The sequence below is a fragment of the Heterodontus francisci genome, chromosome 32 (genome assembly GCF_036365525.1).
Source record: "Heterodontus francisci isolate sHetFra1 chromosome 32, sHetFra1.hap1, whole genome shotgun sequence".
NCBI lineage: Eukaryota > Metazoa > Chordata > Chondrichthyes > Heterodontiformes > Heterodontidae > Heterodontus > Heterodontus francisci.
The window spans coordinates 32381626-32507253 of record NC_090402.1 but is presented as its reverse complement, the minus strand read 5'-3'; the positions used below and the strand labels follow the sequence as shown (position 1 = coordinate 32507253).

Sequence of the window (125628 nt, the reverse complement as noted above, 5' to 3'; positions counted from 1 at the left end):
CGGGTCACTTACCTGAATTCGGGGGCAGTCTTTCCTGTTGCCTCCAATGGCTGGGTGTAGTCCCAGCAGTGGCCACCGCTCCCGGTGGTGCTGTGGGGACTAAGCTGCCGGCCCGCTGATTGGCCGGCAGCTCCATTAGGTGGGACATCTTGCCTCAAGGAGGTGGAAGTCCCACCCAAGACCAATTAAAGGCCTGGGGAGTGAAAAATCCCAGCCGGACTCCCCAGGCCTGAGAGAGGCAAGCTTGCCACTGACTTTTCGGCCAGTGGGCAGGGCCTCCCGCCCAAAATAAAATTTCGGCCTTTGATTCTATTAATTAAGGTTTTCAATGAATTTTGATCAAAAGCATTCCATGCCGTTCTGCCCCAATCTTATTTTGGGGCTTGGCACAAGATGAAAACCCCACATGTATCACAAATTACAAGTCCACCTGATGATCTACATTAAATATTTTTCATGACAATTAAAAAGTGGTCTTAGTAATGGAAAAATTAGAGCGCAGGAGGAGTGAGCAGATATATTTAGAAATACAGGTTAGGTAAGGAGGGTAGGGATTTGGACAAAAGAGGCAAAAGCAACAAGAAGGGGGTTACAAAAGGGAAGCATGCAAGTACAACAACCTCCAAACATACATAACATACTTCTTTGGGAACAGGATCTCTCTCTCTCTCTCACCCTATGTTTTCCCTCCTCTCCCTTCTGCAGTTGTACATGTATGCCTATGAAGTTCTGCCATGATTGCACCAGAGAAACAAAGTATCTTCCAATCTGCAACCAATGATCATGCCAAGAACATTTAGTCACTCTATCGTCACAAATCAGAGAAATTTAGAGCTCTTGCTGCATTTTATTCAACACTTCCCAACTAAAGCCATGAGCAATTGCTGCCGGTTAGGTAATGCAAGTGCCTTCTGTCAGTTGGTCAAAGTCTCCACAGTCAACATGTTGTTATGAAACACCTACAGTTGATTTTTTTTCCAGTTTTCTCTCCAGGCATTGACACTTGCTGGGGGATCAGTCCAAAGGCTCAGGTATCTTGCAGCGTATCCATTGCTCAGTCTTCATGTGTGAGCCTCAACAGTTGATACCAACAGATTATTAAACTACAGGGGACATCATAGCTCATTTGTTGTCACCCAACATCTATCTAATACCTTTTTCAACAGAGGGGTCACTGGAGAGAAAGTAGAAAAACTTCTGCTGATTTTCATTCTCAATCCCAGAGGCACTACTGTGTGGCTGAAGGTTATTAACTGACGACAGACCAGGATTTGAACATGTGACCTACTGGTCAGTACAGCGGACTATAACATCATTAAGCCATAAAGTGAGTTAAGCTCAGGATAGTATTATTGTGGTGACGGTACCTTGCCGAGATGCGACCAGCTTCAAATCAAGAAATAAATTACCAGCAGCTCTATCAAGGGTGATACTATTTTTCCAGCAGTCCGTATACAAGTTCAAACACCACATTCACCCAGCATTGCTTGTATGGAATACAAAATTAATGAAAAAGACACATGTAGAGGTTTCCATGACAAATTTGTATTGGCCCTGCCAAGCTTGTACTGTACAATTACAAATAGAGTGTAGATGCATTAAATTTTTCCATCATTAGCTTAACATCTGTAAGTTCATATCTACTAATAGTTAAAGAGCACATGAGAGTTATAAAACACATTTGACTATTAAAGCATTGAGGCAGTACTGGATATTATGTGAACAATCCTGGTTGCTGCAAAAGATAAATTCAAAAACACTGGGTATTGCTCTTCATTTCTTAGCTTTTGCCTGCAGTTCAAAAGGTGCTTGGATTTTTTTGTTTACATGCAAGGCTTATTACATGGTATCCAAATTGTCCTTAATATGTAGACACTGCAAGTTGCAGAATACATCTTGGACAAGCTTCAGAAGCATTTTACTTTTGAATTATAGCCCAGGTTGGTCAATAAGCAATACTGCCTCTTCATTTTTCATCCTGCAGCTCACTTATCAATGTAGAATGTTCCAAAATGAGGTACAATTAAAGAATGCAAACTAACAATATTTCTTTATCTTGTACAATGTTGAAAACATCATTTTGGAGAGAGCAATTAAACAATTCTGTCCTGAGAAGGAGGTGGTCATATGTCAAAACTGATACAATACAACTGAAAGAAGCAAGTGCTTCTCAATAATTGGTCTGTAGTTTACATGAACACCCTAATCCTCCAATTTAAAAAAAAACTTCAATTCTACAGTGACTGGATATTTTTTTATACATTTCATACATTAAGACTATAAAAACAAAGCATTTATAAAAGTTCAACATTTGTGCACACTTTTTAATGTTAATATACCTCAAACAAAATTAAAACTACCATGAGGCACCTTAGATTAAAACATTCATAGATTCTCTGGAACATTGAAATATGATTCAACTTCCCTGAAAATGCACGTTGAAATTTAGACAGCTATATAAAAACAGACAAGTTTATTTTATACAATTCAACTAAAATTACACTAATTGCAGTAGTAAATAACTAACTTAGGTATAACACTAAGTTTAGCAGTTCCATCCACTAACAATTCGATCTTACACTGAGTTCCCATTAAGGTTTTGAAGTTAATGTCTGTACTGAGATTATTTCTTAGTTTTTAGCTGTTAGACTGCAATTAATTTATTGTGCCAAATTTTACTTTTTTTGAAGCCATTAAAATATTGATCAGTTTTTTTTATATAAAGTTGTTTGTGCCTATTTTTGTATTTGTATATTTTCTATGTAAAGGCAAAACAATTAACCCAGTTTTGTTGATTTCAAAAAGACATGTAGAAATAGTCATTAAAAAAGCATACTATATTTTAACAAAACTTGAAAACAGCACATTGACTTTTGATGCATTGCAGAGTATTATGTCCTCAATTCTCAGGCACAATGGGAGATTGAGAAACACTCAGGAAGAAAAATATGGGGCAGGAAAGTAAATTAACAGGAGATGGAAAGGTAACAAAAACAAGAAATGCTGGAACCACTCAGCAGGTCTGGCAGCATCTGTGAAAAGAGAAGCAGAGTTAACGTTTCGGGTCAGTGACCCTTCTTCGGAACTGACAAATATTAGAAAAGTCACAGGTTATAAGCAAGTGAGGTGGGGGTGGGGCAAGAGATAACAAAGGAGGTCTAGATTGGACCAGGCCACATAGCTGACCAAAAGGTCACGGAGCAAAGGCAAACAATATGTTAATGGTGTGTTGAAAGACAAAGCATTAGTACAGATTAGGTGTTAATACACTGAATATTGAACAGCAGCAAGTGCAAACCTGAAAAAAAAACAGTGGGTAAGCTAACTGAACAAACTAAGATGAAATGAAATAAATGCAAAAAAAAGATTGTAAAAAATGTAAAAAAGAATGTAAAAAAAAAACTAAAAATGAAAGTAAAATGGGGGGCTGTCATGCTCTGAAATTATTGAACTCAATGTTCAGTCCGGCAGGCTGTAGTGTGCCTAATCGGTAGATGGGATGCTGTTCCTCGCGCTTGCGTTGATGTTCAATGGAACACTGCAGCAATCCCAGGACAGAGATGTGAGTATGAGAGCACCCCACCCCCACCTCACTTGCTTATAACCTGTGACTTTTCTAATATTTGTCAGTTCCGAAGAAGGGTCACTGACCTGAAACGTTAACTCTGCTTCTCTTTTCACAGATGCTGCCAGACCTGCTGAGTGGTTCCAGCATTTCTTGTTTTTATGTCAGATTTCCAGCATCCACAGTATTTTGCTTTTATTTTAGTGATGGAAAGGTAATAAACTTATTTAAATGCTCATTAAGCTATGCTAGACATATTGGATTTAGAGCCAAATGAATGTGGTTATGCACAAAAAAGGTAGAATATTAAAGCTATGGCAAAACATTTCACAAATGGTAAGTTAAACTAAAATAGTTCAATCGTAACCAACGAGAAGGTGCTGAATTATTCACCAACATGAAACGGTTAAAAACCACTGGGTAATACATGCCTTTCCCTGGATACATGTTAAGTTGTGGTCTTCAAGCTTTCAGCAAGACAAAACAATTTCTATTATGCATTTTCCACTCATGTTTCTGAAACATGCAAAGGGTGGCATTCCTTTAATTTATGCTTGAAATAGCACTTGTGTTTCAAGCTCAAAAATAAAATATGTCATCTACTTAGTTGTTTTTAACAATATGATGGTTTTGGAACACTATAAAGTATTTGCCATTTCAACTTTACAGTTTCTCCTCTTATCTAACAAGGCACTCAACATCCCTTCCACATTCCCCAGTATTCATAACTTCTCTTACCTAATGGAAAAAGTTATGAAAGATGTACTTAGTGTTAGATAAGCTGTCAAATAGCTCAACTGCAGCACCACAAATACATTGGAATTATAGTTACAACACAAAGGAAAAAAATATTTAATATTTAAATCTCAATACAATAAATCCTGTTAATGCCAAATGTGAGTTCTAGTCAATTACAAAAAGTCAAGACATAACTTATTTATCTTTGAAATTACATTAGTAAATGTGCAACAATGCTCCCGAGTCTCAGATTTACAAGAACCATGTCCCACTGAGGGCAAGGGCTTCCTACTTCCATAAAAAGCAACTGATCTCCAAACATTCACAAAGCAGCTCCATTCACTCTACAGAAATACTCAACTTTACATTTTTAACAAAAATGTACAATCAGGGCAACATAAATTTAGTTTTTCAGTCAGTACATTTAGACTGAGCACCTACTTTATCTCCTACTCATCTACAAATTTGTTTTTGCCTAAACTGGCTAAGGTATCAAACTAATTACAAGATTTAGATGTTGGTCTTAGCTCAGTGGTAGCACTCTCACCTCAGTGATAGAAGGTTGTGAGTTCAAGTACCACCTTTAGAGATTTGAGCACATACCCTAGGCAGTTTGGAGGTACACAGTCTTTCAGATGAGACGTGAAAGAGAGGTCCAGGCTACCTTCTCAGGTGGACATAAACTATGGCACTATTTGAACAGCAGGGGAGTTCTTCAACCAACACTAATAAAATTCTGATTGTTTATTTCACTTGGTCAAAATCCTGAAACTCTCTACCCAACAAATAGAATGCATCCTTCAAGGAGGTGGCTCAGCTCCTCTTTCTCGGGATAACTAGGGATGAGCAATAAATGCTGGCCTTGCCAGTAATATCCACCTCCTGCGAATGAATGAAAAACACCACCACAATCCTGTTTATGGGATCTTGCTGTGCACAAATTAGCTATTGCGTTTCCTACATTGCAACAGTGACGATATTTCAAAAGGTACTTAATTGGCTGTAGAGAGCTTTGGGACATCCTGAGGTCATAAAAAAAATCTATGAATACAAGTTAGTTCTTCTCTTTATGAGTAAATATACTTAATCTATTAACTTTGGCCTGAAGTTATTCTAAACTAAGTCTAAAATACCATTTTCATAAGTCAATTAATTTTGGCACTACTTACTGCTCTTAACTGTATTACATAGACTGTAAAATAAGCCATACCTTTAGAAATAATTATTTCAATGTGTTTTCTGTCCACTTTATTTAAAAAGAGTGACCTGTTTAGTTTAGTTTAGAGATACAGCACTGAAACAGGCCCTTCGGCCCACCGAGTCTGTGCCGACCATCAACCACCCATTTATACTAATCCTACACTAATTCCATATTCCTACCACATCCCCACCCTGTCCCTATAATTCCCTACCACCTACCTATACTAGGGGCAATTTATAATGGCCAATTTACCTATCAACCTGCAAGTCTTTGGCTTGTGGGAGGAAACCGGAGCACCCGGAGGAAACCCACGCAGACACAGGGAGAACTTGCAAACTCCACACAGGCAGTACCCAGAATTGAACCCGGGTCTCTGGAGCTGTGAGGCTGCGGTGCTAACCACTGCGCCACTGTGACCTGAAGCCTATCAAAAACACAATCTCAATTATTAACCTAAAAGCACTTTAATGCAGAAATAATATTGCCAATAATATTCTTGTCAAAAATTTTAAAACACTAAATATGCATAGTCCATTCTTTCCACTTAATTTGCTTGTGCACAGCTGAATTAGGTAACTAGATAAACTTTTAATCTGCAGTGTTTAATTTATATGCAACACATATACTCAAGCCCAAAACGCACATTGGTTTGTTACCTCCAATACTGGTCCTGGTCTAGAATTGAATATAGTTTCATACATACTTTTTAAATTCATATAATGAACATGATAAACCTAATTCAAGTACTATATAGTGTTAGGCTATTAATTGTGTGTGACTGGCCTGCAGTAGGTATCAACTTCACTCTCAATATATTTGAAGAATTAAATTGCATCATGAAAAATCTTACTTTACTCTTGATTGATTAGAATAGTCCACTTGTTACTCCTGGGGAATATGCCGTGCATCTTAGAAACAAATTTAGTTGAATGCCATTTATACAATGCTCATTTTAAGCTAATGTAAAAAAAGTGTCAGCAGCAAAGCCATCAAAATACTATACCTGACTAAAATAAACTCAAAATACTAAAATTGAAAATTATAGTTACAACTGCATTGGAACATCTAGCTGGATTTACAAGTAGTAAAACAATTGATAGCATAGTCATGACCATCATTTAAAAAAAAAGCAAATAAGCAATGTGATTACTAAAATAAAAATGCATTGCACAAGAAGCAGAATACATATTAATCAAGATTACCCAATCACACCCTAGCACTTCCGTCCTTCTCCCCCATCTCCCCCTCTACTGGACAAGCAGGGATTACAGGAAAAAATGTGGCTGGTTGCAAGAAATAATACAAATATGATGAAAGCAGGCACAGTGTTAATTCTCCTCCCTGAAATTGTAAGTATAGTTCTCAAGTTCTAAGCAAATAATTAACATTACACTTAGAAATTGGATTATTTAGAGATCTGGGTTTTGAGAGTGAAAGATATATTGCATAGGAAAATTTAAAAAAAAATTGTATTATAATATGCCATATACAGCATGCATAGAAGGAAATCACAATGTTTAATTAACACAAATACTCAAATAGTAAGTTTAAATTAAAAACCACTGAAGATTATATAGCTGGCAAACATTACAATTGAATACTTAAAACTTATCCTGCCTGAGGAGTTGTTACTGTTTAAGAATATCGAAGAAAAATATATTTTATGAAGGGCCAAAGCTTCAATTGCTATTTCAATCTAAAAAAAACTAACATTTACTCCTGTCTTTTTTGAAAAAAAAAGAGCAAATGACAATTGGATTTCATTGTTTTACTAGATGTCTCGAGGTCCAGGCTCGATTTAGGATTGAGATTTCTGCATTTGAGTACAAAAAATATGCAGAGAAATAAGCAGTATTTAAACTGAAGCTACTAATTGGAGGCAGGTAACTGCCAGATGGTTATGTTGTGGACTTCTCGCAGTCTGACTAACAATGGACCCCTGCATGTGTGCTTTGACATTTGTGCAAAAATCTGCTCTTTCCTCCACTAATTTTTATTCTTGGAACACAAATGACAGTTTTGCTTTGTCCTAACTAAGACTTGATGCAATTTTTTTTTTTAAAGGCAGTTACAATGGTCTTTTAAAATGCTCCTTTATACTGGCCTAGAGTTAAAAGGTAGTCAAAGCAAACTCATACTGGTGTGATGCTCCTATGGTTTCATATCTCATGCACTAGGAATCGGTTCAGGATCCAACATTCAAATTATAAATACTTCTCATGTTACCACACACATGAAACTGCTTTGCATCAAGTTAGCCTGGCAATAGATCTGTATTGATACATTTGCCAATCACTTCATTTTATAAAACTAAGTGTTTTAACATGCAAAACTCACTCACAACATCTGGTTAAATTTGCCAATGTTTAAGTTCCTGATACAAGAAGGTCCAATAAACAACATATACTCAATAGTATAATTTAATGCCTCCTCCACCTCCCCTGAACTCACACATGTAAGTATTTAAAAATCAATTTGTTTCTTTAAAGCTGCTCCTAATTTTTTTCTTCAAAAGCATGTATGTAATTGATGAACACCTCTTAAGATTTGGCATTATACAAGCTGTTTGGAGGTAGGTTATTCCTTGGCTAATGCAGATTTGATCTGTTTTTCATGTACCAGATTCTTTCCCAGCATGTGTACTTTTGTCCTTTCTTTGCTGAATTCTAACTATGTAACAACCAACATTTAGAATTGCACTGATTCTGACTTGGGCTGCTCGCAGAGTTTGGTTGGTCAGATGATTTACAAAAAAAAACTCCCCTTCACCCCACCAACCAAAAAAAAAAGGGTTTAGGTATTCAGAATCAAATCATCAGAAATTGCCAACAGATTTCTTAGACAGTATCAAACATTCAATTGAAATAAGCTTCAGTATTGGAGCAGCAAGGTACTGTACTTACTCTCATGTATTAAAAAAAATCATTCATGTCCGTTGGGGGAAAAAAAAAAGTTGAAGGCTCATAACCAATCTACTTCAAAGTCCCTGATGGATGAATCACCACCTGCATACAGTTTAACCCTGCAGATATTGGATGAACATTTTAGTATAAAAGGACTCGCAATCAGTTCATGAGCATTTTTGTACACAAACTACTTGGTCACCAGTTCCAATATTTGTGCATTCTACGATTATAAATGATTGAGTAAATATTTATTGCAAGTTTGAAAATGCAGTTCAGTTTTAAGCCATGTTAGTGTTACAGAACTTGTAGGTAGATTGAAAGGTTTTCATCGATGCAACTGCCAGTATTGGGAAATGATTGTTTGCTGAAATAGGTCAATTTTGGTGGGTGCATCTCAAACCTGAATTGAAAATCACTTTGAAAAATGTGGTCCACTCCCCATTTTTGATATGCATGCTTAGTACCAGTTTGCATAAAATGGATAGCAGCAGTACCAGGAAGTTACTTTAAATAGCTGATTCCTATTGCATCATGAACAGCAATTCTTTAGGCCAAAATGCTCACTTCAGTGAGCACCATCTGTGAAATGATGGTATTCTGTACACTATAGTTCCTAATAATTGTAGCCCGACAGGCATAATTCCAAATTCCTAAATTATTCCATTCAGCTCTGCCTATGAATTTAGAAACCTTCCTGAAAAGATGATTTATCACCATCAAAATAAATTAAAAGCATATGTACATCAATTAAGGCAATGCAATTTCGCTTCCAAAATCATAGCTCACTTCCTTAGTCCTGAAGGACTTGTCCAGAAAACTGGTAATAAATGGCAGAATTCTAGATTTAATATAAGCAGCAAGGTTTTGAAAAATCTAGGATTGCACAATCCCTCCGAATTTAACTTTGTTTTGAAAGAACCAGTATTTATAGTTCATCCTGGTCAGTTTCTTCAAAAGCATCCATTTCTTCCTTCCAGTCCAATGGCACAGATGTGCGATCTTCAATCTCTTCACATTTTGCATCAGATGGAAGTTCAACAACTTCCTGACTGTGGGCTTCCTGAAGTCTGGCTGCATTCGTATCTGAATGCTCTGCCGACTCCGGTCCTGGACAGCTCTGAGAGTTAATGCCAAGTTCTAGTTGAGAAACCTGAGCATCCACAGAGTCAACTTGGATATGGATCGTTATTTCTCCAGTAGTTTTTTCCTCATCTCTGTTGTCTGGAATAAATTCCAATTTAACAATGGAATTACTACCCTAACTAGCAAGAATTAAATAATTATTTCTATTAGGGAATAAACTAGCAAAAAACAACTGTTGAAGCACAGTGAAAACTCAACATAAAAATGTTAGGAAATATGTCAATGGTCAGACCTGGCTTGACTATTTCACGTTGTGCCAAGTCTACCTCTCTCTGACCAAACCCTTCCCATTATTCCAGGTTAACTTGCAAAATAAGACAAAATAAAACTCCACTTTTCCACCACAAACCATCTCCTCTAATTTCCCTCCCCCATGCTCTCAATTCACTCTTCAACTATTATTGGGTTTTTCAATTACTTTGTTTCCAAAATAGAAACCAACTGCTCAGCTGCCTCTGCATCCTCCATCGTCCCCACTTCCCTGTTCCTTATATTCTATCACATTGAAAAGTGCTCTCAAAGTACCCTTCTGACACAGTTCATGATTAGCCAACATCCCCATCTCAGCCCTGTGCTTGCCTACTCTAGTAACTGCCCTTTGTCCTCTGGCATCAGTCCCAGGCCTTTAAAAACTATCAACCCCCTTCTTAAAGCAGCTCCTGCAGGACTCCTCTGTTTTCTCATACTATCACTAATTTCTAGTCTGCCCCTTCTCTACATTACATCTTATTCATCCTTCCAATTCACCTAAAGCAGGAGTGTAACCAAAGGCACCCTGTATGTCCGACTATGGCTCTTTATTCCTCCTTGACCTTATGGCTGCCTTTGATATGTTAAACAGATTAACAACTACACAGAAAGAAACTGAAAAAGATTGGAGTACAAAACAAATTCTCATCCTGGTAAGGATTAACTAGGCAAAAAAAATAACAGACCTTTTCCTATCTGCTTGGATTTATCTATAAACAGCACATCCACATTCTGGTTTTCATTCAATGCATCCAGTAGGATTGTGCCTTCCTTGTGGAAGAGGAACAGGAGAGGTATGGTGATATCACTGGTGTTCTCTCCATCACCAGCCATCTGGAATACAGGGGAGGCATCACTGCTACTGCCTTCCACGTTATCTGAAGAATGGAAAGCAAAAGAATCAAATAACAGAGCTACTGACAAAATTAACTTCTCTGGCAAATAAAATATAATTCACCACCATTTAACTTTTGGAAACATACAAATGCCCTTTCTACAAAATATGGTGATGAGATGTGTAAGTGCCACAATCAAAGCCATTTCCATTTACCTGAAACACTGACCAGTGTGTTACATTATGGTACAAATGCATGGAAGAGACCAGGTGTTTTTTCTCTCAGAGGGTCATGAGTCTTTGGAATTCTCTTCCTCAAAAGGCAGTGGAAGCAGAGTCTTTGAATATTTTTAAGGTAGAGGTAGATAGATTCTTGATAAGCAAGGGGATGACAGGTTATCGGAGGTAGGTTGAAATGTGGATTAACCAGTTCAGCCATGAACTTATTGAATGGCGGAGCAGGCTCGAAGGGCCAAATGGCCTACTCCTGCTCCTAATTTGTATGTTCATATGTATGTATAGCTACTATATCCCTCCCAAGTCATCAAAAAGTCAATCTAGCACAATGTGATTCATTCTGAAAAAAGGTACTCAAATCTGCTGGGTTCGGTGAGGCTCTATTCCAGATAACACACATGGTTACTGTGAAGTCAAGCCTTTTTTTAATGAAATAGAACCTATAGCACTTCTTCCACTTTAAAATAAAAAAATAAATTATACTAACATATTGAAAATAAATAATACCCACCAATAATGACAGCACCAGTGGCTCCAACCTTTTGTAAATTCCTTGCCTTATTTGCAAACATACAGTCACCACGTTGTACTAGGACAATTTTACCATGGACCTCATCTGAATTGGTTACATCCGAGCAGGCGGTGTATGGGAAGGCTTTCGTCAGGGTACCTTTAACCTACAAAGGACAAGAAGCTCATGAAGCAACAACTGAATGTTTATGGACGCAGTGCAGCAGAGGGAAATAAAGTAATTGGAGGGAGCAATGCAACAGGAGATTGTGGCCCCGATCAGCAGATGATCAGTTTCTAAAATTGGCTATCCTCTATACAGAGGCAATAATGGAGGCCAGGCATTTTGTCCAAGCAGGAAAGAATAAAAAATAAATCGGAGCAAGAAATACCATGGGGATTCGTTCCAGCTCCAACTTTTGGAGGTGCGTCATTAGATTTCTAGGAGCAAGTAGTACCTGCCTGAGGATGTGTCCCACTCTTCGCAAAACACAAAATGTAGTTAAGGGTCATACAGTAGTTACAAAATGGATGGCTGAAGGAAGTCAGCTCGCAAATCTAATGAAGATATGATTAAAGGTTTAAGTTATAAAACTTACTTTATGCAAAAATAAGTGAGTTACAGACCACTGAGTGATTCAGCACATCAATATTGGAACCCAATGGTCAATAAAAGAAATATCACTTAATTAGGTTAAGAACAACCCAGTTAAGTGCTAAGAATAAGACTGCCTGACTAATAGTGCGGCTTTATGCTCTGCACAAATTGCACTACAACCTTTTTCTCTCCTTTCTAAAAAAAAACTCCACTAGCTGTGCTTCCAAACACTCAACATAACATTTCAATAGCAAGGACATGTGACTCACCCCGTGTTCCTGTTTACTGAGATCCATTCCAAAATGAGCCGGACCTGCAGCTAAAATCACTTGTCCCAAAAACGGGGGAGATATGATCTGTACAGCAAATGATGTCATCTCTGCTTTCGTCTGAGCTTGAACCAGTTCAATGATTTCTGCAATAAATTTTAGGCCCTGCTGGCCATTTTGTGAACTTGCAGCCTGAGAAAGACATTCCATATGTCAATAAACCAAATACAAACCAGACAGTTATTATGCATTTTTACTATATACACTTTGTGCTTAAGTTTCAGCATCGCCCAACTCACTCTCGAACTGATCTATTATAAATTCAGCTTAAGGCCTATTTCAGAATGCAAAGGAGGTTGTGTCAATTTCTCCAGGTTGTATTTCTTTAATATCTGCTGTTGAAGCAAGTTATTTTGTCTAATTAGGATGTGGCCCAGCGTCCCGCAGACCGTTGAAGGGGGCTTGACCACCCAGCTTTCAGGCCCATCCGCAGAACCCCCTACAGTTCAAATGTTCCTGCATAATCTAGGATCAGATCAAAATCTAACAGAAACCTACAACAGGAAGGCACATTTGAACTCTGATTTACTCAAATTTGGAATATTCATAATTGTACTAACCTCACTAACTGAAGTAGGCACGACAGCCATCCAAAGCTTAATAATGCCTGCTTGCCCAAAGGTTACACTAAAAATATGTAACTGTGCGCTCCAAGTTACTGATGATCTGTATCTTAAAATGGTAGAATGTGGGTTCTCATGCACAGTTATCTCCCTGAAAATTCAAGATCTCAAACATGTTTTGAGTAAAGTACCGGGATACTTGCACACAGGGAAGAACTGAAAAAGTGTGTTTGGAGAGAGAGGAAGGAAATGTGGCTTAAGGCGAACATTTCCAGCCACTTAAAACAAAAATCTACATGTAAGCCCAACTCTTTTTAATCAAACAGCTATTCAAGTGAAGGAAAAGACTGGTGTGCCCTCCCTATTAAACCAAAATAGTGCTGTTTATCCAGGTTGTGACATTTACATTTAAAAATAATGTGCATTCTTGCTCATGGATTAGCATGGCCAGATTGCAGAGCGAAAATGTATTATAAATGAATATACAAGTACAAATGAATGTAAAACAGATACTGCACTAACACTATTTTCTTTGCTTTTACAAGGTTGAACCCAGTTAATATTTCTCTCCTTCTCTGTCCAGCTGCGTCCCAGCTACTGACCTGATCAGGTGTATGTGTCAGCTGGATACGCCCATCGTGTGTTGACACTACAGTGAACCCCATTTGTTTCAGGATCTCCACATGATCCATGCCACTAGCAACAAAATGTTTTGTCTGAAGTGAAGGTTCCATACACTTTTCCCTGTAACAGAGTAAAATCATATGCAAAGAAAAGAAATTGTCCATTAATTCCAAGCATATATTCAGGTGATTTACTTTTCCAGGACTTATAATCACTGAATATAAATCTAAATGAGGCACCTTGTGATATAAAATACTTTGTTGAATATTCAGGAAATACATTCAAATGTGCTCATACAGCTTTGTGATTCATGCAAGAAGCCAAAAATAAGCATTTCGCAGGGACAAAAAGAGAAACTTAGAATGTTGTTCAGGTGCATAGTTTTAGCTCATTAAATTCAACAGCATCCCTGCATATATGTGTTCCTGAAACAGTGAATCTGGTCAATCTGTGCTTAAGCTTGTTGTACTTGGGTGGGTGGGTTGTATTCATTCAGGGACAGTGTGTGCATTCCATATTTGACAAACAGAAAGCCTACTAATACTAGTATTTTCGATTAGAAATTGTTAAACAAACCTATAAGTTTCCACATGCCAGACACCAACTGATCCAAACAAAAAAGAGCAAATGCACTGAATGTTCATGAAGCAACTATTAGGAATAGCAAGAAGCCAGAGGCCATGAATAGTAGGGCTGCAAGAATAGATTTCAAACAAGGGAAATAATGCAGTCAGTTTTGAAATGGATAGTCCAGAATGCATAAGTGAAAACTGGACAATAAAAACTGGTTCTTCAACTCCAGTTCTTGTTGTTTAACCAAATGAGCATTCTGGGCAAGCTCCAGAGCTTCCTCAGTTACAATGGGACAGGTGTCTCAGTGCATGTAATCTCACACATTTTGGATCTATCAATATGGCATTTTTTTAAAAATGAGATGTACGTATGTATAACAGTACTAAAAGTGCAATAACGTCTGTTCACATTTATGTTCCATCCTTTTAAGAATTGCTGGGTTGAAAGATCAGGCAGACAACAACTTCCCAAATCTCCACCCACGCTACCGTGCAATTGGATGCTGGAAACTTTGGAACAGCAGCCCCAATTCAAGATTTTTTTTAAATGGAGGAAACATCAGAACACTTCCCTGGATAATGCATTTGAAACTGGGAACATTATAATCATCAACACACTGTGCTTGTAAATCTTGTTGAGCCAGCAAGCTGTCTTTACTCAGTGGCACTTGCAATTTTCTTGATAGGAGCAAATGTAAAAGGCCAAAATCCTTATTTCTAAAAAAGCAGAAGGTAATTTGGGCAGCTTTAAGTACAACTCATGCAGACTGATAAAATTTACTTTAATCTATTCTTCAAGGCAGTGACCAGCTATTACAATGTCATGTGCTAAAAGGTCAGAATACTCTTTCCGCATGCAAGTTTCACAATAATCTCAAACCCAATGAGGCAGATTGTTAGGATATGGTTCTCAAAAGCATTATCAGATTGCTTTAACCTATACCATCTCGTCTTTGTTGATACATTTATTCTCCCAATTCCAAGCACATACTGGGCTGGATTTTAAGGAGCCCTCAACATCGGGATCCGTGGCTGGGGGGGTGCGCCTGAAGATGACCCCGAATGAGACCCGCCATAGACCTCGCGCAGGCAGGGCCCGGCCCAATAATACTGGTGGCGGTGAGGCCTCGTGGCAGCCCCCCCGCCGCTTGGCGACGGGACCGCAATTTAAATATTTTAATAAGTTAAAATAAGTGAATTAATTAATCTCACGTCGCCTGGAGGCTGGGGGCAGGGGAGGGGTGGGGGGGCAGGGTAAAGGTAAGTTTATTAGTGCGGTGGGTGGGGAAATGGGGTCAAATTAGGGGCATAGGTGTAGGGGATGGTGGTAAGGGTTGTAGTTGGAAGTTTGTGTAGTTATGTTGGGGGTGGGGTGGGGAGGAAGGTCAGATAGTAAAGGCAAGTGTTTTAGTGGGGGGGGGGGGAAAGAAGGGCAAATAATTAATTTATTTGGTATTGGGGTGTGTGGGAGGAGGGAAATAAGTATTTATTTATTTAATTAATTCCGTTTCCCTTTAAATATTTAAAGTTTCTGATAGGGTTGACAGTCCTTTAAAAATGGCGTCAGCACCTGGGCACAGACAGCTAATGACTTTGCCGGGGACGGGCAGCCTGCCCCCTCCACATCATCAGTGGGGGGGGGGGGGGGGCAGCTTGCCCCAGCTATTTAAATGAGCCACCTTGCTTGGAATTGCGACGACTCTTTGGCATGCAGTCAGCGTGGGTGGACCACCATTTATTTCGCCCGTCAACTTATAAACTTCAGCCCACTGGCTCAGAGGGTAGGGAGTCATTCTTCTGAAAGTGCTGCACTGTACTGTTGATAGTGAGCAAGGAAAAGACTGTTTCCAATTCCCCCCTCCACTGTGGGAGGCACCTGTTCTCAACATAGTGGTTTAATTATCAATCTGAATTTTGTACAAAGACAAGTGAAACAACTCTTCCCCAAGCCCAGCAAATTTAGATGTGTAAATGCCAAATATATAGAAAACAGCAGGCTGAATTTTATGGGCCACCTGAGGCAGGTTCGGGCTGGGTGGGGTGGGGGGGGGTGTTGGTGGGGAGTGCCATAGAATTGCGATGGGAAGTGGGGGTGGAGGGCCCATCGCAGTGCAATTTTGTCGGGGGTGGGGGGAGGTTAGGTCAACAATGGCTTTCCCTCCCAGAAGCTGATTGAGGACTATTAACAGCCACTTAAAAGGCTTCTTCCCCCTAACTGCTGGCATTAAGTCAGAAGCAGTGGGAGGGGGAGCTGCTGCCATGCGGGGAGGTCGTCGGGTTAAATGAGGCAACTTCTCTGCAGGCTTGTTGGGGGTCCTGGTCACAGATTGCCCACTTAGAAGGGCCCCCGCCACCAAACCAAATGCCTCCCTGTAACCTCCACCCCCCCCCCCACCACAAACTCAATGCCACCCTCCCCCCACCCCATCACTGGGGCCTTCCAGACTGGCCCCAATGACTCCACCTCACCTGAGGTCCCGGTCTCCAGTGCTGGGCCTGGGTCCAAGGCCTCTTGTGGTATCGGCAGTGGCCACCGCTCCTGGCGGTGTTGAGCTGCCGGCCGTCTGATTAGGATGGGTATCCCTGTGCCGGCTGTTAATTGGCCCAGCGCCAAGGGTGGTGGAGGGGGGCGGGGGTGAAGGTTGCTCCAGCTGGCCGGCAGGATTCCCCCTGCCTTTTCAGCCCAGAACCAGGAGCTCCACCGTGGGCAGAAAATATCACCCAGCATATCCATCTTCTACACAGGGGTGGGCAAAACTATAGCCCACTTCCTTTATACAGAGTTAAACATATTTTTTTTAAATTCCATGAGGATATCATATTAAAAACAACACAGCTTCTTCAATGCTAATTGCTTAAAAGGAGACTCTATGAATATTACTGCACAAATGCTTTTACCACGTGGATACAATTCTTTTCTACGCTATTTTAATAAAAATTAATGCATTTAAAAAAAAATTATTTTACTTATCAATAACACAAGCCATGTGATTTCATATGATTAAATTGCAAAACCTGTGGAAAGAACATACCTTTCTATGGAGGTCCGTGAGCTTTCAACTGGAACTAAATCTCTGTAGGTCTCTCTTATTTTCTGAGCATAGGATGGGTTATTAGGAAACAAAGTTTGAGCACTGGGGCATGTATGGGTAAGGACGCTGCCGTCTTTGTTTTCCAATTCCATACTCTGGGCAAAAAGCAAAAATAGGACAAATTGATCAAAGTAATTTATATAGAACACTTTAAATTGCAAGTTATTTCTGTTCTTAAAATTGATGCAATTGGAAATCAAACACAATAAAGCAACTATGGCCATAATGTGAACAATAAAATTACATTTGTGCTGAATGGCTCAAAAGTACACATTTTGAAATAGTCACACCATTTGGCCAAATCTATTTCTTGAGACTAAATGGACTGAAAATAACTTGTAAAAAGTATCGTTATTCATATATAGAAGCCTCACGTATGCTGTTGATTCCAATCTATTATTGGAAACTTTTGTAGGCTCATACATATTTCGGTGTCTCACCAAGCTGGCTAAATGCAAGTGACTGATTTACCAGACTGACTTTTCCCCCACCCTTTGGTGAACCTGATGTTCCCCAAATCCATTTCTCAAGGTTTCTCCAGTTAGATACTCCAAGCTCCACCTCACAACACTCATGTTCCTGAAGTCTTTAAATGTTTGTTTTATAAAAACATCGTACTTCAACCAACTGGTTTCTGATTCTTTGGGTTGGTTTCACCCTTCGTAATTCTATGCCTCGTACATATTGATGCAATTTAATTTGATTCATTTTCCCCATGATTATCACCTCAAGTTAAACACTTCTTCACTCTCAATTCCCCTGCCCCACTATATTTTTTTGTGAGGTAAAGAAATAGACACTCTCTGCTGCTGTTTTGCCAAACAATTTGAGGGGTGAATGAGCCAAAACAACTACCCTTCCAACCACAAGCCACTAATTGTTCTCAGACCTTAAAAGGAACCGCTAGAGGCTTCCATTAAAAAGTTAAGTTTAAAAACAATACTTAGGTGAATATAGAGCTGGGACAAGGAGGAATATTCCTTCCAGCTCCGCATTAAAGTGCAGGTTGGTACTAGCTACTGCTTGCAACATCTACCCATCCCGATCTCCTAATTGTCTCACCCCCACCCCCCAGACTCACCTCAGGTCCTCAGAGGGCACCGCAGCAGCCAATCTAGTTGCCTCTTGGGCAGCAACTGGCACCTGCAGTTTGTTGGTACTAAACTATGAGGCCGTTGGGCAATCTGCTGCGGTCCTGCCGCTGGTCTCATTAGGTTTGCATAGTGTGTAGTGATCTAATTCGTAGGCCAAAGTCTTAACAATTTTATTAAGTGCTGAGATACCAAAAAAGGAAATGACACCATAGTGACCTACCGTAATATTCTTACTACAGGTTTCGCAGACTGTGGCTAGTACAAGAGGCAGTAAATGAGCCTCAGTGGTAAAAACATAGTCATCAATGTTAAAGGGCAGCTCACTCTTGCTAGCAAACAGCAAATAGAGGTACTTGAACATCTCAGCCAGAAAGAACGAATCCATCCTGAGAAAATAAAAAAAATTTAATATACAGAACAATAATTCACACATTCCCTTAGCGTTAACACCAGCTATTCAAGATTTCCATTAAAAAAAATACAATACTAGATTTCAAATTGAAGATGGCAAACTTATTAACTGCTTCAAAGTACACTGACATTCCAGGCTGAATTTTATAAGCTTGCGTGCGAAAAAAATGGCACCCACCCGTGTGGGCCACACACCGAAGAGCTGCCACGATTCCAAGCGCAGCGTCTCATTTAAATAGCCGGGGCGGGCTGCTCCCCACCCCCACAATCACATGGAGGGGGCAGGCTGTCCATCCCCGGCAATGGCGTCAGCTGCCTGTGCACAGGCATGACGTCATTTTTAAAGGGCTGTCAGCCCTACCAGGAAATTTAAATATTTAAAGGGAAATGGAATTGAAATAAATAAACACATCTCTTTTGCCCCTCTCCCACCACCCCACATAACAATTAAATTATTTGCCCTTCCCCCTGCAGAACACTTACCTTTACCATCTGACCTTCCCCCCCCAACCACCCTCCAAACTGCACAAACGGTCAACTTCAGCCCTTCCCACCATCCCCTACACCCATGACGCTATTCTGACCCCGTTCCCCACCCGCACTGAGAAACTGACCACCCCCCCCCCACACTGAGAAACGTACCACCCACGGCCCCCCCACCTCCACCACCACCGCCGGTAGGTGTTGTGCCCCGTTTCCCTAGATCTGAAGGCGTAGGAGTGCCAGCTGCCAGGCTGAAGATCGCAGTTGGACATCAGGAGGTGACATGAGATTAATTAATTCACTTATTTTAATTTATTTAAATATTTAAATTGCGGTCCCGTCACTGGCAGCAGGGGAACCGTCACGAGGGCTCGCCGTTGCCGATAATATTGGGCCGGGCCCTGCCTCCATCGGGGTGCGTGGCGGGTCTCATCCGGGGCCATCCTCAGACCCTCCCCCACCCCACCAAGGATCCTGATGTCGAGGGTTCCTTAAAATCCAGCCCTCCATTTGTGTAGCTGAGGTTATGATCTCATTCAGTCTGGAACAAGCACGGCCAGATTTGAATACAATCAATCAATCACTCACAGTTTATTACTTTACCTTAACAGATGCATTTAGTTTGCCAAGAATTACATCCAGTTAGTTAGAGATTTGCATCACCTGTTCATACCAGTCAAATGCCAATGTCAAGCTTTACCATGTGCATCCGCACTGAGAGTAAGATATGGAAGTTTTGATCAGAAGGAAATAACTATTTCTATTTGAAGAATCATGTTTAAACAATGGAAATGAAGAAAAGCTGTGAAGCTTGTGAAAGATCATCTGTATGCACGTTGTTAAAATTGTTATATTCTATTTGTTCTACTGAGATATTGAGAACCAGTTTCTAGAAAACAGCAAAAAACAAAGTATTTACTGTTGATTGTTGAGATTTGATGGCAGTGTTTTTAAAAACAACTAATATAGACAATTTAATAGGCCAAAAATGTAATTGAAATGTGTAACTGAAACACACATCTTTTTAGCACATACTTTCAATACCAAGATATAGAAGAAAGCTGATGTTTACCCATTTTCATTAGAAGAGAATTTCACCTTTGGATTTGTGCTATACAATTTATATTTTTTCCCCAAATACCCTGTATAAATTAAGTCAAAGGATAAGCTATCTCTACCTTCAAAAGGTATCTCTATCTTCTATTTAAGATTAATTTTTTATACTTCATTTGTTTTAAGAGTACATGATGGTATTTTTCTACGAGCTACTTTAATTTAAAGTGAACTAAAAACAAATCAATCTCATCCTTTGAACTGCCACGCACTGCAACAGGATCATTTAGTCAGATTGTTCTGACCCAAAAAAGCTAATAACTCAGTGAATTTTTGGACAGAATGTGGCAAGTTATACTGCACTCCTGGCGCCAATGTACCTGTCCTCATGATTGCCAGTTCGGACATCTTGCACAGCAGCAAATCCACAAGGCACTCGTGCATGCTGGTTTAAACTGTCCACAACAGATTTACCAACGTGTAGATAATAAGGGTCTTTGGTGGCCTGATTACAGAAAAAAAATACAAAGCAGATTAGATGCAGTGATAGGAAGAGTAAATGGGAAACTGCATTTTCTACTTTAAAGACTGGAGGAAAACAATTCTCCTTAAACAACTTCTAATAATACCACTGAAAGAAATAAATGGTAATTATTGATTCGGAAAAAATGTGCAGTGAACACAATATTAAATAAAATGAGAAATGTTAGTGAGAAGTCACATTGCCAATGGCCACATCATCAGATTTTTTGATTAATTAGTTGGTAAACCTTACACCTAGTATGGAAAGACTTGAGGTGTACAAGATGGTCCTGTTGGTATTCTGGTATTCTTTGCTCTACAGGCTTTCTGCAGATAGGAATGAAAATAGTAATAATTTAAGAATAGTATGGGAGAAAGGAAGAGCACACTGCTATCAGAGATTTTAGGCAAAAGAACTGATAGTACCAGAGAATAGATCTGACAGGATGCAGAATTTCTACTTTCTTTGCCGCAGAATGCTTTGGCTACTCATAAATTCTATACAAAGAATTTGGTGGCAAATGGAGCTTACTAACCTTATAAAGGAAATAAGTACTTTCAATGAATTCTGGTCTTAAAGGATGTTGAGCCCAATGGACTGCAAAGTCAATGGTAAAAGCCTTTGAAAACACAAGTTAAACAGGTTTAAATCATAAGCTACACCATTGGGAAGCAAAATAAAATCTTGTACATATGTGAGCTCTATCTCTCCACCAATTCTCTTACCTGCTTTGATATGCTACCAGATTGGTTGCTTAATATTAAGTCATGGATGAGCCAGAATTTGTTGCGATTTACCAGGAAGATTAAAGTCACAATTTTCAGGCCCTGCTAAAAACTACACATCCTTGATGCCAATTCTACTTCCTGGATGCATCCTCAGACTGTATATAACCTTGGTTGTCACCCAACCCACCAATTTCCAGGTTTTATCGAGGCAGGACATGAGGCGGCTGGCCAACCTGCTCCCAGGAGGCTAGTTGGCATTTAAATATGTTAATGAGGCTGGCAGCCTCTGATTTAACCTGTTTTGCAGGTTTTACAGTGGGTGGCTGGATTTTGTAGGAAACCTGGGAGCTGAAGCAAAGTGAGGACGGCTTCAGGAAGAAGGCAAGTGTCGTCACAGTGTCTGCTCTGGACCAGGAGGAGCAGGAGAGCTTCACCTGGCCCCTACAAGCTCCCCCATCCCTACAAAGACCCTCGGAGTCAGGAGTTAGACCCCCGGGTTTTGGGATTGGAGCCCCTCATCTACCCTACTGGGGTCTGCAATCGGACCTACAACCTGCTCAAGTACTTTCCGCCCGACTAGCAGAAAAGCCTGTCAATCAGGCTGACTTCTGGGCAAGGACTCGGTCAGGGACAAAAGACGCACGCAGTATGTGGAGGAAAGTCAGACTTCTTCTATCCTCACTGCATATACAGTTCCAACCAATATGAATTTGAAATGTTGACTTACTATTTATTATATATTGGGATTTCTTTAAAACTCTTCAAAAATAGTTGACTAGCTTATCAAAATATGAAAATGAGCACCAAGTTCAATTCTCATCTTCCAAAGAAAAGGCTGATCTTAACAGCTTTTGAAAAACTGCAAGAATAATTAATTGAAGGAAATGGCAATCCAGAACCTATTCTTGGATGTTTCCGCTTTACATTGTCATTAAAGTTTTGTGTGCTAAAGACTCATGGCGGCCAATAAAAAGGACACTGCGTAACATTTTAAAAACTCACTATCAAGAAAACCTTTTCCACACTGTGATTTAACAAAACATTTTAGTGCAGGAAGAAAGGCAAGGGAATAAGTTATAAACAAGGGAAAAATGTCTGAAAATTCAAACATTACAGGAGAGTTGATCCAGTTTGCAGCTATCTAAAAAGGGTCAGAATGTGGGTAAGGGAGAATGGAAGCAATTTTAAAGGTTAGCAGGATTTTAACTCACTCGAGTAAGTGTTATGCATTAATACTAAAGTCTATTTATGCTGTGCACTTCAGGAATCTCCTTACCTCTGGTAGAAATTTGTGTCGCTGTGTAACCTGGTATAACATTTCATGAGTTTCTATTGCAGGTTGCAAGTCCCCTTTTAGTACCTAAAGATAAAAATATACTGGAAATTTGTGTTCATAATGTAGTTTAGATGAATATACCTAAATGCAAAAGCAGGAGGAATGGAAATGTTTTCCTCAAATTGTTTTTTCACTTATTCAGTTTCACGATTTTCAAAAAGTAGGAAAAGAATTTCTGAGACATAAAATAATAACCAATGTCACAATTTCAAGTTTGTTATAATTTGGTTGAATAATGTCACAGTAGAAGTCTGAAACAGGAATTGGATGTAAAACATGACGTTCCAGTCAGATATTTTGGTTTATTTTTTATAAGCATCGGAAATGTTTTATAAATTGGATGTGATTTCCGCTCAAGGAATTTTAAGTTTCTCCAACACTGAATATTTCAACTTGCCTTCATGCTCAGTTTCATGAGATCCTAGCATATTCAGAAATGGCAAAACATAATGCAAAGTGATCTAAAATTTTTGAAAACAAGTGGACGTGTGTGAATTAGCGACTGATTATAATTGTACAAAAGTGAATGTGTGTAATTCAAAACTATAACATAGTAACAATGCACTTTAAGAAAAAGGCCAAATAAGACAATCATTTGTGTGATAAAAATACATATAAACATGTACCTGACTGTAATTGATCTTTACCCCAATCATTTACTGCAGTGAATAATTCCATGTTCTATAAAATTGCTGCTGAACGAATTTAGGTAAATGTTTGAATCAGAAAATGCTGCAGGACTATGAGAGTGTGGGGGAAGTGGGATTAGTTTTGGATTGCTCTAGCAAAGAACAGAGATATGGGACAGGATTTTCACTGCGGGTTTCAGGACACCACCGTCAGGCTCAAATGGGAGTCAGAAGCCCAAACTATGGGCTGAATTATACCGGCCCCATGATGCTGCAGGTCACGGTGCGGGGGCTGGTAAGATACTGCAGGCAGAGGCACACCTCGACCCGTGATGTCGAGAAGGGCCCGCCACTTATTACCGGCAGCTGCCTGGCAGCGGGCCCTTTATCAGCATATGTAAATGAACATGTAAAATATTTAAATAAACTTATCTGCAGGCGGCAGCCGTCCCACTCCAATATTATAGCCGCCATTCGTGCTCTGCGCGCCTTCGGAACTCTGTACGGAGTTCCGGGCGAGAACCTGGTGGGGGGGGACTAATAAAATTTTCAGAGCAGGAGGGGTGGAGGAGCGGGGAAATCGATCTCTATTGTATGTGGGGATGGTGGGAAGAGGTTGAAGGGCAAAATAATGAAGGTTGGGGGGAAAGTTTGGGTATGTGAACAATCAACTGATGGTCATTCCAGTGCCTGGATTGACCATGGGGGGGGGGGGGGGGGAGATTGGGGAAGGGCCTCCTTCACTTATCTTTCAATGTATTAAAAACATTTTATTTTATATTTGCGTGGGCTCAAAGCCCTTTAAAAATGGCGCCGGCGTGGTAGCGGCCGAACACAGTTGCCGGGGACGTGGAGGCCGCCCCCTCTAAATCATTGAGGCGGCTGCTCCGCCCCCTCTACTTAAATGAGCCCCCACACGTATTATCACAGGGGCTCATGGACGTAGCATCCGCACAGTGTTTGACTCTTACATGCCCTCTGAAATGGCCTAGCAAGCCACTCAGTTGTATCTAACTGCTACGAAGTCAATAAAAAGAGAATGAAACTGGACTGACCACCCGGCGTCGAACTAGGCACTGGAAACGACAACGGCAAACCCAGCCCTGACGACCCTGCAAAGTCCTCCTTACTAACATCTGGGAGTTTGTGCCAAAGTTGGGAAAGCTGTCCCACAGACTAGTCAAGCAACAGCCGAACACAGTCATACTCACGGAATCATACCTGACCGACAATGTCCCAGACACTGCCATCATCATCCCCGGATATGTCCTGTCCCACCGGCAGGACAGACCCACCAGCAGTGGCAGCACAGTGGTATACAATCGAGAGGGAGTTGCCCTGAGAGTCCTCAACATTAATTCTAGACCGCATGAAGTCACATGGCATCAGGTCAAACATGGACAAGGAAACCTCCTACTGATTACCACCTACTGCCCTCCCTCAGCTGATGAGTCAGTACTCCATGTTGAACAACACTTGGAGGAAGCACTGAGGATGGCAAGGACACAGAATGTACTCTGGGTGGGGGACTTCAATGTCCATCGCCAAGAGTGGCTCGGTAGCACCACTACTGACCGAGCCCTAAAGGACATGGCTGCTAGACTGGGTATGCGGGCAGGTGGTGAGGGAACCAACAAGAGGGAAAAACAGGTGGAGGGGGAACCAACAAGAGGGAAAAACATACTTGACCTCATCCTCACCAATCTGCCTGCCGCAGATCCTTCTGTCCATGACAGTATTAGTAGGAGTGACCACCGCACAGTCCTTGTGGAGATGAAGTCCCGCCTTCACATTGAGGATACTGTCCATCGTGTTGTGTGGCACTATCACCGTGCTAAATGGGATAGATTTCGAACAGATCTAGCAATGCAAAACTGGGCATCCATGAAGCGCTGTGGGCCATCAGCAGCAGCAGAATTGTACTCAACCACAATCTGTAACCTCATGGCCCGGCATATCCCCCATTCTACCATTACCATCAAGCCAGGAGACCAACTCTGGTTCAATGAAGAATGCAGGAAGGCATGCCAGGAGCAGCATCAAGCATACCTCAAAATGAGGTGTCAACCTGGTGAAGCTACAACACAGGACTATCTGCGTGCCAAACTGTGTAAGCAGCATGCGATAGACAGAGCGAAGCGCTCCCATAACCAACAGATCAGATCTAAGCTCTGCAGTCCTGCCACATCCAGCCGTGAATGGTGGCGGACAATTAAAAAATAACTGGAGGAGGTGGCTCCACAAATATCCCCATCCTCAATGATGGGGGAGCCCAGCACATCAGCATTTGCAACAATCTTCAGCCAGAAGTGCCGGGTTGATGATCCATCTCAGCCTCCTCCTGAAGTCCCCAGCATCGCAGATGCCAGACTTCAGCTAATTCGATTCACTCCACGTGATATCAAGAAACGGCTGAAGGCACTGGATACTGCAAAGGCTATGGGCCCTGACAATATTCCAGCAATTGTACTGAAGACCTGTGCTCCAAAACTTGCCGCGCCCCTAGCCAAGTTGTTCCAGTACAGCTACAACACTGGCATCTGCCCTGCAATGTGGAAAATTTCCCAGGTATGTCCTGTACACAAAGAGCAGGACAGGTCCAACACAGCCAATTACCACCCCATCAGCCTACTCTCAATCATCCGCAAAGTGATGGAAGGTATCATCAACAGTGCCATCAAGTGGCACTTGCTGAGCAATAACCTGCTCAGTGATGCTCAGTTTGGGTTCCACCAGGGCCACTCAGCTCATTACAGCCTTGGTTCAAACATGGACAAAAGAGCTGAATTCAAGAGATGAGGTGAGAGCGACTGCCCTTGACATCAAGGCAGCATTTGACCGAGCATGGCATCAAGGAGCCCTAGCAAAATTGAAGTCAATGGGAATCAGGGGGAAAACCCTTCGCTGGTTGGAGTCATACCTCGCGCAAAAGATGATGGTTGTGGTTGTTGGAGGTCAATCATCTGAGCTCCAGGACATCACTGCAGGATTTTCTCAGGGTAGTGTCCTGGGTCCAACCATCTTCAGCTGCTTCATCAATGACCTTTCTTCAATCATAAGGTCAGAAGTGGGGATGTTCGCTGATGATTGCACAATGTTCAGCACCATTTACAACTCCTCAGATACTGAAGCAGCCCATGTAGAAATGCAGCAAAACCTGGACAATATCCAGGCTTGGGCTGATAAGTAGCAAGTAACATTCACGCCACACAAGTGCCGGGCAAAGACTATCGCCAACAAGAGAGAATCTAACCATCTCCCCTTGACATTCAATGACATTACCATCGCTGAATCTCCCACTATCAACATCCTAGGGGCTACCATTGACCAGAAACTGAACTGGAGTAGCCGTATAAATATCTTGGCTACAAGAGCAGGTCAGAGGCTAGGAATCCTGCGGCGAGTAATTCACCTCCTGACTCCCCAAATCCTGTCCACCATCCACAAGGCACAAGTCAGGAGTGTGATGGAATACTCTCCACTTGTCTGGATGGGTGCAGCTCCAACAACACGCAAGAATCTCGACACCATCCAGGACAAAGCAGCCCGGCTTGACTGGCATCCCATTCACAAACATTCACTCCCTCCACGATCAACATACAGTGGCAGCAGTGTGTACCATCTACAAGATGCACTGCAGCAACGCACCAAGGCTTCATAGACAGCACCTTCCAAACCCGTGACCTCTAACAACTAGAAAGACAAGGGCAGCAAATGCATGGGAACACCACCACCTGCAAGTTCTCCTCCACGTCACACACCATCCTGACTTGAAACTATATCACCATTCCTTCATTATCGCTGGGTCAAAATCCTGGAACTCCCTTCCTAACAGCACGGTGGGTGTACCTACCTCCCATGAACTGCAGCGCTTCAAGAAGGCAGCTCACCACCACCTTCTCAAGGGCAATTAGTGATGGACAATAAATGCTGGCCAGGCCAGTGATGCCCACATCCCATGAATGAAAAAAAAAAGGATGCACGCCGTTCTTAGGGTGCGCTGCCATGAACTGCGGCGCACTCATAAAATTCAGCCCTATGTGGGGAACAGTCACTCAGCTGTGATTTTCCCCAAATTGGCCAATTAGCAGCCAGAGGGTGGGCTCGCTGTCCAATTCAAGTCCAATAGGAGGCCCTCCAACACTGAAAAAGCAGCAGGCTACTTTCCAGGTAAGTGAGACGGAGGGCAGCCAAGATGGAGGCAACCTCTCTCCAACTTTTTTAAACTTGAAATTAAAAGATGGCCTCGGCAACCAGGCCACCATTATTGCGGGGGAGGAATCCCTTTAAAATGGCGGCGTGCAGCTGCAGCCAGGCAGGGAGGGCCTCTAAGCCTGCCTGGAGTGGCTGGTGCCCTGGTCTACCACTGGCAGGCCGCCTCCAGGCAGCTACATGGTTCCCAGACATCTCCAGGGACGTGGAAGCTGACTGGAAAATTTCAATCGGCCTCCGATATTGGCATCAGTAGGTCTTTAAGTGGCTCAATTGGCTACCCGCCGCTTGCGGGTGGGTAGCCCTGCTGCCCCACCCCCCATCCTGCCTCCAGGAAAATGGCCTGGGAATGGGATGGAGCCTGTGAACCACACAGCCAGCGGCACAAAAATCCGCACCTGACTGTCACCGTGCCCGCCCCCATCAGGGCCTAAAATTCAGCCCATGATAATCTGAATTACTTTCTGCACTATAAACCTCTGGATACTATCATCTACTCAACTTCAGGATCAACTTCCAGGCCAGTCTGAGGTGCCAGACATGACTGAACAAAATGAATGGAGCTGTTGCAGAGTGGCGCAGTGGTTAGCACCGCAGCCTCACAGCTCCAGCGACCCGGGTTCAATTCTGGGTACTGCCTGTGTGGAGTTTGCAAGTTCTCCCTGTGTCTGCGTGGGTTTTCTCCGGGTGCTCCGGTTTCCTCCCACATGCCAAAGACTTGCAGGTTGATAGGTAAATTGGCTATTATAAATTGCCCCTAGTATAGGTAGGTGGTAGGGAAATATAGGGACAGGTGGGGATGTGGTAGGAATATGGGATTAGTGTAGGATTAGTATAAATGAGTGGTTGATGGTCGGCACAGACTCGGTGGGCTGAAGGGCCTGTTTCAGTGCTGTATCTCTAAACTAAAATAAGAGAGCTGCTCCATTTTGTATATGGGAATGAGTATGGGTGCAAATGGATGGAAGGTCTTCATGTAACTGACTTAAGAAAATCTAAGACATGTTCAATTTTTGTCATACCCGTACTTTTCCTTGAAGGCTAGCCTAAGAATATTTAAGTACACAAAATCAACAAAGTGAGAGTTTTTTAAAAAAAGAAAATGTACAATCCGAGATTAACTGACATTCATCAAACTGGAATGAATTTTTGGCATTAATTGCATACATGGTAATGACCTCAAGAGAAGAAAATGCATCCCCTACCTGTAAACCCGGAAAAAAGGCAAGAAGTGAGTCCATCCATTTTCGAGCATTAATTGTAGGGTTATGCATATGAACATCGAGGAGGAGGGGAGGCTGACTAATGTACTTCATAATGGCTGCATAGTGCTAGATGAAACAGAATAGAAGATGACATGTTCACTTTACAAAGTCTTAACATTTATATGTTGCACTCACAAAATCAAAGATTGGTTTAAAGCAATGTACTCACAATATCGTCTAATATTAGCAGAGTCTTCTGTCTAGCTCATATTCCAGTTTGTCAAAATTTGGTGATGCTCAGGTGTCACAGGTCTTTGTAACATTCTTTTTTCAGAATATTCCCCATTCCCCAAAACACAGCAGGGTTTAGTGAGAGGAAGGAACTAAAGGAAATCAGTATGCGGAGAAATGGTGTTCGGGAAATTGATGGGATTGAAGGCCGATAAATCCCCAGGGCCTGATAATTTACATCCCAGAGTACGTAAGGAAGTTGCCCTAGAAATAGTGCATGCATTGGTGGTCATCTTCCAAGATTCTATAAACTCTGGAACAGTTCCCACAGATTGGAGGGTAGCTAACGTAAGCCCACTATTTAAAAAGGGAGGTAGAGAGAAAACAGGGAATTGTAGACCAGTCAGCCTGACGCCGGTAGTGGGGAAAATTCTAGAGTCCATTATCAAAGATTTTACAGCAGAGCACTTGGCGAACAGCGGTAGAATCAGACAGAGTCAGCATGGATTTACAAAAGGGAAATCATTCTTGACAAATCTACTAGAATTCTTCGAGGATGTAGCTAGTAGAGTTGATGAGGGACAGCCAGTGGATGTGGTTTATTTGGACTTTCAGAAGGCTTTCGACAAAGTCCCAAGTAAGAGAATAGTGTGTAAAATTAAAGGGCATGGGATTGGGGGTAGTGTATTGCGATGGATAGAAAATTGGTTGGCGGACATGAAATAAAGAGTAGGGATAAACGGGTCTTTTTCCAAATGGCAGGCAGTGACTAGGGGGGTACCGGAGGGATCGGTGCTCGGACCCCAGCTATTCACAATATATATTAATGATTTAGATGAGGGAACTAAATGTAATATCTCCAAATTTGCAGATGACACAAAACTGGGTGGGAGGGTGAGTTGTGAGGAGGATGCAGAGAGGCTTCGGGGTGATTTGGACAAGTTGAGCGAGTGGGCAAATGCATGGCAGATGCAGTATAATGTGGATAAATGTGAGGTTATCCACTTTGGTAGCAAAACCAGGAAGGCAGATCTGAACGGCTATAAACTGAGAAAGGGGAATGTGCAACAAGACTTGGATGTTCTCATACACAAGTTGCTGAAAGTAAGCATGCAGGTGCAACAGGCGGTAAAAAAGGCAAATGGTACGTTGGCCTTAATAGCGAGAGGATTGGAGTACAGGAGCAGGGATGTCTTGCTCACCTGGAATATTGTGTGCAGTTTTGGTCTCCTTTTCTGAGGAAGGATGTTCTTGCTATAGAGGGAGTGCAGTAAAGGTTTACCAGACTGATTCCTAGGATGGCGGGACTGACGTACGAGGAGAGATTGAGTCGGTTAGAATTATATTCGCTGGAGTACATAAGAGTGAGGGTGGATCTCATAGAAACCTATAAAGTTCTAACAGGACTTGACAGGGTAGATGCAGGAAGGATGTTCCCGATAGTGTTGGAGTCCAGAACCAGGGTTCATAGTCTAAGGATACCGGGTAAACCTTTCAGGACTGAGATAAGGAGAAATTTCTTCACCCAGAGAGTGGTGAGCCTGTGGAATTCCCTACCACAGAAAGCAGTTGAGGCCAAAACATTGTATGTTTTCAAGAAGGAGTCAGATATAGCTCTTGGGGTGAAAGGGATGAAAGGATATGGGGGGGAAAGCAGGAACAGGTTACTGAGTTGGGTGAGCAGCCATGATCATAATGAATGGCAGAGCAGGCTTGAAGGGCCGAATAGGCTACTCCTGCTCCTATTTTCTATGTTTCCATTGGCCTATTCTGCTCATGGGACTACATACTTTCTTGTATATAGCAGACATCCTTTCACCAAACTCAAGCACTCAAAATAATAACATTGGAACTCTATTGAACAAAGATAACTTCTGGGTTAAACAGTTTTTGTTTTGAATTTCTTAAAATTCTAGGAGCCTAATTAATCCAACTGTTCTCTGGAAATTCAAAACAACTTTTCCCTCTTTCACGATTTTCAAACTGAATCTGCCCCTTCTCTCAATGAAGTTCTAAGTTCCCTCCTTAATATAAGCAGAACCACATCTTTTAAATATACTAGAAAGGAGTTAAAAGGGAGTTCCTGAATGTTGAATATCCATCTTTTCAAATTTTAAAACAAGAACAAGCAAATAAACAGCATTGTTTCAGTTTGAATAATTTCTCTGTTTAGCAAACAAATTAGTCAGTTGAACATACTAAAGCTAAGCCTATTGCAAATATATTGAATGAGTAATGTGCAATGCAAAATTTTAGGGATAAAAGTAGTCATTAAAAAAATGCACAGAATCTGAATGGAAACAATACATTTCATGTTTTTTCAATGTTACTTTACAAGCTATTATAGTGCTGATTGCACCACTGAAAAGAATATTCATAAGAGAATCATTTTTAAAAGGACTATATTTTTTGAGATGCAAGATATTTCAGCTGAAAAAAAACCCCTTTGGTCTACACATTACCATATGCAGTGACCTGGTCCAATATTGTCAGATCAATGAATGTAGCAAAAAATTTAAGATCAAACAGATCAGTTTCCTTCAATAACAGATTTGAATTTTTCTGGTCATAAGATCAGGCAAGATATCGGGAAAATATCTGGAACAGCAATTGTTCCATTTCTAACTTTTGTTACGACCAGGTGAGAAAGGTGTCTAGGGGTCTTTTACTGTCTTCATCGTCTTCACCTGGTCTTATTGTAACAGAGTTCAATTTTAAGCACACTGTTTTGAGCGCCCCCTTTGTGAATCCTTGTTCACAGCTTTCCAATTATGAGGCAAAGAAATGAGCACACCAGGTTTTCTTTAGGTTTAAAGAAGAAAAGTGAAATATATTAAACCTTAAACTTAGACTCTAATACAGTTAATGCCTACGGATATACGACGCACCCACACGTGATGGACACGTGCAAATTGGGACAGAAAAGAGAAGAAAAATAAAATGGAGAGGTTTGAGGCAGTCTCTAAAAGGGGGTTTCTTGTTACTGTTGCTGTGTTTCCAGCTCGCCGTAGAATCCTTGATTGTAGACAGCTCTTAACTTTTCATTGGGGCCCAATATTCTTCTTAAACCTTGTTCACTGTAGGAGACTTTTCTCTCTTGGGCTTCATATGTCTTCAATGGTTTCCAAAGCTGGTGAGTGAGATGACAGCAGACAGGAGAGAGATGTTCTCAGTCCAGGAGAAAACAGCCATCTGATTTCAAACTCCTTGTTGGAAGTTCAAATTCAAAAAACTCCAACAGTCAGCCAGCCATGTGACCAAACTGGTCCGACCACATCTGTTCGTGTATTTGGCGATCGTAGCAGTTAACCTGGAATGCTAGCCTTTTCACCTTCAATGGCTGGCAATCAAAATTCCATTGTGGATTAAATTGGAACAGGGAATAGCTCCTTTGTCCTTTGAAGTACTTGTCTGTTGGTATGTTAACGTCTCTCTCCAGTCAGGGGCTTGCAATTTTAACTTTTAATGTTCAGGTGGTGAAATTAATTTTCCTCATTCTTGGCAGGTGGGGGGCTTGACTGACACTTTGAATATTTATTTGTACTTTATAAACTGTTCTTTGTTGCATTGGGAATGCAATTTAAGATGAGGCTAGATATGTGCATGACAGAGAAAAGGATATGTTGATTCATGGGATGAAGTAAGGTGGCAGAAAGCTCACGTTGAGCATCAAGACCAGCACAGACCTGAAAGTACTATATAACCACTGAAATTTGCAACACTTTATTGAGATTAGCTGGCAGAGTTCTGAATTTCAATTGGTTTCTAAATTGCTCATGTACTGTGACTAAACTTTAAAGATCAGCCATACATCAAAAAAAAATCCCTCATGTTTTCTGCCTTTCTCCTACATGCTTCTCCCAACTTTGTTTAAACCTAGCTTTCATCATCGAACAACAACAGTATTGGTAGTTATATTGCAAGCTATATTAAAGCTTTTCTCTGGATGACTTTTAACTCCAATTGATTCAATATAAATTACCTCTACATTTTTCCACACTTCAACATTGGTTTGCCCACTCCTGCTCTGCTTTCATTTAGCTCATGCCATTTTTTTCAATCTATTAAATTTTGTAAGTATCTTTGTAGCTCAGTGATGCATACACTGGCTTGAACTTCCTGACCTCATTGATTTTGGCACAGTATTGGTTATGCAACCAATAATTTTTATTGAATCATATTGGTTGTAACTTTTATTTAGTCTACATGCTGACACTTACTGTAATTCACAGTAGTTTAAAACTTCCCCAACTGCTCTGCTAAAACCAGAGAATTGTTTGTAAGATGCCTGGAGGCAATCTGTGTCTGTTTAAAAAAAATTATATTAATTCTTGCGAAATGGATGTCGGCAATGTTAGCAAGGCTGAATGTATTGCACTTTCCTGGTTGGCCTGAGAAGGTGGTGGTGGGCCACCTTCTTAGAACACTGCAGTCCATGTGGTTAAGGTACTTTCACAAAGGAATTCCAAGATTTTGACCTAGCAACAATGAAGGGATAGTGATACACCTCAAATAACAAGTGAGGAGATCATGGACATTTTTGCCACTAAGATTAAGACCATCTATTTCGCTGCCTCTGCCACATCCCTCCCTTTCCCAGCAAGCCAAGATACCCCACTGCCCTAACTCAAAGCCAGATCTTTAGTTTCATTCCTATTTCCTATAAGGTCAACTTGTCCATAATCCCCACCTCTTGCTTGCTTGATCCTATTCCTACAAAATTGCTGACCACCCAATTTCTGTTCCTGACTCCATGTTAGCTGAGATTATAAATGGTTTCCGTTTCTCAGGAACTGTCCTTTTCCCTCAAATCTGTCATTGCCCCTCCTCAAAAACCTACCCTTGACCCAATTGCCCTTGTAAACTACTATCCAAACTTCAACCTCCCTTTCCTCTGTACGATCCTTAAATCTGTTGCCCTTTCCCATATCTGTGTCCATTATTCCCGCAACTCCATGCTTGAACGTCTCAAACCAGCGTTCCTCCCGCCACAGCACCAAAATGGCTCTAATCAAAGTCACAGATGACATCCAATGTGACTGTGGCCAAGGTTCACTATCCCTCTTCATTCTTCACAATCTGTCTGCAACCTTTGACATGTTTCATTACACCATCATCCTCCACACTCTATCCTCCACTCTCCAGCTGAGCAGGTCAGGTTCTGTTCTGACCTATTCAGTCATGGCTAGAGAATCTCCTGAAATGGCATTCCCTCCCAGCCCCGCACTGTTGCCTCTGGAGTCACCCAAGTGTCATGCACGGAAGGAGCCATGATGAAATAAACAATGAAATGGAAGAATAATGAATTTAAAAAGTCAACTATTAAAAAAAAACACAAGAACATGGACACTTGTACCACAGCGAAAAATAGAGTAGCGGTCACATGACCCCTCCTGTACTGAAAATCAACAAACCTGTCTGAAAAGATGGAACTCATTAACCTCCTCTGAAACAGCTCTGGGGAGAAGCCCTTTGAAATTGAAAACAGCATTACTGCATTTTAATGACTCTTATCAACATGAATGAACACCACAAAGGACTCTGGAAACAGACTGACTCACAGGCCAAAACAAAGTGTGAAGTAGCACCACGTTACCAGAATGGTTTCCATTCAGATATCAACTGATAGCCATGGTCATCATATCCTGGCCCATTAATGTGGTCACACCACGGGAGAGGGCCCAGTGTCTCCTAACAGAAACTCTAATGTGATGGATTTTTACCTTTAAAAAGGTAACCCTCTGGAGAGAGAGGGGAGATCAAGCCAACTCCTTCAGAAAGCAGTCCAGCCAGAGGCTGTACAAGAGATCCAGCCAAGCAAGAATTCTGCTGAACAATAACTGAACAAACACTACAGCAGAGATATCACAAAGTGATTCCATCTATGAAGGTAACAACATCCACACCACCAGCTTTGTGCTGAGTTGTAACCACTAGAACTCCACAAAACCTCAATAAGTTCAAGACTATAAACACCCAGGCCTATACCTTTAAAAAGCCTTTCCACCCAAGATGATTCAACTGGTTTACTATAAACCACAAACACTTAGCTCACTTTGGACTTTAAACTACCTACCCCTGTCTCTCTATCTATTCTTGCATGCGTGTGTGTGGGTGAGGTTGCGACCATTTTGGGAATTGTGTAAAAATAATAATAATTTTTTTAAAACCTACAAGAAACCCGATCATTTGTCTGTGTATTTGACCTAAAAGAAAACACTCAGGGACTAACTCATCATTTTTTACGAAACATAATTACGGTTGTTGGGAGGTGAACACTTGGAACCACCTACACCTGCTTCCACCTGTCCATTAACAAGGATCAATTCTTATTCCCTCCTATGTCTCGTCTACATGCTGCTCCTCAGCAGCATTATCTGAAGATGAGACATTAGGTTCCACATGTACACTACCGATACCCAGCTCTACCTCACCACTGTCTCTCTTGACCCTTCCACTGCCCCTGCGCTGTCACTGTCTCAGGCTGAACCAGACTACTGACAAACTTTGAACCTATTGTCAACTGTGGCTCAATTGGCAGCACTCTCATCTGTGTCAGAAGGTTGTGGGTTCAAGTCCCAATTCAGGACTTGGGCACAAAAATCAAATCTGCAGTACTGAGGGAGCACTGCACTGTCAGAGATGCCGTCTTTTGAAAGAGATGTTAAACCGAGGCCCCATCTGTCCACTTACATGGATGTAAAAAATCCCATAGCACTAGTTTGAAGAACAGCAAGGGAGTAAACTCCTGTGTCCTGTACAACATTTACCCCTCAAACATCACAAAAATAGATTACCTGGTCATCATCACATGGCTATTTGTGGAACCTTGCAGTGCGCAAATTAGTTGCCACATTTCCTATATTACAGCGGTGGACTATGCTTCAAAAGTACTTAATTGATTATGAAGCACTTTGGGACATCCTGTAGTCGTGAAAGGCAATATATAAAGTCTTTCATTTTTGTGATTCAAATTAATTGACATTTTTGTTGCCAATTTGCAACAGCATTTTATTATTCCAGCCATTTTCTTTGACTGTGGGAGTAAACGTTGCTTTGATTTTATTAACTCATTTAAAAAGTTTGCTTTTATTTAGATTAATTTACTCATCTCTGGAGGAATAACCAGGGCTCATGCTTTTTCTGTATGAAGGAGTGTACCTTGTTTTAATTTTATTTGTGTTTTTGTAAAGAAGGTCATTGCGGTAAATGACTGTAATTTATAATTTTTGGCAAATTTATGGAAGCCCATTGCCAAATGGCAGACCTGATTACTTTTCTTTCATTAGTATATTTTAGGGGTAGCCCATAGTATCAAATCACTTCTGCTGTTATTTAATTAATACATTTAGGGAACCTAGTGCCCTCTGCTTTTATATAATTAATACATTTGGCAAAACCCCATTGGATTACATGCCAACCTGATGGCCAAGTCTTCAACTTTGTTAAAACTTCATGGGGAATTCCAATTGCATTTAATAGTGGCTACTTTTACTTATTTAGACTTTCAGAGAAGCCCTCTGGATCAATTGCCATTGTTTTTATTTGAACAACAACTTTTATCAGAAGTCCAACCTTTCTTGCATTAATAAATTTGGAATAAGCCTGTTCTATTAAATAGGCAATCCAAATTTGCAACTCGTTAAAAGGTTTCTGGGGTATGTTGCAACTATTCAATGCAATAACGTTTTGTTCCAGTCTTTTCCATTATTGCCACTATTGTTTGAAGGATGGATATTCACCAGCCCGCCTGGGAAACTCTATGCTTTTCTACATATAGTACAATATTATGTTTCAGATGTAATGTTAACCAGTGAAAATACAATTGATGAGTTTTGTTAGTAGGTCACCTTCCTATTTGCTGTGTGTCTTCCATATAGTATGTACTTTGTGCAAGTGTCATACTTACATCCCGCAACACTTACCGTGACATACTTTCAACTCATCAAACATGCCACGGGAGCTCTGCTAGTTTGTAAAATTTTCCAATCCCTTTTAGGTCCCCGTGTTAACGCATATTATTCCTTAGCCAGAGGAGAGACAAATGACCTCCTTGAAGGCCTTTAGTCAATGCCTTACAGTTACCAGTATTCCAATTATCTTTGCAGCGTAAAGTGTCTGGCCTCTGCTCAGAGTCAGCAATAATCCAGCTGATTTGGGGTCAATACAGGAGCTGAAGTCTCATCTCTGAAGTGATACCTCCCACACTAACTCTCCATGTATCTTGGCCACACAGTAACAGATTTTTCCTTTAGTATCTCAAGATCATAGGACCAAATACCTTGAAAAGAAAAAAAAAATACACAAAACTTACTGTATTAAATCTCTCCAAATACACATCGTCACCCAGCAGGATATAGGCCTTCAACAAATATTCATAGTACGAGTCTATTCCAGCACCCACTCCACTGTCTTAGAATACAATGGAATCTGTTAGTAACACCTCAAAAATGGTTGGAAAAACATAATGTATTGGTATTATTGAGTGTTAACAAGAGCACATCAGTAATACGGAAGAACTGATTACAACAGTGACAAAGAAGCTGTGTGCACCCATACTTCAACATGTGCTAATTTACAATCTTGGGAGAGCATATGTGGTTTCTCCCAACATGAAAATACTGAAAAACAAGATTATAAAGTGACCAATAATAACAGAACATCTTGAGCATTATAATGCTTCTGTAGAACAATTAAATTTCACCTGATTTGAGGCAGCCTCCCAGAGGATGGACCTCACAATACTTGGTGCTGGTTCATTTGGGAGTCAGGCTGTAAAGTTATAGAGTATTTCTACCATTTTCTGTTTTTATTTCAGATGTCCAGAATCTGCAGTATTTTCCTTTTGCTAAAGTTGTACCAGTATTTTACCATCAAAATGCAAGTGGTAGTATAACTGCAGGTTGTCTATTGCCAGGTTAAACTAACACAGGGTATATCCACATGAATTCCTGCTAGCCAGTCTATTGGGAGACAAACAATTGGTATTCCAATTGGCAATATAATAACTTTTGGCAAACTGTTGTTGACATATTAAGCAAATGTCATGTTGACACTCTTAATTGATCTGGGGACCAACACAAAGATCATTTTTGGTTGAGTAACTAAATGATGCAGTTGACTAGAGTACTGATTTTATTTTGTATTGTAAGTGTTTTAAAGCAGAGATGGGAGATTAGTGAATATTACAGAAGGACCATATATTTTCCTTTGATGCCTTAAGCGTTCTACTGACATTTAGGTGAAAGTTGCAAAGGAAGGTGATAGGCTGAAGAACAGGTTAAAGAAACAGAATGTTTTTCATGTACAATTGGGCTGTAAAAGATGTGTGGGTTTATGTACGTATGTGCTACAAGGGTGTATTCTGCATTTCCTCAGTAATTCTAATAATTTATATGAGATTTACAGGGTGCAAAAAATTGTTTTGTACAATTTGCATCTCTAGCCTGGAGATAACTTAGATAATGCACTATGCTCACCCCGCCTGATCCAGTCACCATTGTGAATGTTGATCACTGTGCCCACAAGATCACTGTCTCTCTGTCTTTTCTCCCAAAGAAAATCCATTGCTCTCCGTGCATATTCCTATAAAGGGAAAACATTTTACTAGTTACTGTGAAATGGACAACAAACAAAAAAAAATCTAAGTAGCACTTATAAGAATCCAAATATTTTCAAAGCACAAAAGAATGCCAGTGTTCAAGACAATAGCCTTCATATTAGTTAGCTTGTTATTTCAATGCGGAAATGGCAAAATATTGACATAACATGGGATACTAATGAATTCATATAAAATTTCCTACCACACCCTATTTGAGCATATAGCTGGAAACACTGAACAGATTCAGGGGGGTGTTGTGAAAAGGCATCACCAAAAATAGACCAAATATTCCACTGGGATCAAATCATAATCTTATGTCTAGGCAACAAGTTCCACATTAACATGCAATATGACATTCAAAATACTCCTCACTCCCAGTTATACTTGCTAATTTATAGTGCAAACTGGCCCCCTTAGATCTGTGTTTCCATAACCTGTTCTTCACATACCCCAGTGTCAAAGAGCCACCTGAACATCACTACAAAACACAGAAAAAAAAAAACTGGAGACCCAAACAAATGAGAATAGTGAGAAATATGGAAGCTGAATATGAGGGGCAACTGAAATTCACATAATGAAAGATCACAAAATTAATAAGAGCTGATTTGAAAGAGCAGTGCATTTAAGATTACATACATTTTGGTCATTTCAATCCTTTGAAGCATGAAGACTGCTTCTCCTCACCTCACTCACAGACACAACACCATACCTGGTTATGCACTAGCTGGAGGACAGGAGATGCAAAACAGCATAAGGCAAATACAGTACTTATAAAGGGATGAGAAAATATGTTGTGACGCAACTGGTTCCTCAGAAAATATGGATCTCTTAAATGCTTCAGCTACAATAATTTAAACAACCAATACATAGGCTCTACTTAAGGGCAACACTTAGTCTGGATTCCCTTCTTGTGAGCACGTCACCCCCCAGTCAGCAACCAGAATAAGTGAACCCAAAAATCAAAATCTTGCATCATTCCTCAATCTACCCTAAATCTCACTAAACACACATTTTTGCCAGTCAATAAAACATAAGTCAATATCCAGTTTCTCACATACCCTTCCTCATGATCATGATCTTTGCCAGGACTATAGTGTATCAACAGCTTTGGTACCAAATTTTGGTTCCAAAGCGTTTTCAAATGTTTCAATATGTGCCTTGCAAGTACCACAACATCACCAAATAATCTGGGCAGGTAAAACAGGAATAAAAGCAATTTATGGTCAGTTTATACTGTCAGTCTGAATGATTATTTTCTATTCTGGTTTGGATAAAGTGAATATAATTCACAAGTTTACAATGAAGGCAACCTTGCAGGTCATTCCTGCGGAGGGAGGTACCAAATTATATGCCAGGGGATTGCGTTACAGGAGTTCAAATTTCATCATGGCAAGAAAAAGCTGGTACCTGTAATGGTGATCATGTAACTACCGGATTGGCATAAAAACCCATCTGGTTTACTAATATCCTTTAGGGAAGGAAATCTGCTGTCCTTTTCAGGTCTGGCCTATATGCGACTCCAGATTCACAGCAGTACAGTTGACTCTTAACTACCCTCTGAAAAGGCCTTGTTCCAGATCTTACAGCATTGGTTCAAATAAGGAAAAAAAAGAGCTGAATTCAAGAAATGAGGGGACAGTGACAGCCGTTGACATTAAGGCAGCATTTGACTGCGTGTGGCATCAAGGAGGCCTTGTAAAATTGAAGTCAATGGAAATCTGCGGAAAAACCCGCCACTGGCGAGAGTCACAGCTAGCACAAAAGAAGCTGTTTGTGGTTCTTGGAGGTCAATCCTGTCAACCCCAGGGCATCACTGCACGAGTTCCTCAGGGTGGTATCCTAGGCCCAAGCATCTTCAGCTGCTTCATCAATAACCTTCCTTTCATCACAAGATTAAAAGTGGGGATGTTCACTAAGATTGTATAGTGTTCAGTTCCATTCACAACTCTCAGATAATGAAGTAGTCCAGGTCCGTATGCAAAAAGACCTGGACAACATCAAGGCTTGGGCTGATAAATGGCAAGCGGCATTCATGTCACACAAATGCCAGGCAATGACCATCCCCAACAAGAGAGTCTAACTACCTCCCCTTGACATTCAACAAAATTACCATTGCCAAATCAACATCTTGGGGCTCATCATTAACAAGAAACTTAATTTGACCAGTCACAATAATACTGTGGCCATAAGAGATCAGAAGCTGGGTAGTCTGTGGCAAATGACTCACCAATGTAACTCCTCAAAGCCTTTCCACCATCTATAAAGATACAAGTCAAGAGTGATGAAATATTCTCCACTTGCCTGGATGAATGCAGCTCCAACAACAAAGAAGCTTGATAGCATCCAGGACAAAGCAGCCTGTTTAACAAATTTGCACTGCAACAACCCATCAAGACTTGTTTGACACTGCCTCCCAAACCTACTACCTCTACCACCTAGAAGAACAAGGGCAGCAGGCACCTGCAAGTTCCTCTCCTAGTCACACACCATCCTGACTTGGAAATATATCGCTGTTCTTTCATCATCACTCGGTCAAACCCCTGGAACTCCCTCTCTAACAGCACTGTGGGTGTACCTATACCACATGGACTGCAGCAGTTCAAGAAGGTGGCTCACCACCACCTTCTCAAAAACAATTAGGGGTGTGAAATAAATGCTGGCCTTGCCAGCAAAGCCCATATCCTGAGAATGAATGAAATGTCTAATATGTGTTCCATTATTTACCTCAACAAAAACTGAAAGAACATCTGCAAATGTAGAGTCTAACTGAACTGCAGAAAAAATACTTTATTTCCCCATGAAGGTGAAATGTTATTCTGATCTGCAATTAGAATAGATCCATGTCATTTATAGCAAGCTATTTACGGTTGATTTATAGCTTTAAATTAATCATTCTGCATTGTTATTTGGAAAAAGTGGAATTTTGCTGAAAATCCTCAAGGCCATCCTCAATCCAGACTACTGTCAATGCAACACTGTTTCAAAAAGTAAAAGAAAGGTAAAGCCAACAAGAGAATGGTATTTCTGCAAAGCACTAAAAGAGACCTACAAAATTTTAAACAAGCCATGAAGTTTGATTTGGAAGAAAAAGTGAGAGAGAATTATTGGAGGCAGTTCAGATTCAAAGTGTCAAAGGTTCAAAGGAACAATGAAAATACTTGTGTCATCAAACATTGAGGATAACATGAAGTATACTTTCGTGCACTCAAATTGAATGATTGAATTTATAAAGGTGAAGATGTGCTGGGGATTATTTTGGAGAGCGGAAGAGAAAATTGAAGATATCAACTTAAAAATCCATTGAAAGTGAATTCACGTCATTAAATCAAAATAGATTAGAACTAGTTAATGACCCATGGGCAGTCATAATGAGAGCAGATTCCAGGTGAAGCAAAGTTAAAGGATGGGAGAATAATTGATCACAGCACGTATGCACATGATTTGCAATAAAATACAGATTGTACAAATCCTGAATCATCAAAACTTGCATTACCTCAAAAATAGATTCACCCGTCAGGCGGCTAAGAGCTGCAAATTCCAGAATCATGGTTCCAGCACAAGCTGTACAAGTGTCTGACTCTGTGCCGGTTCGGGACAGAGGGCTCAAGATTCCATACTTCAGATTTACCTGCAATAAAAATAATTTTCAACACTTTTTACTAACCTTTATGACTATAGCATCACAAATAGTTTAAAAGTGTCACAATCAGTGGTATACAAAGATTTTCAGCCTGTCAGAAAATATAGACAATTAAAAGCAAGACAAGTGTAAGGTAGATGCTCGCTTTGTCTTGCTAATCTTACTACCTGCAATGTGAAACATAACAAAGCTCACAATATTGGGAGTTTAAAAAAAAAAAAATCTATTCAGATTGAAACTGTCTCCAAGATCATAAGTTGACTTTCCTTTGTACTTACTCTGGGGTACGGTAGACCACTTGTGGTGTTAAAAGCTGGCAGAAGTCGATATCCTACATCTCTAGCCATGTATAAGAGTTCATCTTTGTACCAATGCATCATCTTCCCATGGTTTTTCAACATGGTTGCCATCACATGACCTCCCAATAACCCACTGCAGCAGATAGAAATACTCTTAATAACAAGTTTTCAAAGAAATGGAGTTGCAGTTTTGAAACAAATGAGTGATTGTACAATAATATTTCCATCCATACTGGGCAAAGTTCAAGTTTCCTTTAAAAACCCCATTTAACTTACCTCTAATTTTTTTTGAAGTAGTTGGGAGTTCTTCACCTTATTGCTGGTACATGTGCTATTTAATTAAATTAGAATTCTATAGCCAGGATTTTCCATGTCTACATTCACCAGCCTGCGATTTTTCTACCCGTTAAAGTAAACAATTGTTGGTTGAAAAACAAGTGCAAAACACCAACTTACACGTACAAGGGAAATGCAGACTTAAAATAAAGATGTGAGTCATAGAATTAATGTATATATAAGCATTGAACGAAGCAGACCAGAACACAGGCAGTAGTGTGTGCCTGAATTACAGAAGACAGTTTGTGGGTTGGATAATTTCCATATTTAATGTTTGCTCAAGGGAATTGTATTAGAACCATACATCATGCAGCTAAATTGCTTCCATCCAATTTACTACTCATCTTGTTTTGATACTTCTTTATGAAGGGGCCAATCATTGAGGACTGAGATGAGGAGAAATTACTTCACTCAAAGGGTTGTGATTCTTTGGAATTCTCTACCCCAGAGGGCTGTGGATGCTCCATCATTGAATACATTTAAGGCTGGGATAGATAGATATTTGGTCTCGCAGGGAATCAAGGGATATGGGGAATGGACAGGAAAGTGGAATTGAAGCCCAAGATCAGCCATGATCGTATTGAATGGTGCAGCAGGCTCGATGGGCACATGGTCTACTTCTGCTCCTATTTCTCGAGTTCTTAATTTGTTTTTTGTGTCACATGTTATGACAGAACAAAAAGGGCTCTTCCTGCCAATATCAGTTATAGCTAAGCACTATGCGTGTAATGCAGTGGTTTTAGCTGATTTCAGGAAATGTATCAAGCTTTTGCTTTATGCCTTGCCAATGATCTGTTTGACATCATGAGCACATTGTGCAGAAATTGTGAAGCCACATCGTAACACTTTTTGTGGTGTAGAAAGTGATGGCATCAATGTGCTTTGCCATTGAATCTGCCATTTGTTTCCAGTTTAAAAAATATACATTGGCACTTAGTCAACTGTGTCATGCAGGTCCCCACCTGCCAAGAATAAGGCACATTAATTTTGCCATATGGACTTTAAATTTCAAATTGAAGATGAGAAGACCTGTGACAAGGGGCTGCCAGGCCCCTGGCTGGAAAGACATTTTTGCATATTAACAGACAGTGCTTGGAAAAAAGGAGCTATCCCCTGCTCCAATACAATCCACAAACAGACGTGGTCAAACCAGTTAGTCACATGACTAACCTGCTTGGCAGTCTGGGTTTTTTTCTGAATTGTACATTTTGAACTTGGAGTCTGCAGAAAGCTGTTTGCTCCTGGATTGAAAAGACCTCTCCTGGCTGGCTCGCCACAGCCTCTCCTGTCTGCTCCCATCTCTTTCTCACAAGCCTGTGAATCCACTGAAGACACATGAACCCCAAGAGAGAAAAGTCTCCTACAGCGAACAAAGTTTAAGAAGAATATTGGGCCCCAACGAAAAGCAAGATCTACCTACAATCAAGGACTCTACAGTGAGCTCGAAGAACCGTAACAACAACTCTTCAGATATTGCCTCAAACCTTTCCACTTTATTTTTCTTCTCTTTTCTGTCTCCATCTGCATATATGTATCGCGTATGCATGCTAGCGTGGGCGCGTTGTGTATCCGTAGGCGCCAACCGAATTAGAGTTGAAGTTTAATAAATTTCAATCTTTCTTCTTTAAACCGAAGACCACCTATTTGTGCTGGTTTCTTTGTCTTATAATTGGAAAGCGGTGAACAAGGATTCACCAAGGGGGAGCTAAAAACATGGTGTGTTTAAAATTTAAACACTGTTACAGTAAGACCAGGTGAAGGCTGAAAAGGAACCCTATTCACAGCCCTCAGAGAATACCCGACTTGATCTGGCTAAAAGATGGATCAACAATAGTCTAAGTTGACTTGTTCAAGAATTTTGCCTCCCATACATAGCTAAGGTTTGGGAACTTAGGAAATGCAAGTGCCAATCCTCTTAGCACTCTGTGGCAATAGGTGTTCAGTTGTCACACTGCCTTACGAAGGGAAACTGAAAAATGCACTGTATGAAAGATGGCACCAAAGTAAGAAGTCAATTACAGTGAAGTTTTGTTATCCAGCACTTTACCAACCAGCAAGCTCCATTATCCGGAATTTCCACGGGAATTCAGGTTGCCATTGCGGTTAGAAATGCTACCTTTCCTTAGTAACTGGTTCACCATAATGGGATTCTTGGTCCTTGCAGTCAGACATGTTTTGCTCTGGAGTTCTGCCTCCGATCTCCACTCAGGATGACTCGTTGGAAAGGGTGGACTCTCCTGCACACTATATTGGTGCACTGACTCCAAAGGATTATGGGAAAATTATGAAATAGCTTTCCCAAGGCTCACCCTGGGGTATCCTTTGCTCTCACGGCAATAACTTTGAGGCAGAAGGTCAGACCTCCACCTGCCTTATTAAGTACAACTCTTGACTAACCAGAATTTGCGCTTATCTGGCACCTCTCAGGTTCAGCACGAACCGCAGAACAAATCTTTTACTGTACTTCACTGCTATAACTGGTCAGTTCTGCAAATTCAGAGAAATGGTCATCCATGCAGAGTTTTACTCACCCCAATACACGGATGTTTGTTTCAAACACTGAGACCACAACGTCATTATCGAATTGCACAGTCTGTATCACTTTTTGTACTGCATCTTCAAATTCATCCAGTTTGTTTAGTACCTTTGAAACAAATGGAATAAAATACTACTGCATCTAATTTTCAGAAGTGGCATCGTGAAAGAAGCAATGTATATGGCAAATGAGACTCAAAATCAAAACTAGTCGAAAAGAAATACAAAAGAAAAATTAGATGGGTGGTCATCTCCAGCTCACTATTGCTGCCCAATTGGGAGACAACTCATAATAGTGGAGACTTAGGAGTTGGTCACCTGCTTTTCCGACCCCAGTAGAGCCTGGGCAGGAAACAAGAGATTTTATAATCTCAAGTTAAAAATCATTCTCAACCAGACTACTGCTCCTTCCCCCTTATAGTAACAGCATATTGAGCTTGTATTCATAAAATGACGTGAGGTACAGCATGAACAGAACCACTGAACTTCAAGTAAGGATTTTGCCCAAAACCACAATAAATGCATAATCTGTTTATTAATTGGAATTTTTTTGCACAACTACATTATTCCTGAGTTTAACATTTCTCATTGTTAGTATTCAAAATTAGGAAATATTTATTGCAATGCATCACGTAGTTTTCCCCCACCAACTTTAAAAGGCAAAACTAAAGGAAAAATAACTGCGAACATCTTCCAATGAACCCAGATTTAAATTAATTACTTATCATCTATTGGTATGAATTTGGTCAATCACCACAAAAAGAACTAAGGTGAGAGAAATCTCACTGCAAAAATCTTTTACATGTCCAACATGTGTGGGTTCAGTACTGACAATAATTTATAGCATTTGACTATTAGTTTGCACTGAACTCAAAGGGGTCCAATAATTTCATGTATTGCTTTCAATTGAAAAAAAAATCAATAAATCTATATCTAAATTGGTCAAAGACAACAAGAATGGAAGAAACAACTTCCCTTTTCCCTCCCCCTGAAATCAGAACAAGTTACGATACTTACAACAAGTGTATCTAATGTATCAATAAGCGTAAGTGAAAATCTGGAAATGAAAACATAATTAAAATGATAAAGGTGAAAAAATAGGTAAGCATGGATAAAAAAATTCAACTGCACTTTATTTTAAACTTTCAGTTTATGCCCTCTCTTGTCAGTGAACCTTCATTTTCTTAAATTATGATATAAATCAAAATTAAAACTTTAGCTAGGCTGCTGTAAAGCATGTTATCCTGTATGATGCAAATAGATTCTGCACCAGCCCAAGGTCCTGTTTTAATCAACGTTCAACTATTTAAAGGCAGCATATCTCACTTGGTCTTTGCAAACTTACAACTGAGCATTAACTGGAACATGACCGAAGATGTTAAATCTTTCAGTGCAGCCGATAAATAAGTACACAGTAATGTTCAACAAATGTTCAAGCAAAAGGTGATTCAAGAAGCATTTAAAACATAAAATAAACAGCATTAAATAAGGGAAAGCCTTGTCAAGTGATTTTAAATATCAGCAGTAAGTTTGGATGCAGACTTTGTATTTCTGAATACATACTTCAGATTCCTTGAGTGTTTAAAAACAGTTAGCTTTGGGAATTTTACAGCTACAACATCAGTGTTCAAAAGGATGAAGTTGTACATTTCTGACCTAGTCAGTGAGAGTCATACCAATTCAGAATAGTTTCATTTTAGATCTGAAGCATTAAAATTCCTACAATCATTCAAAAAAAAATTGATTTACTAACATCTTGATCTGCAATCCAAATGCAGACTTTGAAAGGTTGGTTTTAGGAATTAAAAGAAAGTGTTTTTAGGTCATGCCATCACTAAGACCGCCTATTTTCACCTCTGTAACATCACTTGACTTTACCCCTGCGTCAGCTCATCTATTGTTAAAACCCTCATGCATGCCTTCATTACCACCAGACTTGACTATTCCAACACACTCCTGGCTGGTCTCTATTATTCTATTAGCCATAAACTTGAGGTTGTTCAAAGATCTGCTGCCCGTGTCTTAACTCGCACCATGTCCTGTTCCCCTATCATCCCTGTGCTTGTTACACTGGCTCCCGGTCAAGCAATGTCTTGATTTTAAAATTCTCATCCTGGTTTTCAAACCTCTTCTTCATGGTCTCGCCCCTCTCTATCTGTAATGCTCTCTCTCAGCTGATGAGTCAGTACTCCCAAGTTGAACAGCACTTGGAGGAAGCACTGAGGGTGGCAAGGGCACAGAATGTACTCTGGGTGTGGGACTTCAAGGTCTATCACCAAGAGTGGCTCGGTAGCACCACTACTGACTGAGCTGGCCGAGCCCGAAGGGACATATCTGCTAGACTGGGTATGCAGCAGGTGGTGAGGGAACCAACATGAGGGGAAAACATACTTGACCTCGTCCTCACCAATCTGCCTGCCGTAGATGCATCTGTCCATGACAGTGTTGGTAGGAGTGACCACCGCACAGTCGTTGTGGAGACGAAATCCCGCCTTCATATTGAGGATACCCTTGTTCGTGTTGTGTGGCACTACCACCGTGCTAAATGGAACAGATTTCGAACACATCTATCTAGCAATGCAAAACTGGGCATCCATGAGGCGCTGTGGGCCATCAGCAGCAGCAGAATTGTACTCAACCACAATCTGTAACCTCATGGCCCAGCACATCCCCCACTCTACCATTACCATCAAGCCAGGAGACCAACCCTGGTTCAAGGAGTGCAGGAGGGCATGCCAGGAGCAGCACCATGCATACCTCAAAATGAGGTGTCAACCTGGTGAAGCTACAACAGAGGACTATCTGTGTGCCAAACTGCGTAAGCAGCATGCGATAGATAGAGCTATGCGATCCCATATCCAACAGATCAGATCTAAGCTCTGCTGTCCTGCCACATCCAGCCGTGAATGGTGGACAATTAAACAACTAACTGGAAGAGGTGGCTCCACAAATATCCCCATCCTCAATGATGGGGGAGCCCAGCACATCAGTGCAAAAGATAAGGCTGAAGCATTTGCAACAATCTTTAGCCAGAAGTGCCAAGTTGATGATCCATCTCGGCCCCCTCCTGGTCCCCAGCATCACAGATGCCAGACTTCAGCTAATTCGATTCACTCCGCAGGATAATCAAGAAACGGCGGAAGGCACTGGATACTGCAAAAGCTATGGGCCCTGACAATATTCCGGCAATTGTACTGAAGACCTGTGCTTCAGAACTTGCCGCGCCCCTAGCCAAGCTGTTCCAGTACAGCTACAACACTGGCATCTATCCTGCAATGTGGAAAATTGCCCAGGTATGTCCTGTACATAAAAAGCAGGACAAGTCCAACCCGGCCAATTACCGCCCCATCAGCCTACTCTCAATCATCAGTAAAGTGAAGTGATGGAAGGAGTCATCAACAGTGCCATCAAGCAGCACTTGCTGAGCAATAACCTGCTCAGTGACTCTCAGTTTGGGTTCCGCCAGAGCAACTCAGCTCCTGACCTCATTACAGCCTTGGTTCAAACATGGACAAAAGAGCTGAACTTAAGAGGTGAGGTGAGAGTGACTGCCCTTGACATCAGGGCAGCATTTGACCGAGCATGGCATCAAGGAGCCCTAGCAAAACTAAGGTCAATGGGAATCAGGGGGAAAACCCTTCACTGGCTGGAGTCATACCAAGCACAAAGGAAGATGGTTGTGGTTGTTGGAGGTCAATCATCTGAGCTCCGGGACATCACTGCAGGAGTTCCTCAGGGTAGTGTCCTGGCCCAACCATCTTCAGCTCCTTGATCAATGACCTTCCTTCAATCATAAGGCCAGAAGTGAGGATGTTCGTTGATGATTGCACAATGTTCAGCACCATTCGTGACTCCTCAGATACTGAAGCAGTTCGTGTAGAAATGCAGCAAGACTTGGACAATATCCAGGCTTGGGTTGATAAGTGGCAAGTAACATTCGCGCCACACAAGTGGCGGGCAATGACCATCTCCAACAAGAGAGAATCTAACCATCTCCCCTTGACATTCAATGGCATTACCATTGCTGAATCCTCCACTATCAACACCTTAGATGCTACCATTGACCAGAAACTGAACTGGAGTAGCCATATAAATACCATGGCTACAAGAGCAGGTCAGAGGCTAGGAATCCTGCGGCAAGTAACGCACCTCCTGACTCCCCAAAGCCTGTCCACCATTTACAAGGCACAAGTCAGGAGTGTGATGGAATACCCTCCACTTGCCTGGATGGGTGCAGCTCCAACAACACTCAAGAAGCTCGACACCATCCGCTTGATTGGCACCCCATCTACAAACATTCACTCCCTCCACCACCGATGCACAGTGGCAGCAGTGCGTACCATCTACAAGATGCACTGCAGCAACGCACCAAGGCTGCTTAGACAGCACCTTCCAAACCCACGACCTCTACCAACTAGAAGGACAAGGGCAGCAAATGCATGGGAACACAACCACCTGCAAATTCCCCTCCAAGTCACACACCATTGCGTGACACATCACACACTGACTTGGAACTATATCGCCGTTCCTTCACTGTCGCTGGGTCAAAATCCTGGAACTCCCTTCCTAACAGCACTGTGGGTGTACCTCCCCCACATGGACTGCAGCAATTTAAGAAAGCAGCTCACCACCACCTTCTCAAGGGCAATTAGGGATGGGCAATAAATGCTGGCCTGGCCAACAATGCCCACATCCCATGAATGAATTAAAAAAAATCTCCTTGAGCCCCACAACCCTCCGAGATATCAGCACTCCTCTAATTCTAGTCTTTTGTGCATCCCTGATTTTATTCACTACACCATTGATGGCCACACCTTCAGTTGCCTAGGCCCCAAGCCCTGGATAGCCTCCCTAACCTCGCTGCCTTGCTTTCCTCCTTTAAGACACTCCTTAAAACGTACCTCTTTGACCCAGATTTTAGTCATTGGACCCAATATCTCTTTTTGTAGCTCGGTGTCATACTTGGTTTTATAATGCTCCTGTAAAGTGCATTGGGACATTTTATTACATTAAAGACACTATATAAATATATGTTGTCATCATCATCGTAGTAATTCATGAGTAGAACTCAAGGAAAACTGGGTATTTGTATGTGTAGAACATGGCTATTATATACCTCTCATCAAAGCAATCATGTAAGTATTTAAAGTCACTACCTTCGTGCAACACATTGCTGTAAATCAGTGTTGTCCAACATATAGTCCATGGGCCAAGATCCGGCCCACCAAAGGTTTCCATCCAGTTCGCAGATATATTTCAGAGATGAGTAATTTTCCACTAGCTCGATTTTTAAAAAAGCCGACATCAGTTTCACAGCTGACAGATGCTGACACTGGGAATCGTGGTTTCCCAACTTTGGACAGATTCAGGTTTTCCAGTGGGTTCCAACTTTTTAAAAGGCTGCCAAAAACCCCCGAATCTGTCCTAAGTTCAGAAACGGAGCAGTCATCAGTGAAGCTGACAGCGCAATTTATTTATTTATTTTTTTTAAACTGACCATAGGTTCCGTAGTATTTCTGGGAGATTTTCTAAAAACAGACATGAAGTAATTTAGTTTCTCTGCCATTTCCCTATACCCCTTTATATATTCTCCTGTCTGCTTGTAATGGACCCACATTTGTCCTTGCTGATCTTTTCCTTTTCACATACCTAAAGAAGCTTTTACAGACCGCCCTTATGTTTCTCGCTAGCTTGCATTCATATTCTCTTTTCCCTTTCTTTTTCAGTTTCTTGTTCATCCTTTAGGTAGCCACTATATTGTTGATATTTGTTTGCAAGGAACAAAGCTTTGAGGTTAATTACTGAAAAGTTAATTATTAAGGAACAAGGTTTGAAAGCCATGGATGATTAATTGCCATTATTACTTAAAAAACAATTTATGTTGCTTCATCAATGCAAATAGTCAGACTACTCTTTCATTATTGTCCCAGAGTTTGTGGTGTTAATGACAATAATACTATCTGCGTTCATTGTCATTACACCAGTGAAACTGTCAGCAACTTCTGAGTCCACACATGCGCAGAAATCTAGAAGTTGCGGTCAGCGATTCTACTCTTCTCCAGTGGGCTCGTTCTTGAGGCACCCCCATGTTATTGCATATTAATTGTGTTTAATTGTATGCAGGTGTATAGAGACACTTATTGAAATATACTGTTTAACTATGTAAATAAATGTAAGACTGAGTAAAGATTCGCACCAGTACTATCCTTCACCAACTGGCTTTTTGGATTAAAACAAGGTAGCAGACGATGATTGTCTAAAGGTTGGAAGCTACAGGAAAAAAATTAAGAAAGACTGCAATCCTAGTAGCCATTGTGAGAAATGGTAGAAAACAAGGGTGAACTGTTGAGGTATGATTACTCTCTGATGTTCTTGGAGTCTGAATCAAAATGATCAATGGAAGAATGAAGTGGATATTTGGACACGGGTTACGCCCCTACTAAAAAGGAAACAAGGTATGGCCGTGGCACTGTCACTTCCTACCAGGATGAAAATCAGAAATAAAGGCCGGAATTTTTACCGCCCCAGCGGGTCAGATGGTGGCATGGGGGCGGTGTAAAATTGAACAGCAGGCTCCGGGAGGCATGCCCACCCCGCTTCCGCCTCCAGACAAGTTTACAGCAGTCAGGCAATGGTGGGGTGGGTGGGAAACAGCCCACCTGCCCGAGGCCAATCAAGACCCTTAAGTGGCCACTTAACGGCCACTTAAGGGCCCTTGCTCACCTCCACAGGTATTTTACCCATGGCAAGTAGGTGTGCTGGGAACGTGAAAGGCCACCCAGAGATAGCTGCCGGCCTTTCCATGCCACGGGGGGGCATGGCAGTTGGGCACAGGGTGCCCTATTGAGGGCCACCCCCACCTCCACCCCCGGGACCCAAGACCCCCCCTAACGACCACTCCAGCCTCACCAGGGAAGGACCGATCCCCCTGGTGAGGCATGCCCCTACTTACCTTCCCTCCTTGATCCATGGCGTCGGCTGGGCTGCAGACTAAGAGCTGCCAGCCTGCTGATTGGCCGGCAGCTCACTGAGGCAGGACCTCCTCCCTCAAGTGAGTGGAAGTCCCACCTCGGAACAATTAAAGCCTGGAGACCCGTAAAATACAGGACAGATCCCGGGGCTCGGCAGATGCAGGTTCACCACCGACTTTCATGTCGGAGTCCGGCTCCCACCCATCCATCCACTGTAAAATTCCGATCGAAGTGTTTTGTGAGCTGGATGCCCATCAGTTGGATACTGATGAAGATTTGAATCTGTTACTGGAGATCTTGGATGAAATTTACAAGAAAGATGATCCATTAAAATGTCTATGAGGCATGGCCAGACTTTGAAAAACATATGGTTCTTCAATGGTGGAATATATCACTGCCTACTCCACATGGACTGCAGCGGTTCAAGAAGGTATCTCACCACCACCTTCTCATGGAGAATTAGGGATGGGCAATAAATGCTGGCTCTGGCCAGCAATGCCCACATCCCCATAAACAAATTTAAAAAAAAAATTGTATGAGAAGTTGACAAAATTTAATTGAGAGATCTCTGGTTCAGTGCTGGTATTTAAATTGCTAGATTGTGCCAAGGTGTTGTAGATGAACAGGCTCCTGGTTCTAACTCGTGTTCGATTCTTGGAGAGAGACTCCCTGTTGGATCAGATGTCTGCTGCCTTAAAAAAAAATTCCTGGGGAAGGAGTCTTCCTGCAGCCCTTGGAGTGGGGGGGGGGGGGGGGGAAGGGGGTGGTGGTGGAGAAGAAATGGGACATTCCACAGTGACAGAAAGAATAGAGGATTCAATGATTGCCAGATTTTGAAATGATATAGTTACTAGATACAGGTGTTAGTATGATGAAAGGGTTACAGCCAGGAGGAATAAGGATAAAAGCTATTAAAGCAGATCTGGCTATTATAGTAGAAGACAAAATTGGGACAGCAATAATAGGTGAATAATTACCAGAAATGCCCAAGGAAGAGTTAATATGGTGTGACTCAAAGTATCATTATGAGGTGAATTGCCCAAAGCAGAGGCAGGGCCCTCAAAATGACACATGACACTGAGAATTCTGAGGCAGATGATGAAGAATCCAAATGAATTGCACTGGTCACAAGGAGTTTTAGGCCTGTGATGAATGCATTAGTTGTAGACTCATTTAGATAGTGCTTTCACTTCAACGGTATTAGTTAAAATGTAATCTAGATTCCCAAAGTATTGAGCATTGACAAGGTTCAGAGGATAAAAGTAATACTTGCTTTAGGCTTGGTGATGACAACATATTGAGGTCACTAAACAGAGTTGTAATTCCATGTAAAATAGCTGGAGTAAGCCATTTTATCAGTACTGGTGTAGTCTCTAGAGAGATAACTATGCCGTTGAGTAAACATGGACATGGAGCATGATAAGGCAATTATTTTGGTAAATTCAGTGGATCTGCAATTTATCCAGTCAGGGCATTATTGTATACCTTTAACAAAACCTAATGTTTCTCATTAGAGTGTTAGACTGCTCACCCAACTTGTCAGAGGTTTAAATTCCTGCTAAAAGGTGCAGGTGTGGTTCATGAAGAGCATACAAGGCTAATAGAAGAGATTAATGAGAAGTGTGAAACCTGTAAAAAGTATCAAGAGGGCGCTACCACATCCTATTGTAATCCTATGATTGACATGAAACTTTAATGAGATAGTTGCCGTGGATTAAAAGGTGTGGGGCAAATATTTTCATTCTACATTTTATAGACCTGGCAACCAGATTTAGTCTTTCTACAATAATACTTGGAACAAAAAATTATTATAGACAAAATCACGGAGAAACGCATAGGGAGTGAACTTGGGGCACCAGAGAAGTTTCTGACTGATAATGGAGGGGAATTTGCCAATGGCGAATTCAGAGATATGTGTGAAAACAAACATCATGATCATGAATACCACAGCTAAATGTCCTTTGTGAAAGGAATCATGCAGTGATCGATGAAATACTGCTTGAAATTTTAGCTGATCAACCAGACTACAAGCTGATAATCACACTGGAATGGGCAGTTCATACAAAGAATATATTGTATAAAAGGGTAAAGTCCCTATCAATTGGTCTCCAGACAAATCCCACATTGCCTTCTGGGCTGTGACAGTCCTCCTGCTCGAGAAAGTACTCCAATTAGTTCAATTCTTTATTCACATTTAAATGCTTTACTTGCAGGGAGATGGGCTTTCATTAAGTCTGAGGTCTGTGAGGAAATTCAGAGAGCTTTGAGGTATAAGACCATCCGAGACAGAATTCAATTCAGGAGACTTGATGAATTATAAAAGAGGGTCAAAGGGAATAGAAAGGCCCGGATAAGGTAATAGGTTGTGATGGTACGACAGTCCTGATCAAAGATGGCAATCTATTGTTCAATTCATTCCCCGTGAGTAATAGCGTTCAATTACAAATTCTCAGACGCTGAGCAGCTATAGAAGTAAATAATGCACCTTGTACCTCAAATGCTCAGATGCTTTGTGATGAAGGCCCTGAGGAACAGAATATGAAGTTTCAAGGGCTGGATAGTGGTAAATGTGAGTGATCATGACACATAGGACAGAGCTATCGCATTCAAAGGCCAATTGCCTAGAGTGGGTACTTCGAGGTCATATATTCCAGAGGGATCTTATAAATGGAGGGTGATGACCATTGTGTGATGTGCTGGAATAGCAACTGGCAAATTTAAATATTGGTTGAATGTTCAGGATGATGGCCAAGAAGCTAGATCCATGGCCTGGCAGAATGGAGTGAAAGAGTGGAGAGTATGATAGCACAGTGCAAGTTCTGATAGCCAATCTGGAGGTGACTCTTGCATCAGAAAACGATCACATACTGGAGAAAGACCCTCCAATGGTCAAAGAGGGAGATCTCACAGTAGTAGTCCCAACAGACGTAAAAGTGCAAGTACAGGCCATAGCTAGAGTACATTACAAAATGACATGAGGGATACAGAACAGTCTCGGAACTGAACTAGAGGCAGAAGTCCTCATTATCATGAAGTTTTGGTAGCTGCCAATAAACTGGAGGATAAACAAATGAGAGGGGAAAAACAACAGGAATTAATTAGATAGTTGGAGAGAGTTTGAAGTCTATTTTGAGGTATCAGATATGGGGCAAGCAGCCTTGCCACATAGATGAACTTGTACTGAGGAAGTGCTTGCAGATGGGAATTATAAGGTGAAAGGGAGGCTAGTTGCTAGGGGTTTAGAAGAGCAACCAGGTGATACAAGTGTTAGAGTGGACTTTCCCCAAAGACAGAAAGGTAAGTTTAACTATTTTTAGCTCTTTTGGACACATTCATGGGAGAGAAGATCAATTGATATAAAAGCTGCATTTCTGCAGGGTGATACTTTTCAGAGAGAAGTGTTTCTGAAACCAACCAAAGCGGCAGCAGGTGCAGAAGGGAAGCTATAGAAACTAAACAAATGCATCAATGACCTGAGGGATGCTTCCAGGGTATGTCTTTGTTTTTGGACAGATCGGTTTTACTGAAAAAAGGTTGTGATCAACTAAAAGCAGATCCCACAATGTTTTATTATAAAAGGAAACGTTTGGACATCTTCATGATTTCTTATGGGTGGTACTGCAGACTTTGGGAATGTGTTATTAATAAAGATTAGAGTAGAACTTAAAAATTGGGAGCTGGGCTTGTGGGCTTTGAAATATATTGGTTTAGATATTAAGCAGAGTAGTTTTGGAATAACTTTAAAATCAACAATCTTATTTAGAGACACGCACAGAGACAATCCAGTTAACCATACCAGGTCATCAGAGAAAGATGCTGTTATATCTAAATCAGACACAGAACAATTGTGAAGCTTGACTGGCCAGTTGAACTGGTTGTGCACTCAGACAAGACCAGATGCTAGTTTTGATGTGTTGGAGTTAAGTAGGGTATTTCATTGTAGTAAAGTCGAGAACGTTTTAAGGGCAAATAAATCAAAAAAAATTTAATCTAGAGAAATGTGCATTTAGGTTCCCATCCTAAGGTGACCCAATGAACATGAAAATAGTCATTTTCAGCAATGCATCACGTTAATCTTCCTGATGGGTATTAGAGTGCAGCTGGTTTCATATTATTTCTTACAGATGAAAGTAAGAGATTTTTTTGATTTGATTTTTTGATTTAGAGATACAGCACTGAAACAGGCCCTTCGGCCCACCGAGTCTGTGCTGACCATCAACCACCCATTTACACCAATCCTACACTAATTCCATATTCCTACCACATCCCCACCTGTCCCTATATTTCCCTACCACCTACCTATACAAGGGGCAATTTATAATGGCCAATTTACCTATCAACCTTCAAGTCTTTGGCATGTGGGAGGAAACCGGAGCACACCCACGCAGACACAGGGAGAACTACTAGGCTAGATGGGATTGAGGTTCACAAGGAGGAGGTGTTATCAATTTTGGAAAGTGTGAAAATAGATAAGTCCCCTGGGCCAGATGGGATTTATCCTAGGATTCTCTGGGAAGCTAGGGAGGAGATTGCAGAGCCTTTGTCCTTGATCTTTCTGTCGTCATTGTCGACAGGAATAGTGCCGGAAGACCGGAGGATAGTAAATGTTGTCCCCTTGTTCAAGAAGGGGAGTAGAGACAGCCCTGGTAATTATAGACCTGTGAGCCTTACTTCGGTTGTGGGTAAAATGTTGGAAAAGGTTATAAGAGACAGGATTTATAATCATCTTGAAAAGAATAAGTTCATTAGCGATAGTCAGCACGGTTTTTGTGAAGGGTAGGTCGTGCCTCACAAACCTTATTGAGTTTTTCGAGAAGGTGACCAAACAGGTGGATGAGGGTAAAGCAGTGGATGTGGTGTATATGGATTTCAGTAAGGCGTTTGATAAGGTTCCCCACGGTAGGCTATTGCAGAAAATACGGAAGTATGGGGTTGAAGGTGATTTAGAGCTTTGGATCAGAAATTGGCTAGCTGAAAGAAGACAGAGGGTGGTGGTTGATGGCAAATGTTCATCCTGGAGTTTAGTTACTAGTGGTGTACCGCAAGGATCTGTTTTGGGGCCACTGCTGTTTGTCATTTTTATAAATGACCTGGAAGAGGGTGTAGAAGGGTGGGTTAATAAATTTGCGGATGACACTAAGGTCGGTGGAGTTGTGGATAGTGCCGAAGGATGTTGAAGGGTACAGAGGGACATAGATAGGCTGCAGAGCTGGGCTGAGAGATGGCAAATGGAGTTTAATGCGGAAAAGTGCGAGGTGATTCACTTTGGAAGGAGTAACAAGAATGCAGAGTACTGGGCTAATGGGAAGATTCTTGGTAGTGTAGATGAACAGAGAGATCGTGGGGTCCAGGTGCATAAATCCCTGAAGGTTGCTACCCAGGTTAATAGGGCTGTTAAGAAGGCATATGGTGTGTTAGCTTTTATTAGTAGGGGGATCGAGTTTCGGAGCCACGAGGTTATGCTGCAGCTATACAAAACTCTGGTGAGACCGCACCTTGAGTATTGCGTGCAGTTCTGGTCTCCGCATTATAGGAAGGATGTGGAAGCTATGGAAAGGGTGCAGAGGAGATTTACTAGGATGTTGCCTGGTATGGAGGGAAGGTCTTACGAGGAAAGGCTGAGGGACTTGAGGTTGTTTTCGTTGGAGAGAAGGAGGAGGAGAGGTGACTTAATAGAGACATAAGATAATCAGAGGGGTGGATAGTGAGAGTCTTTTTCCACGGATGGTGATTGCAAACACGAGGGGACATAGCTTTAAGTTGAGGGGTGATAGATATAGGACAGATGTTAGAGGTAGTTTCTTTACTCAGAGAGTAGTAGGGGCGTGGAACGCCCTGCCTGCAACAGTAGTAGACTCGCCAACTTTAAGGGCATTTAAGTGGTCATTGGATAGACATATGGATGAAAATGGAATAGTGTAGGTCAGATGGTTTCACAGGTCGGCGCAACATCGAGGGCCGAAGGGCCTGTACTGCGCTGTAATGTTCTAATTCTAATTCTAAAATAACTTGCAAACTCCACACAGCACCCAGAATTGAACCCGGGTCGCTGGAGCTGTGAGGCTGTGGTGCTAACCACTGCGTTGTCTTTTAGCTTGGGAAGCTAAGAAAATATAAAGGGTTGTTAAATGTACTTTAGCTGCTGAAACACTGGCTCTTGTAGGCAGTAGATATGGAATTCAATTCAAATATTTTAAGTGAGATTCTATACAAGTGGCATACTGAAGATAGTATACCCAGTGAATGTTACTTAGATAATCATTCCTTGTGGGATAATATCCACTCTATGAAAGGTGTGAGTGAGATGAGGTTACGGATTGACCTTGCTGGCTTGAAACAAATGCTGGAGAAAGGAAATCTCCAAAATTAAATGGGTGGATGCAAGTCATCAACTATCTGTTTTGCAAAAAGAAATGTTGTACAAAGAAATTGTTAGGAGTCCTAGAGGAGGGGCATCTTGCAGTGTAATGCTTTGCATAGAATACAGAGTTTTTTAAATTTCATTTGTTTAAAAATTTTGGTTGGGCATATTAACTAAATTTTGTTTAAAGAAAAAAGGAATCTGTTAACTGTATATTGTGTTTATTTTTTGGTTTGTGGTTTCAACGGAGCACATAAAAAGAAACACTTATTGAAACTGTGTTATGAGTGTGTCAGGGAGGTGTATTCTTGTAATGTTTCACTCTGTAAATAAATCTAAGACGGAGTAAAGATGGACTCCAGTGCTATCCTTCACCAACTGGTTTTCAAGATTAAAACACTCCAGACCACAATCAATTGAATTGATGTGATCTGCTTAGTCTTGCTATAAAAACACTTGAAAAAGTTACATATCTATTGAATAAGATGTAACTGTAACTGGGATTTTAATGGTTCATAATTACTGCGAAACTGCCTCATTAGTCCTGAAAAGCTGATTTCATATTTGTGGAATGTCAAATTTCTCCACAATAAAAAATTCCCCATATTTAAAAAAAATCTTTTAAAAGTTTATCTTTAGTTTAGGTTCTATCTTAATCCAATTATTTTACTTCAGTGTGATTGCTGCTTGCTGACATCTCTGCTCCTGCAGGTCAAGACTTCCCCTTGACTTGGTGCCAGATTTAAACTGGGAAAGGGGAAGCTAGGTCTATAGGCAGTTTTCTTCGAAGTCAGCGGCGAGTTGCTTTGCCATTGAGCACATATTCTAGGTCAGTATATCCTATGCAGTTCATGCAGCTTAAAGCCTTCACTAATGTAGTTGACCTAAACTTCAAGAAATTGTACTTGTATAGCACCTTTCTTGACTTCAGGACGTCCCAAAGCACTTTGCAGCCATTGAAGCAGCTTTTGCAGCGTAGACACTGATATAACGTAGGGAAATATGCAGCCAATTTGCACACGGCAAAGCCACAAAAATAGCAATGAGATAAATGACATTTTAATGATATTGGTTGAGGAATAAATGTTGACCAGGACACTGGAAGAACTCCCCTGCTCTTCTTTTAATATCGTTATGGGATCTTTATGTCTGTCCAAAGGAGCAGAGGGGGCCTCAGTTTAACATGCCATATAACAGTGCCTGCAACAGTGCAGCACTACTTCACACCTACAGGTTTTGGCTCAAAATGATGCCTACAGATCTCAGAGTGGGGCTCGAACCTGTGGCTTTCTGACTTATTTGAGAATGCTACCACTAAGCCAAAGCTGACATTAGTAGAGCAGTTACTTTGAGCAACGTTAAGTTATTTACAGGACATCACAAATAAAATTTTTGCCAAATATTGTTTATAGTCAGTCAGTCATTCAACAATTCTGGGAATAAGTACCACCAAGGGCAGTGTATGCAAGGGATGTTTATACAAATATGGAAAATTATTTCAGATTGTTCTTTATGCTAAGAGAATAGGTAGAAGGATAAACTTTTATAGTGCACAGATTTACTGCATGACTTACAGATTAAACTTTATTTAAAGCTCAATAAAGAATATAGCATACACCCGATTCTTAGGCAGTTTACTACTTTATAGTCACAGACAACAGTACTTCTCATGAATGTGCAATCTATAACGTACTTTCCTAAGGCATCATCAACATCACCACGACTTGGTTCTAATCCACGAACTCGTCCTCGACAGCTCAGTGGCATCAACTCATCAGCAGGATATGCATGTTCCTAATGGGACAGGTGAAGGAAACAAATTGAAAGCCTAACACGACAATTTCATTCTCAACAGGTTTCAGAAATTGCATGAAATACTTGAGGGTTCATGGTAGCTTAGCAATATCTTTATGTTGACGAATGTGTGAGTATCAATGCTTGTGATTGGAACACTTGGCACTAAATGCAAGAATCAAAGCAAACTCAGGTCAACGACAGCAGGACCATTTGCAGAGTCAAGCTCCACTGACTTTGTCAACGTTATATTATAGCGTGAATTCCCCTCTCCCCCAACCATCCTTGTAGTCTTAGTCTCTCGAACTGGGACCGCCAACTGAATTCCAGCCAATTTTATGCTTATGGATTCATACTCAGAGAACTGGGCTGATATTGGTCATCATCATTTGATATAATCTCCTTTCAGCTAACGGAGTCTTCTAGCTCTGCTGCACTTAAATATAAGTCCCTGAAGTTAAAGGACAGCAATGCTAATCCCTGTTCTACACGACCTTGTTCCCAGCCTCCTTCTGAAACGTATTATTTAGCGACATTTTCAAGGGCTTCCTTGCTCACAAAAAAGTAAACTTCTTAGCTGTGATGCTGAGAGGAACAAATACTGATGGCAAAGTATACTTGCTTCAAGAAAATACAACATGAAAGAGCATCATTGTCGAATGTAACCAAGGAAATATAGACTTTCATATATATTTAATAACTGCAGTATACTTCCATCAAACCAAGCTATCTTCCTGCAGGAATGATTTCTGCAATTACAATGAGTCATTCATAATTCACAAGTACACTATGTCAGACAAGTGTTGTGATTCATAATATTTAATGGGCAAGTTAAAAGAAGCTCTTTTGTTAAAAATCAATTTAACAGCTTTCAGATAGCAGATTTGTGACATGAAAGTCAAACTAAGCAATTCGAATGGATAAAAAAATCCACATGCTGTTCAGTTATTAGAACTGTACACGTGTAAAATACCTTTCCAAGGAATCCTTTGTGTAAACTTAGTGTAAAACAAAAACAGGACATTGAACTATTCATCTTTTAGCAATGTCAAATTTATACAGGCATAACATTTATACAAGTCGTATCTTAATGCAACTTAAAAAGGCTACTTTTAACCATGGGTACAATGTCCTTTTTCTTTTTGGGAATTAAAACAGAAAATGGGATGAAGAATATTTTGTTGTGAAATAAAAATTGTACACAGGAAGGATCAAAGATAGTATTTATTTAAAGCACACATAATACAGAAACATATTGGCCTGGATTTTGCAGTAGAAATAATGGTGTGGCTAACACCGTTCATTATTAAAGAGTATATCTGAAAATTAACTTTTCCAAGTTGGAGATGCACTCCCTCAAATTTTAAATTATTGCTGGAGCATTAAAAAAACTTTTTCTACCCGTTTTGTTTATCTTTCTCTATTTCCCTTTCTCTACATGATTTGGCATTGAATTAGCTATTTTAATTTGTACTTCCTGGTTCACTGCATTCCTTAGTAAGGATTCTTCAATTTGATTGATTAAGGAGATGTACAGTTGCTTATCCTGTTAAAATAGGTCCCAGATCCCATTTTTGCTTTTTAAAAATCACAGTAATTTTCTGTGCAAAAGCCCATAGAAAGTCTGTGGGCAACTGCAGGTGTAATGAACAGCTGGTGCCTTTTGTTCATAGCTGACCACAAAATCTAGCCACAAGGTCAGAAATGGTAACAGTTGTGTTGGATTACTTGTAACATGCTAAAAAGAAAAGGGTAACCAGTAGCATTCAGCAATTCATTTCCCGACTTCAAAAAGTATTCCGAACACCCAATTCTGAACAAGAACAATTAGTTAAACCTTTTTGAAGACAAGGTATTGCCCTTGGAAATTCTGTATCCTGGCACGGCTAACAGGTGCCCATAGTCAGAAAAGAATATGTCTTTGTTTTGCATCAATAATGTTTGGTGGACATGATTGAAAGTGGCCAGAAAATATACTATAAATGATAGAGAGAGAATTTTATGTCTGCATTGCCAATGGGGAGCCTTGCCTGCCATCACTGCACACTGGGAATCCTGTTGTGCATAGCCCATGATATTTTTGCCAATTATGAATGGAAAATAATGGGGCACAATGCCCACATTGCTAATATGTATCATCAACTGGCAAATCAACAGCACAACTTTGTAAAATTACCCTATAAGTTTACCTTCCATTAGTATTTCATAGGATTATCTTCATACTATTGTGTTTTAATTGAAGAGAACATGTACCAAGTGCAATTTATTAACTTCAATGTAATTAGAAAAAGGTATAGAACAAAAAGAATCTTCCAGTGCTCACTAGTTCTGATGGTGGCTGCTAACAGTTGGGATCAATAAAACTCAGAGCAATGGGACTCATTGGGTGGAATTTTATGCTCTCCCCGCGACGGGATTGGAGGTGGGGCGAGCATAAAACCGGGTGGAATTGTGGCAAGGCGGGGATCCTGCCACCATCCCACCTCTGCCAAAGTTTAATCCAGGGCAGGAAGGCCTCTGAACAGCCTTCCTGCCCTGCTGCCAATTGAGGACCTTAACTGAGTAATTAACCCCTAATTAAGGGCCTGTTTCCACCGCAGCAGGCGGCCCTGTCGCCGCATGGGAAGCACGGCACGAAAAACCTTGTGGGCTGCTTCCTGGCTGCAGGGTGGGGGTCCCTCATTCAAAGGCACTTATTGCATGCACGAGGGACCCAGCATCAGGAAGGGCAGGGCCCGCTGAGGGCCACCCCCTGCCCTTGCTGCCAACCCCCCACCCCATGGGACCCCTCCCGCCCTGACCTATCTTGAGCCTGGTTCCAGTGCTGCTCCTCAGTGACTAGTCGCTGCAGTTACAGCAGCGGCTGCCTCAGTGGTGGCGCTGCAACTGCCAGCCTCTGATTGGCCGGTAGCTCTGGAAGGCCAAGACTTCTGGCGACGGGATCCTAAATCATACGGAAGGCCCGTCGCTATCCAGTTATGTGCCTGATTGGCATTAAATTCAACGGGCCTGCACAAAATTCCACCCATTAATTCCATCTCAGACATCAATACCTGAAGGACACAACAGAAGACTAGATTCTGTTTACCAAAAGGACATTTAAAGAAAGCTGGAGACATTTTGCTGGGATCTTTATTGTTACATGGAGACAAAGAAACTTACTACTGAAGTAGTTTGGATTTTTATTTGCCCATGCCAGCTTGAACAATTCCTAACTCTCATTCTGAAGGGAGCAAAGTAAAAAGTGAAAACATTTGCCTTTGTTTGTTGTCCACTGGAAAAAAATGAAACAAATGCTTACCATATAGTTGTTGTATGCATGCTCAAACATTTCAACAATCTGGTTCCTGTAAACAAAAAATAAAGATAGGCAATGTCAAGACCAGTCTCAAAATATTGCTCTAGCAGACAAATCCAATCGTCCACACTGCTCACTGAAACAAAACCCTTGACCTAACCAAGAGGATACTCGGCAAGATAAAAGCACCAGGTCATTTCTTGAGTTATGAAAGCCCTTTTGCAATTAAATTATGTGTATGAATATTCAGTAACACATATATAGATATATCTCAAGTGATTTACTGTAATATTTTACTTATTTAAATGCATATATTGCATCAAAAAGCAGCAAGGGATTGTGAAGAGTACAGTATTTTATGAATGAACTTCAGTTAGAAATGAAAATTGTGATCTCTTACAATTGCCCTGAAGAATTTCACAAGTTAAAAAAGGTATTGAATATCAGTTTAGAATATACAACATTAATCACCAGCACAGCAGAACTTTGGGAGCTAATTCAGTTTGCCAGAGAGCAAAAATGCTAAATATTTGAACTTAAAGGCTTTCTGCTAGTAAAAGGCTACTGGAGTTAAGTTTTCAACCAACAGAACTGGTTCATTTTTATAAAGGTAAAGGTCCTTGAGACAAGTCATGATAACACAAAATAAAAACAGATATCATATAGACATTAAGGCCAATAAATAATCTTCCATTCAAGAGGTGTCCAAATATTAAAATGCAGCTTTTAAGACCACTGCAAATTAGAAGGTCAGAAAAAAGATTGTATATATCGATATACTGAGCACGTTGGTCTAAAATTGAATGAAATGTTGTGAATGGCAGTGATTCGTGAATGAAATGGACACCTTCATTTGGGTTGATAATCATTGACATTAAACAGATTGGACTAAGTTACCAACTGGTAAAATTTTATCTTATTGTGAGATAACAGTTTGAAGCAACTCATACTCTCCTGGTCTCTCCAAATGACAGAAAAATAACACAGACATACCAAATATCTCAGGCTATAAAACACAAATCAGGTTTATGGCGTGAAATTAAACTGAAGTGAAAGATGACGTAACAGATTTCACTAGATTACAGTACTTCACGCAATCTCCCAGCGTCTCTGTTAAAACAATAAAAGTCAAGAACACTAAGTCTTTGCAGTTTTTTGTGGAATCGGTTGGGGGTCGGAAACAGTTGATTTACTACATAGTACATAGCTGTCAAACCACTCAATTCACGTGAGCTACATAGGCCCTGATTCTGCAGTAACAACAACGGCAAAACGGTCAGTGTTGGCTGCTGCTGTTCCACTGAAACGGACAGCAGCTTCGGGAATTTGCACATGTTCAAAATAATGTGGAAATCCAGAAGTTCCCAACAGTAATTCAACGCTCCTCCAAAATGTGCACTGTTGAAGCCCCCCCAGCCATGTTCCCCCTAAGGTACGTGTGCACACTGCAATCTGGAATGTATCATGCACTGAAATAAACAGGCCACTTACAACAAAAGCAAAATACTGCAGATACTGGAAATCTGAAATAAAAACAAGAAATGCTGGAGCCACTCAGCAGGTCTGGCAGCATCCGTGGAAAGAGAAGCAGAGTTAACGTTTCGGGTCAGTGACCGAAGTTCCGAAGAAGGGTCACTGACCCGAAAAGTTAACTCTGCTTCTCTTTCCACAGATGCTGCCAGACCTGCTGAGTGGTTCCAGCATTTCTTGTTTTTATTATAGGCCACTTACAACAGTGAGCTTGAGTAGGGCGGGGCTGAAAATCAAACCCCAACTGCAAAAGCGCAAGCAGCTGGAGAGACCATGAGAAAACTGAAGCTGTGATTGGAGGAGCAGCGAGCTCAAGCCATGGGTAAGGAAGGGCAGCTGTGCCCAGAAGTGAGTGGCCTGTGACGAGAGGGCATAAAAACGAGGAGGTGGACGAGGTCCCAAGAGCAGCTGAGCTTAAAAAAGTGAGTGCGCTCTGGATTCATTGGCCGAGAATTGTGCGAGAGGAAGAGACTTGGGAAAATTCAGTCAGCCTGGATGAAAGTGATGGGACCCGTGGAGTTTCTGGTTGCCAGCCCTGGATTAGAGAGAGACTGGGAATACAGTTCTCAATGGCCCAGACCTCAACCTGGAGGCAAATGACCCAGAAAGGCCACAGTAACTAAAGGGCACAAACACACTCAGCACACCCAATCATGGCCAGAAGAAAAAAACACAGCCTGGGATGAAGTTGATCAATGGAGTTAGTTTCAATGAGCATCTAATACTTTGACAGGCAGATTTATGATGCAAATTGTACGCTGTCCATGGACATGAAAGTAGTGCTCAGAGGCGGTCATAGGCCACCCACCATAAAGAAAATTTAGAAGGAACATTGCTTACAGATAGTACTCTGGGCAAAAATCAATGAATTGATAAAAACTGCCACTTTTATGCTGTTAGTCCTGCAGTAAAAACCCTTGAAAAACGTTACACTTTGTTTATTAAGATATAACTGGGGTTTTTTTTTTTAAAATGGCATACTAACTTCATAACTACTTCTAAACAACCTCACTGGCCCTGAAAAGGTAATTTTATATTTGTGAAAATGTCAAATTTCTCTATTAGGAAGAAAAATTCCACATTTTTAAAAAATAAACTTGTTTTTAAGTTTATTTTTATTTTAGCTTCTGTCTTAATCTAATTATTTATTTTGCTATCAAATTTCAAATTTAAAAAAGTAAAGGCATTCACTGCTTTTAACTTCCTTGTTTGCTGTCTGTGAGAATAATCAGCGTGATTAGTTGCTTATCCTGCTTGTTGGACACGTGGAGATCCCCTTGACTTGGCATAGATTTAAACTGCCGTTGGGAAAGGGAAGTCCTTGCAACTGAGATCGCTAGAACTTTGCAGACAGTTTTCTTTGAGGTCAGTGGCGAGCACAGTAAAATCTTTAGTTTAGTTTAGTTTAGAGATACAGCACTGAAACAGGCCCTTCGGCCCACCGAGTCTGTGCCGACCATCAACCACCCATTTATACTAATCCTACACTAATTCCACATTCCCCACCTGTCCCTATATTTTCCCTACCACCTACCTAAACTAGGGGCAATTTCTAATGGCCAATTTACCTATCAACCTGCAAGTTTTTGGCATGTGGGAGGAAACTGGAGCACCCGGAGGAAACCCACGCAGACACAGGGAGAACTTGCAAACTCCACACAGGCAGTACCTGGAATTGAACCCGGGTCGCTGGAGCTGAGAGGTTGCGGTGCTAACCACTGCGCCGCCCTAAATCTAGCCCATTATTTTTGTTTTCGCATTCCCCACTGCTTGAATGGAGATCACAATGTCTGCTCCATGTCAGCAGTGCCCTCATCGACCTACATTTGCTCTCAATTCCACCCAATTCTTCCGATTTAAAATTTTGATCCTGTTTAAATCCTTCCACGACCTCCATATTCCTCCCCATATCGAACCTCCTCCAGCCCACACTTCCCAACTCCTCTGATTGGCCTTTTATGTACCCCACTATTGGTAGTGCCTTCAGCTACCTGTGTTCCACTCTGGAATTCCCTTCCGCCTCTTCAAATCCATCTCCTCCTTAAAACCTCTTTCTTTGACAAAGCTTTTGTTACACCGTCTAATACCTCTTTCTTTGGTACAACATCCAGTTTCTTCTGCATGCACATACTTAAGAGTATTTTTCAATTGCACAAGCAGGCAAAAGTCTGGTTTGAACACATGCAGATTACAAACAAAGAACAGTACAGCACAGGAACAGGCCATTCGGCCCTCCAAGCCTGCGCCGATCTTGATGCCTACCTAAACTAAAACCTTCTGCACTTCTGGGGACCGTATCCCTCTATTCCCATCCTATTCATGTATTTGTCAAGATGCCTCTTAAACGTCGCTATCGTACCTGCTTCCACCACCTCCCCCGACAGCAAGTTCCAGGCACTCACCACCCTCTGTGTAAAAAACTTGCCTCGCACATCCCCTCTAAACTTTGCCCCTCTCACCTTAAACCTATGTCCCCTAGTAACTGACTCTTCCACCCTGGGAAAAAGCTTCTGACTATCCACTCTGTCCATGCTGCTCATAACTTTGTAAACCTCTATCATGTCGCCCCTCCACCTCCGTCTTTCCAGTGAAAACAATCCAAGTTTATCCAACCTCTCCTCATAGCTAATGCCCTCCAGACCACGCAACATCCTGGTAAACCTCTTCTGTACCCTCTCCAAAGCCTCCACGTCATTCTCGTAGTGTGGCGACCAGAATTGCACACAATATTCTAAGTGTGGCCTAACTAAAGTTCTGTACAGGTGCAGCATGACTTGCCAATTTTTATACTCTATGCCCCGACCGATGAAGGCAAGCATGCCGTATGCCTTTTTGACTACCTTATCCACCTGCATTGCGACTTTCAGTGACCTGTGGACCTGTACGCCCAGATCTCTCTGCCTGTCAATACTCCTAAAGGTTCTGCCATTTACTGTATACTTCCCACCTGCATTAGATCTTCCAAAATGCATTAGCTCACATTTGTCCGGATTAAATTCCATCGACCATTTCTCTGCCCAAGTCTCCAACCGATCTATATCCTGCTGTATCCTCTGACAATCCTCATCACTATCTGCAATTCCTCCAACCTTTGTGTCATCCGCAAACTTACTAATCAGACCAGCTACATTTTCCTCCAAATCATTTATATATACTACAAACAGCAAAGGTCCCAGCACTGATCCCTGCGGAACACCACCAGTCACATCCCTCCATTCAGAAAAACACCCATCCACTGTTACCATCTGTCTTCTGTGACCGAGCCAGTTCTGTATCCATCTTGCCAGCTCACCTCTGATCCCGTGTGACTTCACTTTTGCACCAGTCTGCCATGCGGGACCTTGTCAAAGGCTTTACTAAAGTCCATATAGATAACATCCACTGCCCTTCCTTCAATCATCTTCGTCACTTCCTCAAAAAACTCAATCAAATTAGTGAGACACGACCTCCCTTCACAAAACCATGCTGCCTCTCACTAATAAGTTCGTTTGTTTCCAAATGGGAGTAAATCCTGTCCCGAAGAATCCTCTCTAATAATTTCCCTACCACTGACGTAAGGCTCACCGGCCTATAATTTCCTGGATTATCCTTGCTACCCTTCTTAAACAAAAGGAACAACATTGGCTATTCTCCAGTCCTCTGTGACCTCACCTGTAGCCAATGAGGATGCAAAGATTTCTGTCAAGGCCCCAGCAATTTCTTCCCTTGCCTCCCTCAATATTCTAGGGTAGATCCCATCAGGCCCTGGGGACTTATCTACCTTAATGCTTTGCAAGACACCCAACATCTCCTCCTTTTTGATAATGAGATGACTGAGACTATCTGCACTCCCTTTCCTAGGCTCATCACCCACCAAGTCCCTCTCCTTGGTGAATACTGATGCAAAGTACTCATTTAGTACCTTGCCCATTTCCTCTGGTTCCACACAGATTCCCTTCTCTGTCCTTGAGTGGGCCAACCCTTTCCCTAGTTACCCTCTTGCTCTTTATATACAGATAAAAAGCCTTGGGATTTTCCTTAATCCTGTTTGCCAATCACTTTTCATGACCCCTTTCAGCCCTCCTGACTCCTTACTTAAGTTCCTTCCAAATGTCTTTATATTCCTCAAGGGATTCATCTGTTCCTAGCCTTCCAGCCCTTAGGAATGCTTCCTTTTTCTTTTTGACTAGGCTCACAATATCCCTCGTTATCCAAGGCTCCCGAAATTTGCCATACTTATCCTTCTTCCTCACAGAAACATGCCGGTCCTGGATTCTAATCAACTGATGTTTGAAAGACTCCCACATGTCAGATGTTGATTTACCCTCAAACAGCCGCCCCCAATCTAAATTCTTCAGTTCCTGCCTAATATTGTTATAATTAGCCTTCCCCCAATTTAGCACCTTCACCCGAGGACTACTCTTATCCACAAGTACCTTAAAACTTATGGAATTATGGTCACTGCTCCCGAAATGCTCCCCTACTGAAACTTCGACCACCTGGCCGGGCTCATTCCCCAATACCTGGTCCAGTATGGCCCCATTCCTAGTTGGACTATCTACATACTGTTTCAAGAAGCCCTCCTGGATGCTCTTTACAAATTCTGCCCCATCCAAGCTCCTAGCACTAAGTGAGTCCCAGTCAATATAGGGGAAGTTAAAATCACCCACCACTACAACCCTGTTACCTTTACATCTTTCCAAAATCTGTCTACATATCTGCTCCTCTACCTCCCGCTGACTGTTGGGAGCCTGTAGTAAACCCCCAACATCATGACTGCACCCTTCCTATTCATGAGCTCCACCCATATTGCCTCGCTGCATGACCCCTCAGAGGTGTCCTCCCACAGTACAGCTGTGATATTCTCCTTAACCAGTAATGCAACTCCCCCACCCCTTTTACATCCCACTCTATCCCACCTGAAACTTCTAAATCCTGGAACATTTAGCTGCCAATCCTGTCCTTCCCTCAACCAAGTCTCTGTAATAGCAACAACATCATAGTTTCAAGTACTAATCCAAGCTCTAAGTTGATCTGCCTTACCTGTTATACTTCTCGCATTGAAACAAATGCACTTCAGCCCACCAGGCCCGCTGTGCTCCGCAACATTTCCCTGCCTGCTCTTCCTCTTAGTCTTACTGGCCTTATTTACTAGTTCCCCCTCATTTATTTCACTTGCTGTCCTACTACTCTGGCTCCCACCCCCCTGCCACACTAGTTTAAACCCTCCCGAGTGACGCTTGCAAACCTCGCAGCCAGGATATTTGTGCCCCTCCAGTTCAGATGCAACCCGTCCTTCTTGTACAGATCCCATTTGTCCCTGAAGAGATCCCAATAGTCCAGATATCTGAAACCCTCCCTTCTACACCAGCTGTTCAGCCACATGTTTAGCTGCACTATCTTCCTATTTCTCACCTCACTGGCACGTAGCATAGGGAGTAATCCCAAGATTACAACCCTAAAAGTCCTGTCTTTTAACTTTCTACCCAACTCCCTAAACTCCCCCTGCAGGACCTCCTGCCTATATCGTTGGTACTGATGCGTACCACAACCTCTGGCTGTTCACCCTCCCCCTTCAGAATGCCCCCTGTCCGTTCAGAGACATCCTTGACCCTGGCACCAGGGAGGCAACATACCATCCTGGAGTCTCTTTCATGTCCACAGAGGTGCCTATCTGTGCCCCTGACTATAGAGTCCCCTGTAACTATTGCTCTTCTGCGCTTTGTCCCTCCCTGCTGAACAACAGTGTCAGACATGGTGCCACTGCTCTGGCTGCTGCTGTTTTCCCCTGATAGACCATCTTGATTACATGATCAAAAACGTTCATTTTCTGTCACAGATGAAACAGCAAAAGAAAAAGGCAAAGAGAACATTAAAATAACACATAGTAAAAACACTACAATATTCAGCAAAAAAAAATGTATGATCAAACTTTATAATGGTGACAGAAGGCAATTTAGTTGGAGAGGCAGGACAATTGTGTCACACTTGAACCTTCCCCATATTTAGCTTGAAGTTATTTTTAGTGGCAATACCAATTATCACTTGGTTCAAAACTATATTCTCAACTATAAAAGCACGAGAGCTGGAAGGAACATGGCACCAAAGTGCAGCACTTCATAGAGGCCCAGTTAATTTTTAATCTTACCTGATTGTCCCTTTTTCCTGATCTGTCATTCCCAGCACCAGATGGAAACAGACCCACCTGAAGGTTAAGCATGCCAGCAGCTTGAGTATGAAATCCATGTTGGGAGGCTGGGAGTAAGCAAAGGAGTTCCAGCTTGTGCCACAGGCGCTTGACCATCAGCTACTCTGCAAACTCCCCCATTTTTGAGAAGAACTTTTTTTTCCTGACGCAAAGTACCTGTCTACTGCTCCTGCTAACCAACCCTCATGGTTCAGACGACAGTATAAAGTGTGAACGTCCTTCCTACACCCTGTTAACTACTCCAATCTCTTCCTCCTCTGCCCAGCAGTACAAGCCACATCCTGTCCATTTAAACCCGGCCTGGCCCCTTTCCTCAATACGGGCATCTAAACTCGAGCATTCTGGGCGTTGTAGTTCCATCTGATGACTCTTCTATGGCCATTTCTGGCAACCCGACGCCTGAAGTTCACTTCAGAAACGTTTTATTGGGAATTCAGTAAATACCAGCGCAAATAGTTGCCCAACGGAAATGTCGTTGCTGGGAGATGTCAAAGGCTGGACTACAACTACCGGCATACCTCGCGCAGCGGTGCCCTGCGCAGTTGCGGAAGTGATGGCACAAAGTATGCTGGGATTGTAGTCTTTCCGATCATAACCACAGTCCAACTGCTGCTGTCAGCTCCATTGCCCAATCCTCCCCTTTTAACTTGCTGGCTTCAATCCCCAATTTGTTTTGCTGGTGTGAACCACTGTTAAATTAACTCTTGTGGGAAAAATGGCATGCCCTATCCTATTATAATAAACAACTGTCCAGACAGCATCCTATCAGTGGGTAATTGATGCTTAAAATTCAGTCAAAAAGGTGAAGTGCATGACTACAGATAGGACTTTAGTTATTACACATTTTATAAACTGTTTGGTTTTTATAGTAACAAGAGAGTTATGGTCAGTGCCACTATAATTTTGACGTTAAACGAAACTACCACCAGCCATTGGTCTCAATGGAATCCGCAGACCATGGAACATAAAATACTTCTGAAAGCTGCACTTAAGTACAGTGAAATCACAATAATGAACTTCCACATTATATTGTAAATAAGAAAGGTGTCAGCATTTTATATTAGTTTATCATACAGTGTGTGAGTCCAAGTAATACAGGAAAGAAGGAACTTGCATCAATATAGCACCATATATCTCTCAGGTAGGGTTGCCTCCAGGATTGTCCAGTATTCTCCAGTGATTAAAGATTAATCTCCTGGACATTGTTGTAAGTAACCCAGGAGTAAATTCATAGGGCATAAAAAATCTTGAATGCTATTTAAAAATTTTCTTTGAACATTTTCGTTGCTTAGTTATTGAACGATTGGAAATGGGGAGAAATCTGTTGGATAGAATCATCCAGTTGGCATGGGGAGGTAACGCACTGCGAAGACAAATGTGTCAGGTGACCAATGGCTGGAGCATGGGGTCAGAATGCTTGGACGTGAGAGATCATATGAATACATCCAAACAAAGTTTGCAACCCTACTCTCAGGAAATCCCAAAGTAATTTGCCTACAATTAATTCCTGTTCTCTCTTTACAGATGCTGCCAGACCTGCTGAGTATTTCCAGCATTTCTTGTTTTTATTTCAGATTTCCAGCATCCGCAGTATTTTGCTTTTATTAATTCCTTTAACTGTTACAAGGTGAACAATACAGCCCAATTGTCATGCAGCAAGATCCCATAACACCAAGAAGATAAGTTGACCAGACAATGTGTTTTTGTTGGAAATGGTTGAGGGAATGCATTTTGCAGGACAACAGGAAATTTCCCTACTCTTTTCAATAACATCACTAACATCCAACCCTCAATGAAAAGATAGGGCCTCAGTTTAATATCTCACACATAGACAGCAGCTCTGAAAGTGCAGCATCTCCTTAATAATGCACTAGATTATATGCCTAAATCTTGGAGATTGAACCCTACTGAATTAGAGACAAGTTTGCTACAAAATGAGCTATAGAAAGAAAGAAAAACTTGCATTTATATAGTGTCTTTCACAAACTCAAGATGTCCCAGAGCACTTTACAGCCAATGAAGCACTTTTGAAGTGTAGTCACTGCTGTAATGCAGGAAACACAGCAGCCAATTTGCACACAACAAGCTCCAACAAACAGCAGTTGATAATGACCAGAAAATCTGTTTTTGTGATGTTGATTGTCGGGTAAATATTGGCCAGAACACCAGGGATAACACTGCTGCTTTTCTTCAAAATAGTGCCATGCAATCTTTTGCATCCACCTGAGAGGGCAGATGGGGCCTTGGTTTAGCATCTCATCCAAAAGATGATACCTCCAACAGTGCCATACAGAGGGTGCGCAGCACTAAGTGCTAGCCTAGATTTTTGTGTTTAAGTCTCTGGAGTCGAGATTTGAACCCACAACATTCTGACTTGAAGGTAAGAGTGCTACCAACTGAGCCACAACCAACACCATACAGCCACTTGACCAACAACAATGACAACTTGCATTTATATGACACCTTTAACATACTAAAACATCCCAAGGCACTTCACAGGAGTGTTAGCAAACTGAATTTGACACCGAGCTATGTGAGATATTCTGACAGATGGCCAAAATCTTGGTCAAAAAGACAGGTATTAAGGAGCGTCTTAAAGGAAGAGAGAGAGGTGGAGAGATTCAGAGAGGGAATTCCATAGCTTAGGGCCTAGACCGCTGAAGGCATGGCTGTTGATGATGGAGTGTTTAAATCAGGAATGCACAAGAGGCCAGAATTGGAGGAATGCAGAGATTTTGTAGAGTTGTAGGGCTAGAGGAGATGAAAAAGATAGAGAGGGGCGAGACCATGGAGAGATTTGAAAATAATTATAAAAATTTTAAATGTACAGTTGTACATTTGTGGCATTTTCCCTTTCTCTTGCAATGCAATGATAAATAATTAAGTATAGGTACATTCACATTTGGATTTTGCCCACCTATGAGGTATTCATATCAAAATTTTTATTCTAAAGTTAGTGTAGGTTCAGGTTTGCTGCTCTCCAAATGGGAAGTGATCAACTTTGCTTCCAGTTTCCACCCTGCCCTCACCTTCACATGGTTCATCTCCAATGCTTCCCTTCCTTAACCTCTGTCACCATTTCTGGGATTAGTCTATCAACCAATATCCACGATAAGCTCACTGATTCCCACAGCCACTTTCACTATGCTTCCTCCCACACGCTTCCTGTAAGGACTCCATTCTACTCTCCCAGATTATCTGTCTCCATCACATCTGTCCGATGATGCCACCTTTCATACCATTGCTTCAGATATGTCTTCCTTTTTCCACAACCAAGGATTCCCCTCCACCATGGTTAACATGGTGCTCAACTGTGTCTGTTCCATTTCCTGCACTTCTGCTCTCACCCCTTCCCCTCCCTCCCAAAACCCTTTTAGCCTCACCTTCCACCCTGTCCGCCTCCACATTCAATAGACCATCCTCCACCATTTCTGCAACCACCAGCATGATGCCACAACCAAACATATCCCCCTCCCCTTTCAGCATTCCGAAAGGACCATTCCCTCCACAACACCCTGTACCACTGCTCAATCGCCCTCAACACCACCGCCTTTCCCATGACACCTTTCCATGCAAGTGCAGAGGAGGATGCAACACCTGCCCTTTTACATCCTTATCTCCCATTGTCTGGAGTCCCAAGTGCTCCTTCCAGGTGAAACAACAATTTACTTGCACTTCTTTCAATTTAGTACATTGTATTTGCTGCTCATGCAGTGAACAAACATTTTCTAAAGTTCAGATATAGCTCTTTGGCTAAATCCTGATGGCTAGACTCTGTCCTTTGGAAAAGCTTGAAAATTGATGACTCTGCATTGCAACACTATGCAGGAGTGTAGAGGAGAGGACACTAAGATATATTGAATATATCCATTAATTTAAGTTTGAAAGCTAAGGTATGAATGAGAATTAAATAGAGTGTGTTAACCTTGGTCCTCAACCGCACATATTCTTCGTACATATACACACTTTACTTATTCCATATTCATATCTGATCCTATTATCATGCTATATACTATGGGCAGAATTTTCCACTTATGCATTTACCAACTTTTGATTTCTGCCCCTCCATTCATTTTAATAGGCAGAAAAATCAGTCTTGAGAGCATGGAGCAAAAAAACCCAGTTTATGCATATGATTCACATTGATGTAAATTTAGCATTATACATGATCCACATCCATTTTTTTACAAATGTATCGGACACACATTTTTCTTCCTCTTAAACTTAATTGTTTATTAATACAGGCTGCTAAGAAATTCCATCTAGATATTGAATGGATATTAATGAATGGTTCATGGCCAGAAATTGATTTATCCTCAACCCTTCAATCTGATTAATAATTATATAGATTCAACATGTGCTTGACCATATTTGGTCCACAGGAAGACAAGGCTCACATTTAAGAGAACATTTATAGCATTTCTCAGTGAGTTCATTGATCTACTTTTGATTTTGAGCGAACCCTCATTCGGATGAATTATATATAATAATTGATATGTTGGAAATTAAACAGAAATGACCTCAGAACAGCGCCCTTTATGTCAAACATGAAAAGTCCCAAGTGATGAAACTGAATGGTCCAAAAAAATACATCAGATCCAGATTCTAATGGCGCAAGATGACAGATGACATGTGCTGAAGGCAACACTGATGGTCATCTTCATCATATGGCAATTACTATAGTGAAGTATTCTTTAATCCAATACTATTAGATCCTCAGTGGTTCATTTTGTAACCAAAGTGTAGAAATAGAAGCTGATGATATTCGAGATTTAAACCCATTTAAAATTAATGGGTTAACACCTATGCTAAAATAAAGAATATCAATATGCAAAGGTTGCATGTTCATAAGTGTTTTCTGCACAGATTGTCAACAAGTTCTACGCTCTATAGCATATAATGGAAAAACAACTTCTAAGAAGTAAATTATTTTGCTAATAATGGAATGCCACAATATATATGATTCACCATTTTTGATATAGCTTAATACTTTATATTGATTCATATGAAAGAGAGAGGACATTAAATAATATTTATAAAAATTCTACTCTAAAATGCTGGGAAATGCATCAAACTGGGGGCGAAAATGTAACATTTTCCAGATTCTCCCAGAAACTCAATCCTGCATATATGTCATGTACCACATCTTTTTCCTCTTACTGCATGGAATAGTCTAATTAAGAGTGGAAAACTAACCAATGCACACAGCTCAGATTGTCAAATAACACATATCTGGAAATATATATCATACCACTTAACCTATTTAGTTGGGATTTGTTGCAGACCTATATTCCTTTTACACTGTGCTTTTGACTCTGGCATCTGTATAAAAACATAAACCATAAGGATTTTGAGGTGTCAGCTCACTTAACGGGAAAGGGATCAAAATGGTGACACAGGACAGTGAAACAAGAGGTTTACACAAAATAAATCATTGGATTGAGGTGTATCAGAATAGCAATAATCATGTTAGTTTAAAAAAAATCCAATGGCCATCCATACTGTCTCATCTGGACTGTCACATTCTTTACCAGATCTTGTGTTCATTTTTAGGGTGCTGACTGGTACCTGCCCTTTCACCACCTTGTACTTTTAAACTCTCTTTGGGATTAGGGTCAGTACTGATTATTAGAAAAACCCTTTTCCATTTTAAATCCAATTTCAGTCAGTGACTCTCAGATAGTAAATGAAATGGCCGCAAATGTGGTTATACGAACTTTCACTGTGTATTACTTTAATCTGCGCCGCTGAAAAGGGGGGACTGTGTGATTGGAACTTGTTTTGGTTACATTGTGAATATAAGCTGGTACAGTTCGCACTTCCGGATTTGATGAACTACAACTCCCAGCTTCCAGTATCAAGATGGAACAGCGAGGGAGCCTCATATGATCGGGTTAGTTTCATGTGACAGATCGGACGGCTTCAAGCTCAATATGCAGAAAAGATGACGGGATAAACAAGTTTGATGTGCAGGTCTGGGCTGGTCGTTTATATCCTGCAAACCTCAAGGAAACACATTTTCCTGCAGAATAATTGAAAATACACCAAACCACACATAATGCCTGTAAGTATCAACAGTGAAATCAGAAGTTGTGAGAAGAAATACATAGGTTTCTTGCAGTAGGTCGATGTGTGGGTAAAAGGTTCCTCAATTTCCTAAGAGATGTACAGGACCTTCCGAACCATTGTTACTGACATGGGATTAGTTCTATTATTTGAAACTGTATGACATGGGCGATAATGGAACTGCTTTTGATAATGGGACGAAACAATCACACAAATGGAATTTCATGTTTGGTTCTGTATGTTTTTGTTTGTGTAAGGTATTGCGAAATATTGGATTTATCGGGCGAGTTTAATGGAATGATTTCCTGATTAGGTGTGCGCTGTAATTTCGCCCACAGCAAATACTGCATCCGGATGAGTAGAAATACAATTCTTAAGTTCGACCCAAATTGGAAGTTGAGGGATCCAACTCAAGAAACAAACCTGCTGGACTTTAAAAAAGACGTTTTGAAATAAAATCCATAATTTTCCATTTAAAAACATTTAGTAATTATAATAGTATACGTTGCACAATTAAAGAATATCTAGATTACTGTAATATTGTATTGCGGAGATAAAAGTGTATCTACTTTCTATTTTATTCAGCTCCAGTCGCAGTTTAGTGCGGTTTAAAGGATACATTTATAAGGGGGTGCAGGAACTGAGACACCTGTGGGTACATGTGCACAAATTATTGAAGGTGGCAGAGCAGGCTGAGAAAATGGTTCCTGGGATCCTGGGCTTTAGAAATAGAGGCATAGAGCACAAAAGCAAGGAAGTTATGATGAACCTTTTTAAAACACTGGTTTGGCCCCAACTGGAGTACAGTGTCCAGCACTTTAGGAAGGATGTAAAGACTTTCGCGAGGGTGCAGGAAAGATTCAAGAGAATGATTCTGGGGTGAGGGATCTCAGTTACGTGGATAGACTGGAAAAGCTGGGCTGCTCTCTTTGGAGAAGGTTGAGAGAACACTTGATCGCAGTGTTCAAAATCATGAGCAGTCCAGACAGACCAGGTAGAGAAAAACTGTTCCCTTTGGTGGAAGGGCCAGAACCAAAGGACACTGACAGAATGTGATTGGCAAGAGAACAGATAGTTTAAATGAGGAAAAACTTGTTTACCCAGCGAGTGGTCAGAATCTGGAATGCACTGCCTGAGAGTGTGTTAGAGACAAATACAATCGGGGCTTTCAAAGCAGAATTGGAAAAGCTCCTAGAAAGAAAAAAAATATGCAGGGCTACAGAGAAATGGAAGGAGAAGTGGAACTGAGTTGCTCTTGCAGAGAGCCAGCATGGATACGACAGGCTGAATGGCCTCCTTCTGAGCTGTAACCATTCTATGATGCTATGAATGTTGGGTATCACATTCTTAAGTATTCAGAACCAGTTTTACCATTATTGTCAACCTTATAATGTGTTTTACAAGACAGTGTTTTGAAAAGACACCTGTGTAACAATCTTCGACTGCCGATCATAATGAGTTTTTGAAAGAAATTATCTTAAAACTATAAAAACCTGAAGGACAGTTGTAAAATTTGATCTGTGGCATGTCTAAGGCTGGAAATTCCAGTTTGCCAGCAAATCTGTGGGAAACAGCCTCTGGTTGTCACAGATGTTTGCTATAAACAGCGTTTACATAGGATTGGGCATGTACGAGTTCCCACCCCCAGGCTTCCGAACAGTGCGTTCGCACACAGTTAACAGCTGTTACACACTTAAAGGCGACACCAGTCATCTCACAAGCTCCATTCTCACCTTCAGTACAAGGGTAGACATTTGAAGCTTCTCGGACAGGCAGTATAGATTTACTATGCACTTGTACTTGTTCTGCAGGAAGTGAGATGAAAGGAGAGCTGGCTTTGATCTTAACCCCAATGTGTTCATCTCTGGTGAATGCTCAGGTTACTACTATAGAACGCATCGGCTCCAATTTTCAAAGGGCGTCCAATGTTAACACTTACCTTCAACTGCTTAGGCGCCATGTTCTGCAATTCTCTCCCCAAGCTCCTCTGGCTCTGCACCTCTCTAATCTCCTTTGGGACCCTTCTTAAAATGCACCTCTTTGACTGAGGTTTTGTTCACCACTCATAATACCTCCTTCTTTGGCTTGGCATTTATTTCTGCCTGATTACGCCTCTGTAAAGAGCCTTGGGATGCTTTACTATGCTATATATATGCAAGCTGTTGTTAGTTGTACCATTGTTAGTGGAGGACATGCAGAAGGTGCTTGGAGCCACTTTCTCAGTGCCATGTAGACAGTATGATTCCTCATTGAGGAGGCTCAGCCAATTAACTGAATGTCCCCTGGTTGAAAACCTGGTGCACTAATTTTCCTGGTTGTGGGTACATCCACTCAGTCAACATCTCCATCCTGCTCTAGCCTTGATCATGAGTTAGAGTTATAGAGAGAGAGAGTGAGCTATACAGCACAGAAACAGACCCTTCAGCCCATCATGTCTGTGCCAGCTATCAAACACCTAGCTATTCTAATCCCATTTTCCAGCACTTGGCCCATAGCCTTGTATGCTATGGCATTGGCCTATTCGTTCTCAATGTTTTGGCCTCTTTGTATTTGAGTTTTTTTTATTCTTTCATGGGATGTGGGTGTTGTCAGCAAAGCCAGCATTTGTTGCCCATCCCTAATTGCCCTTGACAACTGGGTGGCTTGCTGGACCATTTCAGAGGGCAGTAAAGAGTCAACCGTAATATGTAGGCCAGACCAAGTAAAGATGGCAGATATCCTTCCCGAAAGGACATTAGTGAACTGGATGGGTTTTTACAACAATTGCTGATAGTTTCATGGCACCATTACTGAGACACGCTTTCAATTCCAGATTTTTATTAATTAATTGAATTTAAATTCCCCCAGCTGCCATGGTGGGATTTGAACCCACATCCCCAGGAAATTAGCCTGGACCTCTGGATTACTAGTTCAGTGACATTACTGTTACCACTACACCATCACCACCCCTGCGTGCAGCAGACAACAATAATCTTATTTGAGGATGTACTGTAAGAGATGCTTCAAGATGTCAACAGTGAGCATGGGTGTTATTAGCCAGAGCTGGAGGGTAGCTTTGATCAACGGGGAGTTCAAAAAGTGTGTAAAAAATTGGAAAGTTTCAGGCTCCCCTTGTTAAATATTTCTGGTGAGTTGCATTGCTACTGAAAGTATCTCATGTTCTGTGCAATAACATGCACTGATGGCAACAGGCCAAGTCAGGCTTTTAACATCAGTACTGATCAGGCAGGGAGCCATGGGCTGAGGAACTTGCACTTTTACTGCCTGCATCCACACAATTCCGACCGGTGTAAGGACAAATGCTGGTGGGGCTTTCAAGTCCTAATGTTTGATGCAGATCCAATTTGGTGTTTAATGTGGCAGAGTTTTAGATTAGAGAACACCATGCCCTTTTAATTGATATGACTCCCTTTAATGTACACTGTCCCTGGCTGCGATAGAGGGCAGGTTATGTGTTTCCTGGCTGCTATCATTGTTGCAGTAAGAAATATGGGAGACCAGGTGCCACTGGTTTTTACATACCCTCCTCACATCTCAACCCCACTCCCCAATCAAGAAGCTTCCCTCATCCCTCCCCATGGCAGCAAAGACAGAGATACTTTAAGCCAGATGTTGTTTCTTCATCTCCTTAGAATCACATTATTTCAGATTTCCAGCCTTATGAGAGAAGAGGACTGACATGAGATGCTGGAGCTGTCATTAAGATGATAATTCTATAGAAACGGCCAATGTGCTAGACCACCAAATGACATATAATTATAGTTTAAAAGAAACATGAAATATCAATATATTTTTAGATGTCCTATTTCTTATTCCAGAAAAAGCACCCTATCTCATTGAGCACACATGCACTAATCCTGTAAATTAAAATGGGTTTGACTTATTGGGCTAATGTTTGCAGATATTATTCCTGTTACTAAATTAACTTATAGCTACTTTTTAATTTCCATGTTTTGTTAATGCTTCCCGTTTATGATTTTATTTGCCCAGTGAGTTGGGAGGTACGGAGGGAAGTGGGTTGTTCTCATGACAACCCTTCAACTTCTACTTATACGTCAGACATAAGGTTAAGTTATGGGGGAATCCATTGTTCCTATTTATTAATGTTACAGCCATGTGGTGCGATGTAGGTGGTTCCCACTGTTCAAGTCCCCACCTGACTGCAGCAACTGTTTTGTTATTAGGGTTTAACCCCTCAGTGTTTTAGCCACCAATTCCATCCTTCTCCCTGGTAGCCATCTCAGGCTGGACCAGACAGTTTGCAACTTTGGGGCCATATTTGACCCTGAGATGAGCTTCCCACCAGATATCTGCACCATTAAGACTATCTTTCCACCTCTTTACATCACCCAACTTCTCTCCTAACTCAGCTCATTTGCTGCTGAAACCTTCATCCATGACCTAGTGACCTCTAGACTTGACTATTCCAACGCACTCCTGGCCAGCCTATGTTCTAGCCTCCATCAACTTGACAGCATCCAAAACTCTGCTGCCTGTGTGTTTGCTGACCTACATTGGCTCCCGGATAAGCAACGGCTTGGTTTTTAAATTCTCATCCTTGATTTCAAATCCCTCCATGGCCTCACCCCTCCCTATCTCTGTAATCTGCTCCAGCTCCATAACTTTCTGAGATACCTGTGCTCCTTGAATTCTGGCCTGTTTTCATCACTTCACCATTGGTGGCCTTGCCTTCAGCTGCCTGGGCCTAAACTCTTGAATTCCCTAGTCATAGAGAGATACAGCACTGAAACAGGCCCTTTGGCCTACCGAGTCTGTGCCAGCCATCAACCACCCATTTATACTAATCCTACATTAATCCCATATTCCTTACCACATCCCCACCTTCCCTCAATTCTCCTACCACCTACCTACACTAGGGGCAATTTACAACAGCCAATTTACCGATCAACCTGCAAGTTTTTGGCTGTGGGAGGAAACTGGAGCACACGGAAACACACGCGGTCACAAGGAGAACTTGCAAACTCCACATAGGCAGTACCCAGAACTGAACCCAGGCCCCTGGAGCTGTGAGGCTGCGATGCTAACCACTGCAACACTGTGCCACCCTCCTAGTCTGCTTTTCCTCTCCGCCTTGCTTTCCTACTTTAAGATGCTCCTTAAACCTACCTCTTCAACCAAGCTTTTTCTGGTCTGCCCCAATATCTCCTTACATGGCTCGGTGTCATGTTTTGTTCCTGTGAAGTGCCTTGGGACATCTTATTTACGATAAAGGCACAAAAAGCATAAACATAATGTTCATGTTAAATCCATTCTAAGGCTGTGATATTCCTTGTTTTATTAATTAAAGTCAAGTTTCATTACAATGGTTAAGCTTTTGCCTTTGAAGAATACCCAAAAGCAAAATACCATGGATGCTGGAAACCTAAAATAAATGCTGCAAACATTCAACAGTTCAGACAGCATCTGTAAGAGAGAAACCAAGTTAAGATCTCAGGTCAGTGATCTTTCATCAGAACTGGAAGATGTTAGAGAACTTTTTTCGGGAGCTAATTCAATCTAACCATTACCTTGTGTGAGCAAGATGCAAGTGCTTGTAATTTTGACACTGAATTTGCAGTCTCACTCCTATCTTGTTTTTGGGCAGAGCAAGAGAAAGAATGTGGGTCTGAAAGTCAAATTCACCACTTTGTTTATGTGGTAGGTACGTCCAGAAACTATGAAAGAAATAAACATGGCTAAAGCCATGAAGAAGTGTGACTGCCATCAACTGTTTTGCTTTGGTTTTTGGCTGTTTCGGTCTTGAATTAGGTTCCTCTTTTCAACACATTAAACTCTTATGGGAGAGAAATGTTATGTCATATACCACAGACATTGAGTTGGCACATATCTGCCTAAAAGACAATTGCCACACATTTGTTTCATCCGCCCTATTGTATGCTATGAAAGTGAGCATAATTCAAGGTAAATACAATGAATATCATTTAAGAGGATTGATCAGCTGCAGGAGTACATCAGGAAACAAATGACAGGTGTTTCTCCACCTCTGTCATTAATAGTTGGAGCCCCCCCGCCCCCCAGGATCCATAGTGTAATCAGCTCTGCACAGACACCATTCAGAACAAATGCAATTAATTTTTTGGTGTAGAAACATTGCACTTTTTGGTGTAGGTATTTCACACTTTGATGAATGGTAAAATGTGGCCTCTCCGATGTGATGCCTGGGAAAATATATCCATCCCATTAAAAGATATTGAAGACTAAAGGAATACTATGATTTCACAAACAACTCTCTGAGTTTATCTTTTCTTCTGTGTTGCAGATGCATTTCTTTGTGTCTGATCAGGTGATACTACTATTCGACTTTTGGAATGTTCACTCGGTATCAGGTACTGAATTTACTCATTGCAAAAGGTTATTCTGAAAAAGCTATTTGTGTTCACCTTTTTCTAGTTCTGGAAATACAAAGAAGGTCTAAAGTTATATTTTTCTAAGCCATTATTTTTTTTAACTCTTGTGAATGTACCACACATTTTATGAATTTTTACTGCTTGCCATTGCATTTATTTAAATGTAACTGGTTGCTCCATTCAAGAAAAATGAATGGAAGAGCTGCATTTATATAGCATCTGTCATGGCTTAAGGACATCCCAAGGTGCTTTACAGCCAATTAATTACTTTTTGAAATGTAGTCACTGTTGTAATGTTGGTAACGTGGCAGCCAATTTGTGCACAACAAGGCCCCATAAACAGCAATGTGATAATGACCAGATAATCTATTTTTGTGATGTTGATTGAGGGACAAATGTGAACCAGGATACTGAAGATATCTTCCACGCTCTTTTTCAAAATGTGATGTGGGATCTTTTACTTGAGAGGGCAGATAGGTTCCGCAGTTTACAAAAGGCAGCACCTCCAATGGTGTAGCACTCCCTCAGTACTGCACTGGAATGTTCGTCAAGATTTAGCATTTCATTCTGTGGACTGGGACTTCAGCCAACAACAATTTGACTCAGAGGCAAGAGTGCTACTGATCCATGGTTACACCTAGCACCACCCTTTAACTCATTTTCTGAGGCAAATTGCACTTAACCATCTGAAAATATTGTTCTGTTAAATGTAATATTTTCCAATGCCTTGTGGGAAAGCAAAGGGCTTTCATTCAACATCTACCTCTACCCTGATACCAATTCTCTGGGCCATAAACCATTTTAGGCACTTTAGCTAATGGTTTGTGTGGAATATACAAGCGATAACTTTCATTACTAAATACATTTTTGCATTTATTAACTAGACATCAGCATGTTGTATGTTCCTAACATACAGTACGCAATGTTATTGCAGCAATTTAAAACAAAGCTGCTGCCAGCACCAGAATAAACTCTATATTCAAAAGAGCACAATTTCTGAATCCAATGAGATTTGAAGCAAATATACCATTGCATTGTGTACATGGATAATGTTAGAGAAACATCTAAGCCTGATTGTGAAGAAGACACTGAGACTAGGATGCTTTGGTAGAGACTGTTTCTTGCTGGCCACAGAGCTTACTTTTCCACTCCTAACAACACCCAGCCAGGGCTGACTGGCTCTTTATATTTCGGCTGCGTTTGCTGACAACGCAGCCACTAGGTGGCGCTGCACTGGCACATGCACAAATGCAGCCTGTTCAACTAAAACGTCACAGTCAGCGACGGTCAGGCAGCTGCCAGGACTAAAGATGGCGCTGCTCAAATAATCACACAAAGGCAACGTAAACACATGGCCAGAGAGATCAGGCGGGGGGAGGGGGGGGGGTGGAATGGCCGGAAAGAGCAGGCGGGGGGAGAATGGCCGGAAAGAGTGGGTGGGGTGGGGCGGGGGCGGGGGGGGGGGGGGGGTACGAGAGGAGAGCAGACCCGCCGCCACCAAAACCTTCGGCCGCTCCCTCCCCCGCTCTCCCCCCTTACACCATGCTGTCTTCCCAACACACTGCTCTCTCCCCGCTTCTCCCCCACACCACACTCTCTCCCTCCAAACCACGCTCTTTCCCCCACACCCTGCTCTCTCCCTGCTTCTCTCTCACACCCCGCTTTATTCCTGCTTCTCCCCCACACCCCGCTGTCTCCCCGCTTCTCCCCCACATGCCGCTCTCTCCCCGCTTCTCCCCCCCGCTGTCTCCCACACCCCGCTCTCTCCCCCCGCTTCCTCTCTCTCCCGCGTTATGCGATGACGTCATCTGGGCATGCGTGTACCAGTCCAGGTAATTTACATGATGACGTCATCCTGGCAATGCGGAACGCAGCGCAAGCGCAGAGAGCAGGAGCCCGTTTGTGCATGTGCGCAGGTTGGCATAGTCGGATGATGCCCACGCTGGTTGCGTTGTCAAGAATCACTTTGTTATATATATCTGGAGTACAATTAACTAATCATCCTATTACCTTCAACTACTAGGTATTTAACAACCATTAACAGAACTTATTAGACACGAACAGGCAGTGTGCCCTGTCCAAAGAGTGCTTATTCCTAGAAAAAGTATTGGAAGTGACAAAGCTAAGGCAACTTTCCAATGGATCAAACAGAAAATCCTACAGATTTTCAAAAGTAAATGGCAGTAGATTGCCAATTTGGTAGTCTGAGGTTGTGGCCTCACATACTACAGCATAGGTCAATGGAGACACTAAACAATGGAAGTAACACCAGATATTTCTGTACAGGTAATCATGGCCAACCACAATAACAATTTATATCATTAAAAGTCGGCATCCATAGGGTATCATACCTCAAAGGCAAGATTTGTTCAGCGAAATAAATCATGATTACCTCAGCCACTATCCCTACACCATGCTGATTGGCATATGTATCCCATTGATCAACTTTGACTCATCAAATACCAGTCGGCAAAGAAGGAAATCTTCTCATCAGTCATCAATATCAACCACAAAACCGGCCAGTCAAATCACTCAAGTATTCTTTCCAAAGGGGTAATTTTAACCTAACTGCCTGGTGGGGAAGTAACGGGATTGGATTGGCCACCTATTTTACACCCTGCTCGAATATACCTTCCATTGTAGTCAATCGAAAGTTAAACCTCGCGGCTGGGAAAATCTCAGCTCAGCAACTACAATTTCCTGTATAGGTTCAATGTTGTTCTTGACCATATCCATTTCTGTACAATCACTTTTAGCTTGGGTAATATATAAGCCTTTGCAGCCTACTGAGAAAGTAAAATTTCGCTATTTTCCCAGGGCTTGGTTCTTTGCAGATATCCAGAAATATATTAGAATCATACAGCACAAACAAAGGTTATATAACCACACCAACTTCACTAATTACTGGGGGAAAAAAAGAGATGAAAACTGTTATTTCAAAATTTGTAGCTGACTTAATGGAATGGAATGAATGAATTTAATGATGTGCAGGTAACTCCACACTATCAAATACACTTATTTTATCATGCATCAATGAATGTGTAAAATTAATTCTGCAATGTGTTGGTAATTCAATAGAATCTGACAAATTCTGTGTTTTTCATTTAATTAAATTGAGTGAAATTAAATTAATGATTTGTATTTGTTAGTGAATGGAATCCAGCAAATTCATTTAATAATCTGCCACTAAATAAAAGGATTCCAATTTTTTCCTGCCCCTTATGATTAATTACTGACCACCTAAATCCCTGAATCCTCATTACCCACAATATGGCCTTTCTCTCAACTGGTCATCATAATTCTATACTCAGTATTCTACATCAAATACCCTCCTGCCTAAATTCTCAGCTCTTTCCTTTGCCAAACACATGGTACTCTTCCAGAACTACTTGTACCCCAATACATCTCACTCCCCTAAACTACCGTTCCATAACCTCAAAATTATTACCCAACATCCCCTTCCCCTTTAAACACCACACCATTTCTACATATCTGCTGACCTTGATTCATCAACACAATGGGAGATCCACTACAATTACAATAAATTCAATGCGCGTTTATACACAGCAGCAGAACACATCTGGAGAGAGGAGTTTAAAAAGAGCGCGGGAACCACAAGCAGAGACACAGCAGCAGAGCACATCAGGAGAGAGGAGCTTAAAAAGAGTGCGGGAACCGCTAGCAGAGAGACAGCAGCAGAGCACATCAGGAGAGAGGAGGTTAAAAAGAGTGCGGGAAACACCAGCAGAGTCACAGCAGCAGAGCACATCTCCAACAGCACAGCATGTGATCGGAAAGAAAACTCAAGTTGTGACAACACAGGGAAGCAGGTATGTGATTGGCTGGCTGAGACTTCGGAGCTACAAGAGGGGAGAGAGCGCGTAGAGGCGCAGGGAGCTAGTCGGTGAGTATCTGGTGGGTATTTTCTTACTTTTTTCTGCTGATTTTTATTTTTTCTCTAACATTTAAGTCTATCTACTAAGTAGAAGCTAAAATACCAGTAGTTGGTAGGTGGTTATTTGTTTGTTCATTCTATTTACAACCATATTATTGCGTTTATTTAACTTCCAATTTTTAGTGCAGTAGCTAAATACTTTGAGGCATGGCAGGGCTGCTCACACCCATCGAATGCACATCTGTGCCATGTGGGGATTCCAGGACCCTACCCATGTCCTGGACAACTACATGTGCAGAAAATGTCACCAAATGCAAAAGCTCAAGCACTGAATTTTGGAACTCGAGCAGCAGCTGGTGTTACTAAGATGCATTCGTGAGAATGAGAGATAAAGTGAATAGTAGGCTTCAGTAGGTGGTCACCCCCACAGCTTAAGAGAGTGCAGGTAGACAGGGACCGGGTGGCTGCCAGACAGACAAGGAGGACAAGGCAGGTAGTGCAGGAGTCGACGGAGGGCATCCCATTTTCTAACCAGTATTCAGTTCTGCATACCGATGGGAGAGAGGGTTCCTCTGGAATATGCAGCAAGAGTCATGACCAGAGCACCATGGGTGGCTCAGCTGTGCAAGGAGGGAGGAGAAAAGACAGGAGAGCAATAGTGGTAGGGGATTCTATAGTTAGGAAACAGACAGGCGTTTCTGTGGTCACAGACGTGATTCCAGGATGGTATGTTGCCTCCCTGGTACAAGGGTCATGGATATCACCAAGCAGCTACAGAGCATTCTGGGGGGGGAAGGGTCCACAATCAGAGGTCATAGTTCACATTGGTACCAATGGTATAGGTAGAAAAAGGGATGAGGTCCTGCAGGCTGAGTTAGGGAGTTAAGAAAGAGGTTAGCAAGGAGGATCTCAAAGGTAGTAATCTCTGGATTACTCCCAAGGCCATGTGCTAGTAAGTATAGAAATAGGAGAATACACCAGATGAATGCGTGGCTGGAGAGATGGTGCAGGAGGGAAAGCTTCAGATTTCTGGGGCATTGGGACTGGTTCTGGGGAAGGTGGGACCTACTACAAGTGTACTATAGACGCCCAAATAGTAAGAGTGAGATAGAAGAACAAATATGTAGGCAAATTTCTGAATGCAAAAACAATAGGGCAATAATATTTGATGATTTCAACTTCCCTACTATCAACTGGGATACAAACAGTGTGAAGGGCACAGAAGGCACAAAATTCTTGAACAACATTCAAGAGAACTTTTTCAGCCAGCACGTAACAAGCCCAACAAGAGGGGGAGCAATTCTAGATTTAGCCTTTGGTAATGAAGTCAGGCAAGTGGATGAAGTAGCAGTGGGTGACCATTTTGGAGATAGTGACCATAATACAGTTAGATTTAGCATTATTATGGAAAAGGACAAAGATAGAACAGGAGTAAAAGTTCTAAATTGGGGGAAGGCAAATTTTACGAAGCTGAAAAGTGATCTGGCGAGAATTGACTGGATACAGCTACTTTGAAGGATCAGTGGCAAATCAGTGGGAGGCATTCAAAAGCGAGATTCTACAGGCACAGTGTAGACATGTCCCCACAAAGAAAAAGGGTGGTACTGCTAACGCTAGAGCCCCCTGGTTGTCTAGAAGCATACAGGGTAAGATAAAGCAGAAAAAGAAAGCTTGTGATAGTCACAAAAACTTAATACTTTAGAAAGCCTAGAGGAGTATAGAAAGTGCAGGGGTGAAGTAAAAAAGGAAATTAGGAAAGCAAAGAGAGGACTTGAAAAAATATTGGCAGGCAAAATCAAGGAAAACCCAAAGATGTTTTATTAGTACATTAAGAGTAAGAGGATAACTAAGGAAAGGGTCAGGCCTATCAGAGGTGTACAAGATAACATGCGTGGATGCAGAAGATGTGAGCAGGGTTCTTAATGAGTACTTTGTCTCTGTCTTCACAGGAGAAGGATGATGCAGACATTGTAGTTAAAGCGGAGGGGTGTGAAATATTAGAATTGATAAGCATAATGAGAGAGGAGGTACGAGAGGGTCTGACATCTTTGAAAGTGGATAAATCACCAGGGAAGATGGATTGTATCCCAGGCTGTTAAAGGAAGTTAGGGAGGAAATAGCGGATGCTCTGAGGATCATTTTCAAATCCTCACTAGATACAGGCGAGGTACCAGAGGATTGGAGGTCTGCTAACATTGTACCATTGTTTAAAAAGGCTGTGAGGGATAGGCCAAATAATTATAAACCAGTCAGTCTGACCTCGGTGGTGGGCAAATTATTAGAATCATTTCTGAGAGATAGGATAAACTGTCACTTTAAAAGGCAGTGACTAATCAGGAACAGTCAGCATGGATTTGTTAAGGGGTGTCTTACCAACTTAATTGAATTTTTTGAGGAAGTAACTTGGAGGATTGATGAGGGTAGTGCAGTGGATGTTGTGTACGTGTATTTTAGTAAGGCATTTGACAAGGTCCCACATGGCAGACTGGTCAGAAAAGTAAAAGCCCATGGGATACAGGGTAATGTGGTGAGTTGGACCCAAAATTGGCTCAGTGACAAGAAACAAAGGGTGGTGGTGACGGATGTTTTTGCAAATGGAAAGCAGTTTCCAGTGGCGTTCCACAAGGCTTAGTCCCTTGCTGTTTATAGTATATATTAATGATTTTGATTTAAATGTGAGTGGCGCAGTGGTTAGCACCGTAGCTTCACAACTCCAGGGACCTGGGTTTGATTCTGGGTACTGCCTGTGCGGAGTTTACAAGTTCTCCCTGTGACTGTGTGGGCTTTCGCCAGTTTCCTCCCACAGCCAAAGACTTGCAGGTTGATAGATAAATTGGCCATTGTAAATTGCCCCTAGTGTAGGTAGGTGGTAGGGAATATGGGATTACTGTAGGGCTAGTATAAATGGGTGGTTGTTGGTTGGCACAGACTCGGTGGGCCGAAGGGCCTGTTTCAGTGCTGTATCTCTAAATAAATAAATGATTGAGAAATTTGCAGACGATACAAAAATTGGCTCTGTAGTTGATAGTGAAGAGAATAGCTGTAGACTCCAGAATTATATCAATGGTTTGGTTGAGTGGGTGGAAAAGTGGCAAATGGAATTCAGTTTGGAGAAGTGTGAGGTAATGCATTTGGGGAGGGCAAACAAAGCAAGGGAATACACAATAAATGGGAGGATATTGAGAGGGGTAGAGGAAGTGAGAGACCTTGAAGAGCATGTCCACAGGTCCCTGAAGGTGGCAGGACAGGTAGATAACGTGGTGAAGAAAGCATATGGATTGCTTTCCTTTATTGGCCGAGGTATAGAAAAAAAAAGCAGGGATGTAATGCTGGAACTGCATACAACACTGGTTAAGCCACAGCTGGAGTATTGCGTACCGTTCTGGTCACCACATTACAGGAAGGACATAATTGCTCTGGAGAGAGTGCAGAGGAGATTTACAAGAATGTTTCCAGGGCTGGAAAATTGCAGCTCTGAGGAAAGACTGGATAGGCTAGGATTGTTTTCCTTAGAACAGAGGAGGCTGAGGGGTGACTTAATTGAGGTGTACAAAATTATGAGGGGCCTAGATAGAGTAGATAGGAAGGACCTGTTACCCCTAGCAGAGAGGTCAATTAGCAAGGGGAACAGATTTAAGGTGATTGATAGGAGGATTAGAGGGGACATGAGGAAAAACCAGAGGGTGGTGGGTGTCTGGAATTCACTGCCTGGATTGGTAGTGGAGGTAGAAACTCTCAACTCATTTAGAAGTTACATGGACCTGCACTTGAAGTGCTGTAACTTGCAAGGCTACAGACCATGTGCTGAAAGGTGGGATTAGATTGGACGGCTAGTTTTTTCAGTCTGCGTAGACACAATGGGCTGAATAACTTCTTTCTGTGTTGTAACTTTTCTATGGTTCTATTCATATTGCACTCATTTTCCACAAAAGTTTTGTACATTTATTAGAGGGCAAAGACTTAAGAAGAACACATAAAATAGTGTGGATTTAAAAAATGATCAGAGTGTGTGATATGCCGGTCACAATATTTGGACAATCCAGAATTTGAGACACCAAGGAGCTTAGTCAGATCTCTGCATCATTTAGACCGATTAATGAGAAAAGTACAGTTGTGTAAGTTATATGGATGATATTAATTATGAACCCCAAAAATGAAATTCCTTTATCTATTATTTTAATGCAAACATTAACCCTTTTAAAATAACTCAGTTAATACCTCTCTGTTAGAATAGCAGATAAAATAACATTGTCTGTACCTATTAAGCATTCAAATGATAGCATCATGTACAGTAATTTCTGGGCTATGTCGAGTTAACAGTAGATCCATTTTTTCTCTCAATTATATCACTGGTCTTTCAATAGTTTTATTAAATAATCTGCCTCTTTTAATGGCTGTAGTATCTTGAAAGTTTGTGAGCAAATCTTGTTCCTCAGTTTTACAACAACAACTTGCATTTATATAAAACTAAAACAGAAAATGCTGGAAACACTCAGTGGATTTGACAGCATCTGTGAAGTGAGAAACCGAGTTAATGTTTCTGGTCAATGCACAGAAAAATGACTCAAGGTGCTTCACAGGAGCGTTATCAAACAAAATATGACACCAAGCCACATAAGGAGAAATTAGGATAGATGACCAGAAGGTTGGTCAAAGAAGTCGGTTTTAAGCAGCGTCTTAAAAGAGGAGAGAGAGGTAGAGAGATGTAAAGGTTTACAGTGGGAATTCCAGATTTTAAGGCCTTGGCAGCTGAAGGCACAGCTACCAATGGTGGAGTGATTAAAATAGGTGATGCACGAGAAGCCAGAATTGAAGGAACATTGAGATCTCGGAGAGTTTTAGGGCTGGAGGACGTTAAAGAGTGAAATAGTTCTTTTAAAGAGTTTTTAAGTGAAATGGTTCTCTTAAAGACCCAGTTGTATACAGTAAGCACAAAGCACAACTGTAATTTTAGCTCAGTCTAATTATAATAGGAGTTCCCTTGTGTATTGTTTTTGGACTTGGTACCAAAAATTCACAATGACAACTGCTAAGAGTTTTCCTTTTATGTTTGAAGGAATGGTGCTGACGGTGGTCGCTGTTCTAATTATAACAGTCCTTTATGAACTCCTAAAAGTGGGAATAGTGAAACTAGACAAAAGATTATTGGATCTGATGACAGCAACACCTAACATCCAAGATGAAGCAGCAGAGACGCTACCTATAAATCCAAATTCGCAAGACACCTCACAAAAAAGGTGATTGTTTATTCTTTGGTCTGTTTCTGATTGATGAATGTTAGTTCTGCTGGAATTTTAGAAGAAAGCTGATTCCAAGTGATAACTTCTATCCTGTCATCCTGTTATATGATTCATTTTCTGCTCTCAGTTTAATTGCGGTGACCAACTCTGGATTGCAAAGTCATTCTTTTTATGACAAATGCATGGAGAAATCTAAACCCATAGAAACATTAGGATCCAGAAGAGGCCTAACTAGCCTATCTCGTTTTATAGAAATATAAAAGATTGATGGCACAGGAGGTGGCCATTTGGCCCATCACGTCCACACTGCCTGAAAACATTATCCTGCCTGATCTCACTTTCCAGCTCTTGGTCCGTAGCTCTGCAGGTCATGATTCCAAGTATTTGGATGAGGGCTTCTGCCTCTACCACCCTTTCAGGCAGTGAGTTCTAGACTCCCACCACCTTATGGATAGAAAAAAAATCTCCTCAACTTCCTTCTTATCACTTTAAATTTAAATCCCCTGGTTATTGACTTCTCTGCTAATAGAAAAGGTCCTTCCTATAAGAGGCCTGCTTTAGGTCAGGAAAAAGAACCCGACCCAAACCCGACCGAACCACAGCGGTCCTAAGCCCTACCCGGCCCGAGTCCCTCCGATTTTGCACCGAGCCCGACCCGACCATCCGTTTACTTACCTTCCCGACATCGAACTGCAAGAAGCTGCAGCGCATGCGCGAGACGTCGTGGTGACGTCACTCGCTCACTGTGCAGACTCAGTTTCGGACTCCCAGCTCCCGTAAGTTTTTTTAATTTTTAATACTTACCAGCAGAGCACTTACCGTGTGTGTCCGGCCTGACCCGACCCGACCCGACTCGATGTGGACTCGGCCCGACCCAACCCGAGCCTGAAAGCCGGCCCCGGAAGATGGGCCCGACCCGACCCAAACCCGACACATGTTGTCGGGTCCTGTCGGGTTCGGGTTGGGTCGCAGACCTCTATTCCCTGTCCACTGTATCTGGGCCCCTCATAATTTTATACAATCCCCACAGCCTACTTTATTCCAAAGAAAACAACCCCAGCCTCTCCAATCTTTCCTTAGAGCTAAAATTCTTCATTCTTGGCGATATCCTCATAAATCTGTTCTATTACCCTCTCTAGTGTGAACATATTCTTCCTGTAATGCAGTGACCAGAACTGTAATGCAGTACTCTAGCTGTGGCCTAACTAGTGTTTTATACAGTTCAAGTATAACCTCCCTGCTCTTATATTTTATGCCTCGGCTAAGGTATGCCTGTATGCCTTCCTAATCACTTTATCTACCTTTCCTACTTGCTTCAGGGATCTGTGGACATGCACTCTAAGGTCCTTCTGTTCCTCTACACTGGTCAGTATCCTACCATTCATTGTGTACTCCCATGCCTTGTTTGCTGTCCCAAAATGCATTACCTCAGTTCTCTAAATTGAAATTCATTTGCCACTTTTTTCCCATCTAACCAGTTATTTGATATGTTCTGCAGTCTATAGGTTTTTTCTTCACTATCAATCACACAACCAATTTATGTATCATCTGAAAAACTTCTTCGTCCAGCTCCCCCCCACCCCCACCACCATTCAAGTCTAAATCATTGATACATGCCATGAAAAGCAAGGGACCTAGTACCGAGCCCTGTAGAACTCACAGGAAACAGCCTTCCAATCACAAAAACACCCATCGACCATTAGCTTTTGCTTCCTGCTACGGAATTTTGGATCCAACTTGCCACCTTCTCTTGGATCCCATGGGCTTTTACTTTCCCGACTAATCCGCCATGTGAAACTTTATCAAAAGCCTTGCTGAAATCCATGTAGACCAAATCAGATGCACTCTCATCGAACCGTAGACTCAGAAAAACTTACCTACCTGTTTTCTCACCGCTCATCTTTATCTTCTCCAGTAATACCTCCTATCCTGTCTGCTTTGTGGCTGTTCTTGGTAAAGTATTCAACAACTTCATAATCCAACTGTCTCTTTTTTACACCCAACTTTCTAATGTTTATGGAATGGAAAATTGCACAGGGCGTATAGCAGGCAACCATTCATTTAACAACCCCTGCCAAAGATGAATTTTACCCCCCATTATCTTCATCATACCATGAGAATTACTGCAAGTGAAGGCACGACCATCAAAGGCAGAGCAATGAAAATCAGAAATGTGCATGAGGCCAGTATTAGAGGGGCACAGAGATCTTGAAGAATTGTAGAGCTGGAGGAGGTTACAGAGGTAGAGAGGGGCAGGGCAAGGATTTGAAATTAAGGATGAGAATTTTAAAATCGAGGCATTGCCGGACCAGGAGCCAGTGTAGGTCAGCAAGCACAGGGGTGATGGGTGACTGCAACTTGGTGTGAGTTAGGATACAGGCAAAAGAGTTTTCAATGAGGTCAAGTTTATGGAGCAGTGTGGGAGGCCAGTCGGGAAAGCGTTTATTCTTAGCAAGGTGATAATGTTCTGGAAACCCAGGTGACCTACAAAAAAAAAAACAAGGATAATATCCTCTCACTTATCTGTCACTGCCCTCCATTATCATACTAGTCCCACATCCTGATATCTTCTCCTTTTTCAACATTGTCAGTGTCCTACACTATGGGCTGTGGCCTTACCACTGGGTTTTTCAAATTAAAAAAATGGAAGAGTTTGTGGTTGGACTCTCATGGTGGGAGTGCATCATTGGATTCTGCTCTGGACTGTCATTATGAAGCTGCATTTCAAAGAGAATGATTTCAAAGAAAGTTTTCCAAAAATCTGCCATTATTTTATCTGAACCACTTTGTTAGTCAATAAGAACAACTTGCATTTATATGGTCACTTGTTTAAAGTTAACTGTAATAAAAACAATTACAGTTAAACTTTATTCGGGATAAACATTATCAGTAATTAAATGGAGACAGGATTGAATTGTGAAATTAAGCAAATAGAATCAACACTTGCTGTAAACCTCTCCTAAAATGCTACGTCTGCCTAAAAATGACATCAAGCAATTTAAAGAAACCAAAATACCTGTGGCATAACTGAATAACAAGTTTAAACATTTTGCTGCCTCTTTCTTTCAATAAATTGGTTTCATCAGCATGTATAAGTTCTTCAACATTGTTGGTTTCAAGATATTCATTTAGGTTAAGTTCGATGCAGTTTTTGTTCATCCTCTTTTACCACCATTTTCTTCTGCTCCCCTCCCCAAAGCATTGAATCCTTGGTGTAATGTGATTCTGTAGGTGCTGGGCACCCTTTGGTACCTCACCCAAGTAGCGATTCTTCATGCATCATTAGAAGGGATAGTAACGATGCTAGAGGAATGAACTTTACTGGGCTGAATGGTCTTTTATTTAGTCCCTGACTTTTCCTATGCTTAATGTTCCTATATTTCAGTCTAGATGATGAGTGTTATGACCTTAGTGAGACCGTTAACATTAAAATACAAAATATGAACCCCCCAGACCAATTTAAAGAATTACATGACAAGATTTTATATTTGAAGACTTTTATTATAACAACTAAACTAAAAGAAATCCCAATTAACCAAATAGTTCTTTGTAAGTAACTGATACCCCAGATTACAAAGAAAGGTATTTCCTTTGCTTATTAAAATACCTGAAAACCTTGCACCCCACTTATGCGTTACAGAGTGGATGGCAAAATCCACAATGGGTTGGATCTCCCAGACCTTTTCAAAAATCATTGTCCTTTTCGCTCACTTCCCTGAGCACTTCTGACCTGGACCTCCCTGAAGGCAATTCCTGGTGATCCTGCTGATATTCTACTTCTCTGCAAGCTTCAACTTTCAAAACAGGTTCAAGTCTTTGCAGCCTTTTACAGTATCAGGCTTCCCAGAGCAGGTGTCTTCTCTCTCTCTCAGCTGCAACTGCTGGTTTCTTACTTTACAGCCTGCTCTCAGATTGCAATCGCTGGGTTCCCTTCTTATAGCCTGCCTTGAGGCCATAACCACTTGTTTCCTCTCTTAGAGCCTGTCTGCCTTCAGAAAATCTGTTAAATTTATCTGGATTCAAAAGTCAATAGCTTATTGTCCTGTTCGAATATGCAAAGTTTCACCGAGCTACCTGAGCCTTTCATTGTTCCGTGGTGTTAACAGCTGCTTAGTACATTTGAATCTTCACAATTGCTGACCCCTTTGTTGACAATCCCAAAGTAAGTGTGTGTGTGTGTGTGTGTGTGGGGGGGGGGGGGGTGGGGGTGGTCGGGGGGAGTGCAGTGTTACCCTGCAGTCTCTTTTTTCAAAAAATTTATTTGATCTGTCTTGTCCTTTAGCAGAGTGGATGTGAGTTCACTTGACCTTCCAGACTCCATCTTAAACTTCTTAAAATCACAATTTTTAAAACATAATCAAGTTACATAGTCCAATGTTCAGAACAATGAGCATCAGTTGGTTATTTGACAAGGGGATTATAATTGAGGCTAATTGTGTATTCAATTATTGTGTACACGGGTAAAAAAGCAGTAACATTATAAGGAATTTTAGGTTTTTAAATCTAAGAAAGTCTTCACCCTCTCTGCCATTCCCATCCATTTATGATTAAGTGTTTTGCAAGATTGTGTCAATCAGACCATGATGTCACTGATTGTACCTGCTACAAAATATTTTTTGTAATCCTAGTTTTAATAAGTGGAGCGATTCTGACCAATGTGAAACTTGCATCTACTGCAGTCAGGTCACGCTGATTGGGCGGGAGAGCAATAATAATTTCGAATGAGTGAAAATACAGTTGCTTCCTTTCACATCTTACTGTTACAGGTAATTCTCCCCAACACATGGCTGTATCCTGATAAAAAACTTCCAGTAAAATCAATTGCCCATTTCAAAATGCAGAGACTCTTCATTGGCTTTTCATTATTAACATTTGCAAGTGAAGGACATATTAGCAAGATATGCATCCTAGACGCAAAGATCAGCCTGAACCTCTGCCACCTCCATGTATATGTGTGGAAGGGAAACAAGAAAATTCAAGTCAACTGTCACATGTAGGCTAGAAAATTGTTGCCAAGCAGAATTCAAGCTGATTACAGCCTTAGTGGTGGAAAGAGTTGCCCAAAGTAGCATATTTTAAACATAAAAATAAACTATCACAACTCTAATGTTTATTAAATTATTGCAGGTGGATGTGGGTCCATGTGATCCTGTCAATTTTCCACATTATCCAGGTTGCCCTCAGCTACGTATTGATGCTTTTTGCCATGTCCTACAACGTATGGGTTTTCCTAAGCATAATTGCAGGGGCTGGAATTGGATATTTTCTGGCATATCCATTGATTAACAGATGTTAATTGGCAACGGCGCCGTCCAGGAACTCTCCGTTCAGTACAGAAACAACTACATGGCAGAGATGGTCTGTAAGAAACAGCTGTACTGGATTATCATCTTTTCTAGCTTCAGAGAAAAATAATGTCTTTGATACACTGCATAATTTTGCACAAAGAATCATGTCGAAACAAGCCATATACCAACTCTCCTGTGTCTATTGCTCTGCTTACTTACAACTTTGCTTGTGAGTTTTAGCATGGTTTTCTACTTAATGCAGATTTAGTAACTGTAAATAATAGGTGCTGAGCAAGTATATATTTTGCACAGAGCTCGAGTGCATTGTTTATCAAATCAACAAGAATTAAGTATTGATATTATAACTTACACCAGTTTAATGTGCTATTAATTATAAATTTGATAAATCATGAAAAACTGTTAACATTTGGACAGAATGACCTGGAATGACACTTATAAGAGCATAATGCATGAGGCAATGTGAATCAGTTTTGACTTGCTCAGAGTTGCTTGAAAACAGATAGAACACAAATGTTCTTGCCTGAAGATTATGTTACCTTTGCAATATGTAAAATGTAGTTGGAAATATTATCGTCTCAGGACTGTTCCATAGATCTGTTTACAGGTGTTACATTATTAAATATCAGTGTAAGGCCTTACTGCAGCTTGCCGTGAAGCTGCTGATTAATTGCTCCCCTATGCATGGAGATAGGAAGAATAAGCCTCCCCACTGCATATCCCAAAGATCCATGAATCTATTTAGACAAGCTAGTGCAAGGATTCCCAGAACTGGAATTGCACATATTGAAAGTGTAGTATTGTCTCTCTAAACACAAGTGACTGTTTTATTCATAATTTTTTTTTTAAATTAAAGTTTGTCCAGGAATGCAACTATAACTAATTAATATGCCCGTACCTGCATAGACACGTGAGCTCAAATGATTAATGATGCAAACCGGACTTGGAGTTACATGTTTTGCAACTTTAAACAAACAGATTTATTTTTACTCTTTCATGGGATGTGAGCATCGCTGACTAGGGCAGCAATTGTTGTCCATCACTAATTGTCGTGGAGCAGAAATAGATGTCTAAACACAATAATAGTTGCATCAATTAGAACCATTTTAAATTCAAAATTGAAAATGAGCACAAGCCTTTTAACTGCCAAGAAACTTTTGCATCTTAAGAGTCAACTGAACACGAACAGTGTGTTCTAGAAAATATGCTAACTTTGGCAACAGTAATATGAGCTAAGTTCCAACTTTCAGATACTGTCTGCCTTTCTTTTCTTTTGTCCTAATTTAACTTCTAAAACTCTTAGTGGGACGACTATGTTGCTGGTGCAAATGGCACAGTAAATTCCAAATATACAAGGGACTTAAATCAAGTGGGCAGCTCAGACAGAATACTTCTATTATTTCTGCAGAATCAATCACCTCCCTGTAATAATGTAATCTCATTAATTGTGGCAGCCTGTATAATCTTTCGTCTGCCATGATCCAACATGCACAGAGCGTTCTCAGAGCTAAAATTGTGCCAAAGTACAAGAAACATACAACACATTTGGCCCTCACTACAACCTAATATGTGAACAATTTGCAAGTTTTAATTTATCTATAATACATTTTTAAACTGTGACTTTGAGTCTTGTTGCATCTTGCATAATAAAGATGCCCAACTGTATTCAGATTTTTAATGCCTTTAAGCATTTTAAATTCTGATTGTGAAGAAGTCTAATGCATGGTTTAAAGGGGCATTATCGTCAAGGCCACAGGAACAGGAATAGGCCATTTAGCCTGTCGAGCCTGTTCCGACATTTTACAAGATCATGGCAGATCTGTGGTCTAATTTTATACCGCCGTCTTTCCCTCATATTTCTTAATATCTTTGGTTAACAAAAATTGATCAATCTCCGATTTAATATTAACAAAGCATCAACTGCCATTTGTGGAAGAGAGTTCCAAATCCTGTGCATGTAGTCCTAACTTCACACCTGAAAGGCCTGGTTCTTATTTGTAGGCTATGTCCCCTATTCCTAGACCCCCCCCCCCCCCCCAACCAGCGGAAATATTTTCAGGGCAATCTTGTTTTGTTTGGGGAGAGAGGGAAAAAGCAGAAGAATGATGTAGCATTTTCATGGTGGTGAGATCACTTGCAAAAGCCACTGAGCTGCATTTAGTGTATTACCAATATTGACTGGAAAAGTTTTGCAAACATTCTTTTACAAACAGTCCACTTTTAATAGTTTTGTGAAACTGTACTGGTAAGAATAGTTGTACTTGAAGAAAATAAATGATATGATTGAATATAGGCATTAACTGGTAATGGTGGGTGGAATAATCACAAATTCTATTGCTAACAGCCAGCTAAGGAAAACTATATTTTTAAAAACGTAATAATAAACCATTTATTCACATGCCCAAATGTGGAGGAGACTGCAATTAACCAAGTAAGGGATGAGTAATAAATGCTGGCCTAGCCAGCGACACCCGCATCCCCCGAACGAATAAAAATTAAGGCTTGAGCTACCATAATCATTGAGAAAAACTATCTTAAAATGTATTTTTATTTTATAAGGTCAATTTTAACGTGCATCCACCACAATTTAGGTATCAAAGGACATACATCAAAAGTATTCTTAAAAAATGAGAAAGGCCGTTAATATGTGCTAGTTTCTGAAGCCATCCATTTACAAGCACTCCCAATCTGCAAGTTTGCTTTGCTGCAATGTTTAACCTCTAATTTAAGCACAGCTCCACTTCCGTGGGCAGAACTACTTGTGTCGGACTGTATGCGTGTATTATTGAACTAATTAATGCATGCATTATATCCTCTGCAGTATGAAAGTCAACTGAGATTGAACACTACTATCCTAAACAAAATGTTAACTATTTTACCAAAGAACAATCATACAGCTACCATTTTATAAATTGATTTGTATGATAAAGTAATCTAACCGCAGGCAGTTGAGAACATAAGTGGTTGTATAATATTAATATAATGTCAGTCAATTCCTTCAATAGGAGGTCTCATTCTCTCTATATGATTTGTATTTTCTAGCTGACAAAGGCTAAATTGTAACATGATGAAATCACAGATAACTCAGGTTTTGAGCATTCAAACTGTTCAGTTTTTTTCTGATATACAGTGATGATTTGTATTCTATTTGCATAATCTTAACACTCCTTATCACAAAAATGAATAAATGTGTTTTTCTGAATGTGTTTCAGATTCAATAAAAGTGCAGAAAATAATACTTTCTAGTCTGCAGTTCTTGCATGGGATATGCATTTGCATTACCCTAAAAGCATCCAAATTAATCATTGTTATCACAGTGTCACACAAGTGGTTTTAAAGCTGTTTTTATTCCGGCGGCTGTTGAGAGGGAAGAGGAAATTCTGATAGTTTCAAACGATTCCTGACCAGATTCAACTATGGTACATGCCTGTTCTAACTTGTTCTTTTGAACAAACAGGAAAGCCATGTGGTTCACAAAGAACGCTGATAAGCATAATCAAGGCCAATCTTACAGTTTCGCTTGTGACATTGCTGGATGTATTTTCTTTCTAAAGTAAACCCATTTTTTCTGTGTTGAGGGCGATGTTAAGTTGAAGGCATTGGTAAAATCCTGGACTGTTAAAGATTATTGCTAACTCATTAAAGTTGTTAGCTTATTGGCATTCATTTGTGTGGCCACGACCTAACTCATATTTGGTAAACATTTTTAATACACTTTGGAAGGCGCCAGAACAAAGACCACTATATTTAAAATGAAGATGATATTTTCAGGATTATATGTAATCTTTTTTGGAATATTATCTCTCCTTCTGCTTATTTGCCACCTCCATCATCATACAATGGCTGCAGTTACTCTCAGGCCTCCACCAACATTGCTGCAAAACCAGATGATGGGAGATGGGGAAGGGAAGCACTTCCTTCTCTGTGAAGAACAACCTGGTCTATTCAGCCTCTGTACTAGCCCATTGTAGCACAGCTAACATTAATATTTCAGCCCGGGATAGAATTCAAGTGTAAACCAAGATCTGACTATTCTGTGATGACCTGCAAATCACTTATTTTAATAACTACTGCCTCCTCAAAAGCACTGTAACCTTATTAAAGTATTTATTCATGAACTGGAGTTTCACTGACAGCAGTTTTGCATCTAATGGACAACCAAAACAAGGCAAAGAAATATTTTTTAAAATGGGAGGGTAGTTTTGACTTTGTGCAATAGTGTAAAACGGACAATAGTGAAACAACAGCCCATTCACATTTCTTGTGATTTTTATTTCTATTGACCTCAAAGGAAATGAGAATATGGAAATGAGAATATGGAGCTGTAAAGCGGCTGCTGATTCACTATCACTTGCTTTACACTGTTGCACAAAGTCAAATTTACCCCATGAGATCCAAACATGACAGAATTATTTTAATACATTATTTTTTAATCTTATGCATCATTTCTAAGTATATATTTGCAGAATCACATTTGGACCTGAACACTCAAGCTTATGATCTCTCCGTGAGGAAGCATATGCTAGTGAGTTAACACTTTTTGTGACACTTGTACTGTGGAAAAGCATCTCAAGGTGCTTTACAGAGATGCAGGGCACAAGGACACTGAGCCAAAGGAGAGATTAAGAGGGTGATCGAAAGTGTGGTGAAAGAGATGTGTTTTCAGGAGCTAAAAGGAGAGGGAGGTTGATAGACAGAGGGTCTTAGGACAGGAAATCCAATGATTGGGATCCAGATGGCTGAAGACACAGGCACGAAAGCGGGGAGATGTACAAGAAGTTACAAGAAGAATTGAGAGTTTGGTGGATGGTGGGGGTCGGGGAGGCTGTAGGACTAGAGGTTACAGAGTTAAGGAGGGGAAAGATAATGGAGGGATTTAAGACAGGGATGAGAATTTTAATTTTGAAGTATTAGGAGATTGGGAGCCAATGTAAGTCAATGAAGATGGGCATGATAGGTGTGAGAGATTTATGGTGGGGTGGAATATTGCGGTGAAGTTTTGAATAAGTTGAATTTATAATAGGTGGAGGATGGGAGGCTGGCCAGGAGAACATTGGAGTAGTCAAGACTGGAATCATTCAGTGACAAATGGCCAGAGATAGAGGTGGATGATGTTGCAGAGGTGGAAGCACGCAGTCTTTGTGATGGACATGACATGGGTCAGAAGTTCATGGGGTTGAAGAGCAAGCTGAGGTTGCAAACGGTCTTGTTCAGCCTGATGACAAAGTTGTAGAGGTGCATGCCTGTAGAGTTCCTGTTCAGGGGAATGAGAACATGCACGACACAAGGAGAGAAATCAGGTAGCAAGTTCGTCCTGCTGCAATTTTTATAGGTTCCAGCAGCTGGTTTGATAACACCACTGGGTGTGGCCTTACATCCTCCTCTGTATAGAAACGTGGCAATGATATTTTATCCTGCTGCCAAATGACATGTTTAAAGGTGAATTAATATTTAACTTGTTGAGGTCACAAATGTGTTTCTGGGCACGTAATCAAACACATAAATGGGTTCCATCTAATATTGATAACCATTGGGAGTGGGATGAGATAAGGACCCTTCTCAAACTTGGTTAAAATCCAACGGAATGTTTTAATGTTACGAATGATTACAGATACACAGCCTGAATGCTTACTGTTTCCATCAGGTGTACTTTCAAAAGGACTTTAGAAAAGGAAGAGAGAAAAATCACTTGTATAGTTTCGAAGATTGTTTGATTTTTTTTGCTTAAATTACAGAAATGATAGCACACTTTTCACTGGCGTGCAGTGCAACACTGGGGAAAGTTCCTTAAATTGCTTAGTATCAACAAATAATTTTTAACTGCTGAGTTGACATGGAAGCACAAGAATGGATAGTTCAGAATGTGCCCAATATCTGATGACAGGAAGACACTTACAATTTTCGAGTTAAAATGGAGAAAAGTCTGTTCCAGCTGTTGTATGCAGATCACGTTGCAGCAGATGGTATAACTCTGTGGCAGCCTGGGTTGTGGAGGCAGGAATGACAGAACACCTCTGGCATGTCCAAGTACAGGTCTTGTGGTTGTGTTTGTTAATTGTATATCAATTGTGTTTAATTATATGCAGGTGGAGGGTGTTAATTGGGGGCCTTCCTTGAGTACTTGTAAGGAGACCCTTACTGGGACTGTGTGTGAGTTAAGAGTTAAATGTTTGCAATGTTTTACTCTGTAAATAAATGTAAGACTGAGTAAAGATTGGCTCCGGTATCATCATTCAACAACTGGCTTTCTAAAAAAGCAGTGATGTTTTTTTTTATTCATTCATGGGATGTGGGCATTATTGGCCAGGCCAGCATTTATTGCCCATCCCGAATTGTCCTTGAGAAGGTGGTGGTGAGCTGCCTTCTTGAACCACTGCAGTCCATTTGGGGTAGGTATATGCACAGTGCTGTTAGGAAGGGAGTTCCAGGATTTTGACCTAGCGACAGTGAAGGAAAGGCGATATAGTTCCAAGTCAGGATGGTGTGTGACGTGGAGGAGAACTTGCAGGTGGTGTTCCCATGTATTTGTTGCCCTTGTCCTTCTAGTTGGAAGAGATCACGGGTTTGGAAGGTGCTGTCTAAGGAACTTTGGTGCGTTGCTGCAGTGCATCTTGTAGATGGTACACACTGCTGCCACTGTGTGTCGGTGGTGGAGGGAGTGAATGTTTGCAGATAGGGTACCAATCAAGTGGGCTGCTTTGTTGTGGATGGTGTCGAGCTTCTTCAGTGTTGTTGGAGCTGCACCCATCCAGGCAAGTGGAGAGTATTCCATCACACTCCTGACTTGTGCCTTGTAGATGGTGGACAGGATTTGGGGAGTCAGGTGGTGTGTTACTTGCCGCAGATTTCCTAGCCTCGGACCTGCTCTTGTAGCCACAGTATTTATATGGCTACTCCAGCTCAGTTTCTGGTCAATGGTAGCCCCTAGGTTGTTGATAGTGGGGGATTCAGCGATGGTAATGCCATTGAATGTCAAGGGGAGATGGTTAGATTCTCTCTTGTTGGAGATCGTCATTGCCTGGCACTTGTGTGGCGCGAATGTTACTTGCCACTTATCAGCCCAGGCCTGGATATTGTCCAGGTCTTGCTGCATTTCTACATGGACCGCTTCAGTATCTGAGGAGTCACGAACGGTGCTGAACATTGTGCAATCATCAGCAAACATCCCCACTTCTGACCTTATGATTGAAGGAAGGTCATTGATGAAGCAGCTGAAGATGGTTGGGCCTTGGACACTACCCTGAGGAACTCCTGCAGTCATGTCCTGGAGCTCAGGTGATTGACCTCCAACAACAACAACCATCTTCCTTTGCGCTAGGTATGACTCCAACCAGCTGAGAGTTTTCCCCCTGATTCCCATTGAACTCAGTTTTGCGAGGGCTCCTCGATGCCATACTCGGTCAAACGCTGCCTTGATATCAAGGGCAGTCACTCCCACCTCACCTCCTGAGTTCAGCTGTTTTGTCCATGTTTGAACCAAGGCTGTAATGAGGTCAGGAGCTGAGTGGCCCTGGCAGAACCCAAACTGAGCGTCAGCAAGCAGGTTATTGCTAAGCAAGTGCTGCTTGATGGCACTGTTGATGACACCTTCCATCACTTTACTGATGAATGAGAGTAGGCTGATGAGGCAGTAATTGGCCGGGTTGGATTTGTCCTGCTTTGTGTGTATAGGATATACCTGGGCAATTTTCCACATTGCAGGGTAGATGCCAGTGTTGTAGCTGTACTAGAACAGCTTGGGTAGGGGCACGGCAAGTTCTGGAGCACAGGTCTTCAGTACTATTGCCGGAATATTGTCAGGGCCCATAGCTTTTGCAGTATCCAGTGTCTTCAGTCGCTTCTTGATATCACGCGGAGTGAATCGAACTGGCTGAAGTCTGGCATCTGTGATGCTGGGGACTTCAGGAGGAGGCAGAGATGGATCAGCAACTCGGCACTTCTGGCTGAAGATTGTTGCAAATGCTTCAGCCTTATCTTTTGCACTGATGTGCTGGGCTCCCCCATCATTGAGGATGGGGATATTTGTGGAACCACCTCCTCCAGTTAGTTGTTTAATTGTCCGCCACCATTCACGGCTGGATGTGGCAGGACAGCAGAGCTTAGATCTAATCCGTTGGTTATAGGATCGCTTAGCTCTGTCTATCGCATACTGCTTATGCAGTTTGGCACACAGATAGTCCTGGGTTGTAGCTTCACCAGGTTGACACCTCATTTTGAGGTATGCCTGGTGCTGCTCCTGGCATGCTCTCCTGCACTCTTCATTGAACTAGGGTTGGTCTCCTGGCTTGATGGTAATGGTAGAGTGGGAGATATGCCGGGCCATGAGGTTACAGAGTATGGTTGAGTACAATTCTGCTGCTGCTGATGGGCCACAGCGCCTCATGGATGCCCAGTTTTGCATTGCTAGATCTGTTCGAAATCTATCCCATTTAGCACGGTGATAGTGCCACACAACACGATGGAGGGTATCCTCAATGTGAAGGCGGGACTTCGTCTCCACAAGGACTGTGCGGTGGTCACTCCTACCAATACAGTCATGGACAGATGCATCTGCGGCGGGCAGATTGGTGAGGATGAAGTCAAGTATGTTTTCCCCTAGTGTTGGTTCCCCCTCCACCTGCCGCAGACCCAGTCTGACAGCTATGTCCTTTAGGACTCGGCCAGCAGTGGTGCTACCGAGCCACTCTTGGTGATGGACATTGAAGTCCCCCACCCAGAGTACATTTTGTGCCCTTGCCACCCTCAGTGCTTCCTCCAAGTGGTGTTCAACATGAAGGAGAACAGAGTCATCAGCTGAGGGAGGGCGGTAGGTGGTAATCAGTAGGGGGTTACCTTGCCCATGTTTGACCTGATGCCATGAGACTTCATGGGGTCCGGAGTCGATGTTGAGGACTCCCAGGGCATCTCCCTCCCTACTGTATACCACTGTGCCACCACCTCTGGTGGGTCTGTCCTGCTGGTGGGACAGGACATACCCGGGGATGGTGATGGCAGTGTCGAGGAAATTGTCTGTAAGGTATGATTCCGTGGGTATGACTAGGTCAGGCTGTTGCTTGACTAGTCTGTGGGACAGCTCTCTTAACTTTGGCAGAAGCCCCCAGATGTTAGTAAGGAGGACTTTGCAGGGTCGACGGGGCTGGGTTTGCCGTTGTCATTTCCAGTGCCTCGCTGCAGTTTCATTCCTTTTTATTGACTTTGTAGCAGTTAGGTACAACTGAGTGGGTTGCTAGGGCACTTCCGAGGGCATGTAAGAGTTAACCACATTGCTGTGGGTCTGGAGTCACATGTTGGCCAGACCAGGTAAGGACAGCAGATTTCCTTCCCTAAAAGGACATTAGTGAACCAGATGGGTTTTTACAACAATCGACAATGGTTTCATGGCCATCATTAGACTAGATTTTATTTAAATTCCAGATTTATTAATTGAATTCAAATTCCACCATCTGCTGTGGTAGGATTCGAACCCATGTCCCCAAAGAAATACCCTGGGTCTCTGGGTTACTCGTCCAGTGATAATACCACTACGCCACTGCCTGGCCAAAGATGGTTGCACCCATGCTTGTTGGCCTTGCACACACTTCTCTTTCTCATTCCTATTCAGCAGTGCATTTATACCCCCCAACGGAATATCCTCCCTCAGCTTTTTGTAAAGTGTGACTTTAAAGCCAGCAGTAATCAAGAAAATTGGCAGGGGAAAAAGCTATAAAAATTAAAGCCTACCCAGAAACACCAATGATTGCAATGAGCAAAAGGGAGCACGGGGGAAATTACTAAAGAAAAGCTTTAAAAAACTGACCTGCTGCATTTAAGAGTGTTCTATTTAATTGCAAGATTTAAATGAGGCCAAATATGGTAGTTATTTGGTCCCAAATCCTCCCTCAATCCTATGCAATTAATAGCCAATTAAGGGCCACTTCCTGCCTCCATTTTAATTTTATTGAAGGTGGAGGGGCACGTTGCCACAGGGAGACACTGCCAGGTAAAACCTGGAGGTCTCCTAGCAGAGTTAGGGGAGGTCCCTCCTTTGGGGGCAATTCAGGGCCCCCCCAGGCAGTGCTCACTGCCCATCGGGGTAGATAACCCTCCACCTTCACCAACCCCACCCCCAGCGCCGGGACCTGCCTAAATGTCCCTGACGACCCCAACCCACCAGTCCCAGGGTCTCTTCTCTCTCGCTGTTGCAGGGCCTCCTGCAGTACTGGCAGTCACCACTGCTCCCTGTGGCACTGCCTGGTACTGCAGAGCTGCTAGTCTTTCAATTGACCGGCAACTGTGGAGGCAGGACCTCATCCCTTAATGGGACATTGTCTGTCAATCGGCAGTTAATTGCTTGCCCACCATGGAATTGCAATGGGGGTCCTACAGAGGGGGGAGCTGGGGTCTCCCCACACTTTCCAGCCCACATCTGGAACCCCTGACCCCAGAACAAAATTGAGGCCAAAATTTCAGGTCAATGACCTTTCATCAGAACTAATTCTGATGAATCAATATTTCCAGCATTTTCTGCTTTTATTTCAGACTGTTTGCACTATTTTGCTCTTATATAACTGTGTGGTATGTTTTAAATACACAATGTACAACAGGAAAGGAAGGAACCAAACATATGCGGAAGTTATTGAAAAAGGAGTATAGCAAATAAAGCAGATGAGCTGAGGGCACGGATAGACACATGGCAGTATGATATCATAGCTATTACAGAAACATGGCTTAAGGAGGGACAGGAATGGCAGCTCAATGTTCCTGGCTACAGTGTTTTCAGACACTATAGAGAGGGGGATAAGAAAGGAGGGGGTTGGCAATTTTGGTCAAAGAAACAATTGCAGCTGTGAGGAGAGATGATGTGTTGGAAGGGTCATCAATTGAGGCCAAATGGATCGAACTAAGGAACAAAAAAGGGGCAATCACATTGCTGGGAGTGTACTATAGACCCGCAAACAGCAAGAGGGAAATAGAAGAGCAGATATGTCGGCAAATCTCTGAAAAGTGCAAGAACAATATGATAGTAATGGGAGGGGATTTTAACTTCCCCAGTATTAACTGGGATAGTTTTAGTGTGAAAAAAAACTGATGGACCAGAATTCTCGAGGTGCACTCAGAACGTTTTTGGCAGTATGTCCAACAAGAGAGGGTGCAGTTTTAGACTTAGTTTTAGGAAATGAAGATAGAAAAGGACAAGGATAGGAGTACAAGTTCTCAATTGGGGCAAGACAGATTTTACTAAGCTGAGGTGTAATTTAGCAAAAGTGGACTGGAAACAGCTACTTGCAGGAAAAATCAGTGTCAGAGCAGTGGGAGGCATTCAAAGGAGAGATTTAAGGGGTTCAGAGTAAACATGGTCCCACAAAGAAAAAGGGTGGGATGGCCAAATCTAGAGCCCCATGGATATCAAGGAACATACAGGGTAAGATAAGGGAGAAAAGTAAAGTTTACAACGGTCACAGAGAACTCAATACTACAAAAAGCCGAGAGGAGTATAGAAAGTGGTGGCGTGAAATCAAAAAGGAAATTAGGAAAGCTGAGAGAGGGCATGAAAGAGTATTGGCAATCAAAATCAAGGTGAACCCAAAGATGTTTTATCAATACATTAGGAGTAGGAGGACAACTAAGGGAAGAGTAGGGCCCATAAAAGAGCAAAAAGGTAACCTATGTGTAGCGGCAGAAAATGTTGGTATCATTCTTCATGAATACTTTGCGTCCGTCTTCACAAAAGAGGGGGACGATGCAGATCTTGCAGTCAAGGAAGATGAGTGTGAAGATTTGGATGTGATAAACAAAGGGAGAGAGAAAGTATTAATGAGATTAATATCCTTGAAAGTGGATAAATCACCAGGGCCAGATGAAATGTACACCAGGCTGTTAAAAGTAGCCAGAGAGGAAAGAGCAAAAGGTCTGTCCATCATCTTCACTGTAAAATGGTCTGGTGCAGGAGGATTGGAGGACTGCAACGTTGTACCTTTGTTGAAAAAGGGAGCAAGGGATAGACCAAATAATTACAGGCCAATCAGTCTAACCTCAGTAGTGGGCAAATTAGTGGAATCAATTCTGAGAGGCAGGATAAACTGTCACTTAGAAGGGCATAGATAAATCAAGGATAGCCAGCATGGATTTGTTAAGGAAAGATCTTGTTGACTAATGTGATTGAATTTTTTGAAGATGTAACAAGGATGATTGATGAGGGTAGTGCAGTTGATGTGGTCTACATGGATTTTAGCAAAACTTTTGATAAGGTCTCACATGGCAGACTGGTTTAAAAAAAAAAAGCCCATGTGATGCAGGGAAATGTAGCAAGGTGGGTACAAAATTGGCTCAGTGGCAGGAAACAAAGGGTTATTGTCGACGAGCGTTTGTGCGACTGGAAGGCTTTTCCAGTGGCATTCCACAGGGCTCAGTACTGGGTTCCTGCTTTTTGTGGTATATATCAATGATTTGGACATAAATGCAGGGGGGGAAAAAAAATCAATACGTTTGCAGACGACACAAAAATTGGCCATGTGGTTGATAGTGAGGTGGATATCTGTAGCCTGCAAGAAGATACCGATGGACTGGTCAGGTGGGCAGAAAAGTGGCCAATGGAATTCAACCTGGAGAAGCATGAGGTGATGCATTTGGGGAGGTCAAACAAGGCAAAGGTATACACGATTAATGGGAAAATATTGAGAGGTGTAGAGGAAGTCAGGGGCCTTGGAATGAATGTCCACAGATCCCTGAAGGTGGTAGGACAGGTCGATAAGATGTTTAAGAAGGCATATGGAATCCTTTCCTTTACTAGCCGAGGTATAAAATACAAGAGCAGGAAGGTTATGCTGGAACTCCATAAATCATTGGTTAGGCCACAACTTGAGTACTGTATGCAGTTCTGGTCACCTCATTACAGAAAGGATACAATTGCACTCGAGAGGGTGCAGAGGAGATTTACAAGGATGTTGTCGGGACTGGAAAAATGCAGCCAAGAGGAAAGATTGGATCGGCTGGGGTTGTTCTTTTTGGAACAGAGAAGGTTGAGGGGAGCTTTGATTAAAATGTACAAAGTTGTGAAGGGCCTGGATAGAGTGGATGCGAAGGGTCTATTTACCTTAGCAGAGAGGTCAGTGACTAGTGGGCATAGATTTAAAGTGATTAGTAGAAAGATTAGAGGGGAGATGAGGAAAAAAATTTTCACTCAGAGGGTAGTGTGGGTCTGGAACTCACTGCCCGAAAGGGCAAAAACCCTCAACTCATTTAAAAGATGTCTGGATATGCACCTCAAGTGCTGTAACCTGCAGGGCTACAGACCAAATGCTGGAAGGCGGGGATTCGGCTGGATGGCTCGTTTTTCTGCCAGCACAGACACGATGGGCCAAGTGGTCTCTTTCTGCACCTTAAACTTTCTATGATTCTATGCAGTTTGGGATATTTATTGAGGATGATATGTTTTACCTCGGGCAAATAAAATTCATTCTTAATATGGTTCCACTGTTTGAAAGATTATGCATGTTGGGATTTAGCTTCAGTGGGCCACTGTCTTGGATCTTTTTGGTTGGGGAATCCATGATGAGGGGTCAGAGCCATGCCATTCAGGAGTGTAGTTAAGAAACACTTCCACATGCAAAGGGTGGTATGAGTTTGGAACGGTCTTCTGCAAACGGCAATTGTTGCTAGATCAATTATTAATTTTAAATCTGAGATGGCTAGATTTTTGCTATCCAAAGTTGTTAAGGGATATGGAGTTAGGTTGCAGATCAGCTATGGTCTCATTGAATGGCAGAACAGATGCAAGAGCATGCAGCCTGCATATGATTTAGCTAGACAGCTCAGCTGCCTTGAAATAGGAACTGGAATATGTCACTAACGCAGCTGCTTTGCAGACTTTTCTGTCCATTTGCATGGAAAAGTAGGCACACGAGAATGTTCAGTGAAGTGGAGGAAGGTACCCTTGCCCTTTCCTGTTATCACTGTGTTAAGATGATGCATTTCATTTCATATTCTCAATGCAGAAATAGAAGGCAATTTTTCTGAAATTAAAGCTATTCAGCAAATGGATCTTGATATACTAAAGGATGTAATTTACTTCTTTTTGTGTATTAGTTACAATAGAAACTGACATTGTTTAATTATGGAATCAATCCAGCCAAGCTGTAATAGTCCACAATCCTGAATTCCGCTATTGTACTTTGCTGATCCATCACTGCTCTTTGGATCTTAGACAAATATAAATATCCTGCCACTTCAATAACCTGCTACTAAAAGCTACGCGATGCCTGAATTTTACAGAGGAAGCAAATTTGAGTTCAATTGTTTCTGGTAAACTTACTCATTTCATCTTATTTACTTTTGCTGGCCATTCTGGTTTTTCAGTATCCAACCAATAGAGGGTGATGTTGGCTCAATTAATCTTTTGACTTTGTACACTAAGGAGTCTCCTCCTGTTTTCACATCATTTTGCTTACTGCCCCCATCCTGCAGATGTTCCTGCAGTCCTTATTTTTCCATGTGGTAATCTGATGTTGCTTTGTCAATTCCTCCCTTTTTGCTATATTTGTATTTAAAAAAACTATCCCCCAATTCCCTTACAGCTTTTCACCACATTTCTGCACTGACTGATCTGCTCAACTGCACCCTACCACCACCTTTGATGCCTTCGTCCCCAATAAAACCATTACTCTCTCTCACCCTGGCCATTCCCCTGATAAGGGAGCAGAGTGAGGTCAAGTCCATGAGATGCAGACTTGAATGGATATGGTGGACAAATGGTTTGGCCATCCAACGCCAAATCTAGCTGAACCACATAAAGCACTATCGGGTCCTGCTCTCGTATGCTAAAACTGCTCACTGTTCCAGGATTAGCCTAGAATGCAAACATACCCTCGGCTTCTTTTCTCTACAACAAACCATCTTGTTAATCCCCTCTCCACTGTCTCCTCCACCCTCACCTCCTACAACGAGTGCGAGGAGCTCATGGGCTTCTTTGTCACGAAGATCAAGACCTTCTGATCAGCTGCCTCTGCCACTTCCCTCCCTTCCACTAGCCCACTGGGTCAAACTGCCTCTAAAATATCCCCTGCTCCAGCCTGAACTTGCATCTTTCTCTAGTTTCTGTCCTATACCCCCTCATGTCCTCTGAGCTCATTTGTCCATGAGACCCACCTCATGCTCCCTCGACCCAACTCTCCTCCCGGTACCTATGTTGGCTGATATTGTTAATGGTTCTCTCTCCACATTCTGTCCTTTTGTCCTTTAAATCTGCTGTTATCACCCCTCTCCTCAAAAAAAAAACCTTGACCCCAGCATCCTTGCAAACTACAGCTCCATCTCCAACCTCCTTTTCCTCTCCAAAGTCCTTGAACGTGCTGTCACCTCCCAAATCTGTGCTCATCTTTCCCGGAACTATATATTTGAATCCATCCAATCAGGTTTCTGCCCCTGCCACAGTTCCGAAACGGCTCTCGTCAAAGTTCCAATTGACATCCTAAGTGACTACGACAATCCCTCCTCAACTTTACCGACCTGTCTGCTGTCCTTGACACAGTTGACCACACCATCCTCCTCCAACACCTCTCCACTGTTGTTCAGCTGTGCGTGACTGCAGTTACCTGGTTCCATTCTTATCTATCTAATTCTAACCAGTGTATTCACTTGCACTGGCTTCTCTTCCCGCTCCTACGCCGTTACCCATGAACTACCCCAAGGATCCATCTTTGGCCCTCTCCGATTTATCCTTTACACGTTGGCACTCTGCACCATACTCCGAAAGCACAAAGTTAGTTTTCACATGTACAGTGACGACATCCAGCTTTATCTCATCACCACCACTCTTGACTCCTCCATTGTCGTTAAATTATCAGACTGCTTATCTGACATTCCAATACTAGATGAGCAGAAGCACCCTCCAATTAAATATTTGGAAGATTGTAGCCATTGTCTTTGGCTCCTGCGCCAAGCACTGTTCCCTAGCTACCAATTCTACCCCTCCCCTTATCAACTGTGTGGGACTAAACCAGACTGTTTGCAACCTTGGCGTCATATTTGACCCCAAGATGAGCTTCCGACCACACATCTCCGTAACATACCCTGACTTCATTCCTGCCTCAGCTCATCTGCTGCTGAAACACTCATTCATGTCTTCGTTACCTCCAGACTTGACTATTCCAATTCACTCCTGGCTCACCTCCCACATTCTACTCTCCAACGAGGTCATCCAAAACTCTGCTGGCCGTGTCCTTACTCGCACCAAGTCCTATTCACCTATCACCCCTGTGTTCGCTGGCCTACATTGGCTCCCAGTCAATCAATGCCTCGATTTTGAAACTGTCAGTGTTGTTTTCAAATCCCTCCATGTCCTCACCTCTCGTATCTCTGTAATCTCCTCCAACCCCACATCCCTCCGATATATCGGGACTCATCTAACTCTGGCCTCTTGAACATCCCTCATTTTAATCGCTCCACCATTGGTGGTTGTGCCTTCAGCTAACTCACCCCTAAACTCTGGAATTCCTTCCCTAAACCTCTCCGACTTTCTACCTCTCTTTCTTCCTTTAAGACAGTCATTAAAAGCTACCTCTTGGACCAAGCTTCTGAACATCATCCCCAATGTAACCTTATGTGGCTTGGTGTCTAATTTTGCTCTATAATGCTGCTGGGAAGTGCCTTGGCACGGTCTGTTACATTAAAGGTGCCACATTGATGTAAGTTGCTATTGTGAAACCACAGGAAGTCATGGTATAGGATATCAGCTTGATTAATGAGTGTAATACAGAAGTTGACATAAATCAAGTAGCAGTGATTAGGGATGCAATGTCTATAGGTTGTAAGGGGGAAGGGAAGACTAAGCAAGGTAAGTTTGTGTTACTGTGAAAGAATATGTTAGTACACAAAATAATTCAATGAATCTTTACTTTAAGGTAGAATTACAATTATTTTAAGATGTGTTGAGTGTTGCATTCTATTCTATTGTGGAATCCCTCCAGTGACATTTTGGTGTATTGTGTGACAGGTGACTAAGAATGGAAAGGCTTTCGCTGGTTTGGAGGTATAGTACTTTGAAGCAGCAATTAGAGTGCTTGGGGTGTGGCTTCATGATATGATGCCCTATACTGTTGAACTCCTGACCTTAGCCACATGACTTTGGGCAAACTGATGGCAGGTACTTTCCCCTCAGACAGGGGTTAAAGTGACATGAACACACACTCCCTGGTTGCTCTCATGCACCTCTTAGTACTCTCAACGTGGAGTGATACTGGCAGAAGCCTAAGAATGGTTGCTCACCCACTTCACTACTAGTTGTGCATAACATCAGATACCAAAATGAAAGAAATACAAGTTGTTTTTAACATTGCATTCTGAAATTCAAAAGCAAGTGACACCACAAAAACTAAACCTTTTAAGGAAGCTCAGGAATAGGAATATATGACTATGAAAAATATTTCCTACTGTTTAAACCAATCATATCCAGATCTAGTCCTTGGAAGCACCTAATTTTATTCCAGTACAATTGTAAGCACATTATTATTACCTGTGAGCTGACATGTCTCTCTGACACTGCTAATTTCATAGTTTCAGTTTGACAAGACTGACTAGACTGTTCAATATTAAATTCAAGTCGGAAGCCCTTTAAAAAGATTTTTCAGATGTTACTTTTGCTTTAGATTACGCGTGTGTGTGTGTGTGTGTATAAAACAGCTGCAATGAGAACCAAAATGAAAGGCAGTAAATGTCGATGTTGATAATCCCACATGAAATATTGACTAGGTTATCACATTTTCTAATTGATTCTCATAATGCAATCTAATTATCCCCATTGAACCCAATTGGCAGTAAAAATGCACACACCTAATTTTCATTGTTACAAAGTTTGGGCAGTCAGTGCAAGTCATATTCATGCTGGATGAGCTTAATTGTTAAGCCACATTTCCTGAGCTTCCATTCTGTAAGCAAGGTAGTCAGAAGAAAACCCACAACACAGGAGCAGTGGGACACTATCAACACAGTATCCAGGTATCAAGCATCTGATTTTTCTGCTCATGATTTAAAAATGATCTAGGTCGTGTAGTGGGTGAGACAATTTAGAGTTTGGAAGGTTGCTTGGTATAGTTGCTTAGTGCTGAGATGACCCCACGCCAGGGTGCAGATCTCTGGGTTTGGTTTCTTAACAGCCTTTGTTACTATTGCCACTCGGGACGACATTTGAGTGGATAGCTGAGGCGGAGCAGGCTTCTTAGACCATTCTCTTTGTTATCCCACTGCAAGGATACTGTTTACCATGTGTTGAGAGTCCAGGCCGAATGGAACATAGGACCAAGAGTAGGTGGTTACACCTCTACAGCCTGTTCCGCTGCCAGTTAGATCATGACGAGTCTGTATCGTGACTCCACTTACCTGCCTTGGTTCCATATGCTTTAATATCCTTGCCGAGCAAAAACCGATCAACCTCAGTTTTGAATTTTTTTTAATTGACCTAGCCCTCAACAGATTTTTTGATGCGGTGTGGGGGGGGGGGGGGGGGGGGGGGGGGAGGTGGAGTTTGGGGAAGAGTTCCACATTCCCACTACCCTTCGTATAAAAGTGTTTTCTGACATCACCACTGAACAGCCATCTCCAATTTTAAGGTTGTGCCCCTTTATTCTGGATTCTCCTCCCAACGGGATTAGTTTCTCTCTCTACCCTATCAAAACAAAACCTGAGTGTGTACCTGATATTTTCTATATTATGACGCTACTGTGGAGAAATTGGAAGCCAGATTTCACTGACCTCTCTGTTCAGTTTGTTATGGTTCAAGCTTCCATGTTAAAGATATTCAGGGGCCTGGAGGCTCGTTATTACAGGGCACAGAAACAGATGTTTCTGTCGCTGCCGTTGGCTTCAAGATGCATTGAATTGATGTGTATCCTTCTTTGATTGCAGCAGAGGACAGAATTGGATTTGATCCCAACCACAGGCATGTTCCGCACATGGTGAAATAGATCACAGAGCCTTAATTTGCTTTTGATGTTCTGAGAGAATCCTCCTCTCCATTGCAGCACTCCTGAAATCATTGTATGCTCCAGAGCCAGGGGCTGACTTTTCCTATCTTCCATTGAGGAACTTCAGGCTTCTCTTCCTCTCTCACATCCTCTGGCTTTATATTGTTCTATGACTCATCCAGTGACAATTTCTTATTGGCACTATTGAAGTCACTCCACGTCTCACTCTGGCTTAGTGAGTGCTAGTAATGGGATCAATCAGGGTGGTGAAATTTCTTGTGATGGTGCCTGATGTTAAGGCTCAATGTAGATTATCCTATGGATCTTCTTACAATGCTGACCTCTCGCTTGTACCATGGAGATAAAGGCATTGCATTCATTTTCTGTTCCACTCCTTTTGCAGTCTTCACACAATAGCAACTTACATAACACATATGAAGTTGGTTTCCATTGCAACACATTTATCTGCTTTGAACAAAGCCACTGTGGTTACACAGTCTCCAACATCTCCATCCACTATTGCTCAAGTATCCCCATTGCCTCTTTTTCATGATGAGTTCCAATACTGAAGTCCACTGGCCCGCTGTCCGTTCCCTGATATTCCTGTGCACTATGAGCAATTTTTTTCTATTTAAGAATAGCTGTTCGGTGTTTTAGCATTCTTCTTCCCTTCTTAAAACGGAAAATTGGGGCTCTGAGAACTTTGACATGAAAGTAATGTATAAGACGACTATGCATCAATAGATGAGGCGATTTTGAGGAACCCAGGTGACAGAGCAATTGCATCTTTAACGTGCCTTGATCACCATCACACACTGCAGGGTAATGTTGGAATACTTGGGCATGTAGTGTACACTTGTCTTTCTGGTTCTGTGGTACGAATCAGTTTTGACAGCTGCTATAGCATCTGCCTTGTTGTCCTAGTCAGATTATTGAATCTTCTTGTGACACTGCAGGGTTGTCGCTCTGGTTAGAGATGTTCCACTTACTGCTGGTGCCACTGGTTCCAAATAGTGTCTTGCAGTACTGGTCTAACCCCCCAAATATGAATCTCTCCACTGCCTTATCTCGCTTAAAAAAATCTCCAAGTTATTTCTTAAAATTGGCTATTCTTTTCCTTCCATTTGAAGATATCTCCATTGCCTGGCTACTAACAGGTACCTTTAAATGACACATTACACCTTCCTCCACATCTATTTCTTCATCCTGCACCCCAAGTTTTCCAGGCCTCCTAGGACATTTCAGGCTCATTGCTGCCATAACAGTGAGATTTCAAGTAATGGAAACTGTAATCTTGCACATGCCTCACATTTTGCTTCTATGTTCTGTACAATCTAGTCAAGCTGTCAATTAAAACAGTCTTTGCATTCCCTTAGCAACCATAATGTCTACTCAACTAAGTCACCTTCTGCTGTGCTCAAATAAATGAAGCCAATCCAACATTATACATGTGAATGTAACTAAAATGTACAAATTAAACCTATTGCCTCAAATGGATAGGGTATGCAAGAAACATATTTGTTAGCTACTTCATTTAGTCATACCTACTGGCTCAAATACACCTTCCAAGTTAGTTTATGTATTGTGTGGAATTCACCTTGTGTGCTGAATTTAACTTAATTTATATTAAGATTTAGTTAGAGATACAGCATTGAAACAGGCCCTTCGGTCCACCAAGTCTGTGTCGACCATCAACCACCCATTTATACTAATCCTACACTAATTCCATATTCCTACCACATCCCCACCTGTCACTATATTAGCTGTGAGGCTAAAGTGCTAACCACTGCGCCGCGATGCTGGTATATTAATTCAAAATCTCTCCGAGGCCAAATAGGCAAAAACGTTCAAATCCATAAGTGGCTGACTACTAAAAACCTAGAGCTGAAACTAGATAGTAATAATGTTGTCTGCCAAGTAAGAACCATCACATCACACATTAGAAGTGCTTTGAACAGTGAGTCCACAGCTTATTAAGGATTACATTAAGATCCGAGTAATGAACTCGGTGAGGTATAACTTCTACATACTCACAAAGTGAGTTAGGAAAAAAAGGATAAAAACTATTAGATCTGAGGCAATGACTCAAAAGCCATGATGGCCAACAAATATACTGGCATAGAACTGGTCTTTAGTCCCAGTAATAACAGCCGATATGGTTTGACAGGTGGTAAAAACAATAAACCTAGCTGTGATACACACACACACACACACACACACACACATATATATAGGGGAAAGTTTTCTTGTTACTTCATGTATATCCCATGCCCAAGAAAATCCATAAGATTTTACTCTTACTCAGGTGGTCCAGGGTGAGCATCGGAGGTGATTAACCTTCCCTTCAAGAAAGAAATTGGAGAATGAGCAAGAGTCCACCACCAGCCCTTGATCGGATGGGTCCACAGATTGAGAGTATATCCCAAATATTCCAAGGGTAAAAACTGAAAACTTCTCTACATAGGTGAACCACAGTAGAATGTCCAAATGGGCCACGGTATGGGATAGCTATTAAACTTGACAGGCTGCACCTTTTGAGATATTTGAAAACAGAAGCCAATACTTAAGCAGGGCCCTCAGTAAGAAGTCTCCTGTGTTATCTAGCCATTGTATGCCTCAGTAAACCCAACACTAGTTTATATAATACTTGTTGCATTCTGGCCTATCTCTCCCTCCTGGCCTCCTTCAGTTCCTTTTCGTTAAGCACATGCTAAAATTTTCTGTTTCAACTATTTCATTTGATTACCCAGCTGGTAATCCAAATATCATTGTGCAAGTCTGGGTTTGCATGATAAAATGGAGACTTCATCTAAGTAGTGCTCACAATGTCAGCAGAAACCCAGTGGCATTAGGATAAAAATAATACAATTCCCCAGAACCAAATTAAGATTGGACAATTTCTTACAGGGTGTGAGGGGTGTCCAAATGCTGAAGAAAGACAAGGGTCATAATATGTTTGGTACCAGGGAAGACTGTTGAGCCACTTAGTATAGATGGGTTCAAGAGGTAAGATATGCTCACAGAGGGCTGAGGGATATGTTAAAACAGGTTACTAAACCTGTGCCTTACTAAGAAGGAGCAAGCTTGTTGGGCGAAATGGGCTGCTCCTCAGCCTACTATATGCCAGAATTACTTTATCGTCTTCACCTTTCATACTGGCGGTTGACCAATACTCAACATCTTTGGAGCTATGTGGATCTAGATAGTGGTGGAGGAGCTATAATCCGAGAACTGTGGTGTTGTACTGAAGAATTACTTTAATTGCACACAGTACACACTTTCCTGCTGAACATATGCTGTTAGAACATAAGAACACAAGAAATAGGAGCAGGAGGAGGCCATTTGGCCCCTCGAGCCTGCTCCACCATTCAATAAGTTCATGGCTGAACTGATTATGGCCTTACGAACATACGAACTAGGAGGAGTAGGCCACTCGGCCCTTCGAGCCTGAGCCACCATTCATTAAGTTCATGGCTGAACTGATTACTCCACATTTCCACCTACCCCAATAACCTTCCACCGCTTTGCTTCTCAAGAATCTTTCGACCTCTGCCTTCAAAATATTCAAAGACTCTGCTTCCATCGCCTTTTCAGGAAGAGAATTCCAAAGACTCACGACCCTCAGAGAAAAAATTTCTCCTCATCGCTGTCTGAAATGAGTAATCCCTTATTTTTAAAACAGTGACCCCTAGTTCTAGATTCTCCCACAAGGGGAAACATCCTTTCCACATCCATCCTGTCAAGACCCCTCAGGATCTTATATGTTGCAATCAAATCGCCTCTTACTCTTCTAAATTCCAGCGGATACAAGCCTAGCCTGTCCAATCTTTCCTCGTAAGACAGCCCGCCCATTCCAGGTATTAGTCGAGTAAACCTCTGTACTGCCTCCAATGCATTTACATCCTTCCTTAAATAAGGAGACCAGTACTGTACACAGTACTCCAGATGTGGTCTCACCAATGCCCTGCATAGCTGAAGCATAACCTCCCTACTTTTGTATTCAATTCCCCTTGCGATAAACGATAACATTCTATTAGCTTTCCTAATTACGTGCTGTACCTGCACACTAACCTTTTGAGATTCATGCACGAGGACACCCAGATCCCTCTGCATCCTCTCACCATATAGATAATATGCTTCTTTTTTATTCTTACTGCCAAAGTGGACAATTTCACACTTTCCCATATTATACTCCATTTGCCAGATCTTTGCCCACTCACTTAACCTATCTATAATCCCTTTGTAGCCTCCTTATGTCCTCTTCACAAGTGACATTCCTACTTATCTTTGTGTATTCAGCAAATTTAATCAACCATACCTTTGGTCCCTTCATCCAAGTCATTTATATAAATTATAAAAAGTTGAAGCCCCAGCACAGATCCCTGTGGCACACAACTCGTTACATCTTGCCAACCAGAAAATGACCCATTTATGCCTACTGTTTCCTGTTAGCTAGCCAATCTTCTATCCATGCCAATATGTAACCCCCCACAACATGAGCTCTTATTTTCTGCAATAACATTTGATGTGGCACCTTATCAAATGCCTTCTGCAAATTCAAGTACAATACATCCACATAACTCCACTTTCCTGCCTGCCCCCGTAACCCTTGAATTCTTTGTAAATCAAAAATCTGTCTAACTCAGCCTTGAATATATTCAATGACCCAGCCTCCACTGCTCTCTGGGGAAGAGAATTCCAAACACTAACGGCCCTCAGAGAAGAAATTCCTCATCTCCATCTTAAATGGGAGACTCCTTAATTTGAAACTATGCCCCCTAGTTCTAGATTCCCCCATGATGGAAAACATCCTCTCAGTATCTACCCCGTCAAGCCCCCTCAATATACGTTTCACCTCTCAGTCTTCTCAACTTCAATGGGGTCAATTTTCTGTGAAAACTCCACACAAACGTATGTGGGGTGGGAGAGGGCAATGTGGGTGGGAAGAAGGGATGACTCTGAAGACAATGCTGCTAACACTATGGTGTCAGTTGCATACTTGCCGGATTCTCTTCAGATGTTCAGAAGCCAATTCCCTGGCAAGGTAAAAATCCCAAGACCACTTTTCAGCCATGGTTCAGTTGGTAGAACTCTTGCCTCTGAGTCAAAGGGTTTTGGATTCAAATTCCACTCTCGGATTTCAACACAAAAATCAAGACTAATATTCCAGTGCAGTGCTGAGGGAGTGCCGCACTGACAGAGGAGCCATCTTTTAGACGCGACATTAAACCAAGGTGGATGTAAAAAAAAGTCCCATGGCACTATTCTGAAGAGCAGGGGAATATTCATTGGTGTACTGGCCAATATCTATCCCTCAATCGACATCTTTAAACAAACATATTAGCTGGTCATCATCATATTGCTGTTTGTGGGAGCTTGCTGTGTGCAAATAAGCTCCATGTTTCCTACATTACAACAGTAACTACAAAAGTACTTCATTGAATTCAAAGCACTTTGAGATGTCCTGTGGTCATAAAAGGCTCTATTTAAAAGCAAGTCTTTCTTTAGAGTTTGGTCTTAATGGATTCCACGTCCTGGCGTGAATGTACTTGGCCTTGCTCCTTCATCCTCCAAATGAATGAAGGCATTCCAAGCAATGTTGCCTCCAACACTTTCTTTTCCTGCCATGGATGCAGGAAAAATACTATATTTAGTCAAACATACACACAAAAAAAAGATAGCTTGATCCGGATGAAAACTTTATTAAATGCATATTTTGCAAAAAGGCAGCTTAATAAAATATTTTGAGCATCCACGGGAACCCACAATTCAGGGGTGAACAGGTGTCAGACACTGGTAGTATCTGTAAAACCGTCAAGTTGAAAGCAGCAATAAAAAGACAGACTGCCTCTAACTGGGATTGAACAGACTCAGGTATATCAGAACAGTTTTGTACATAGTGTGTCCTTCAATAAAATTAAAGAGATTGCTTAAATTCATATCTTTTTCTTTCTTGTCCAGTCAGCGAAAGCCTTTAACCATAAACTATGATGCAATGGAAAAGCCCACTTAGTGTCAAACTAAAGGTCATGCCAAGAAGCATCAACTGCTCATCCCAAGCAGACTCCAGCAATATTTAATAGTTAAATAAGCATTTAAGCTAAATAATATGAAATAAATTCTCTTAAATAAAAGAAACTCCTTTCCTAATGAGTAGGTCATGGAATATTTGGCCTAAAGTCATGGCACAGAATTGGCAGAATATCAGTTTTAAAAACAATCTGGACCCCTTTTCACCAACAGAAACCATATTCCATCATTGTTCCTCTGTTCCAGATGAACATTGTGAACAAACCAACTGTTTTAACAGTTCACTGGCCGGGGTTGCACTTAGCCATCAGCTTTGGCGTTTTTGCCACATTAGTTATTGTTCAAACTTGCAGCCATTGGCGACTGTGAACTTACTTCTCATTTTAAAGTGAAAAATGAATAATCATGTAACCAACACAATTTACAATCTTTAGGACGTTTAGGTTGTTTGTGAATGCTGAAGCAGACTTGCCACCCTACTTCAGAGAGATGCAACTTGAAAGGGATTCTGCCTGTAAAAATGTATCCTAGAAAAGGTTGCTATAGCTTTCCATGATAATTCACTTTTCCATTAATAGTTTTCCATTAATACCACATTCATTATTACAATGAATCATTAAGGGTACTTTAGACAATGAAAGCAATATAAAAGGCTTAAGTGATCTTTTTAGTCAGTAAATTTTGTAAGACAGAATCTAGTGACTGTAAACACGGCAGTCAATATTTCTGTACAGGTTATTGATGAACAATTTTAAGGGTTTTATGGCACAAAGTTCACAAATAGATATTACATCACTAATTGCATCTAAATCTTGATTGTTGATAAGTTTCAGAATCTCATTCCAAAAAAGGTGCATTTTGATTTTAAAGTATTTTCCTTAAATAGCTAAATTATGTATTCTTTGATATAATGGTGCCATATTACATAAACAAAATGTTATGATTCTCAAAGACATATGCAAATAAGAACATTTAACAATAACAAGCTATCTTTTGTGTTTCATTCACTGTAGAGAAGAGTACCTTGCCATGGCACACTAATTGACAATAACACAGTTTGACCCCAATGTGAAGTAATATTCTCAATTTAATCAAGATGAACCAATTTCCAATGATTTTATGGTGAAGTGAACTAGCCACTATTTTGCATTGGTAACTGAGCACTTGTCTAGAGCGTCTGATCCTGGTGCACATTTGAGAGATTCCTGACCACAATAAGGAGATGGCAATCTACATTTGTGCAAAAATGTGGGCTGTAAGAATAAACCAATCAGGAATCAAACAAAAAAAAAAAAACAGCTCAGAACCAAGTGGGTCGATTGAAAACGTTTGAAGCATTGAAAGTAAAACAAGGTATAAAAAGAGAAGACAATAACCGCAACATATCCAAGATGGAATATACACCATTAGACATTTCGGTGAAGAAACTCTACAACGTGATAATGAACAGGGAAAAAAAACCCCACAGAGTGGCCATGAAAATCTGCAGGCATTCTGCCAATTTCCCACCATAGTTACAGCGAGGGACCAGTACAATTCCTACTGAAATTCAGGGCCACTGTCACCACTGGAGTAGTAGGGAAACTGCACACAAGGCCAAAAGCCACACAATTCTTTTTGGAACTCTAGTACTGACTGCAGACAAATCTATTCTCTGGCAATTAAGATTCTGATTCTGTTTCTTCTACTTGCTTATGTGTATCGTGAGAACCTTCCGCAACTTCAGTGATCTTTGAAGAAACCTCCTCTCCAGTTTCTTTGTCATTAGAATCTTCTTGTTGGCAAACAGTCACTTGCTCTTGGTGTGACTCATTTTCTTCATGCAAGGCCATTACTGGTGAGCTGATTGTAGAAGTGATCCCATCTTCTGTTTTCTCAGTAGAAGACTGGAAGCCACAGTCATCGCTGGCGGACTGTACTGATTCCTGGTGTTGTTCTTGGAGGAGCTTGCACTCAATTTCTTCAGAAGGGTTCCTCTCGGGTACTTGCCCACTCTTACAAACTGCTCCACTCCTCAAGGAACTGTCCGATGGTGCACTTTTTTCAATTTTAGCTATCGTCAACAGGTCACAAATCTCTTTGATGCTATCGGGTGATTTGACTGGGCTGCAAAGCTCTGATGAGTCACCGTTTCCAACTTGCTCCCCTTCAGATACTTCTTTGAGGTCA

The 125628-nt window shown here is 41.5% G+C and overlaps 3 protein-coding genes across 4 annotated transcripts in view; 1 reads left to right on the top strand and 2 right to left on the bottom strand.

The window, feature by feature from the left end:
* Positions 1-4393: 4393 nt before the first annotated feature.
* si:ch211-282j22.3 (ER degradation-enhancing alpha-mannosidase-like protein 3) lies at positions 4394-72088 on the bottom strand. The gene is made up of 20 exons (XM_068012652.1): positions 71560-72088; positions 63906-63951; positions 60504-60604; positions 46496-46535; positions 45475-45587; positions 42587-42740; positions 42162-42296; positions 38547-38652; positions 37382-37479; positions 28837-28962; positions 22731-22814; positions 21262-21345; positions 20584-20708; positions 18477-18642; positions 17103-17257; positions 13477-13618; positions 12252-12443; positions 11386-11551; positions 10489-10680; positions 4394-9631 (listed from the first exon to the last, which is right to left on the bottom strand). The coding sequence occupies exons 1-20, from the start codon at positions 71655-71657 to the stop codon at positions 9336-9338; spliced, it is 2619 nt and encodes an 872-aa protein (XP_067868753.1). The 5' UTR covers positions 71658-72088; the 3' UTR covers positions 4394-9335.
* A 5392-nt stretch (positions 72089-77480) lies between these two features.
* Positions 77481-104696, top strand: slc31a2 (solute carrier family 31 member 2). Of its 2 annotated transcripts, none has more exons than XM_068012651.1 (4): positions 77481-77683; positions 83966-84032; positions 93005-93185; positions 104230-104696. In XM_068012651.1, exons 1-4 carry the CDS (start codon positions 77678-77680, stop codon positions 104312-104314), a joined length of 339 nt encoding a protein of 112 aa, XP_067868752.1. In that variant the 5' UTR covers positions 77481-77677; the 3' UTR covers positions 104315-104696. The 2 variants fall into 2 exon arrangements, with proteins under 2 accessions (XP_067868752.1, XP_067868751.1); XM_068012650.1 differs by lacking the exon at positions 104230-104696 and adding an exon at positions 98316-101716.
* Positions 104697-123115: 18419 nt separating this feature from the next.
* Positions 123116-125628, bottom strand: part of niban2b (niban apoptosis regulator 2b) — a 237193-nt gene continuing 234680 nt past the window's right edge. The window contains exon 14 of the mRNA XM_068012649.1: positions 123116-125628. This exon is cut by the window's right edge and continues 244 nt beyond it. Within this exon, the coding sequence (XP_067868750.1) occupies positions 125121-125628 (508 nt within the window). The 3' untranslated portion in view covers positions 123116-125120.

Excerpts from the sequence above, each read along its gene's own strand:
- si:ch211-282j22.3 (XM_068012652.1), bottom strand. The coding sequence starts at position 71,657 with ATGGATTTCATACTCAAGCTGCTGGCATGCTTAACCTTCAGGTGGGTC. Across the intron at positions 18,643-20,583 it reads ACTGGCAATCATGAGGACAG|GATGGATTCGTTCTTTCTGG; the intron begins GTACATTGGCGC and ends TTATTTTCTCAG. Across the intron at positions 10,681-11,385 it reads CACTGGTGCTGTCATTATTG|ATAACGTGGAAGGCAGTAGC; the intron begins GTGGGTATTATT and ends TCCATTCTTCAG.
- slc31a2 (XM_068012650.1), top strand. Across the intron at positions 84,033-93,004 it reads GAATGTTCACTCGGTATCAG|GAATGGTGCTGACGGTGGTC; the intron begins GTACTGAATTTA and ends TTATGTTTGAAG. Across the intron at positions 93,186-98,315 it reads CAAGACACCTCACAAAAAAG|GTGGATGTGGGTCCATGTGA; the intron begins GTGATTGTTTAT and ends AAATTATTGCAG.